Source organism: Podarcis melisellensis (assembly GCF_964234715.1).
Source record: "Podarcis melisellensis genome assembly, chromosome: 8".
Taxonomy (NCBI): Eukaryota; Metazoa; Chordata; class Lepidosauria; order Squamata; family Lacertidae; genus Podarcis; species Podarcis melisellensis.
In genome coordinates this window covers 4,347,629-4,477,885 of record NC_138540.1, presented here as the reverse complement: position 1 = coordinate 4,477,885, position 130,257 = coordinate 4,347,629, and the positions used below count along the sequence as shown (strand labels likewise).

Sequence of the window (130,257 nt, the reverse complement as noted above, 5' to 3'; positions counted from 1 at the left end):
GCACTCCTGGCCAGCTCACTTCATTTTGGTGACTGGAGTTACAGTTATTTTGGGTACTTATTTCTCTGTTAGAAGCGGGCTCTCCAGAAATCCACTGCCTTTATTAGTCATCATTCAGCTGTCATGCCCAGTCCACAGTGGGCTAATTTGTGAAAGGCCCAGTGATGTATAATCTAACCTTTCACGAACTTTTCCAACCAAAATTCTATTATTATTTCCCCAAGGCCCTTTCATGCTTGCTGGGGTGCATTTGTGTTTACTGTTTTTCCTTCTTCATTCACTCTCCCTGTTTCTGAAGCTATTTCTTCTTGTGGCGATTGTGTAAGGGCATCTTGACCATCCTGTAGGCAAATCAGCATCTTATACCTATTCCTGCCCCAGTTCCAACCCCAAATCCTGTCTTAAAGACCTGATTCATGCAAGAACATAAGAAGATCCTGCTGGATCAGGCCCATGACTTGCCTCGTCCAGCATCCTGTTCTCACAGTGGCCAGTCAGATGCCCCCATGGGAAACCTGCAAGCAGGAAATGAGCACAAGGAATGCTTCCCGTCACACTTGGGGGCATTTCCAAGTGTGCAGAGTCTTGACTTCCCATCAGGATGGGTTATGCAAATGAAGTTCAGTCTGCCCCCCCAGGTGGAAATTAGTCTCCTGGCACGCCCCCTCCACGCACCACCATAGTGCTATGCATGTCCACAAATTCCAAATTACAGCATTTGTAAACCTGGGTTGGGGAGCCTGTTTCAGCATTTGGCCTCATTTCATGCAGCCCTAAGCACCATCCAGCTTTCTGGGCCCACTCCTGCTCCTCTGGGCATCACACCCCTGTGTGGGGTGCTTGGAATGCTGTAGACATCCACCCAACATGGGCTCTACCCTCCCTTGGCTCTGGGCTCTGCCCCATCTATTATGCTACCACCACTTGATTGTGGGTCAATGGCTCTTCATAGGGAAAACATTCCCCACTCCTGAATTAAATAAAGATCTGACTTCTAATCGGGTAATCAGCCACAGAAAGAAAACACTAGAGACTGAGAATCTATTAACCCTGATTATAGAACAACTTTAGGTTGCAGTCCTATATAGTTACTCATGAAAGTCTGTCCCACTGAATTCCTTGGGGCTTACTTCTGATTATTTGGACATGCAAGGTATTTTATTCCGTGTAACTGGATCGGAGTCAGGAGCTGTTTAGTCTCTAGTCAACCACCGTCTGCCACTCCAAGCCCCTCACCATCGCTTCATCCAACCAGTCCTTGAAAATACCTCAAGGGCTGCCTCTCCCCATATGAACTGACCCAAACCCTGTGACAAGCATCCGAGGCCATTCTTCGTAGGTTTCCTCTGCCAGAGGCCCCGAGGGTGGCAAGACAAGAACGGGCCTTTTCTGCGGTGCCTCCCCACTTTTGGAATGCTCTCCTCAGGGAGGCCTGCCTGGCTCCTTCATTACATATCTTTAGGCACCAGGAACAAACACTTCTCTTCTCCCAGGCCTTTGGCTAATTAAGCAACCTATCTGTTATGAAATGGCAGGACTTTGGAGAGGAGGAAGAGGATCCTGGCGAGGGGTGAAGCTGGGATGGGGAAGGAGAGGTTGTGGTAGACAATATTCACGGGGTGACAGAGGAGGATGAGGGGCCAGGGACCAGTGCACAGGGAGCCGAACAGCGGGACCCTTTGCCAGAGCCAGAGAGGCCCCATCCCCACAAACACGGCAGGTGGGGCACTCCGGGAAGCAGAGGCAGACCAGGGCCTGCAGCCTAGTTCACTAGCTGGCCAGGTGGGGAAGAAGGCAAGAGATTCCCTTAGCTGGGGCAAGCGGAGAGCAGGTGAGGGTCAGAGACCTCACCAAGCCCAGATGCTGCAATCAGCAGGCACAGGGTCAGAAGGCAGCAGAGCTGAGGTGCTGTGTCTGCTCAACTGGCCATGTGGAGGGACCTGGTCTTGGATACTCCTGGACCTCCACGGGTTTCTACTTCAAGCCTGATGCTGGACTGCATCCTGACTTCGGACTTGGATTGACCCTGAACCTCATTTCTTGACCTTCAGCTTTGGATCTTGGACTGTAGAATTTGCAGATGCCGATTGAGTCTTGGCTTTTGGACTTGGTCTTGGCCCACTGTCTGTGGATCAGCAGACTATGGCCTTCAAAACCGTGTGTGTGTGTTGAGGGGGATTGCTGTAACTGATTGTTACTATCAGTGCTCTCTCTCTCTCTTTTTTTATAGAAAAAAAGGTGCCGGTACTCACCATAAAGTTGTTACAGTAAGTGCCACACTATTAACATTTGAAAATAGGTGCCAGTACTGCCTACCCTTGAGTAACCCCAGAAAAAAGCACTGGTTACTATTATATGCATTTTGGGGTTTTTATATTGTAAACTACCCAGTGATCCTTGAAGGGCATTACAGAAATTTAATAACCTAATTTGATTCTCAACCAAAGGTTTCCTCCCACCCTTGCACCTTATCTGGAGTTGTTTTTTACTCTTACAGTCTGAATTAGGTGCCTCCTAAATTGTTTCTTACCAGTTTTTGGTTAGGCTGCACCCTTGCAAAGTGAAACGGGTCTTATTGATAATAGGTTTTGCAGAATTCTGCCTTATCTGCCATTGGCTCTGATTTGAACTACTGTTCTGTCCTGATTTTCTGCCCTTCCAGTCCCAATGGACCCCCAGCCAAGATGCTCAGAGGGAATATGCTGCTGTGTTCCACCCTGCTGTTCTTGTGCATTGACTGGTGTTGCACGTGTATGGCTAACACGGTAGCAATACCAGGGCTGTCATGATTGGCGGCTGGCAAGAGAGAGTTGCCGGGGAGATTGTGGGCATGTCATCTGTTGCCCTGTTGCTTCTGCTAGTATTCTGCTGTTCTGCCTGGTCATGGTGATGGCCACCCTAGCCTTGTCCCTCTCACTGCTTCAGCACAGCATTTAGATGAATGGCTCCAGCCCCACGTGTCAGAATCACTCCTGACTAGCTACCAGCAGTGCATTGCAGCAAAAGGGTGCCTTTATGAAGTTTGTCCTTGGATCATTGCTGAAATTCTGCCCTTTGCATTAGTGGTTAGACATCACCATGCTTAGCATTAACCCAGAAATGGAAATACTCATTCAGCCATCTGCCTTCGTCTCTCTAGCATTAGTGAAACCTGGCAGCTTAGCGGACAAAATATAAAACACTGTACTATAATTATCCTGTGCCATTTACAGAGTGGTATTTTTGCCTGGGGATGACAAATGCCTGCCATTTCTCAGCCAAACATGGCACACAAATTAAAAGTGAAGGAGCAGTTTCCAACCCCAAAGACTGTAGAGTTTTCTCCTTGTGAAAAGACGCCCACTTGTTCCAGAATGCAGAGGTTTGTGGAAGACAAAAGGGATTTTATTTCAGAGCCATCTGAATTTCTAGTCCCAGATCATAGCTCGTTTGCAAATGCAGTTTGTCCACCCTTGCTCATTGCTATTATTTTAAAGATAAGGCAAGGGTTGTTAAGGACAAACTGGTGAATCCACACAGGAACTAAGAAGAGTAGGATTCAGTTCCACGGTCTAAGAACAGACCTGGGTTGAATGTAGTAAAAGGTAAAGGTACCCCTGCCCGTACGGGCCAGTCTTGACAGACTCTAGGGTTGTGCGCCCATCTCACTTAAGAGGCCAGGGGCCAGCGCTGTCCGAAGACACTTCCGGGTCACGTGGCCAGTGTGACATCGCTGCTCTGGCGAGCCAGAGCCGCACACGGAAACGCCGTTTACCTTCCCGCTGGTAAGCGGTCCCTATTTATCTACTTGCACCCGGAGGTGCTTTCGAACTGCTAGGTTGGCAGGCGCTGGGACCGAGCAGCGGGAGCGCACCCCACCGCAGGGATTCGAACTGCCGACCTTTCGATCGGCAAGTCCTAGGCGCTGAGGCTTTAACCCACAGCGCCACCTGCGTCCCCTAGGGTTGAATGTGCTATTTGGGAATTAATATTTTCTCTGAAGATATTCCAGAGGAGTAGCTGTGCTAGGCCAGGGGTCTGCAACCCGCGGCTCCGGAGCCACATGTGGCTCTTTTACACCTTTGCCGCGGCTCCGGGGCGGATACTAGTGAGGGGAGGAGGTGCAATGGGCGCCCCGACACTCCCCACTGTGGCGGGCGCTGTACTGGCTGTGACGTCGCATGGGGGCGGTGCGTGCATTAGTCACGCACCGTCCTGACGTCACCTTTCCGCTCGCTGTCAGATCGCGGCTCTGGAGATATATTTGTTTTAAATGACTAAATGGTTTTGCGGCTCCCAGTTTTTTTTCCCTTTGGAAACGGGTCCAAGTGGCTCTTTTTGTCTTAAAGGTTGCAGACCCCTGTGCTAGGCTATGTTGCAGAAGAAGAAAAAAACCCAAAGAATTTTGTGGAATTGACTGGTGAATTTGTTATGGCGTGATCTGCAAAAGCTGATGCCATACTAAATTGGTTAAATATTTAAAGTGCCACAAGACTTTTTTTGTTTTCTCTGAAAAGCTTCACCTTGGGATCCTACAGGCTGAATTCATTCCTGAGCAGAGTCATGTCCAGCTAGGTATGAAACGAGTGCTAAATGATTTATGCTCCTCTGCAGCCATGCATTATACATCAAGGGGCCTGGCAATGGAGGAAATCAAAGCTCCATGAACGCTGCTGTTTCAGCCTGACAAGGCAAAGTACCCATAGATGAGCCTTCATGCAAAACAAGGCGGAAACGACCAGTGGGAAATGGCCTCTGGAAATATCAGATGGAGGCAGGATCGTGAATAAAAATGAGGGCCTTTTAAGAGCCCCTTTTATTTATTTATTTTTAAAAAATAAAGTCTACTAAGGTGGAAGGAAGAGGATAGGACTTAATAATTTACATGTAAGTCCATACACACCGATGCTTTAACATGTCGTCTGCTTTAGAGCCTTGTATATTACATCTCAGAAAACCTGCAATGCAGCTTAGTGGCTTGGTCCAAGACCCAGGGCTGTAGCTCAGTTATAATAATGATGATGATGATGATAAAAAGTAAAAAAACATGGGATGCGGGTGGTGGTGGTCTAAACCAATGAGCCTCTTGGGCTCCCTGATTGGAAGGTCAGTGGTTCAAATCCCCACGACGGGGTGAGCTCCCGTTGCTCTGTCCCAGCTTCTGCCAACCTAGCAGTTCGAATCCATACCAACACAAGTAGATAAATGGGTACCACTGTGGCAGGGAGGTGAACGGCATTTCTGTACCGTCTTGTTTTCTGTAACGGTGTTCTGTTGCGCCAGAAGCGGTTTATTCATGCTGGCAACATTAACTGGAAAGCTGTCTGTGGACAAATGCCAGTTCCCTCAGCCTGAAGTGAAATGAGCGCCACACCCCATAGTCACCTTTGACTAGACTTAACTGTCCTTTACCTTTTTTTACTACTACTATTATTAATAATACGTTGTTTTTGTTTTTGTTTGTTTGTTTCCCACCCATCTGGCTGTGTTTCCCCACCCTCTCTGGGCAGCTTACAGCACATATAAAAGCATAGTAAAATGACAAACATTAAAAAATTCCTGATACAGGACTGCTTTCAGATGTCTGTTCTTGTTGTTTGAATTTATATACTGCCCTATACCCAGAGGTCTCAGGATGATTCACAGAATAAAATCAAAATATAAAACAATATATATAATCAAAATAAAAACAACCCAATAAGACCCCCCCTTATATCCTTGGCATCTGATGGTGGCTGCGTGCCACTGCCAAGAAGGCCCTCTGCCTGGTTCTCTGGAACCTCACATCTTTCAGTGAGGGAACCACCAGGAGGCCCTTGGAGCTGGACCTCAGTGTCTGGGCTGAATGATGGGGCTGGAAACACTCCTTCAGGTATACTGGGCCTCTGTTGTAGAGCATCTGTTGTACATGCACAGGATCCCAGGTTTAGTTGCTGGCACCTGTAGGTTAAGGGGTGGCCTTACCCCTCTGAAACAATGGAGAGCTGTTGCCAGTCTTAATATAATAATTTATTATTTATAACCAACCCATCTGGCTGGGTTTTCCCAGTCACTCTGGGCTGCTCCCCACAGAATATTAAAAATGTGATAAAACATCAAACATTTAAAAATTCCCTAAACAGGGCTGCCTTCAGATGTCTTCTAAAAGTCAGACAGTTGTTTATTTCCTTGACATCTGATGGGAGGGCATTCCACAGGGAGGGCACCACTACCAAGAAGGCCCTCTGCCTGGTTCCCTGTAACCTCACTTCTCGCAGTGAGTGAACTGCCAGAAGGCCCTCAGTGCTGGACCTCAGTGTGTAGACTATGCTGAGCTAAATGGACCAATGGCCTGATTTAATATGACCAGTGAGTGCCACTGTAGAGGTAGGATGAATCCAGAATTCCCCAGTCTGTGTTCAACTACTTACTCACTTGACCAGCATATAACATCTGTTTAAAAGGGCCTATTTGTTCTATTGGGCGCTGATCAAATAACACCAGAGTGTTTGTTTAGCAGTGCTATGTATGTTAGAACGTACCAGATGTTTTCCATAACTACAATAATTTTTTACTACAACTCACTGGGAAAGCCCAAGGCAAAACACTTAGATCTGGGCAGGGATCCAAGATCTGGATCCAAGTGCAATTTAAATTAGCATTCCTGGTCTATTTAGACCCAGGGCTGTCCCAGCCACCACTGCCCAGCCACTCAGGGAGCTCCTGCTGCAACAAGTGAAGCTCCTTCTTTCTGTTCAGTCCCATAGCCTGGTGGTGCTGAGGACCTCTAAGAATGTCAGGAGAACCCTGCTAGATTAGACCAAAGGTCTAATCCTCCAGCCATTTCCGCAGATAATGGTCAACTAGATGCCTCAATGGGGAGCCCACAGGAAGGGTGTGAGTGCAACTCTTGTGATTTCCAGAAACTGGTATTCAGAGGCATACAGTTTCAAAATATGGCTGTGGAACATAGACCTATTTTCCAGGGTTACTCCCAGATTTATATAAGCCATCCCATTTCTGATTTGATCCCAGAATGTCCCACTTGTCTTTAGGACGTCCCTATTTTCATCAGAGAAATGTTGGAGGGTGTGGAATTATGCGAACCCTGAACTAAGGAGATAAGTAACTATACAACCAGGGCTTTTTCAGCTGGAACTCACTGGTACTCAGTTCTGACATCTCTCAGGTGGGCCCCATTGTCATTATAAGAGGATGAAGGAAGTGTTCATGGTGAGTTCCAGCACCTCTTTTTCTAGAAAAATAGCCCTGAATGTGGTCCTGTAAAGGGAGGTGTTTTGTTTTGTTAATGTTTAATGTTTTTATATATGTTGGAAGCCAGAATGGCTGGGGCAACATTTTATCAGATAAATATTGTAGGGTGTGCTGGTAGTCATTGCAGACCTGATCCTCTTGTAAAGCCATCAAAGTCTGTGACCATCGCTACACCTTATGGGAGCAAACTCCATCATTTAACTATGTGCTTTGTGAAGAAGTAGCTCCTTTACGTCTGCTCTGAAGGTCCAACCATGAAGGCAAACTCTTCCATTGCCTCCCAAGGCAGATGAATGCCAACCAATGTGAATGTTCCAATAGTCAGCATCATTAGATAGCTTCGAATTCTAGTAATATGAGAGAATGAGAAAAACTGATTTCTACCCACTTCCCCCAGACCATGCATATATTATGTGTCAAAGATGTTACAGTTAGAGCTCCACAGCAGCCCACATCAATGCTAAGCACAGATACACATTTGCTAACAACATTGCTGGTGGATGGTGATATCCCTAGAAGGTGTACATCAGTGGTGGACTGGTTGTGGGTGAACAAATTTCAACTTGGTGCAGATGAGATGGAGCTGCTGGTGCAAGGGGTCTCCCCACTTCACCGGTAAACAGGAGAAATTCCTGCTCTGAATGAGGTCACAGTCTCCTGTAAGGATGAGGTTTATAGTTCTGTTAGGTCTTGCCTTCTATTATTATCAGGATAGCTCTCTCTCTCATAAAATGGTAGAGTTGGAAGAGACCCCAAGGATCATCATGTCCAACCCCTTCTGAGGTAGCTCATTCCACTGTCAAACAGCTCCTACCCTTGGAAAGTTCTTGTAATTTGAACCCATTGGTTTGGGTCCTGCCTATATATATAATATTCGATACACACAAAGACCAGGTCAGATCTGTGCTTAATAGATAACTACTTTGCACCTATTTGGTGGTTTGGGAGTGTGCAGCGTGTGATTATTGATGAGCTGAAATAGGGTCTTCGTTGCCAAGGCTGACACCCACTTTTTGCAACACTTTGTTGTAGTAAAATTGCCAGAGTGCCAAGAGGAAATCCCCTCGATGTTTTTTGGCAGCAGTGACACCAATTTACATGAAGACATGCTTGTTCCTCAGTGATGTCCACAAATACAGATCTGATGACTATACAGCTATGACACCATCATTATCCCTGGTTGACTGGGTTTATGTAGCCTTTAAAATGGTGTGAAGTCAGAGCTGCAGATAAATATAGGGGATTTCAGGGGACCAGATGCATCTGGGTGAGAAAAGAGGAGCATTTTGGAATTTTACACGGGATGCAAACATGTGCGACTTTCATGTTGTACCTGCTCCTACATTCCAGGATGCTTTCAGTGGAAGATATTGGATAAAGGCAAGAACATATTTTATTTCCAAAAAAGACATACAAAAAAAGTGTGGAATCATAAAATAATAAAAAATGCTATCTCAGGACACTCACCAAACCCAAATTAACCCACATTAACACCAACCAACCACACCCTTCTGAAGACTGTGTGGGATTTTAAAGACATAGCACCCTTTGTCATACCTACTTCTCGCTTTGCTAAATGAAACAAATCACAATGCTACCCTGCATCTACGGATGCTCTAAGCCTTGACCAGACTCTCTCAGAAAGCCGGTCTTGCAGACAGTCCCAAAATACTATCAAACTTTACTCTGGAAGATGTCATCATTTACTGTGTCATCCTCTTTGTCAAGGACTGGCAAGTAGCCACCTTCACGGGGCAAACACCAGCACCAACCAGCACCAGTGAGGTCCAGAGAGGCAAAGTCGAAGTCGGTCATGTCCAGTGCCTTGAAATCCACAGTGTCCAGCCTGTAATGAATCTCGTTGAGCTTTTGCCAGTATAACCAGGCCATCACCAAACCTACTGCCTGCAAGAAAAGATGGAGACAAAATTACTTGTTAACATGTGTGCTTTAAAATGCAATTATGAGAGGGTATGTATGTGTTCAGCCAGGGTTTCCCTAATACAACAGTGTGAGTATGCGTAACCCAAGCAAAGCTGCTTTGATAGAAGAACCTGCAGGGAAAGTTCACAGCAAGTAAGAACAGCTGTGTTTACCTTCCATGGTCCAGCACAGCAGCCAACGTGCAAAAGGCAATGGGTCCATTTGGGCACTCTTGGAAGCTAACCTTATTAGCAGCAGAGGTACCTTTAGTCGGTCCTTGCAAAAAAGCTAATGCAATTCTAAGGCTGCATCAGCAGAAGTCAAGTTTCCAGGTCAAGGGAAGTCATAAAGGTAAAGGTAAAGGGCCCCTGACAGTTAAGTCTAGTCGCGAACAACTCTGGGGTTGTGGCACTCATCTTGCTTTATTGGCTGAGGGAGCCAACGTTTGTCCACAGACAGGTTTTCCGGGTCACATGACCAGCATGACTACGCTGCTTCTCGTGAAACCAGAGCAGCGCACAGAAACACCGTTTACTTTCCTGCCGGAGCAGTACCTATTTATCTACTTGCACTTTGATGTGCTTTCGAACTGCTAGGTTGGTAGGAGCAGAGACCGAGCAATGGGAGCTCACCCCGTCGCGGGCATTCAAACTGCTGATCTTCCGATCAGCAAGCCCTAGGCTCAGTGGTTTAGACCACAGCGCCACCCGTGTCCCAAGGGAAGTCATAGTCCCACTCTATTCTGCCTTGGTCAGACCACACCTGGAATTCTGTGTACAATTCTGGGCACCACAATCTAAGAAGGATGTTGACAAGCAGAGGAGGGCAACCAAGATGAGGAGAAACAGCTAAGGACTTTAAAAGTACAAACATGAATGCCTGGTACAAGGGAGTGTGGTGTGTTGCCCTTACAGAAAAAAACGACTCTCAAATTAAGAATGGCAAGAAGAACAAAGCATGAAGATACCTTTGTGGGAGAATTGTGGATCTTCATTTCGTTCACAAATTCTCCAGAGATCAGTTTTGTTTATACTAGCTTGTAGATCCCTTAATACCATGTTTTATAGATGTGTAGTTTTATTAGTTGTGATGTATGTGTGGGAATGTAGGTTTTCATAATGTATTTTTTGGGGGGGTATTGGGTTTATTTTATTTAAATAAGGATCCTGTGCAGTGGAAGCTCATTTTCAAAAAGATTGCTCATATTGCTTAATCATTCTAAAACTTACAGAAGCCCGATATATAATATTAGATTGAAAAAGAACTCCCTTTATTGCCTCTGCCAAGAACAGCCCAGTTTATGATTCAGTCTGTTAACCGTCCGTCTGACGTGGTAGTGCACACATCCCAGCTCCCTGAGCAGTGAGAGGTCCAAAAGCAGCACCATGAAGGCTGGGCAGCACAAGCCTGCTTATATTTACTCAGCAGTAGGTCCCAATGCATTTAATGTAAAACTAGGGGTTTAGCAACTAGCACAAGCTGGAATGAGCCTGGTGGGTGGGATTCTGGCTCACAAGTCAACTTTAAACCATTGGATTATGAAGCTGGCTTGTTCAACTAACTGCAGCTTGTAATAAATGACAATCTCTGGTTTGTATGAAGTAACAAGCCCAGTTCCATGAAAGCAAAACTAACTTCTGTTGAACACTTTCCCCAAGGACTAGGGGCATAGAAGCTCAAGACTTGCTTGGGTTTGTAACAGCCAACGGACGTAGTATTTAACCATGGTTTACTATTACAGTGGTACCTCGGGATGCGAACAGGGTCCGTTCCGGAGCCCCGTTCGCACCCTGAAGTGAACGCAACCCGCATCCACACATCGCCGTTTCCGCGTGATGTCATTTTGACCGTTTTCGCATATGCGCGCGCAGCGAAACCCGGAAGTAACGTGCTCCGTTACTTCTGGGTCTCTGTAGAGCGCAACCTGAAAATACTTAACTTGAAGCACATTTATCCCGAGGTATGACTGTACATGCGAATGCAACTACTTGCTTCACTGGGATTTATTTCTATGACATCACATGAATGGACTGCTGACATCACGTTGATGGACAGTTCTGCGGGCACAGTGGATCCTTGCACTCAGCAGAATTCAACACCCTCGCTTCCCACCAGCTAATGAGCAGGGAGAGCACAAGTTCTACTTGCTTCAGATGTGCACAGAGTCAATCCTGTGGGGAACTAGTGCATGCAGTCTGTTCCTGCAGAAAGCTGTTCAAATCTGCTTGGTTTGGCTGTGTGCATCTGGCTGGACTGATCCCACCCACCCATCCGCTGATCGACGAGGAGTTCAATCCTGCTTGGTCACTAGCTCCCTTCACCCCCGCTAGCCAACTTTGACAGGTAGGTGGACTCGCCCACCTCTCAAATCTTGCCCGCCTGTCAAAGTTGGCCTAGGTGCAGGGGGCAGGTAATTAAATATCTGGTGCATGGGGCCAAGAAGGTTTCCCATCCCTCTACTCCAGTACACTGTCAGAATAACTGTAATAACTACACAAGGTATAATCCTGCCCACCCTTGATCCCAGGTTGAGTTACAACAATTTAAAAATACAGTATTAAAATTAGGTAAAACTAAATGAGTAATAGTGCAATGCTATGCATAGGAGCCAACTCCTAGAGGCCGAGGAGTCTTTGCTCTCCCCAAATAAAATATTTGAGGGGGTCACTCCCCCCCCAAGTTGATGGGCATTGCCATTCAAATGGTGTGCATGCACTGCATCATGTGACTGATTACGCAGGGCGGGGCTTACCCCTCATGTTATGCATGTATAAAAAGGTAAAGGGACCACTGTATTACTATGACAAACCAACATGGCTACCTACCTGAATCATGGAGAATAAGTTTGCTAGCAACTACTAGCCATGATAGCTATGCTCCAGTTCTACTGCTGGAGGCATTACGTCATCAAAGAAAGTATCTGTTTCTAGGGATCACAAGTGGGGAAAGCACGGTTGCAGGCAGGTCTTGCCGGTGGGTTTCCCATGGGCATGTGAGTACAGGATGCTGTGTGAAATGGACCTTTGCCCAGCTCCGTCAGCCAGTCTCTTCTCGTGTTCCTGTGTTCCAAGCATAATAGGAGGATGCAGACTCCTGAAAACAGGTAGGTTCCTATTATGTGGGCTGCTATTCATAACGTAGACAACCGTCTGGAGAAGCGCTGACAGAGCCTGAGATTCCAGCAACTGCCAGATCACCCTAAAAAGCTATAAACTGGGCCTTTGTTATTTCAGATCAAGAGAGAGCTCAATATTGTATATTGTGAGCAGGAAAATGTATTCATTAGTGACAAGTGCTACTTCTTCATTCGCAAAGTGGGCTTATTTATAACTTTCCACCTGATATCTCCCTTGATAACGGTCCCAATGCAGCAATTGTAAGCAATATACTATAACAGAGAATGTGTTCTGTTCTTCAAAAAATAATCAGGTAGAAGCTATTAGCTAGGAAACAGATGCTGATGATAAATAATGATTGTAAGAGCATTAATCAGCACCATCCTGTGTGCACTAGGAACAGCAGGCATTCAGGAAAAATCAGAGAAGTTGCTTGATTTGCATTAACTCCTTGATCACTCCAATGACAGCTTATTTGCAGGAAAACAGCTTGAACCAAATTCAATGAAACTATGGCCTACAACAGACACGTCTCTTCTCCCTCCCCCAGATTTATTGTTTAAGTGCCACTGCCACCCATTATATGTGTGCTCATAATTTTAGCCCATAACATTTTAGCTCATAATTTTATGGTTCTGAGATCAGAGAGGTTGTGTGCATGTTTGCATGTGTGTGCTTTAAAAATCTGCAGTGCCCCTTTGATTGGACAATCTTAGCCAGGGAAAAAAATCAGTAAGTGTTCGCATCAGTCTATCATACTGCCCTCAAGTCTCTTAAAAGTCTCCTGTATCTCCAGGTAATGACGTTTTTTTGATACCACCAGCTGTGATGAAGAGCAGCTATGGTGAAGTTGTTTGGCTCAACTTCATTCAGCTTTTCAACCTAGTGAGGTTCACATAAAAGGCACCAACTATTTCTACTTACAAAGGGTAGTTGGGGTTTTCTGGTAATTGTCCCTGGAAAATCACCCTGCCTGGTTTTCTTTTTGCCTTAAAAACCTTTGAAAATTGCACTAAGTTGCACTGCTGCCATAATAAACACACCCCAAACTAAAACCAATCCCTGCAGCCTCTCATTCTTATAAAATACTGCTATACTTATAAGCTATTCCAACTCTAAACCTCCGTGGGTAGCACCAGCAATCTGGATATTATGGTTGGTTGTACTCTGTGTATGTTGCCTTGGCAGGATCTTTGTTTTGAAAGATGGGATATAAAGAAACAAGCATCTGCATGAAAACCTCTACTTGCAACATAATTTTGCAGTCATAGATGATGACATTGTATTGCTAGCACGTCTATTTGCATACCTGCTGTTCTCTTAAGAAATTATTTCTGGTGTGGTAGGTCTTTGGAATCAGTAAGTTTGGTGCTGTGCTGAATTACCCAACAGGCAGATCACGCATATCCTTAGGGATCCAGCAAAGCAAAACAATGAGAAAATTTTGAAAGAATTTGACATATTACAAATAAAGTGGCTAAGTATGAAGTAATCACCATGGGGAAAATCAGAACTCTGATTTCCTTATACTCCACACTCCTCCCACATTTTTGGTCCTCTTTTTATTACTAATATCCACCTAAACCAGGGAGACATTAACAAAATAATGCAAGAAAAATGGATCCTGCCATGTGTTGCACATGACATACATGAATGCACATTTCAGCACACATGTAAACTTTTCATTTCAAAAATGGTTTACTATTGGTTTTATCTTGAATTACATACAGGGGTGGGGCACCACAATCTTTTCTGTCCTTAGGACCTCTAAATATCTTTATAGAGATTCAGGGCAGATAAAACAAAGTCTTCATGAAGTGCATAGCTAAATGATGGAACTTGCTCCCACAGAGGGCAGTGATGGCCACCAACCTCGATGTCTTTAAAAGATGATTAGGCAAATTCACGGAGGAGGAGAGAATGCTCTCCATGGCTAATAGCAATGATGGCTATGCTCTGCCTTCATAGCTGGAGGCAGCAATGCTTCTGAATATCAGTTGATTGAAACCGCAGGTGGGGAAAGAGAGAGTGCTCTTCCAATCCTGCTTGCAGGTTTCTCATTGGCTACTCTTGAGAACAGGATGTTGGGCTAGGTGGGCCACTGGCCTGATCCAGGAGGCCCTTCTTAAGTTCTTATTTCTCAATTTGGCCCTGGCTTGGTGAGATGCTTTCACGCAACAGTCAGTTTTCAGATTAATACCATAGACCGCTCCCAGACAGGATGGTCACCGGTGAAGATAGATTTGTGCAATGCATACAAGCTCAATTTGCTAGCTCAGAAGTACAGTGGTACCTTGGGTTATAGACACTTCAGGTTATAGACTCCGCTAACCCAGAAATAGTACCTCGGGTTAAGAACTTTGCTTCAGGATGAGAACAGAAATCACGTGGCGATAGCGGGAGGCCCCATTAGCTAAACCCACTGTTATCTGCCTGTAACAGTGTTGGTTTTTTTTAGCATAGCAATTCTCAAGGGTTTGAGTTGCCTAACTTCAGATTGAATAAAATAATTTGAATTAAATTGAATGAAGCTGTGACTGATGGACACACACCGACTGCTAATTTGCTCCAGGTGCTGTAAGTACAGCTAGAAATTAGCATTTGGCTAGAAAACACAACGGTGTCTATAATGTGACTACCCATCTACGTGGAGATGTCACAGCAGAGGAGAAACACCCACAGTGTGGTCTAAATAGGTGCATGCAAAATTGTAGTTTCTGCTTGAGGCATGTTATGTGCTCTCCATGAACAGCGAGAAAATGCAGTTTCCCTACTCAGGCTCTTCTTAAATCTTAATCTGGCCCTGGGCTGGTGGGATATTTTCAAGCAACAGCCTGTTGGCAGATTAATGCCATTGACTCTCATGGCTCAATTTAGCTACATTTGATTTCTACCACTGCTGTTTCTTCAGAGCTTCTGAACTGTCACTTTCTTGAAAATTAGATTTATACCAATGGCGATTAGTGTCAATATGAAGAGAACTGACAAGAATAATATTTATTAAGTTAAGCTGAACAATTTCTGTTTCGTGTTGGCTTTGTTGTGTATAAACAATACTAATGACTTTCTTTAGTGCTAATCGATCTGGTAAACAGCCTTGTAAACTGAAATGGGTGAAGAGAAGAGTTTATATGAAGTGCTCTATCAATTAGACAATACTGTCTCTGTTAATTGCAAGGGAACATACAGAAGTCAGGAGATGGGCTGAACAATTAGCTGCTGACAGCCATATCCACTTAACTATGAATTAACAGGTGAATGTTTTCATTGACAAATCAATTTACACCTGGGAAAAGCTGGGATGCACTCTTATGATAGTCACTGAATTCTCTGTGACAGTTCAAGTCAAAAAAATGGCATCTGGTTTTACATTACAAGTATGTGTGTGAGACAACTGCAGTAGTACTTGTGTATTGCAGGACATAGCTATAAGGACATAAGAGCCTGCAGGATCAGGCCAAGGGCCCATCTAGTCCAGCACCCTGTTCTCACAGGGGCCAACCAGATGCCTGTGGAAGACCAGGGAGCAGAACATGAGCAGAAGACCACTCTCCCCTCCTGCGGTTTCCAGCAACCGGCATTTGGCTTAATTGCTGCCTCCAACTGTGAAGGCAGAGCAGAGCCATTGTGGCTGAATTTATCCCATCCTCTTTTAAAGCAATCCAAGTTGGTGGCCATCCCTGTGTCCTTGGGGAGCAAGTTTCATAGTTTGACTATGTGCTGCGTGAAGAAGTCCTTTTTTTAGACGTCCCGAATCTTCCAATTGTCCTAAATCTTCCAACATTCAGCTACACTGGATGTCCATGAGTTCAAGTGTTATGAGAGGGAGAAATAACTTTTATCTGTCTACTTTCTCCATGCCAGACACCATTTTATAAACTTCTATCCTGTTGTATCCCTTCTATCAAAGGAAGCCATTATTGCCTTGCTGTCTCAGGTCAAACACTGGTGACAATGGTGAGAATAAAGGCTGTTTGGTGGGCCTAATCTCATAGGCAACTCGTAGGCAAGCTGTTTCTCTTCTCTTCCCTACACTGTCCCCCACGATGGGGAAGCTCCAGGGAACACCATAAGGCCCAAATACTGGGTTGTAGCTGTGGATTCTTACCAAAAGAGAACCATCTCCCTTGCAAAAAATTAGGAAGGATGCCAGCATAATGGATGGTATCAGTTTGAGAGTAACCAGCAGAGCAACACTGGCAATTCAACGGACTGCTGTGGGGAACAGACACTGTCCCCCTGGTTTTCACCTCCCTAACCTGGAGGAGACTCTTGAGAGTCCCATGAAATGCAAGAAGATCAAACCTCTCCATTCTTAGGGAAATCAGCCCTGAGTGCTCACTGGAAGGACAGAGGCTGAGGCTCTACCTCACGAGAAGAGAAGACTCCCTGGAAAAGACCCTGATGTCGGGAAAGATGGAGGGCACAAGGAGAAGGGGACGACAGAGGACGAGATGGTTGGACAGTGTTCTCAAAGCTACCAGCATGAGCTTAACCAAACTGCGGGAGGCAGTGGAAGACAGGAGTGCCTGGCGTGCTCTGGTCCAGGGGGTCACAAAGAGTCGGACATGACTAAACGACTAAACAACAACAACAACAACAACCTGCTACCCAGTCTGCCTAGTTTGCATGAATGTTACCCAGCAAGATGAACACTCTCCTTCACTTCCTCTAATTTTAGGGATGGATATTGATGACTGGAGTTTTTAAAACATTTTCTTCATTTTTTTGTTTTGTTAACATTTATACAGTCAAAGTGCACTGAGTCTTGTGATGTGTGAAGACCAAAAGGCCAGAAATTGTTTTTACTGTCCTATAATATTAATAAAGCATCCAGAATATGCTTTTCTCTAAAGCCATGCAGATTCTGGCTAATGCAATGAAGGTTATTATTACTGCATCTGAATCATCTACTTAACAAAACTATATTGACATTTGAAAGAAGAGAGCTCAATTTGTTTATCTTGGCAAAACCATCACTAACAATTTTTTTGCTTAGTGTGAATAATGTGTTTATTGAAGCAATGGACAGTTTTCTGTTTTATGGGGTGCTAAAGAGCATTCATTTCCTTCTTTTAAAACACTTTGTTTTTGTAAATGATATGCTAAGTGCCTCCCTGTCACTTAGCAACCTTCCCTGATTTTCAGAAAGTCTTCTTTGAGGATTATAAATGGATGTTAATCAGCTGGGGGGTTGGGGGTTGCTATGGCTGGAGAGGACTTTGTGTGCTTCGAGGAAGAGAGACATTTCACCTGCTTATGTTAAAGGGAACAGAAGCAGTGAATGGAAGGAGGATGGCATTCCCCTGCTTGATCACAGCAGCCATTGCAAAGGGAGAGGGCAGCCCTGCAGGGGCCAAAAGACCCCCAACTTCTCCTCTCATTGAAACCGTTCTGCTCCAGCTGGTCTTTGAAAGAATTCTGTCACTATGAATCAGTGCCTGGGTTTTCTTTTCCCCTCTGCTCTCGCAGTCCTTTCTCCTTTCGTGGAAGTCCGAGCAGGGACTGTCCAGCACTGGCATATATGTACCCTGTCCTGGAGACTCTTTCTGGCTGAAGAGTGGGATAGAAATAATTCAAAAAGTAGTAATGAAGGGGCTTGTGTGGTACTGCCCTGCACTCCACCAACTAGGTTGTGCTATCCAATGTGGCCAGGGAGTGGCCTCACTGATTAGCTTCCAGAAAAATGCCAGCTAGCATTATGGCTTCCATTTCAAACCAGAGCTCAATGCCAGTGCAGTCCATGGCTTTGTTCCCAAACTGCTCAGTGCTTGGAGTTCCCCAGCTAGGCTGGAGCCCTGGATTCCCTCAGCACCCTTAGCCAACTTGCAAGCACCAATCCTGGTGCACCCAGCTGTGCCTTTTACCAGCTGCAACTGGTTTGAGAGCTATGGCCATTCCTGGACTGGGAAAGCCTGGGCACAGTAGTTCACTGGTTACTTCAAGCTTGAATTACTGCAATGCACTCTGTGGGGCTTCCCTTGTGCTTAGTTCGGAAGTTGCAGTTAGTGCAAAATGCTGCAGCATGATTGCAGCCCTGTTTAGGGAAGCTTTTAATGTTTAATAGGTTAATGTTTAATGTTTAATAGGAAGCCGCCCAGAGTGGCTGGGGAAACCCAGCCAGATGGGCAGAGTATAAACAATAAATTATTATTATTATTATTATTATTATTATTATTATTATTATTATTATTATTACTACTACTACTGACAGTAGTGATGACTTGTCAGCATAGAAGAACTGTGCTCAGAAATCTCGGCTGGTTTCTGATTTGCTACTGGGTCAGGTTCAGGTCGTTACTATTAGTATAAAGCCTTTAACAACTTGGGACCAGTTTACCTGCAAGATCACCTTACTTCAGATGCACCCATTCACTGCTTTGATCAGCAGAAATGGCTCTGTTTCTGGTGTCAAGTTGTAAGAACTCCCTTCCTGATTATGTCAGCCAGGCACTTCACTGTACTGCCAAATATATTTTTGCTTAGACAAGCCTACCCAGAAGCTTAGAAAGTTCATGCGAGTGTTAGTCAGTAATTTTAACTTTTTGAAAATTTTAAATTATTGTTGTTAATTTTTCTTATTGATAATTTTATTGTTTTGTCGTTTTTTGTCAACAGCTTTGTGGTTGTTTTTAGTCATCAAGCGGTGTATAAATGGAGACCACTCCCCTTGCTTGCTCTTCAACTTTCGCATGTGGAAACAGCCTAAGCTTCCACTCCCCTCTGATCCAACGATCTGCCTTGGATCCTGATCGCTGCCTGGCTTGGACTGTGCATCCCTGATGTGAGCTTCTGAATCTTCTCTCCTGCTAGAACATGAACCCGCTTTTGGCTCTGTTAGCATGAGGTTGACTCTGGCTATTCAGCCTAAGTCTCCAACCAGACTACCTGAAGACAAGGCTGGCATCCAATGAATTCACAACTGTAGATGCTCAAAAACAGCCCTCCACAAGATGGTGCCCTCCAGATTAGGCTGCATCTCCCATCAGATCTGCTCAGCATGGTGTGATGAGAGTTGCCATCCAAGAAAATGTAATGAAAATGTTCTACAGATGGTATATAACGCCAGTTAAACTGGCCAAAATGTATAAAACATGCAATAAGTGTTGGAAAATGTAAAGAAAAAGAAGATACTTTCTATCATATGTGGTGGGAGTGTAAAAGGGTGAAAGACTTCTGGGAAATGATATACAATGAATTGAAAAAGATGTTGAAATATACATTCGTTAAAAAACCAGAGGCCTTTCTATTAGGAATGGTAGGAAACGAAATTAATAAGAGAGACTGTAAACTTCTGGCCCAAAGATGGAAACAGGAAGAAATTCCAACAGTGGAAGAATGGAGAAGGAAATTGACTGAATATGCAGAATTGGACAAATTGACTGGGAAGATTCGATATCATAAAGACCAAAAGTTTATCGAGGACTGGGGAAAATTTACAGAATATCTGAAAAATATATGTGATGTACAGACAACGCTTGTTGGTTTTGAAGAGACTCTGTGAGATAGTAAGAAATACTGCAAAAAAGAGAGTAAGAGGAAAAGGAGTTGGGAAAGGCAATATCATGTTTAGAAATGCGTCAATAAATAGAAATTTTACGAAAGATTGACAGAGAAACTGAGGGAAGTCAAAAATTGAAGAATGAGTGCAAAATAATTTGTTGATTGTATAAAATTTGTTTGGAAAATGAATAAAAATTATTTTTTTAAAAAAAGAGGGTTGCCATCCAAGACAACTGAAGAGGTTGGAGAAAGCTGCTCAACAAACTTGTGGAGTATTTGCAACCCTCCGAAACACAATACAAACCTCTGCTCAACTGGCTTAATATTTATTCATCACACTTATACCCCACTTTTCCCTTCAAGGAGCTCAAGATGGTGCACACACTTCCCCCCTTTCAATTTTATCCTCATAACAACCCTGTGAGGTAGGTCAGGCTGAGAGACAGTGGCTAGCACGAGGTCATCCGGTGAGCTTCATGGCTGAGCAGGGATTTGAACCCTGGTCTCCCAGGTTCTATTCTGACACTCTAACGACTATGCCACAACTGGCTCTTTAGGGTAGTTAACGACACACATGATGTGCGTGCTTGTCACCAACATCATCTTTCTTCATCAGTGTGAAGAGCCTGCAGCCTCTGACTCTCGTGTCCCAGTCCCTGTTGGATACAAAGGTCATGGCACTAGCTGACTGGAAGGAGTCTGTGGACATATTAAAAAAGGCTGTAGGGCTCCAACCACATACAGGATTTCCCAAGGCAGAATAAAGCAATATTATGACTTCCCTTGTGTTAGTTTCCTAGAGATGAAGAGACAGAGCGGTTTTCTGATATGTGTAACAGATTGGAAACACAACTGAAAGCTAATGAAATATGATTAATTCTCCATTTGTAACAGCCATGCCATAAGTGGCTGTTAAACAGTAACAAGAGCATTTTTGGGTACATGACTGAATAATTTTATGATATATGAACCGGAAGTATGATAAATTATCTGCACTGATCTATGTATCTGAATATGCATTTAAAAGAGGTTTTACTGGATATGAAGGTTAGAATCTAGGAAACTTGAGGTACATGAGCAATGAAACAGAAAGCAACGGCAGGAAGCTTTTGATTAAAGGTACAGGAGACCTGCAAAACTTCAGCTGTGCTTTGCCTACCCACTCTGGATAGATTGGAGTGTAATTGGGGTTTATTGCAACCCATTTTCAGTGCCACAAATCAAGTTGAAAAAACATGGAAGGAAACTCTGGCAATTTTTCCATGTTGCTATCTGGAGTCTCTGAAAAAACGAGGTAAGGATCAGAATTCCAGAGGAAGAAACCAGGGGCTGTCAGTTAATGCAAATAACCATACTGAATAATTTGGTGAGGGGCTGAGAGATTAGATATAGCTATAATATTTTTTAAAAAATAAAATCAAATCAGAAGTAGTTGCCCTGCATTTAATAATAATAATAATAATAATAATAATAATAATAATAATAATAATAATAATAATAACTTTATCAATACCCCAACCTTCTGGCTTAATTAATGCAGAATTCTGTCTCTAAAAAAAGTATTTGGAATGTAGTTTCATGGTGATATATAGTAAATAAGTAATGTCTTCACCTCTGTTTTGGGGAAAAACACACACCTCTGAATAGCCACCCAGGAGCAACACATTGTTTACATACCTGTGGAAACAGTAGAGAGCAAACAATTCCAAAAGTGGCTTCAAAATTGTCTTTAAGCCACAAGCCGACCGCATGGATGCAGCCGCGTACGTGAATAGTGGCCACCAGCTCCAGGCGCTACAAAGAGAACAAATCACATTAAAGGCAATATTTTGAGTCTGAGTAAGTCCCTCAGCTCTCCTTGTAATTACATGAGACTAACAGGGATCTCATGGGTCTACCAAAAACCAATTGGAATTATAAGATTTGATTCCAACATAGCGAGTCAAAAACAGCGTGCCTTGGAATCCCAGTTGCTGGGAATTGCAGGATGAGAGAGAGCTGCGGTTGAGCTCCGTTCCTGTTTGTGGGCTTCCCCTGGGGGCACCTGGTTGGTCACCATGAGAAGAGGAGGCTGGACCAGAAGGGACTTTGGCCTGATCCAGCAGGGCTCTTGTGACATTTTATTTTATTATAATTTTTAAACAATCCAACAACATTTCAAATTTAGCAATCAATCATTCTACCTACGACTTCCCCTCCCTCCCTCCATGGTTCCCTAAAAATTTCAATTTAGGCTGCATATTATAGTTACTCTATACCTTCACCTTATCTCACAATAAAAACAAAAAGTTCGCTCCCACTGCTCTTCTTACTCAAATCCTATTTGTGTTCTAACTTTTTTACACTGAGTTTTTAAGTATTCTGCAAACATTTTCCACGGCTCTTCTTACACTCTTATTCCAGAAGCCAGCCAGATGCCGCAATGGGAAGCATACAAGTAAGACACGAGTTCCAGCGTATGATCCCTGGCACCTGGTACTCAGGACCTCCCACCGGAGGTAGCCCTCAGCCGTCGGTAGCCTTGTTCCCCATGAATTTGTCTAGCTTGCATTTAATGCCAACCAAGATAGCTGCCCATCTTGTGGAACCAAATTCCACACCTGAACTATGTGCTGTGTGAGGAAGCCTTGCCTGTCTCCTGTCCTGAAGCTCTCACTATTTGGCTTCATTGGGTGAGGAACTCAGTTGGTCCGACCATTACACAAGGGAGGAACAAAATGCCTCTTTATCTGCTTTGCTCCATGCATATGTTTATAGCCTCCATGATGTCCTCTTCCCTTACTAAGTATCCCTTACTCCCTCCTCGTCTGCCCCGCAAAGCACAACCTCCTCCCTCCACAAATGTCTGCTACCTAATGCCTGGCTCAGCCCTCAGGTACCTTAAAAATGTTTGTTACCTCTTTATTTAGTGTCTTGTATCCACACAGTGTGTTAATGACTTCTCCTGGGGCCTATTAAGAGAGGAAGAAGAAGATCCAAACTCAATAACAGTGCAGGTGGATGGTGGGAATTTGTTGTTTTTAAAAGTCACAAGAAAGGTAAAAGAGGGTAGGATTCTCTCTCTTCCTCTTAAGACTTTTCACCAGACCACAAAAACTGTTGACAAACCAAGCCACAAAGGAGTTTAATAGAGGCCACTCTCTGACCTTTTGAACACTTGCATTTGGAGAGTCAGAACTTTGCACTGAAAGCATCTCAGACTTTGCAGCAGCTTTTAAGATGGCTGGAAGTCTCCTTTAGATACTGTATTTTTCGCTCTATATGACGCACCAGACCACAAGACGCACCTAGTTTTTGGAGGAGGAAAACAAGGAAAAAAATATTCTGAATCTCAGAAGCCAGAACAACAAGAGGGATTGCTGCGCAGCGAAAGCAGTGATCCCTCTTGCTGTTCTGGCTTCTGGGATAGCTGCACAGCCTGCATTCCCTCCATAAGACGCACACACATTTCCCCTTACTTTTTAGGAGGGAAAAAGTGAGTCTTATAGAGCAAAAAATACGGTATATTTGGGTCTTCCCTCTGGCACGTCAATCCCCTGACCCCCGGTTGTCACAGCGGTGGGGAAATAGGTATAATGCCAAACATTTTGCAAAATTCCAAACAGTGATGAGGGTGATGGAAGGGGGGTGGGGACAGCCTCAAGGCACATCAAGAGTACATGTGGAAAGGTGTCTTTTTTCAGCCTTTGCTCCATTTGCTAAGGTAGATCTATTCACTTCCAGTATGCCACCTCCATTCACAGAATCATCAAACTCCATCTACTCCAAACTCCTCCTATTCATTCAAGGAGAAGGCTGTCCTATGGCCCCGTCTGCATTAGAAATTTGAACTATTATAACATAGAATCCTGGGAGCTGTAGTTTGTTAAGAGTGCTAGGAGCTGTTATTAGAGGTCTCCTAACAACTATTTGCATCCTTGATAAACAACAGCTCCCAGGATTCTCTGGGGGAAGCCCTTTAAATGTGTAGTGTGGACCTAGGTAGCTGGTGAGTTGTGATTATCTCTTTTTTATTTAAACAATTTATATGCCACTTAACTACAATAGTATCTAAGTGGGTTACAAAGATACTATACAAAAATATAAAGATCAGTTAAAAATACAAATTCCAACTTCACTTAAAATGCCTGCTGGAATAAAAACAGTCTTCAGTAGGTGTCAGAACTTCTGTAGGGAGGGTCCTGCTGAACCTCAGCTCAAAAGGAGAGCCATAAAATTGGGCCCACAATGCTAAACACACAGCTACTAGTGGATATGAGCCACACATCTGATCATCTAATTCCTTATATCCCAGCCCAAAGAAATGCAAATTGCATCTTTTGATCATTTTCTTTCTCCTCCATGCCTTCAAGGCAGACTTAATTTTCATTTTCAGACATTGTCATTCTGACAGAAAAGGTTTTCCATAAATAATGATGTGTGACGTCTTTGCATAATCCTGTATTCCTTTTGACTCTTGCGGGAACACAAGGCCCAGGAACTGAACACGCAAGTCATGGGCCTCCAGAAAGCAAAGGAATCCCTTTCCATTGATTTCCTTTGTCAGCCAAACACATTTGTAGTAGAGCCAAACAGAGCAGTAATATCAGTCCTCCTCATAGTAAAACTGAGGAGTTCTGAAGAACAAAGAATTCTAGAAGTGATTTTTCCCTTTTTACTAACCACCATAGAACATGATTGAAATGCTCTTGGGCCTAATGCATAAACGTGAAGTGACTGCAAATTTCTATCTGGGTTACATTTCAGGCAATTGCCCCTTGTCAGTGGCATTTAATTTAGAGGCAAAGAAGGGAGGTGTGGATCCCAAGGCCAAAATGAAAGCAATTCCATTAAGGTTGTATCCTAGCAGGGGAAAGTTCAGGCATTGGTTCAGGGTAATTGTTACCCTGGCAGTTGCAGTAATGGAAATGCTTTATTTACCACAGGCCACGGGTGATATTAAATATGAAAGGTAGCATTTGGTTGACTAAGAAGGTGGGAGACAGCAACACAACGGAGGTTTATACAATTATGAAATGTGTGGAGAGATAAATAATTTCCTCATGCTACAATTTGCCACAGATGAGAAGTGAGTAATGGGGGGCAGCCAGAGGGGCATAAGGAGGAGCTGAGCAAGCATTGAGCACTAGCCTTGCTAGCTAGGGATGATGGGAGTTGTAGTTCAACAACATCTGGGGACCCCACAGGTTGAGAAAGGCTGATTTTGGGTTTAAGAGCTGTTTAAGGAGTATGGTGTCCCACACAGCTGGCTGTGCTGTCATGACGTTGCCCTTGTGGCAAGATGGTGAGGGAGGCACTCAAAACCAATGACTCGTCTGGTGGGAAGCTTGGAGAAGCAGACTGAAACCCTACAAACCACAATGGCCTCTCCTCTGCAACCCCCGAGACTACGTCGGTGCCATATGAGATACCCTGTGAGAAAACAACTCTGGGTTCTTCACCCTCCAGAGTTAATGCAGACCAGCTCAGACTCCCTCACTCGTGATCAAATTGTGGATGACTTGATTTCTGAGGCAAAGGACAAAATTCTCCACCCCCATTCAATGTACAAAAGCTGAGCAGACAGGCAACTGAACCTTGGTGACAGGCACAAGGCAGGGCCTCCAAAACAGGCCATATGCAGCTCTCCTCTCTAACATCTTGCTGTTCTCCACACACCCTGCCAACATCTGGCAACTGAGGTGTCCCCCCGACTAGTGGTAGGTCCTGAAAACTGATGCCTTGATATATACTGACCAGCACCAAGTGTGGTGTAGTGGGTAGAGTGTTGGGCCAGGACCTGGGGGCCCAGGGGTCAAATTCCTACTTGGCCAGTCTAACATACCTTGCAGGGATGTTGTGAGGATAAAATGGAGGGGGAGGAGAACCATACACTCCACTCTATGTTCCTTGGAGGAAATGTGGGATATAAATACAAAACAATAATTACATAGCACCTTAAGACCTGAGGGTAGGTTGGTGTGACTGCTTAGAACACTGTGGTTGAGCAAGGGACTGGAAGGTGGCACAGGCCACCACATCCAGATGCTTATAGCCACTATAGGGGTGGCCCTCCATGCTCCCTGCTGCATTTTCCACACCCTCAGGCACATAGTGCAAAACTAATCAAGCTGTTTAATTACCGGTATTTTACACAGAGAGAAATATATAATCAATGTGGTCTCCTCCCTAGGTCTCTTATGTCAACATGGTGACTTGCTGTCTCCTTCGGCCTCCACACTCCACTCTCAAATATGTTGCAGTGCATGCAATGAATTGTTCAGAAAGTGCTCTAAGGAGCTGGTTTCTTGTCTGACATGACCAGCACATATACTTCTCCAACAATACACCCGGCCCCAGGCTTTTCTGGTTTCATGGCAGATGACAGACCTTCCAACTCCATTATTTTAAGTATTGTCAAGATGGAGTGACAATCAAACTTGCTTTTCAATTCTATAGAAACCAGATGTCACACCTCAACCCAGCTCAGAATAGCATGAATGGACCAAATGGTCTTTCTGCCAGACTTTTAACCAGTCCTATTTTTCTAGAAAAAGAAGTGCTGGAACTCACAATGAACACCTTCCTCATTCTCTTAGAATGGCAATGGTGTCCATCTGAAAGGTGCTAGAACTGAGTTCTGGCTAGTTCCAGCTGAAAAAAGCTCTGATTTGAACAATAGAGTCCTTGGGCCTTAGCACTGCCAGGTAGCAATAGGGAGACCAGCAAGCCTGTACTGTTCCCTCATGATGCATATCACCAGATATCATTTCCTTGGACACCAGATGCATAGGAAACTAAGATTAGTTCCATTCTAACAGCAGAAATGATGCTTCTTTGTTCTTTGGATTGCAAATGAGCATGTCCTTTTTCTTAATGAATCTCATTGCTCCAGAAAATTCAATAGTTCCAAACCTTTAGGCGAGCCAGAGTTATAGCCTCTGAAAACCAAAACCAAATCAAACTGCTTGTATATGCATCACATAAGGAGTTGTATACCAAATTTGCATATCATGTTTTCTTTTGCAGAAGCCAACCACCATCAGTCATGTATGTGCATGAATGCAGACTGTGCTTAATGGCTGTTGGATCAGTAATCTTCTTAATTGCATCTTCTAATGATGCTTTGCTCACCTGGTAAAACACTTGGACTGGAACAAAGCTAGGCAACTAACTCATACACCACAATTTATTTGATTTCTTGTGTGGGCATTCATTGCTGGTGATCACTGCCAAGTGCTGGAACAGATCTTGGACAACATGTACTTCCTTGCCATCAATTTTCACTGCTTTCTCTGATCCCAGAGTCACAGCTCTATTCTTCTTTAAAAAGACACAAATATAGGCTAATTTCCCAGTCATGTTCCTCAGTATTCATGAATCAGTATCCTGGCTATATTCACACGCATGCCACCCAGCACTTACTCTCACTCAAGTTACAACGTTGTTCTGGTTTTAGCATTGCAAGGATGGTCTGTGTAGATGATAGATCTTTGTCCATGTCCATCTTTGTCTCAACCTGCAGTTCCCTTGTGGAGGCGATTTCATCTACAAGGGGGTTTGCCAGCAGCCACACCACACCCAAAGCAGGGCTGGCCCAAGATCAGAGTCCAAGCAAGTGGAGCACACAACAAAGAGTCAGGTGAGAGGCAAAGTCAGGGCAGTTCCGTGGTCATTTTTCACACAGGCAAGAGATTCAAAAGCAGACAGAAGCACAGAGCCGGTAAATATACATTGTTCCAGAAGTTCTTCAAGCTCAGCACTGGGTTTTTTTAAGCTGGAGCTGCTTGACTGAGTCATGACAGTAGGGGAGGCCACTAAGATTTTGCATGGACTCACTTAGGCACTGTCAATGACTAGGTCAACCATAGAACCTTCTTCATACCACATCCTTATGCTAAGGCCTAGCTGTTCATCTCATGTTCCTCATGAAAGCCTGTGCTGGACTCCCAAGATTCTCCCCAAAGTGATAATTTATTCTATCTACAAAGGGCCCTCCTGAAACACTGAGTAGAGTTCAGGTTTCCTTTTTAGAGGTCAGTCATATTCCGGAGATGAACAGATAACTGCTTTGGTGAATAGAGTTTCATTTGCTACTGCTGTGTGTAAATATAGTTTAAGACCTTTAGTGTGTTTTTCTGCCCTGGAATGCAGAATTTGCAAAATTCAGCACTGTAAAGGACATCTTTCTCTTTCTCTTAGCCTCTTTCCTATCCAGGGGATCCACTGGTCACCAACGGAGGTGGAAGCCAGTCCGAAGTTGGGGAGACTCTTCACTGAGCAGCTGCAGTTGCATATATCACCACATGGGGCAACAGTCAGCAATTCCTGATACTGTACCTGCTTCTTAATGGTACCACTTGCAAAGCAGTAAATTGGTGCAGTGGTACCTCTAGTTACAAACTTAATTCGTTCTGGAGGTCCATTCTTGTATACGATACACTTCAATTAATAACTGAATTATTTGCACACCCATTTTAAAATGGAACAACAAAAACCAAATTAACCAGAAGTGTACTTTTGGATTTTATTACCCCCCCCCAAATAGCTGTATTCATATTCCAAAATTAGCACCTTGGTATAATAATAACAATAACAATAACAATAACAATAACAATAACAATAACAATAATAATAATAATAATAATAATTTATACCCTGCCCATCTGGCTGGGTTTCCCCAGCCACTCTGGGCGGCTTCCAACAAAAGATTAAAAATACATTAAAGCACCAGTCATCAGTATTATGAAATAAAACCAAAATATTATTATAAAAATATATATAAACCAAGGTTAGAGTTTCTCATTTGATATTACCCAAGTATCTATATTTCAAAAAACAAACGAGGCATAACATGCAGGCATAACAAATTAACCCCCAAAGCCTCATTTGACCCCATAACTTGGTGTTCAGGAGGTCAATGTTGAACAGCTCATTTTTCTGAACATTTTTGTACAAGACACATTTGCACTGTCATTTTGTCTTTTCTACCCTGGACTATTGTGTTAAGGGCTAGTTCTGCTGTAGGGGTCTGATCTAGAGACAACACACTTCCCAGCCAGCTGTTATTGCAAGCCCATCAATTTGTTGGAGATCTCAGAAGACAGACGGAAAAAATGTCTGGATGCACTACTGGTCTCAGGTGTTCTATTTCCTCCAAAAAGATATTGCCTCTTATCACCATTGTTAGAATGATGCCTTTAGGTGTGAGAGTCACATTAAGCAATGAAGTCCTTTATCAATAATTCTCCATTCCTAAGTGCTTAGAGAAGAACACTCCAGAAAATAAGACTGAGCAGAACTAACACGGTTACAAATTCCCTCAGTGGTACTCTGCTGCCATTCAGAACATCAATGGGCACAGCTGAAAAACTCAGAAACTGGCAGCAAGGTGGCAGGCAGAATATTTTTATTCACTGATTTTCCAAGTGTGTGATTCCAGACAGCTAGCCTTGGAGAAAGGCATATTTCATTTCAGGGGTTGGGGGTTGGTAGAAAGAATACTGGATTGTCAAACTGATTGTATTGGATACCTAAGACTTGTGGACAAATTATTCATTTAAAAAACCCCAATTAGTTGAGGTTCTCCAGATTATATATTTCCCATGTGACCAATGGCTTTGAACGTAATCCATCCCAGATCTCGTGAATACATTTCTGTTCCTAGGAAATGACTATTGAATGTGCTCAAAATATATCATACTTCCTCACCTGACTAAAACCAGATATCATAATCGTCTCCTGATTCTTTTGGGTGATTATTTATTCATGCACACCTCTGATCTTTTATGCACATTGATCTGCATGCAAAGGAGTTAGAAGGACTTGAGTTCTAGCACCTCCATTAAGAAATACTCGAGGATGGTTTGGAGCGGAGGGGGTGGGGAGCCTTCCGCCATGTAAGCAACATTTACTTGCATGCCAAACACAGGCTGAACATCATTTCAGGGAGAGAGAACTAGGGCAGGCAGTCCGTTGATGGAGGAGCACGCTCTGTGCCAACACGGAATGCTTAAACTCTCTCTCCCCCGCCCTCTGCAAAGAGGAATTTGGGTACCTTCTGGCTGCAAAGTAGATGGTGGCTCACAGACACACACACACATGCACCCAAGAGAAATCCCAGCTGTTTTGTGAATACTTCTGAGGCAAGAGAATGGGATCGAGCCGCCGTAAACAATCCAGCAGGAGCAAGGCGCTTCTAGAAGTGGAAAACTGAAGCAAATCATGCTGGCATTATTCTCCTCACTTGCTCTTCCTTGGTGGAGAAGGGATCCATGTTGTTGCACAGAAAACAATTCAGGTGTCCCAGGATTTTAGTGCACTGTGACTATGGATTAGTGGGACATCCCAGGAACAAGAAAAGTAGCAGCAAAGACTGGCGCTTATGAACTCTATAGATGAAGTCATGTTTCAGCTAAAAAATGTGACCTCGCCTTTCTTAGTTTGGAAGCTTCCTGAAATTTGTTCTACCTGTGCCATTGCAGATATAGGTAATAATTAAGGTAAGGTAAAGGTACCCCTGCCCGTACGGGCCAGTCTTGACAGACTCTGGGGTTGTGCGCCCATCTCACTTAAGAGGCCAGGGGCCAGCGCTGTCCGGAGACACTTCCGGGTCACGTGGCCAGCATGACAAAGCTGCATCTGGCGAGCCAGAGCCGCACACGGAAACGCCGTTTACCTTCCCGCTGGTAAGCGGTCCCTATTTATCTACTTGCACCCGGAGGTGCTTTCGAATTGCTAGGTTGGCAGGCGCTGGGACTGAGCAGCGGGAGCGCACCCCGCCGCAGGGATTCGAACCGCCGACCTTTCGATCGGCAAGTCCTAGGCGCTGAGGCTTTAACCCACAGCGCCACCTGCGTCCCTCTAGGTAATAATTACCATACCCCTATTTCAGAGACCAGGGCTGGTGTTTGTTTTATTTCTTTATTAGATTTATATACCACCTTTACCTTCCAAGTTGCTCACTGTGGAGCATGCAGTCCTCCTCCTCCCCATTTCACCCTCACAACTGTTCTGTGAGTTAGGTTAGGCTAAGAGATCACACTGACTGGCCCAAGGTCACCCAGCGAGTGCCATTGCTAAGTGGGGATTCAAACCCTGGTCTCTCAGATCACGGTCCAACACCCTAACCATTATGCAAGACTGTGTCTCTGGATTTGAGAGGGTGTGGGTAATGCCAGCCTCCCTAAAGTAGCCCAGGGCTGTTACACCAGATGGATGAGAGCTTAGAGTAGAATGGGGGGGGGGGCAAAGACTGTGAAGCTGAGTTGTCCTCCATATTCTGCCCCCTTCCAATATTGGGATAGACTAAATGACTGCACAAAACACAGAGAACACCAGAGGCAGTTAGTAACGATGGTACTGAATCCTGCATTGCAGGGGCTTGGACTAGAATCTCTCGGGGTCCCTCCCAGCTCTAGTTCTAGGATTCTGTTTTTCTTTTTTGAAATGGCTATATTTATCTGGAAGCATTGGAAAGAAAACCACCCAGGCCAGGTGAAGAATGTAGCTTCAGAAATCAATTTCCAGCCCAGTTCACAAGCCATTTAAACTAATGTGATTCAGTTTAAGTGCTATTTTTTGAATCAAATAAAAATAAGCACTCATTGCACTTGCCATCTTGCAAGTTTCCAAGAATGAGGAGGCAGAAGCTCTGCCCCTGGTGATAAAGACAAGTAAAAGATGACCCTGGTGGGATGCAATGCTTGTCATCATGAAAAAGCTAGTTCAGTTCTTTCTGGCACATCTAGTGGGCATCTCAGTGTGGAAATTAGTTCACTCACCTTTGCAGTAAAGGCCAAGGGCAGGATGCAGTGTAAAAGGTAAGTCCTCTCCTGCTCTGACAAGCCCCTGGCTTTGAAAAGTCACCAGTAAAAACAGCTGGTCATGTTCTGAGAACGGTCACACAAATTATCTTTGGGATGTGAATTAATTGCTTCTGTTTCAAGGGAGATAGCATCGCATGCAGAATTTAGTTCACAGTGTCAATGGAGCATGCTATTTTGATTGCCCCATTTCTTTTATGGATGCCGTGAAGCTTGGCCATCAGTCCTGAGCTTGGTGTTCCAGGAGGGGGCAGCTGAGCCAGACTTTTGCAATTTCCCATCTAGCACAATATTGTAGTATTGTCAACACTGACTGGCAATAGTTTCCCAGGATTTCAGACCCAAAAATCTTTTCCCAGCCCTACCTCGAGATGCCAGGGATTGAATCCAATACCTTCTGCATGCAAAGCGCTTGCTCTATTTTATTCATTTTTTATATTTATTCTTGCATATACACCCCACCTTTTTCTTCAAGGATCTCAAGATGACACCATCATCAGTTGTTATTATTATTTGTACCCCATCCATCTGACTGGGCTGACCCAGCCACTCTGGGCAGCTTACAGCATATATAAAAACATAGTAAAACACTAAATCTTAAAAAGATTCCCTATACAGGGCTGCCTTCAGATGCCTCCTAAAAGTGATATAATTACTTTTCTCCTTGACATTTGATGGGATGTCATTCCACAAAGTGGGTGCCACTACTGAGAAGGTCTTCTGTCTGGTTCCCTGTACCTTCACATCTTGCCAGGTGAGAACCACCAAAAAGCCCTCCATGCTGGTTCTCAGTGTCCAGGCTGGAGACGTGGTTTGCCCCCTCTTCCGTTAATCCCCCAAACAACCCTATGAGGTAGACTGAGGCTAGGCTGAGAGGCAGCAACAGGCCCAAGGTCACCCAGGGAGCTTCATGGCTGAGGGGGGGATATGAACCCTGGTCTCCCAGGTCTGGGTGTGACACTCTAACCATCACAGAAGGCAGGCTCTCGGAAGGGAGCTTCCAAGTTCTTCTGAGGCACATCTAAAAAAATCCACTCCCCACCCTCATGAATGGAGAAAGCTGCCTTTGCTCTACCTTAGTATTGCATGCACTGACTGGCAGCAGCTCTCCAGGGTATCAGGCAGGGAATCTCTTCCAGGCATATCTGGAGATGTCAGGGATTGAAGAAGAAGAGTTTGGATTTGATATCCCGCCTTTCACTCCCCTTCAGGAGTCTCAGCGGCTAACATTCTCCTTTCCCTTCCTCTCCCACAACAAACACTCTGTGAGGTGAGTGGGGCTGAGAGACTTCAAAGAAGTGTGACTGGCCCAAGGTCACCCAGCACCTGCATGTGGAGGAGCGGAGACGCAAACCCGGTTCCCCAGATTACGAGTCCACTGCTCTTAACCACTACACCACACTTGAGGCCTTCTGTGTGCAAAGCAGATGGCTTGCCACTGAGCTACAGTCCCTCTTCTTAAATGAACTGGAGCAAGAGTGCCATTCACTGTCCACAAGGGTGGTCCACTTCTGCAACCGTGATGAAGCTCAGTTTGGAAGCAGGATCCCACCCCCAAACCGAGAAGGAAGAGGCTCCCTCTGTCTTCCACTCTGTTACACCTCTCCCACCACTGGACGGCCGAATGTTTGCAAAGCACGTGGACCCTTGGACAAAAGGTCTCACTGAACTGTACACAGCAATTGTGTAGCAGGGATCACGTGCACCCAGAGAACTGCACATGGAGGGGACTGACAATGGGATTTAAAACCCCAGGAATACCTCCCCTCATGTGCCTTTCATTTACCAGCTTGGCACCCCGCAGCACTCTGAATCACAGAAGCTAAAACCCAAGGAAACTCAAAAGCAATGGCAGAGCTGTGCCGGCTCCCACAGAGAGGTGACAAACACAGCACTTTTTCAGTCAGCCACATACTCAGAGCTCTTGCTACTGCTAACCTCCATGGGACTTGATCTTCATTAATGTTGTTAGCCGCTCTGAGCCTGGCTTTGGCTGGGGAGGGCGGGATATAAATAAAATTATTATTATTATTATTATTATTATTATTATTATTATTCCCATAGCGTTCTAGCCTGCACCAAAAATAACTTTATCTTGGAGGCAGAGTGACCAAGTGATTTACCGATCACTTCAGCTAGGCTGCGCTGGGTCACAGAATCATAGGCTTGGAGGATACCCCAAAGGTCATCTAGTCCAACCCCCTGCAATGCTCAAGAATCCCTGACAGGTGGCCACCCAACCTCTGGTTAAAATCTTCCAATGAAGGGGAGTCCACCACCTTCCCAGATAATCCATTTATCTGGCAGGATGGTCTGAACTCCAATAACCCCTTTGGTAGAAACTCTGCAGCAACCCTCCTCTCCTCCAAGAATATCTTGCCTTGCCCTCAGGCGCCTAAGATCAGTCATTATATTAAAAACACAGTCTTATAAACAGCAGATAAAAGCAGCCAAGAATCAATAGTCATTCAAGGGGAAAGACTAAAACTATTAGAACAATGAAATGTCATTAAAAGCTTATGTGGATCGCATCAAGTTCATATATATCAGCTTAATGTGCTTTGTCCCCGCTTTGTCCCCAAAAGCCATCAGACGAAGGATTTGGAATTGTTTTCAGGAGGGTTTGGTGGCGTGGTGTGACACAGAAGAAGGAAGCAATATTGAATACTGGATATAAAGGGACAGAGCGGCAGGAATCAGGCGGCTGCAGAGGAAGGAAAATGCCTCAGACAATGTGAGCTAGGCTGAGAATGTGGGGATCTTGGAGTTACTGGTTTCAGCATTCAGAGCTGGGCAATACTAGGAGCAGCAGGACCCATCCCTTGTAAAAAACTATTTAATTCTGGAAGACCGATGTCACAGTTCATGGGGACAAATAAGTTATAAATACAGGTGAAGAGGGAAGAGGGGGGGAAGAAAATACACCTGAACTGTAAAGATCTATCTAGATGCTAGTCTTTTGGGGACAACTCACATTCACCAAACATGCTAAAACTTGACAAAGTTGAGGCATTTGATAATCACAGTCACTATGCCTGTTTAACTTCTCTCTCTCATGTGTATATATTCTATGTACTGTATATGCATTCTATATACATAGAAATAAGGCTATTGTCATGCTGCAGTTCACATGGCTGCCAACAGGTGGCCACACCAACTGCAGCATGACAAATGGCAAGCAGACAAGCAAGGAAGCAGCATGGGGGGGCAAGGAGGCTCAGGCGAGCTGTTTAACGGAGGAGGGGGTGCCCTTTGCACAGTGGTTTAGCAAGCTGCTATGTGAAGCCCATCTTCCCTCCATTAAACGCAGGTGCAGCAAGGTTTAATGAAGAGGGTGGAGGCACCACATAAGGGCTAAGCAATTATGTGAAATGCCTCCTCTCTCCTTTAAAAGAATTGGGGTGAGCTGTGAGGAGAGGAGCAGGGAATAGGCAAGAAGGTGGCTGGGGTGTAAAGGGAAAAGGGTTCGGCCAGTTGTGTGGGAAGGGCAAATGGCAAAGCTGTAGGCAGAGTTAGAAATTGGAACAAGACGCTGTAGTGCATCTGTAGTACAATATACAGGCAACTCCCCATCTGTATGCGATCAACATGTGTGCGCCATTTTTGGCACTGCAAGGGGGCAGAACAGGCTGGCACACATGGTGCCTTGGAATGCAACCTCTGCATAAATGAGGAGTTGCCTGTATTTATTAACCAACTGCCTCTCTCATCACTCCTATCAGATTGGCGATGCTTCAGGGGGTTCTGTGGTTAGATGTGTATTGCTGGGGCTGTAATGGAACCTAGGGCTTCTGCCTGAAGTGAAGCAATGCAAGAAAGCCACTGAGCCACACCACCACCAGTCTTCAGCAGGAGTGTTGGGTGCTTGCCAGTGACCCACAAAAAACTGTACCACTGCAGGAAGCCCATGACGTTGGAGAGAGGTCCACCTAACAACTTCCCTTTTCTTTTAGAAACTCACAGTTTGCCCTTCTTTCATCTCACCTTCTTGATACAGCATGTGTAGGGCACCCCACAGGAGAGAGGGCCGCTGCTGTTGCAGGAATGGTATGGATTCACATGCCAGTCTCTGAACTCATCGCCTCCGCAGCAGGAAAACTGGGGGGGAAAGAAAGGAGATAATTGATAAGAACATGTGAAGAGCTCTGGGTGAATCAGACCAAAGGCCCATCCTGCCCTTACAGTGGCCAGCCAGGTGCCCACTTTCAGAAGCCCACAAGCAGGGTATGAACACAATGCTCTCTTGACTCACAGAATTTTAGAAATGTGGAGTTGGAAGGGACACCAAGGGTCATCTAGTCCAACCCCCTGCAATGCAGGAACGAAAGCTAAAGAATCCCTGACAGGTCGCTATCCAACCTTTGTTTAAAAACCTCCAATGAAGGAGAGCCCACCACCTCCTGAGGCAGCCTGTTCCACTGTCAAACAGCTTGTGCTGTTAGAAAGTTATTTCTAATGTTTAATTGGAACTCCCTTCTTGCAATCTGAATCCATTGGTTTGGATCCTACCTTCCAGAGCAGCAGAAAACTAGCTGGCTCTTTCCCCCAAGTAACAGCCCTTTAGATATTTGAAGAAGGCTATCACATTACCTCTCAGCCTCCTCTTTTCCAGGCTAAACATCCTCAAATCCCTCAACCTTGTAAGGCCTGGTTTGTTTGCGTGCTTGTTTTACATCTCAGGAACAGGAGGACCCAACAAGAAACTTGGAGCCAGTGCTATTCCCTTGTATTCTGCACCCATGTTCAGAGGCAGCTGGGGATTCTGAGGAGAGCTTTGTTGCCCTCACCCCTGCTTGTAGGCTTCCCACCTGCATCTGGTGAGCAACTGTGGGAATCAGGATGCTGCACTAGGTAAGCCTTTTCATCCTCAAGCATCCCATCTCAGCTAACCTTTGCCACTGCTTATTTTATCATCATGGAGACCATAGTGGAATGAAGGCGGCTTTCTTTCTCTTTAGCAAATAGCTGCAAAAATGTGCAGAACTGAATTTAAAATGGGGGGGGAAATGAGAAACTGAGAGAACTAAAATTACAAAATCCTTCTTTCCATGGTCTCCAGTGAGCTCTTCTCCAAAAGAAGTCTTCTCACCTGCCAAAAGAAGTGGGGAGCACCTAACAGTATAATATATTTCAAGTACCATGGGCATGAATGGTGTTCCCAAGAAGAAATCCACAGCACTTACTTGACTTGGCGCTTTATCTGTGCTTCAATGAGTGTGGTTTAGATCAATTATATTCTGTACTGACTGTTTTTCCCTCCCTCCAGTCTTCATATGGCCTATCCCTTGATCTGGGACCCAGTTAAAGCCATTATCTCCTTGCCATGTTCAAAAACTTTGCAATGAGGTATAAGGGACCCAGAACTAGGGTTGCCACCCTTGTTCTGGCAAAATATAGGGCAGGACAGGAGTTGGGGGCGATTTTTTTAAAAAATCTGATGCTGAAATTACTTCAAAGCAATCTATTACAATCTATTGCTGCCTAACAGGATGGCCTCACAAATTTGTAAATCTCTTTGTGCTTCGCCACCCAGAGCTTAAATGCACAATCTTTCACACACATACAGTGGTACCTCTGGTTTAAGTTTCAGCTTAAAAACAGACCTCCAGAACGAATTAAGTTCGTAATCAGAGGTACCACTGTACATTTGGAGAGGATCCCTAACTTGGCCTAGAAAGTGGTGTGTGTGTGTGTGTGTGTTTGTGTGTGTGAAGAAGAAATACAGGACAAACTACATCCTTTATTGAATCAGTACAGGATGTAGCGTTTTACATTGAAACACGGACAATTGATCCTCTATTATACAGGACAGGTGGCAAGCCTAAATGGGCAATCATCATTTGAGGCCGTTCTCCGTGTGCCTGCTCCACATCAGGTTCAGAGGGTGGCAACACAGGAACAGGCCTTTTCTGTGGTGCTTTAGACTGATTAAACAAACAATCTATGGCCTTTTAAATGTGTTTGTGAGAGAGAGCTTATTGGTTTGTTTTTGTATTTTGCAATGTATTTTGTGTTCTCATTTTGTATTTGTAAACTGCCTTGTGATCTTTGGATGAAGGGTGGTATATGAATAATAACCCCAACTTGGTCCCCTCCAGACGGCTTGGACTACAACCTCCTTCAGTCTCAAGATCATATAGCTGTGCTGCTTGGGACTGATGGGAGTCATAGTCCAAAGTAATCTGGAGGGCACCAGGTTGGGGAAGGTTGCTTTGCGTCCTAATTTCCTCTTGCCACTCATCATTATGTCTTCACATCTGGAAAAAGAAGGAAATGTTTGCCTTCTCTCCTTTCCCCTCTCACCCCATGAAAATCCACACAAGCTACAGTAATAGCATGCAAAATCATTCATACTATATTGGTTCTCCGATTCACAGAGCTGAAATTCAATCTGCTTCATTTGCTTTGAGAATACATTATTTCCGCAGGCAATCAAGAAATTTCAGTGCTGGATGCAGAGACTTATCGCCTTCCACCTGTCTCTGTTCTCATTGGCCGGCGCTTGGGTACATCCATCCTCCTTGTAACTCACCTGCTGGGCTGCATTTAAACACCAGCAGTTTTATGGAGCTCGTGTGTTCTGGCTGCAGCATTTAGTTGGGAAATTAGACTGAACCAGAGGCCTCTAGGGAGTATGTGGGAGATCAGCCACAGCGGTCACAGCAAATGAACAAAATGAGCATCCCTTTCTCCAGGAATGGTTTAAGGCAGGTAGATCCAGTTACTTGTTTCAGTTCTCAAAGATAAACAGCTCACAACAGGCAGTAGACATTGGTGGAGACCAGCCAAACAAGGCATGTTTCCATGAGTGTATGAAGAAGTGAACCTATGGGACTGGAACTGCCAGCCTCAATCCACAACTCTGTTTGCAGGTGGTGAATTGGGGCAGCTGCTTCAGCTCCATTTGGGGGGGGGGGAGTTCAACAGCTCTTGGGAAAGGACTGGCAGCTGTGGGCAGGTCTTCTCTATCCTCTTAAAAAAAACAAAACAGCTGTGAAAGCTGCTACCTTCAGTGGTGCAACAGCATGAACAGTGCTATGGCCACAGCCAGCCTGCCTGCCTGCCTGCCTTCCTTCCTGAGCAGCTAAAGCTTTGCTGCCACCGCCACCCTATCTCTGTGGCCAGTAAGCCCTGTCCTGTCTCCACTGACATTGTTCCAAGGATGGAATTGCAACCCCTGAAACAGTCACCCCAATAGGAAAAATAGGGTAGCAAATTGGGAAATGGCTTTCTCAGTCCACTCCATCCTCTGGGCTTAATTCAAGGTGCCAGTACTGACCATTTCAAGCCCTTCACAGCCTGGGTCCCACTTAGAGGCTGCCTTTCCCTTTGCTCCGATGCTCTTTTAACTTTGTGCAAGGTGGAAATTGTCCCAGGGAGAAGCTGGACCTTCATGCCAATTGCCCCAAGGCAGTGAACTGCTTCCTGGAGCACATAATTCTACTCTTTCTCATTGGGCTTCCACAATTGTGTGTGTGCAAAGCACATCTCTTCCGCTTCAGGGGGTCTGTTATATTGTCCTCTCCCTCAGACCGCACAGCCAAGGAGACATCCCCACAGCGCTCTGAAAGGGAGAATTATAGAGCACAAACCAGAAGAGCGACACAAGATGGATTTGGGGGTGGAATGAGGAGGGATGTGTTTGACACCCCAATCCTTGCCTCTCAATAAGAAAAGACATTTCAAATTCAGCCTGCTATGGACATGCACTGTGGAGTCTGCTTGATATGCAGATAAGAAGTCAGTCATCAAGGGAGACATCTCCCAAAATTGTAGCCATTAAGCTGTCTGGATAAAATAAGCAGAAATCAAGATGATTTATGGACTCAAGACAACCACTCTCTCATTCGACTATAACTTGTACTATTTATTGCTTTTGAAATTGGTCTTTTCCTTTCATACTTGGCTCCTCAGTCAAAGGAACTGGAGATGGCCAATATCCTTTGCAAAAGAATGATCTTAAGAACTGCAAGAACCTGAGAATTTTGGTTTCAGATCTGCACTTTATCTTCTTGGTTTTTCAAACACCCAAATAAACTTTGATCCCTGACCAGTTATTCTCAATATTAAGTCTCAACAGGAAAGCAAATATCATTTTGTTGACATAAATCTGCTCACCCCAACCTGTAGCCTTTCAGATATTTTCAGCTACAACTCTCATCTTGGTATATTATTTGCACAAAGTCCTGCAAAAATTGATTGTATACCTATGAGACTTAGCTCCTGCATCTTGTGTTTCAAATCAGGGTATGTTTTCCCATTGATATAAGAAGAATAATAATCTTGATTTATCTTACAAGTAAGCTTGTAAAATGATCTCTCTTCCATAGATGAAAGGATCTATTTAAGCAGAGTAAGCTGAAATGAATAGCAATTGTAAAGGTATTAGCCTTTTAACAGAAAACTAATCAAAGGCTTAAGCTGTTCCATATGCAATAAGCACAATTAAAAAGTCCCCAAATCTCCAGTTCTCCCAAATGTTCATTTTCTAAGCTTGAATTAGGAAGCCTGCTCTGCCCCAGAGTGTCTGCAGTACTCCAGTGATCCACACATATCTGGCACCAAAACCAGTCTGGTGCCCTGTGATTAATTCCCAGTGTTCCTGGATGTGCTGAGTGAGTGCTGCTAAACAACAGGAGGTCATCTTTTAAAAAGCATATCACCCAGACCCAACTTGCAGCATTTCTAGCCAACAGCAACTCACACACCTCTGAGAAGTAGCTGCCACCATGGAACTTTCTCACAATCTCCAAAAGATAAGAAGTGGTCTGGACAATATCCCAGAAAAACCAGCTAGATGGGAAACCTAGAACATAAGAGCTATCCTGCTGGATAAGACTGGGTGGGTATCCTTCATGTCCAACAAGGGCCTGCCAGATTCCTCTGTTGTTGTTGTTTAGTCGTTTAGTCGTGTCCGACTCTTCGTGACCCCCTGGACCAGAGCACGCCAGGCACTTCTGTCTTCCACTGCCTCCCGCAGTTTGGTCAGACTCATGTTTGTAGCTTCGAAGACACTATCCAACCATCTCGTCCTCTGTCGCCCCCTTCTCCTTGTGCCCTCCATCTTTCCCAACATCAGGGTCTTTTCCAGGGAGTCTTCTCTTCTCATGAGGTGGCCAAAGTATTGGAGCCTCAGCTTCACAATCTGTCCTTCCAGTGAGCACTCAGGGCTGATTTCCTTAAGAATGGATCGGTTTGTTCTTCTTGCAGTCCATGGGACTCTCAAGAGTCTCCTCCAGCACCATAATTCAAAAGCATCAATTATTCGGCGATCTGCCTTCTTTATGGTCCAGCTTCTTTATGGTTCCATACATCACTACTGGGAAAACCATAGCTTTTACTATACGGACCTTTGTTGGCAAGGTGATAGGGAGCTTATAATATGGACATAAAGGCAAGTACCCTTCCTGTTAGTTCTCTACAGCATCTAATGCTCACTGCCTTTGAATGTGGAAGGCTGCTTTGAGTTATCAGTCCATACTATGAAGCCTATGAATTGTGGGGGCCAAGAGAGAAAGATGCCCAAAGTAAATGAGACAGCCCGAGGCAACTTCTAGTCCAGTTCTCCAAGTCATCTCTAAGCAAGGAGATTCCCATGATGAACAATGCTAGTCCAATTTCTGGTGCAGTCTTGGGGCAACAGCAGGGTCTTCTCCAGCCAGGAGCAGCCGGGATTCATGGCAGTGGCATTGCTGCTGCTGCTTACCTGGATGGGGCAGAGCTGGGGTTGGGCGCCTCTGTGGGAGCACCAGATTGTCTCCACCACTGCTCCCACACAGTGTCCTGTCTCCCAGTTGCCGAAGAACAAAGACTGGAGAAAAAGTTCTTTCCAAAAGCCTAAATGCTTATATTACTGTGGTACATGGGAGCGGTTGGTTTAAGGCCCTTCAGAGGCAATCCTAAATACAGCTACAACAAAGGCAGGTTCTCTAGCTGGCAAGCTCTGAAAGTTGATATGACACTATCACAATCCTTGGCTTTCCTATAGATAGGAATAAGGAGGACTTTTCTTAAGGCTGTAAGCATTTCTGCAATCTCCTGCTACATTTGTGTTCCCTTCTCTTTTGACTCCTTCTCGACCTAGGTAACAGGACAGGTGTCTCCCCCCTCCCAAGAGGTGGCTGGGACCATTGAAACATGGTCCAGGCAGAGCTACTCCCAGGATAGGATGGTGCTGGAGTGGGCATGCCAGAGAGTGGCTCTGCCAAGTTTGGAGAGGGTGGCGGGAACACAGAGGGAGGTGACACTCATGGCTCCCATTGTGGGGATGGTGGAGGCAAGAGAGCAGTTGAGGAAGGCTGCTCTCTGGCGCAGAATCCTAGCAGATTCCTCTACATCCCTACTCTTGGCCAAACCTCCCTGACTTGGCCAGCCCCTGTCGCGACTGCCAAGGTAAATACCGATGGTGCTGCTGTCACCAGCCCATCCGCCACTCCAGCCTGCCTCCAGCTCCTGTCTCCATTTACATGTGCATGCCCTGTTAAAATATCAAACTCTGCTCACTTCTGGACATGCCAGAGTATGACGGGATGCTGGAGTTGGCTTTTATAACTGTCAAATTCCTGCATTGAGTTTTTAATGGCTGCCATGGCCGTGACCAGCTGTTTGGAAGATGGAGATGAAACAGAACGAGCCACAAAAGGAGACAGAGGGAGCCATGCATCCTGCTAGCTGGACCGTAAGAGAATCATCTGGGATGTGTGTTAAGGATGCATTTCAATTATATTCCCGAGGAAAATTCTCCTGTAAAATGCAGAGCTCCAGAGGCGAACCTATTGTCAAAGCAGTTTATATTTATGAGATACAGCAAAATAGTTTACTCAATTCAAAGGGTAGAACTGAATGCCGTTCTATTACTATTGTTCCATTACTGATAGAATGTCAGTTTGCCAGACTGAAACATCTCTTTGCACTGGTTCCTGCTAGCACAACAGTTTACTTGAATCTGACCCAAAGTTTTTAAAATAATGGGCGGTGTTCAATAGGTTTTACTCCAGGTAGACCCACTGAAATGAATATGACTAAATTAGGTCCATTCATTTCAATGAGTCTACTCTGAGTAAATCTTAGTTGACTACCACTCATTATTTATTTATTTTTTTGCAATGAGGGATTCCCACTCCTTTGATTTGTTAAGAAATGAGTTTTGGAATGCAAAGTAATGAATAAGCATCATAAAGGGAAAATGTGTGTGTGAAATAAAATTTATTTCATTTTATTTATGAATCTCTTCCCATTAAATATCCTGAACTGATTTAACAGTAACAACCATCAAAACAAAAATGATTTCAAATCCAATACAGATACAAATGGGAATAATAAACTCTCCCCTTAAAAAACACACACAACGAAAGTCTGAAAAGAAAACAGAGACAGCACACTAAGGAAGTTTCAAGATGGCGCATACATCCATTCAAGGGGCAACCTGGCATGTATTCACACCAAGACAAAACTGTGGCAGATCCTTATCTAAGAAATATCATTTGCAGATGATGCAGCCGTAACAGCGCACTCCGAGGAAGCTGTACAGAGACTCATCAACCATTTTGCCCAAGCCTGCATGGAGTTCAGCCTTACAATCTGCCTTACGCAGAGGGTCAGAACAGCGCCAGCACTCCATGCATCAGCACTGATGACCACATGCTTGAGGTGGTAGCTCCACTATAAGCAGCAACTCCTCCATCGACACTGAGCTGGACAAGCATATTAGCAAGGCTACTATGGCAATGGCTTGCCTCTCCAAAAGGGAGAATCTGATGCTAATATCCCATACCAAGATGAAGGTCTTGCAGGCTTATCTGATGAGCATGCTGCTTTATGGAAGCGAGTCCTGGGCAACTTCCAACCCTCAGGAGTGACACCTCAATGCCTTCTACATGCGCTGTGTCAGGAAGAATTTGGGTATCACATGGCAGGACAGAGGTTCAAACAAAGATGTGCTCTCCCAAGCCCACATTTCCAGCACATTCACACTCTTGTCTCAGTGATGTCTACTCTGGCTTGGTCATGTCTACAGAATGGAAGATGGCAGGATCCCCAAGGATGTGCTTTACAGGGTTTCAGACACGGGCCAGTTGTAAAGATGTCTGCAAATGTGACATGAAGGTTGGCAACATTGACCCCTTGCAGACAACTGCAGCACCTGGAGACAATCAGGTTGTGTATCCACAACAGTGACCAGAGAAAGAATGACTGTTGAGAGGAGTGCGGAAAGAAGAAACGCCATGGTGCATCTGTAACAGCAAAACTGGATCCCTTCACCTACCCCAGGTGTGACAAAACACGTCTCTCTCATATCAGTCTTTACAGCCAGAGCAGGCGCTGTTAACTCTCCAATGGTTTGACTTCACTCCCTAAGGCACATCCATAATATAACATGATGGACTTCTTGATGAGATGTTATTTGCAGGACTTTTTCTTCTGCAGAGTACAGTGACCAGTTGGGTATATAAGGGGTTATTCCTACATTGCAGGGGTCAGCAAACTTTTCCAGCAGGGGGCCGGTCCACTGTCCCTCAGACCTTGTGGGGGGCTGGACTATATTTTGGAGAGAAAAAATGAACGAATGCCTTGGCCCCACAATTTAGAAGGCGATTGGGCCGGATCCGGCCCCCAGGCCTTAGTTTGCCTACCCATGCAATAGATGATCCTTTGGTTCTCTTCCAACTCTGCAATCCTATTATTCCATGAGAATCTTCTAGGTATCCAGATAACAAGCTGGTAACAAGCTTTGTACACCAGCACCTTGAACTTAAGCCCAGTAGCTAACAGGTAGCCTGTGCAAATCTTTCAGTAGTGGTGTGACACTCAAAGGATTACTGAGAAGCAAATTGAGATTTCTAGTAAACGGCCTTGTTTTAGGAAGGCAGATTACCTCATCATCATCATCACTTTTAATTTGTATACCATCTTTCTATTTCACAATACCCAAGGCAGTTTACAAGCTGAAGAAATGAAGAATGTACACCTTATAACAATCTAATCCAATACAAAAAGGTGATAATAAAACATGCCTTTAAAATAAGCAACTTATATCAAATAAAGAAATATTCAACAATCCATTAGAATAGTAGAGAATAATATTAAATATCAGCATATAAAAAATTAAACAGAAATCCACTCTTAACAATTATAATAAATAATTTCTAAACTATAATCAATAAAACAATGGCAAGTCACAGTGCATAAAATATACAATACAAATTGAGAAGCAGAGACTGGAGGGTGGGGCAAGGCATTATTATTATTATTATTATTATTATTATTATTATTATTATTATTATTAATTTGTACCCCGCCCACTCTGGGCGGCTTCCAACAAAGATGAAAAATACACTAAAATTTCACATATTAAAAACTTCCCTGAACAGGGCTGCCTTCAGATGTCTTCTGAATGTCAGGTAGGTGTTTATCGCTTTGACATCTGATGGGAGGGCGTTCCACAGGGCGGGCGCCACTACCGAGAAGGCCCTCTGCCTGGTTCCCTGTAACTTGGCCTCTCGCAGTGAGGGAACCGCCAGAAGGCCCTCGGAGCTGGACCTCAGTGTCCGGGCAGAACGATGGGGGTGGAGACGCTCCTTCAGATATACTGGACCGAGGCCGTTTAGGGCTTTAAAGGTCAGCACCAACACTTTGAATTGTGCTCGGAAACGTACTGGGAGCCAATGTAGGTCTTTCAAGACCAGTGTTATATGGTCTCGGCGGCCACTCCCAGTCACCAGTCTAGCTGCCGCATTCTGGATTAGTTGTAGTTTCCGGGTCACCTTCAAAGGTAGCCCAACGTAGAGCGCATTGCAGTAGTCCAAGCGGGAGATAACCAGAGCATGTACCACTCTGGCGAGACAGTCTGCAGGCAGATAGGGTCTCAGCCTACGTACCAGATGGAGCTGGTAAACAGCTGCCCTGGATACAGATTTGACCTGTGTTATGTAGTGTAGTTTCACCCTGGGCCAACAGGGGGATACTGTATATAGTTTTCACTCAGGTCTGTAGATAGTTTTCACTCAGGTCCGCGGCAGTTATTTTAGGCGGGAACTCTGGGCTGTTGTTACAATGTTGACAGCCGGCTGCCTATAAAAGCAGGCCGCCTGAGCTGTTTGCAGTCAGTTCTATTCCAGCTTACAAAATAAAGAGCTACTTGAAGAAATCGCTGTGCCGGCTGCTATGTCAACCCACAACATAATACTGGCGACGAGGATGGGATAGATGGACATCAGAGCACAGCCAGATGCGGCCAGCCTCTGAACTGAGCTGAATCACTGAGCTGAATCACAGAGCGAAATCACTGAGCGAAATCACTGGGCAGAACCAATTCAGAGCTGACTGTTCTGGCTAGAGCACTGTGTTCCATCCATCGCCCTTCACGCCGGCATCGGAATCATGGCTTCACTTGTGCCTCTACTGCCTTTTGCGCCAGCCTCTGAATCATGGGACTCCTACCTCGCTCGGTTCGACTGCTACCTCCAAGCCAACGAGCTGACAGCAGTATCAATGGATCGGAAGCGGGGCCTATTCCTCAGCCTCTGTGGGCCTGAGGTGTTTGAGACGGCTCAAGCCTTGGTTGCGCCTGAAGCAGTCCAGGCAACCCCATGGGACATGATCCAAGAGAAGCTCCGCAACCACTACGCACCAAAGCCGTCCAAGATTGCTGTCCGCCATGCGTTCTACCACCGGAACCAGGCAGAGGGGGAGTCAATCAACAACTACACCACCGCCCTGCGACAGGCTGCAATGCACTGTGAGTTCCGAGACTTAGACGATGCCCTGATGGATCGAATCGTCTGCGGGGTCCGGGACATCCATCTGCAACGGCGTCTCCTAGCCAAGCCAGACCTCACGCTACAGAAAGCCATTGAGGAGGCTGTGGCCTCAGAAGCTGCTGAACGCTCCGCCCAGGAGATCCGCAAGCCAGTTCCAGTGCATCATGAAGAGGCCAGCAGTGATGAGGCATCCTCCAGTGAAGACGATGACGTGCACCAGACAAAGCGGGAGCGCAGGAAGTTCCAACAGAAGTCCAAGGGCCAACCGGAATCTGCCGGCTGCGGAGGCAACCATTCCCGTGCCAAGTGTCGATTCAGAGACGCCATCTGTAGGAAGTGTTCCAGAAGGGGCCACATCGCTAAGGTCTGCCGATCGGCTCCGTCTGACACCCCCCTTCATCGACTCGCAAGTCCAAGTCTTCACTCCAGTCTGCCAAGGAAAGTTGTTTCGCTCTCACCAACTGCTGCTGCCCATCTGGAACCACGATTGGCCAAACCGACTCGCCTACGCGACGCAAGCTGAACGTCACGGTGCTCATTGAAGGAGCTCCATGTGACATGGAGATCGACACCGAGTCTGCCCTGTCCATCGTGTCATGGAGCACCATCAAAAGACTGGTACCCAGAGTGTCCAAAAGGCAACTCGACTCTCACCGCGTACACCTGAGAGACTACCAGGGAAACGACATTCCCGTGGTAGGCGTTGGCCGGTTCCGGATCGCCTTCAAGGATTTTTCGGGCCTGCTCCGGTTGGTGGTGGTCGAAGGTCAGCGGCCAAGCCTCCTAGGGCTAGACTGGTTTGATGCCCTCGGCCTGGAAGTCACCGGCATCAACTGCATCTCTAACGCAGAGACTGAGGGTCTGGTCAAAGACTTTGCCGAGGTTTTTGACGGCACCTTGGGGCAATATACAGGTACGCCCATCTCCTTTAGCCTTGATCCACAAGTCGCCCCCATCAAGCTAAAGCCACGCCGGGTTCCCTTTGCTCTCAAGGCTAAGGTGGACGAACAACTGGACAAACTGATCGCCCAAGGAGTTTTGGAGCCGGTTGACCACGCCAAGTGGGAAACCCCCATCGTCACGCCTGTCAAGCCAGATGGGTCGGTGAGAATCTGCGCTGACTACAAGTGCACGATCAACAAGGCACTTCAGCAGCACACTTATCCGGTTCCTGTTGTCCAACACCTGCTGCATTCCCTGGGTGAAGGTAAGGTCTTCGCTAAGCTGGACCTTGCCCAAGCCTATCAACAACTGCCAGTCGATGATGCCACTGCTGAAGCCCAGACGATCGTCACCCACCGTTGCCGCCGGTTGCAGTTCGGGGTGAGTGTGGCTCCTGGCATCTTCCAAAGCCTTATGGAGCGTCTCCTGCAAGGGCTTCCGGGCGTGGTACCATATTTTGATGACGTTTTGGTGTCTGCAGACTCACACCAGCAGCTGTTCGAGCGCCTCCGTGCCGTGCTGACCAGGTTCCAAGAGGCCGGGCTCAAGGTAAAGAGGGAGAAGTGCCAGATCGCCGTTCCACAGGTAGAGTTCCTGGGCTATCTTATCGATGCCTCCGGCCATCACCCAACCACATCCAAGATCCGCGCTATCCAGCAGGCCCCCACCCCAATGAACAAAACGGAGTTGCAGGCATTCCTGGGGCTGCTGAACTTTTATAACATGTTCCTGCCCCACAAAGCCACAGTGGCTGAGCCGCTTCACCGACTCCTTAGCACTAAGACGCCTTGGGCCTGGGGTCATCGGGAGACGGCGGCCTTCAACGCGGTCAAGGCTCTCCTTTCTTCAGACAGTGTGCTGGTACAGTACAGTGAATCCAGGCCGCTGGTCCTGGCCTGCGACGCCTCACCTTTTGGCATCGGTGCTGTCCTTAGTCACCGTTTTCCAGATGGAAGAGAAGCACCGCTCGCCTACTTTTCCAGGACACTATCTCCGACGGAACGGAATTACAGCCAGCTCGACAAGGAGGCATTGGCACTTGTGGCTGGAGTGAAGAGGTTCCATGAATACCTCTATGGCAGGACTTTTGACCTCATCACTGACCACAAGCCACTCCTGGGCCTCCTCGCCGGTGATCGTCCAACTCCACCGGTCCTCTCGCCACGCATGCTGCGATGGACTGTTTTCCTGGCTGCCTACCACTACCGGCTCATCCATCGCCCGGGGAAATCGCTGGGCCATGCCGACACCCTCAGCTGTTGCCCTCTTCCAGCATTTGTGGAAGACCCGGCTCCAGCTTCATCGCTCCTTCTGATTGAGGATCTTCCGGCAGCACCTGTATGCCACTGTGGCCTCCGCGTCTGCCCAGGATCGCACCATCAGCCGGGTGCTCAACTGGGTGTGGAGGGGGTAGCCACAAGGGCCTTTTGCATCGGAGTTCCAGCCCTTCGCAACCAGACAACATGAACTCTCAGCTCATCGCGGCTGTCTGCTGTGGGGAGACCGCGTCGTGATTCCCCAGGGACTCCGTCAGCGTGTCCTGGAGGCTCTGCACGTTGGCCACCCGGGAATTGTCAAAATGAAGGCGTTGGCTCGGTGTTACGTCTGGTGGCCTAATATGGACGATGCCATCACTGCCTGGGTGTCCGCCTGTCAAGCGTGCCAAGAGTCGAGGCCTGCACCACCTGCAGCTAAGGGACACACCTGGGAGACGCCAAAGACACCCTGGTCGAGGGTGCACATCGATCTGGCTGGCCCCTTTCACGGCCGGACCTTTATGGTAGTGGTGGACGCCTATTCCAAATGGCTGGAGGTCGCCCTGATGCCCTCCACCACTACCGAAGCTGTCATCCGGGTGCTGCGAGGCCTGTTTGCAACGCATGGGTGTCCTGATGTCCTTGTCTCTGACAACGGACCGCAGTTCACGTCAGGCACGTTTGAGCGGTATCTTTTGGGACTGGGCATCCGCCATGCCCTAACGGCACCCTTTCATCCATCCAGCAACGGGCAAGCGGAAAGAATGGTGCGCTCGGCAAAAGAGGCACTGGCGCGCCTGGACCGGGGAGACTGGCATGAGTGGGTCGCTGAATACTTGTTCGTGCAACACATCACCCCTAATGCGGCCACTGCTTATGGGCCACCGCCTCAGGTCACCGCTCGACCGGCTTCACCCGGACTTTGCGGTGGCTGAACCCCCAGGCTGTGCCAACGCGCCACGGTCATTTGTCCCAGGAAACCAGGTCTTTGCCCGGAACTATGTGGGGGACATTCCTTGGGTGCCAGCCACAGTAGTGGGAGTCACTGGACCTCGCTCGTATCAGGTGGCACTCGAAGATGGACGCTTGTGGCGATGGCACATAGACCAGCTTAGGCGCAGGGTTGGGGACTTGGACACTACCGAGGTGCCCCCAACTGTGCTTGCGGCTCCAGAAGAGACACGTACAGATGGCGAGGCCCCACCTACACCTCCCTCGCAAACTGCCAGCGTGGAGCCAAACCAAGCCGCTTCAGAACAGACTCAGACCACTCCACTTGTGGAGGCTCCACCCACAGCAGCGGATCCAGGGGAGTTGGTTCCAACGCCACCTAGGGTCGCACCACAGCCTCAGCGAGAACTGTGTGGCCCTCCGGACTTGGCTACCAGTCCCCGGCGCCCAACTTATTTAAAGGACTATGTTGTTGGACATGTATCACTGTTGGTCTAAGTATGGGAAATGTAACCGATATGCTTTTGTGCCTCATTGAACCATTACGCGTAGTGCTGTATATAAGGAAACCATTACGATTGTAACTAACGCCTTATCTCGGTGGGGAGGGGTGTTATGTAGTGTAGTTTCACCCTGGGCCAACAGGGGGATACTGTATATAGTTTTCACTCAGGTCTGTAGATAGTTTTCACTCAGGTCCGTGGCAGTTATTTTAGGCGGGAACTCTGGGCTGTTGTTACAATGTTGACAGCCGGCTGCCTATAAAAGCAGGCCGGCTGAGCTGTTTGCAGTCAGTTCTATTCCAGCTTACAAAATAAAGAGCTACTTGAAGAAATCGCTGTGCCGGCTGCTATGTCAACTCACAACCTAACAACCTGTGCCTCCATGGACAGCTGTGAGTCCAAAATGACTCCCAGGCTGCGCACCTGGTCCTTCAGGGGGACAGTTACCCCATTCAGGACCAGGGAATCCTCCACACCTGCCCGCCTCCTGTCCCCCAAAAACAGTACTTCTGTCTTGTCAGGATTCAACCTCAATCTGTTAGCCGCCATCCATCCTCCAACCGCTTCCAGACACTCACACAGGACCTTCACTGCCTTCACTGGTTCTGATTTAAAAGAAAGGTAGAGCTGAGTATCATCTGCATACTGATGAACACCCAGCCCAAACCTCCTGTTGATCTCTCCCAGTGGCTGCATGTAAATGTTGAAAAGCATGGGGGAGAGGACAGAACCCTGAGGCACCCCACAAGTGAGAGCCCAGGGGTCTGAACACTCATCCCCCACCACCACTTTCTGAACATGGCCCAGGAGGAAGGAGCGGAACCACTGTATGACAGTGCCCCCAGCTCCCAGCCCCTCAAGACGGTCCAGAAGGATGTTATGATCAATGGTATCAAACGCCGCTGAGAGATCCAGCAGAACTAGGAAACAGCTCTCACCTTTGTCCCTAGCCCGCCGGAGATCATCAACCAGTGCGACCAAGGCAGTTTCAGTCCCATGATGAGGCCTGAATCCCGACTGGAAGGGATCCAAATGGCAGGTGGAAGAATTCAAATTCTGCTCATTTGAAAAGAAGAAACTCCTCACACTGCAAGAAGATCAATCCTCTCCATTCTGAAGGAAATCGGCCTTGAGTGCTCACTGGAAGGACAGATCGTGAAGCTGAGGCTCCAGTACTTTGGCCACCTCATAAGAAGAGAAGACTCCCTGGAAAAGACCCTAATGCTGGGAAAGATGGAGGGCACAAGGAGAAGGGGACGACAGAGGACGAGATGGTGGGACAGTGTACTCGAAGCTACAAACATGAGTCTGACCAAACTGCGGGAGACAGAGGAATATAGGAGTGCCTGGCGTGCTCTGGTGCAGGGGGTCATGAAGAGTCGGACACGACTAAACGACTGAACAACAACAACAACACACACACACACACACACACACACACACTTGCATTGGCAATCACAGGACTTTGTTTTTCCACAATATTTGCTCTACTGATGAAAGATGAAGATGTCAAACTTTATCATGTACTCAAGTGGTAATTAATGATATACACAAGGGCAAAACAAAGCATAATGTTTGCTTAGTTTTGTTGGCCAGTTTTGAACACAGCAGCAATTTGCAGCTGCAAAAAAACATTGTTGGAGTAATCTGGAACATTTCCTCCCAAAATGTTTGATTGGCTTATCTCTTTGTAAAAGAGTGAAGGAATAGTCACTGGGAGTTGGGATGGAGAAATCGGTCAATTTCAGTTTCTCTTGGTTTCTACTTTCCCCAGTTTTTAAGTCTGTTCCCTGAATTTCCATGTCAGCTTCCAATTTATGCTTTTGAAAATACCTGTCAGCATTCTAGTGCGCATCTTTCCTACTGTATACATTTCTGTGGATAATCTTGCAAGCTATTCCCCCCAACAATGTTTTTGTATGTTATTTGGATGTGGAGTGTAAGGCAAGGCTTAGAAGTCCCCAGTTCACCTAATACACCCCTGGTGTGTGCACAGTTGACTACAACAACCTGGCACTGGGCTTACAGGCCTCTAAGCATGAGTGGAAAACTGTGCACATCCCTGCCTCACCACACAATATTTAACGCCGCCTCTGTTATACCTGTGCTGGATACTCTACATGTGCAGAAAGCATTTCAGAGCCCAGAATGAATGTCAGAATCCATCCTAGATTGTACAGTCCACTCTAGAGGAACCGGCAGGTCAATCTCCATTTGTTCTGAGGTCAGTCAAAACACCTTGTACACAGCCTGCAGAATTGTTATTAGTTATCTATTCTAACCTCATGTGATGACGGAAACATAGCTAAGGTTGGTAGATGGCCTTCCAACCTCTGTTTAAAAACTTCTAATGAAGGACAGTCCACCACCTTCCCAGGTCATCTGTTCCACTGTTGAACAGTTATTGCCGTCGGAAAGTTTCTCCTAATGTTTATTTGGAATCTCCTTTCTTGCAACTTAAATCCAGTTGTTCAGGTCCTACGCTCTGGGGAGCAGCAGAAAACAAGCTTGCTCCTTCAATGTGACAGCCCTTTAGAAATCAGAGGAGGGCTCTCCTATCACCTCCCAGTCTCCTCTTTCCCAGCTAAACATACCCAACTCCCTCATCAGCCTTGGTTCCCAGACCCCACCCTACCCAGACCCACCAATACTTTATGCTCATACTGAGAAAAACAAAAACTTACCTTTTGCTGGACAAAGTCCAAAATATTCTTGAAGTCCAAATCATCATAGTAGTGTCTTATCCCATCCTGCACAGTGGAATGGAAAACTGCATTCATCTGGAAAGAAGCAGAGTCCCAAATGTGAGAGAAATGCTCTCCAACAACAGATAGGAGGTTAGCAAGGAAAGGCCTTCACATAACACTGCAAGGTTTGGTGCAATCTCCCTTGCAGGGACAACAAATGATGTGCTGTCAGAGCATCAGTTGCTAAACAACTCCCACCCTCAGAAAGCAGTAGTGCAGTGGTACCTTGGTTTAAGAACAGCCCCGTTTACGAACTATTCGGTATATGAACTATGCAAAACCGGAAGTAGTGTTCCAGTTAGCAAACTCTATCTTTGTCTACGAATGGAAGCCGAACAGTGGAAGGGCACCGGCGGTGGGAGGCCTCATTAGGGAAAGCGCACCTTAGTTTAAGAATGGCTTTGGTTTAAGAGCGGACTTCTGGAAAGGATTAAATTCATAAACCGTGGTACCACTGTACTGGCTATAGAAAGGCAGCGCTTTGAAATAATCACGGTCCATTTCTCTTTGACCTTTTGGACAACAAGCATTTTTGTAAACACAACAGGAAGAGACGTGGCACTTTCTACAGAGATGGGATGCAGGTGACACTGTGGGTTAAACCACAGAGCCTAGGGCTTGCCAATCAGAAGGTCAGTGGTTCGAATCCCCGTGATGGGGTGAGCTCCCGTTGCTCGGTCCCAGCTCCTGCCAAGCTAGCAGTTTGAAAGCACGTCAAAGTGCAAGTAGGTAAGGTAAACGGCGGAAAGGTAAACGGCATTTCCATGCACTGCTCTGGTTCGCCAAAAAGCGGCTTAGTCGTGCTGGCCACATGACCCGGAAGCTGAACGCTGGCTCCCTCGGCCAATAAAGCGAGATGAGCGCTGCAACCCCAGAGTCGGCCATGACTGGACCTAATGGTCAGGGGTCCCTTTACTTTTACCTTTACAGAGATGGTGCCCTGAAGCCATCGGGGTGTATTCTTGGTGCAATGGACAAGTGCTGGAGTTGCAACACAGCTCCTCTTCTGACCAGGCAGAGACTTTGTTATGTGCCCAGTGAGATTTGTGGGGAACAGAGCCTGGAACCGAGGACAGACAACTAGAGGCAGGTAGCCTGCTGCCATTCTGCCACTGACCAGGGCCAGCATTAGAGGACCTGGGAAAGGTCTCAGTACAGAGAGCTGGACTTGTTCCCCTGAAGCCCAAAGCCCAGCTGAGCTCTTATATTCCAAAACATGCCAGAGCCCCACCCAAAGAACTTAAAGCAGGGAAAGGAGCAATTTGCTCCTTTCAGCAATCTTTGGCCTGGAGCAATATATTTGTGGTGCTGTTCCCTTCAAAAACAGAAAGACCTGAAAGCTTTTCCTTTGTGAAGGGGTCTCCTTTGTGTCTGAAAAATGGGTCACAGGACACAGTGCCTCTGAAGAAAGCAAAGGGTCTCTCCTGTAACTGGGCACAACTAAGCAACTAAAACTCAGTCCCTCAAAGTTCTCATGTGAAGGACACCATCTTTTTTTAAAAAAAAGGCACCCCTATTCTTTCAACAGCCTTGATTCTGCAAAAGAGCCTCCCCTTTCCATGACATCCATGAACACATTTGTAAGAATCCACACACTGTAGATCCTGTGCTGCATTTTGTGTCCTGAATCCAACCATGGGAATTAAGAAAAATGTGCAAATGAATAAGCAAAGTGATGGTTGGGGGGGAAGGCTGCTCTGCATGGGGCACTGACATTGCTTTTCATTTTTTAAGCAGTTGCTTTTGATAAATTTAATTATGCACATAGCAAAGTTTACTAGAAAAAAGATACATATAGAGAGAAAAACCCAAGATGGGTGCAATCAAATATTCTTCCCATATATTCCTAGAGAACATACCCTTGGGGTTATTTTGACACGGCAGATGCTTCAAATTAAGCAGTAATTGAATCTAAAATGCATTTCACAAATACTTCAGAAGGTTCCTGCATCCCTCAAAGCTGAGCCCCTAATGCCTGAGGAGTTACCTTCTGAAGGAACATTTGCCATCTGACTTCTGACAAAGCCCCACCAGACACAAACCCCGAGAAATATTAATGAAAAGAAGCTGTTTGGGGGGTTTTTGCTTAGACACACAAACTCACCAACTTACTTGGCCTAATTAATTCTGACATGAAAATTACAGAGGTTGGGTGAGCTGGAGAATGAATGTGAATACGAAGAAGAGAAATCTGACAGAGCAAAGAAGGCAGAGCCAGGGAGAAGTGAAGGCATGTCAAAGTGGAAAACACAAAGAATGTTTTTTATGAACCCCCCCCAAAAAAAAACCTGTATCCCAAACACAAAACACAAAATGTCAGTTTCAACACTTCCATACTTCAGATGAGGCTGACAGGTATCCCCCCCCCTAAATCCCCAACATTAACTTAAAGGAAAACCACATACAAAAAAATCCAGTTGTCTCATAGCTGACAACCTTGCCAACCTTCTAAAAAGACAGTCAATCTCCTGCCCAAGCAGTTGACTCCCCCAGGGCAGTTCCTACATTCATCTGGAGAACAGAGCCATCACACATTTTGTTTCCTAGTCAGGCATGAACAGTGGGAAGCACAGAAGCTCAGTTGCAAAGACAGGTTAGAAATCTGGATGGATGAGATTTAAAAACACAAGAACCCAAGTTGAGTCTGCTGAATCAGGACAGTGGCCAGTCTAGTCCAGCATCCTTTTCTCACAGCAGCCAACCAGATCTGAGCACAAGAGGCCTCTCACTTGCTGTGGCTTCCAGCAACGAGTATTCAGAAGCATTGCTGCCTCCAGCCACAGAGGCAGATCACAGCCATTGTGGCCAGTAGCTATCTGCATGGGGAAAACCCTGAAACCCTCCTTGCTGCCTTTCTAGATGTGTATGCCCAACATGCTGGGGCTTCCGAACATGTGAAGAGGAGCTGGTGGGTAGGTGGGTGTGTGTCTGTGCATGCACGAGCAGAGGAAAGAGTTGGCATCCTTCCACACTGCTTGCCTCACCTGAAGCAGAGCAGCTAAACTCTGGACTCCTGGACCTGTTTGCCACAAAATATGTCAGCTACCTAGAGCTATGAGGGGCTGGCTCTTAGTGCTGCTGCTTCCCCTCTCTGAAACTGTGTTTGTCATTAAAAATAAATAAATGCTGGTTAGGTAAAGGGACCACTGACCATTAGGTCCAGTCATGACCGACTCTGGGGTTGTGGCGCTCATCTCGCTTTACTGACTGAGGGAGCCGGCGTACAGCTTCTAGGTCATGTGGCCAGCAGGACACGGAAACACCAGAGCAGCACACGGAAACACCATTTATCTTCCCACCGGAGTGGTACCTATTTATCTACTTGTACTTTGACATGCTTTCGAACTGCTAGGTTGGCAGGAGCAGGGACCGAGCAATGGGAGCTCACCCTGGCGCGGGGATTCGAACCTCTGACCTTCTGATCAGCTAGTCCTAGGCTCTGTGGTTTAACCCACAGCGCCACCCACATGCTGGTTAGATTTACATTATTTAATTCAGTTAGAAAGCTAGGGTCTGCAAGGCAAATTAAAAGGTGGGGGGAGAAGTACCACATTTAAATAAATGTTATTAATTGGAGAGAAAGCGTCAATGGGATGCTAACCAGCAAGACTGGTCTACCTGGCAAAATAGTGTGTGCCTTGCACTTCTGTTTCTACAAAGGCAAGATGCTTCTAAAAACAAAGAAAACCATCTAACGCCCTAAATAGGCACCAGAGAGCAAGTCCAGAATCTGACCAAATTAATCTAACAACCCTAACCTGCAGATTCTGCTGTTCAGTGCTCACCTCTGCTTTAGGCAAATAGATATAAAACAAGCTATGTAATTTACAGAATTATTAAGGACTTGAGAGTGAAAAGCAGCCTGTGATTGTTGCAGGTCTCAGTATTTGTTACACACTTTGCATCCATGAGAACCTGAAGCTCCTTGAGAAGAACATAAGCAATGTTCTGGGGTTTCCAGCAACTGGGGTTCAGAAGAACTGCTGCCTCTGAATGTGGAGGGCAGAGCGTAGCCATCATGGCTAGTAGCTACCAGTAGCCCTCTCCTCCATGAATTTGTCTTATCCTCTTTTAAAGTCATTCAGATTGATGGCTCTCACTGTCTCCTGGGGAAGCCAGTTCCATGGTCTAACTCTGCATTGCATGAAGATGGAAAACAATGAGTGCAACTTAATGGAGTCATTTTGAGCTTGGGAGTGATTCTGGGAGTCACGGCATTTGTGACACACTTTGCATCCATGAGGACTTGGGGCTCCTTGTTCTTTTTGTTGCTTTTAAGAAGGAAGATGGGTTTCCATGGGCTGGGGAGGTGCTGTGCTATGGAGCAGGATCTGTGCACCCCTGGTTGTGCAACACCTGCTGCTCCTGTCTATATCCTGGTGCCAGCCTGAAACAATGCAGAAATGATTTCTCCAAGTTCTGCAGTTTCATCGGGCAGAGATAAATTTCAGTCTGAAAGAAGAGGAGAACAAAGTGTGGAGAAAAGAGCTCAGCATTCAATCATACACCTAATTGCTCTGGCATGGCTGTTAAGTTATGCACACACAGAAAAATTACTTGGGTAAAAAAACAAACCTGCCAGTCCTTCTGAACATTCACAGTCCACTGAACAAGATGATCTCCAGTCTCTCCCAAAGGGGTCAAAACACACATTGTAATTACTCGTGTGGGAGGCTCACCTGCTTTTCAAAGATTATTTCGATACACAGCAGCAGCAGCTCAGTAATAAAGATGGCCAGCAGGACCCAGAAGAACTAGGCAGAAAAGAGAGAAGGGTGGGGAAGAGAAGGGGATTTTGTATTTCTTTAAAGGTAAAGGTACCCCTGACCGTTAGTCCAGTCGTGGACGCTTTAAGAGGTGACAAAAAACCATGAATAATTCCCCCCCCCCCGGCTTCTATAAGTCAGGCCAACACCAAACTGGATGTCCATCAGTCCTAGCTGGCATGGCTGTGCTCTCCCACCTGGCATCCTGTGGCTGTGCTGAAATATGCACTAGACACAGAACATTCTTCCCATCCCCCCTCCCCCCTGGGCAGTTCAGCTCCACACATTTCCCCTCCTACCCACCCTTGGCTTTTAAATCAGGTGACAGCAGAATAAGATAATTCAGCACACAGTGTCAAGCCTTCATCAATGTGAAATAGGAGAGAGAGGGACTCAGGCAGTGATGCCTGGTATGAAAACTGGGGTGAAGGTAGGTCCACTTTCACCTGTGCAATGTTGGAGGACAGGGTTGTATCATCATCGTCACCCACCCAACCAACCTGTACCAGCAGGTACAAGGGCATCTTACAACAATTTAAAATTCAGGATTAAAAACCGTTAAAACAGATTACAGTCATGGGAATATGATGGGCTGCAAAAGCTCTCATAATGGGAGTCAAAGGCCAAGGAAAAGAGGTTCAGCACCCCTAAACTCCTCAAGAAGGAACTGGTTCCGCCTTCTTATTTCATCCTTGTCAACCCATCCCAAACATGTTGCTTCCCTGCCCCCCCCCCCCGCAATCCTTCCTGGGCACAGGCAGGGACATCATTTTATTTGTGTCTCGGGCAATGCCTGGGGCTTCTATCCTCCCACCAGCAGAGGAGGATTTAGGAGAGCACAACCATTTTGGTCCACTTGGCACAGAGCCTCAGGGGCACTGCAATTATGATGCAGATTGAAAGGCAAGAGGTGGAGGAGGCAAATTTTGGCACTGCACAGGGTGCCACTGAAATTTAAGACCCCCAAGGACTGCCACTGCCATCAGCCCCAGCATTCTATGGTCATCCCAGTTGGGGTTGCTGGGAGTTGCAGTGCAAAGGATCCAGCAGGGGTCCAGGATGGGTATAAAATGGATATAAACAGATTAAGACAAACCAAATTGGTCACATTTTTCTTCTGCTTACATCAGACTAACATTCCTAAGACAATGCAAACATTAGCACAAGCCAAAACACATAAATTAGGGCACTCCCAAGTTACCTTTCCATTTCTGCAAATTCAGCATGCTGTGGAATGAAAAGAAGCTTCCTACATAAAACCACAAAATGAGATGTTGAAGCACCAAATTGCCAGATGACACCAAACTGGGAGGGGCAGCTAATGCTGCTTAAGGCAGAATCAGGATTCAAAATCACACTAACAGATTGGAGAACTGGGCCAAAACTAACAACATGAATGTTAATAGGGGAAATGTAAGGTTCTTAGGAAGGAAGAAACAGCTGCACAAATATAAAATGGAGGACACCTGTATTGCCAGTAGTCCATGTGAAAAGGATCTAAGGGTCTTAGTAGACTACAAGCTTAACATGAATCAACAGTGTGATGCAGCAGCAAAAACAAACAAACAAAAAACAGATCAAGGGAAGTAATAGTACTGTTCTGTTTGTTCTGGTCAGACCACAGATGAAGTCCTATGTCCAGTTCTGGGCACCACAATTTTAAAAGGCTATTGACAAGCTGGAAGGGCGACCAAGATGGCCAGGGGTCAAGAAAACCAAGCCTCATGAGGAATGGATAAGGGAAATGGGTGTATTTAACCTGGATAAGAGGAGAATGAGAGGAGTTATGGTAGCCTTCTTCAAATATCTTAAAGGCTGTCACATCGAAGGTGGAGCAAGCTTGTTTTCTCCTGCTCTGGAGGGTAGGAACCAAACCAACACATTCAAGTTACAAGAAAGGAGATTCTGACTAAGCATCAGGAAATACTTTCTGACAGTGAGAGCTGATCGACAGTGGAACAATTTCCCGCAGAAAGTGGTGGACTCTCCTTTGTAGGTTTATAAACAGAGGCTGGATGGCTATCTGTCATGGATGCTTTAGTTGAGATTCCTCCCCTGCAGGGGGTTAGACTAGATCATGGGTAGGCAAACTAAGGCCCGGGGGGTAGATCCGGCCCAATGGCCTTCTAAATCCGGCCCATGGATGGTCTGGGAATCAGCATGTTTTTACATGAGTAGAATGTGTCCTTTTATTTTAAATGCATCTCTGGGTTATTTGTGGGGCCTGCCTGGTGTTTTTACATAAAAAGTTTGCTGACCCCTGGACTAGATGATCATCAGGGTTTCTTCCAACTCTACAATTCTATGGTTCAAATGTTGTTTTAAACTGCATTGCCTTTGCCTGAGGAAACCTTCACTAGCTGAATTCTAGCATTATCATGGTCGGAACAGGGAGAGCTGAAAACATTATTGCCTTCATAAGGCCACAGCTTCTTCCTGGACATAGTTTACAAACTGAGAGCTAAGTCTTGAAAGCAGACTCCCTCATCCTTTTCCTTCCCCTCCTCCGGCATTGAGTCACATTACATGATGTGCACCAATCACAAATCACAGCTCCCCTCAAAGCCACAGATCCGAACCATGTTTTGGAGAGAGTTTGCAAACTATGGTTATGAGGAAACAAGGTATCTGTAACAAAATAGCTTGTTAACATGTACAGTTATACCTTGGTTTTTGAACAGCTTAGTTCTCAAACATTTTGACTCCTGAACGCCACAAGCCCGGAAGTGACTGTTCTGGTTTGCGAACTACTTCTGGAAGCTGAATGTCCGACAGGGCTTCAGCGGCTTCCAATTGGCTGCAGGAGCTTCTTGCAGCCGATCAGCAGCTGTGCTCTGGTTTCCAAATGTTTTGGAAGTCAAACAGACTTCCGGAACGGATTCCATTCAACTTCCGACTGTACTGGAAAGCTGTACTTAATGCTGGACCAAGAAAGAGGGTAAAGAGAGTAAATGTTCATTAGGCTGATTCTTAATTGTTATTTGCTTCAACCCCACTTGACAGTGATCCTGGCGTGACCTTCATATTTGGCTGGAACCCTCTAATCTTTGCATTCTTTTGTGACAAGAGACATCATCTTCTATTTGCTAAGGGGGCCAAATTCAACAGAGCTTCTTGGAGGATTAATTTGGCTCAAGTGCCTGGCAATAACATCACCTGCTAAGTAAGGGAAAGAAATTTGGCTCAAGTTCAAAACAGACGAGATAGTTAATAAAGGGTTCAGCTACCAATTTATCACATTCTCAATGGGACAGGAGAACAGGAACAAATCCCTCATTCCATTAAACACAAACTGCCATCAGCCATCCTTAAGAAGCCCATCAGTTCCAGATTCGACAATAAATTACTGTTCCAGCACCGAGGTCGGGGCCAAAATTAATCACTTTGTGGTGCCTGCTTCCACAATAACCCAGAGAGTATTTAACTGCTTGCTTTTAATTTCATTTAACTTGGATGGGTTTACCACAGGAGAAAAGAATTCAGCAACAGGGAGAGAAGCTTGTTGTCAGTCAGAGATGCAACTGAACATGGCTCAAATAACATTTTGATATGAGAGTAGAAGCTGTTGCTTAGCCTTGGAAAAGCATTTGTGTAAAGAACAGCAGGGGGTGGTCCCTTTACAGAACCTTCAGCTAGAAGCAAACTGGATGAAGGGCCTTGGAAGTCCCCAGTTCACCTCCAGCCTCCATTGGAGCAAGTTGCTCACTGTGGAGCTGCAAGCACCAGCCTGTCTTGCTGTGTAGGCACGTGCAAAAGCCAAATCAGAACAGCACATTCCTTTGTGGGTGAAGTTTGATACCATGGAAGCAAAGGTGGTTGGGGGACACAGAGACATACAGGGGACTTCAAAGTCTTTCTGAAGATACATTTTATTAAAACAAGGAATAGATGCGAGTCTGGAGGAGGGTTTAGCTGTTGGCAACTCAATGCCTTTAGTGGTGTTGCAGACAAGGTGCTCTACATCCGGCAGACACAATGTCACACTGTGTTGCAGCTGTTGGTGCTTGATTAGACTGGTGTTCTTTTAAAGTAAATACTGTAAGTTTTCTAGTTCAGTTTGTCCCAGTAAATAGGCTGTGCTATTTTGTTCTTTTTGGATCTTCATGAAGGCTTCTGACACTATCATTTAAAGTGGTCTTTTCAACTTATTAAATGGATTCTGTAATTTTTTTACAGTTTCCCTGCAGAGTCTTCGACTCAGAATGTGTGCATCTGGGACCATTAAAAGCATCTTCAGAACCAAGACCAAACTCCTCTCCCTATTTAAAACCCGTTGCACCCTTGGACTTTTCCCTTGCACCCATTCCACAGCCTTCCCCAAACCTGAAGCCCTTCGGCTGTTTTGTGCTATGACTGTCATTATCAGCACCAGCCAGCTAGAGATCTGCAGAGCAAACAGAAGGCAATAAGGGGAGGACAGCCAATGCAATGCTTTGGGATGCCTTTTCTAGCCCTCTCAAGTCAAGTCACAAGGCAACAAGGGCTCTGTGCCAGCAAGGCAGACCCACGGCCATGGATTGCCCTCTTCAGTTCCACCCACTGCTTTCAAGAGGAGAGCTGGACTGCTCAGTCTTCATTCAGCTGGAGGGAATCAGACATGCTGCTGCCACTTTGGCCGTTGGAACTCATATACGAAGCTGCCATTGGTCCATCTTGCTGAGCACGGCCTCCACGGATGGAAAGGAATTCTCCAGGGTCTCAGGAAGGGATCACAGATACATAAACAAAGGGCAGCCTAACTCACGCGTCACCCACGTGGCCCCTGTACGCACAAATGCGCCCTCAGAGACCTGCACCGGTGTAATTGGTATACAGCTTTTTTTCAAGTCTGATTTGGTGGGACGGGTGTGTGAGAGATTGTGTGTGTGAGAGAGAGGGGGTGGCGGTTTGTGGTGGGAGAGAGAGACTCTCTGTGCTTGTTGGTTGTACCTGTGTGCATGGTACCCACAACAGCTCCTTCAGTTTGCAAATGTGCCCCAGAAGGCTGACCTCAGAGATTGCAAGCCTCACTCTGCACTGACTTCAGGCCCTTAACCTTGGCACTTCTCACTTATTATTTGCCCCCTGCAACCACTTGTATGTTACATGATTATATGTGTACTCAATTTGAATTGCTTTATTCTAGCTTCTTTGCTAAACAGATACAGATCCCATCTTTTTTCAAAAGTGGTGGAGTACTTGTTTTGTACACAAAGGTGCCAAGCTCCACAGATATGGGTCAAAATCAAGGGCAGGCTGTTTCACCCTGCTGAAAATTGGGGCATAATTTCAGGAGGGCTGACTCCATGGACTATTTCATGATGCCTCCTTGGAAAGAAGTGCTTACGGCAGTGACAGGGGCCACTCTTTCCCCACCTGGCATGTTCTCTGGCCTCAGAAGTGGGGGGGGGGGGAGGTTTTGCCTGGTGAGCCACCATCCCTCATCCCTGGACCACCCAGGTCAGAAGTTGGGCCAGGGCGATACCTGGTTTTCAACATAATGATTTTTCACCAGCTAACCATCATGATATACCAGCAGTATATCTTGATGTCTGAAATAAGGAGGGGTGGCTGGGCTGTCCTTCCCAGCAATGTGCAGGATTGTGGTGCCTCAGCTGAGGAGGGAGGGAAGGAGCAACCAGGAGAAGGAAGGAAGGAAGGAAGGAAGGAAGGAAGGAAGGAAGGAAGGAAGGAAGGAAGGAAGGCACAGACAGAGGGGCAGCACCCTTTCTTAAAGCACCAATACTGTGTTCCGCCATAGGAGGGATTGGGGAGGAGAAATGCAGCTGAAAGGGAATGCAGCCAGCCAGCCAGAGGGAGCCAGCTGTGACAGAGCATGGTCCATCTCAGCACTTCCCGCTCTCCTCTCCTTCCTGCCGCTTGGAAGGAAGCAGCCAGCCAATCACACTTTGGGGGAGGCAAAATGGTTTTTGGAAGGCGGCAGCCAGCAATCAGCACACACAGGGACAGGACTTCTCAAATTGCTTGCAATTATACCACCCTGTGGCGTTTTGAAGGCTGTTCACAATTCATTGCCGGTTAAATATAATGAAACGGTTATCATGATGTGGGCTTCAAACTGGTTCTGAATGATGCCTACACAGGCCTAGCTGGGGCTTTGCTCTAGTCCTCTGACCATGCACTCCTCACTGCCCCCCTGCCACAAGAATGAATGGCTGCAGACCTGAGCAATGTCCCTTGAAAAAACAGGCAGTTTCTCCCCAGGGGCAGGTGGAACAGCAGGTCCAGACCAGCCAGCCTTCAGAAGGCCTCAGGATGCTTCACGGTGCCCCTTGGATGAGTACCAGCAGCATCTGCCAGAGTGCCCAATGCCTGCTGTTATCTGGCATGACCTACACTGACTTAACATATTAGGCTCAAGCTGAATTAAGGCCACATTCACACCATACATGTATGGTGCCACTTTAAATAGTCATGGCTTCACCCAAAGAATTATGGGAGCTGTAGTTTAAAGGTGCTGAGAGTCATCAGGAGACCCCTAGTTCAGTGTTTCCCAACCTTGTGCCTCCAGCTGTTTTTGGACTACAATTCCCATCATCCCTTGCCACTGGTCTTGCTAGTCAGGGATGATGGGAGTTGTAGTTCAAAAACAGCTGGAGGCACAAGGTTGGGAAACACTGCCCTAGTTCCCTCCCAGAGCTATGGTTCCTAGAGTTTCCTTTGATGTACGGTTAGTTGTCAGACGCTGGGAACTGTAGCTCGGGGAGCAGAATTAGGAGTTTCCTAATAACTCTCAGCATTCTTAACACACTACAGCTCCCAGAATTCTTTGAGGGAAGCCATGACTGTTTAAAGCGGTATCATAGCAGGAGTGCTGGAATGGCTCCGCTGGTGTGTTTGCACAGAGCCAGCCTCACCCTGCCTTAAGCAGGAGTTGCATTTCTTGTGGGAGACTATTGATGTGGCTCCATCACACCATTTCTGCCCTTTCCACCAGTAACATGGTAAGCACATCCTTAGTTTGGGGCCCAAACAGTGGCTGACTTGAAACACACTTTCTCAATTCACCGCTGAAGAACTGGGTAGCAATTTGGGCAGGTTCTCCTCTCAAACACACATCCCTTTCATGCCTTCCGTAGAAGCACATGGCAGCACTCACTTCATGAGAAAACAACTTCAATCCAAGGAAACTGAAGCTGAGTAAATTTCCGTAACCCCTGGAGTCTCTCACCACTTGGAGGTTGGGGTGCTGTGTAACAACACTAATATAAGAAGCCCAAGAGACATCATCTGAGACTGATGACAATAAGGTACAAATTCAAATGTGGATGTGGAAAGGGCAGTGAGATCTTTCCACAACCAAGCAGAGAACGATGGGTGTTTATACTTTCAGCTGCCTTGAAGGATCAGAATCCTGTCTCCAAGATGTGCTTTAGGTTTGAAAAGGTGCCTATCACTAGCTCATTTCTGTCAGGCTTGTCTGTTGCTACACTTGACTTGGCTGTTGCAGCCTTTAGAAGGAATATTTGAGAGCGAAGGCAGGCAGGCTGCTGCCCATTTGCATCTCACAGATCTCCACATTGAAATAACAAGTGAGGAACACTTTTCTCCTTCATTACACATTTGCAGCTGGAGGCCAGCTAGAATGAAGGAGGCGGGCCACATCAGATTGACACCAAGGACAAGCAATGGAACTCTAAAATCCATTATTTATGAACAAGACACCGTGCTGCTTGCAGAAGCCAGATTCTCACAAGGTAGGAGCAATCCCATGACTTTACAAAGATCAACCACCTCTGAGATTTAACAACAAGATCAACCAAAAATCTAGAGACACATCTTATGCTTTTTCATGCTGTCCTCCCCTGTGTTGGAAAGGATTGCTTCACACAAAGTAAGAGCCAACTCTAAAGGAGGAGTGGGAAAACTTGGGGCCCTCTGGGTATCGCTGGACTACAATTCCCATCATCTCTGAGCGCAGGCCATGCTGGCTGGGGCTGGTGGGAGCTGGAGTCAAAATCTTCTGAAGGGCACCAACCTGGTTGGTGAAGACTGTTGCCCTGCATCATAAATCAAGAGACCCAAGGAAGCTGAGGCCGCCTTGACACGTACCCAGAGAGATGGAAGTTACTTAAGAACATAAGAAGAGCTTGTTGGTTTTGGCCATCTTGTTCAGCACCCTGTTCTCTCAGTAGCCAGTCAGATGCCTGTGGGAAACTCCCAAGCAGAACCTGAGAACAAGAGCACTTTCCTCTCTTGTGACTTCCAATTACTGGCATTCAGACGCATTACTGCCCCTAACTGCGGGGGCAGAGCATAATAATCCTGGCTGGCAACCACCAAGAGCCCTCTCCTCCATGAATTTGTCTACAGTGGTACCTCAGGTTACATACGCTTCAGGTTACATACTCTGCTAACCCAGAAATAGTACCTCGGGTTAAGAACTTTGCTTCAGGATGAGAACAGAAATTGTGCAGCGGCAGTGGGAGGCCCCATTAGCTAAAGTGGTGCTTCAGGTTGAGAACAGTTTCAGGTTAAGAATGGACCTCCGGAACGAATTAAGTACGTAACCAGAGGTACCACTCTAATCCTCTTTTAATTCCAAGCTGAAGGCCATCAATGCCTCCTGTGGAAGTAGCACCTTAAAAACCAACTAGGTTTGTTCTTGGTATAAGCTTTCGTGTACGTGCACACTTCTTCAGATACACTGAAACTGATTGGCTGCATGAAGAAGTACTTTATTTTATCTGTCCAGAATCTTCCAGCATTCAGTTTCATTGCATGTCCACGAGTTCTAGGGTTATGAGAGAGGCAGAACAACTATCCACTTTTCTCATGTCATTGTTAATTATCTAAACTTCTATCACGTCACCTCTTGCTCACCTTTCCTCTAAACTAAAAAGTCTCACACGCTGCACCCTTTCTTCGTAGGGAAGTTGCTCCACCTCCTTTATCATTTTGGTTGCCCTTTTCTGAACACTTCCCCAACTCTACAATAGTGAGGTGACCAGAGGTGTCATCCAAATGCAGCTACTGCACGGATTTGTATAATGGCATTATGATACTGGCAGTACCTTTCCTAATGATCCCTAGCACAGAATTTGCTCCCCTCACTTCTTCTCACTGACAAGATTTCCACCCAACCCCAAACTGTCATCCTTTGTTACATTAAACTGACCCTCCTGCTTGGCACACACCTCCTTCCTCCCAAGTCTGGTTCACTCCAACTGGACCGCAAGGGGCACAAGAGAAAGCTCACCTGCAGGCAAGCAAGGGGAACACAAGGCAGCTGCTGAAGCCTGCCAGCTGCTAAACAGCAAGAGCATCTTCCATCTCATCAGTTCCCCAGAAGAACACAGTGACAAAACATGTCACACACAGCTCTCCTGCGGCTGCTGGGAGATGCAGTCACATCATCTCCACAGCATATCAACAAAACCAACTCAAGGAACCCAGTCCCCCCACCCAACACAACTGAAAGCAGAGATTTGCAGTGTATAGAAACACAGCTCAGCTTGCAGTGGAGCAGGGATGCTAGGAGACAGGAGGTGAAACAGCCTGTTAGTATTGCTTACAAAAAAGGGAAAAGCAACAGCACAGAAATTGAAAAGCACAAAACACATTTTCAACATTTTTTAAACCTGGGTTCTGGTGCTGGTCACTTTTCACTAGCATTGCTGAAAAGTTCTCCTGTGTTTCCTCCTCCCAGCCCTGACCATTCTCCATCATTTAATGAGAACATAAATTTAATCAAAGGGGAGAGAGATAATTAATTCATGATCTCCTGGGTAGGTTGCAGTGTTTTTGTTTTGAGGTGGCCAAGAACTGTAGAGTTGGAAGGGACCCCAAGGGTCATCTAGTCCAACCCCCTGCAATGCAGAAATCACAGCTAGGTGTTTTTCTAGAAGTGAAGCAAGGCCCCAAAGTGTTATGTCTCCAATATTCTCCCCACCACCACCCCAGGCCTTCCCAAATCGGTCCATTTTAATGCTGCAGCTTTTAATTATTGTTGGCTTCACGTTTTTAACACTGTTTATTATTTGTACTATTATTTATATCCAATTTTTGTACACTCAGTAGGTATTCTTTAAATGCAAAGTGATTCAAACATTCTGAAATAAACACTCACACACACTGGCTTTTTTTGCTGCTGCAGAGACTGGGCAGTCTGGAGGACTTCCTAAGGCAGAGGAAGGATGTTGCAAGTGGGGACAGACAGCAGCTGTTTCCCAAATAATGCAAAATACTTCACCTAATTACAAGTAGGTGGTGCTGCTGGGGTTGGCGGGGGTGGGGAACTGCTGGTTATCACCAGAGGTTGTTAATGATGTTTGTCTTAGACATGACAAAAATTCCAGGAGCTGGTCCTTGTTCTGCTGTTCAGCAGTGTTAGTCATATTCAACTGCTCAGCTGCGTGGGTACCAAACAAGACCGACTCCAGTCATACACTGGCTGTGGAGGTGATTGTGATCTAGGGAGCAGGGCTATCTGGAAGCGTTCTAGAGAGCCCACTCATGCATTTGGTATCCATGGTACTGAGTGGCCAAACAAGGCAATCATGTTCTCTGGATCCTAACAATAAATGGAATGGACAACCTCAGCAGGTGGTGGACTCTCTTTCACTGGAGGTTTTCAAAGAGAGACTGGATAGCCATTTGCCAGGGATTCTTTAGCTGTGATTTCTACACTGCAGGGAGTTGGATTAGATGACCCTTGAGGTACCTTCCAAGTCTACAATTCCATGAAACTATCAGCATCAATATGTCACAAGGACTGGTGTGGCTACTGGCATTTCGTTCGTCACCATATGCAGATGTTTGCCTTCTATAATATTGCAATAAGAAAACCCCAAGCTGAGTAGTCCAAAAATTGAAATACCAGACACGGCAATCTTAAAGAGTTTTGTCAGATAGGCACAAAATATAATATTAAAGAGAACATGACAAATGCCAGTGTCATTCATAGAATCACTCAGGCTGTTCCAGCAGCGCTGACAAAAGGAGAAACAGAAATACCCTAAAAAAAAAAAAATCAGTTTGGAAGTTCAATCTTATTTTGTAATGTCAGAACAGATCTTGTAAAAACACTGGACAAAATGGAAAGCCTCCCCTGGGAGACTGCATTCCAGCATTTCATTTGCAATGTTTGGAACTGAGAGTGGATTTAGCCTAATCCAAAAACAGCCCACGTTTGAGCTGTGGCAGGTGTGGATCTAGCCTTAACCAAACACAACCTAGGTGTGAGGGATGCCAGGTGTAACTTGTAACTCACCACTAATGGATCACTCGCCTCTCTCACACAGCCACAGTATGGCTCTCCAGTTTCAAAACTGCCGGAGGTGTGTGTGGACACAAGCAAGAGGATATCACACATTTGTCATTGAACTGACAAAAACTTTCAAGTCTTTCTGACATGTTCAAAGATGTGACTTGGAACAGCCAAGAAAGATCACCATAAGAACATAAGGTGAGCCATCTGGATGAGGCCGGCGGCCCATCTAGTTCAGCATCCTGTTCTCAATGGCCAACCAGCTGCCTGTGTGAAACCCTCAGGCAGGACCCAAGCCCAAGAGCGCTCTCCCTTCCTGTGGTTTCCAGCAGCTGGAATCCAGAAGCGCTGCTACCTCTGACACTGGTGGCAGAGTACACCTGTAATGGCTAGCAGCCCTCAATAGCCCTCTCCTCCATGAATTTGCCCCATCGCCTTTTTAAGTCCCCCAAATTGGCGGCCATCACTGCCTCCTGTTGGAGCGAGTTCCATATTTTAACGACCTGCTGAGTGACAAGGGAAGCTCTCCAACTATTTTCCACACCAGTGTGTTATACTACTTGTGGTTTGTACGACTCCGCTGTTTTATTTGCTTTGTTTTATTTTATTTTATTTGTTTTGTTGTGTTGTGTTTCATGATGGGCGTAAAGCTGAATAAACATTTTGATTTTGATTTGATTTCCACACCAGGGTTTTACACTCCCTTCTTGCACCCTATTTACTAAGTAGCACCCAGACAGTGCTCTGAATGCTGGAAACCCCAGAAGAGGAGAGGGCTGTTGCACTCAGGTCCTGCTTTAAGGCTTCCCATGGGCATCCGGTTGGCCGTCATGACAACTGGATGCTGGACCTGACGGGCTACTGATCTGACCCAGCAGATACTTGTGGAGTAACTCTACGTTATACCAGGAGTGGTGGGTATTAGACCCAGGGGCTGAAATCAGGGCAGAGCTTCAGAACTAGCCTGCTCCTCCTCCGGTCAAATGGTCAAAAGAGGGGACATGGAAGAAGTTTATAAAATTATGCATGGCATGGAGAAAGTGGACACAGAAAAGCTTTTCTCCTTCTCTTGTAACACTAGAATTCGTGAACATGAAGCTGAGGGTTGGAAGATTCAGGAGACAGAGCTAATTTATGGAACTCACTCTCACAGGAGGCAGTAATGGCCACTAGCTTAGATGGATTTAAAAGAGGATTAGTCAAATTGATGGAGGAGGAGAGGGCTATTGATGGGTATTAGCCAGGATGGCTCTACCTCCCCGGCTGGTGGAAGCACTGTTCTGAATCCCAGTTGCTGGAAACCACAGAGGGAAGAGGGCTCATGGGGTCAAATCCTGCTTGCTGGTTTCTCCCAGGCATCTGGTCGTCCAAGGTGAGAGCAGGATGCTAGACTAGATGGACCACTGGCCTGATCCAGCAGGCTCTTCTTTTCTTCTTATGAGAAAGATACTGGGAAGAGAAGGACTCTGTTGTCCACAGGAAGTTGTTCTGACTGGTGGAATCCACACCGACAACAGTAGCCAGAGCAAACAACTGGGGAAAGCCACCTCCCACTTGAGAAAGCCTTTAACCCGACAATTCCTGTGCGGCAAAACAAAGGCCACCTGTGGAGTCCCGAAGGATTTGCTGTCCCTGAATGAGTTCTGGACCTTGCCTCCTCCCAATAAACCTAAAATACAGAGATGCTGAATATCCATTGGAGAGTGCCCTTTGCCTCTCTGCTCCGGGTTCACCTTCTTCCAGTCATAACATACGGGAGGGCAAGAGCTGAGGTCTCCATGACATGGCAAAAGAATCCTGCTCAGCAGAAGAACAATCAGACTTGTGTAATGAAGACAATAAATTGAGAACAGAAGGAATTTGAGAGGAGCACATCAAGGGTTGAGCATCATCCACTGATGCCCCCATCAGGTTTCATTTTTTGAAAATACAAGGGCCTGCTAGTCCCTAAACATATCCATTTCATAGCCTGGAACTATGAATACCCTGGTTCCCCACCTGCACCCAACCAAAGCATCCTGGAATTATAATTTGCCAGAGAACCCCCAGAACTGCAGAGTAACAGTTTCAAGGGTTGGGGGGAGGAAGAGGAGGGGAATAGCTATTAAAGTTTTCATTCAGGCTTATAGGAAATGACAGAAAGGAAGTGCTTCTTTTTCTCACATCTATTGTAACATGGGGGGGGGGGAATCTGCACCTGCCCACAAAAGAACATCAGGCTGCATCTATCTGTCTGATTTCGCTCACCAGTTCCCAAACTGTGTCAAAACAGCCCCGAATTCTGCCACTTAGCCCTGGAGCGGTATTTGTCGTCACCCGCTATCTTGGTTATGAAACAGTTTTATTAAACCAAAGACTTCCCGCAAAGGCCACTGAGAAATGCTACCCTTCCATCCTCAGCCAGAAAAATGCTTTTGTCCCTGTTGTTTAACTACGAAGCATCTGCCAGCTGTTTCATTCAACATCCTATTACACAGAGCAGACAGGAGCCAAACCAAAGGGTGTGTGTGTGTGTGTGTGTGTGTGTGCCAGTTGTTCTGAAATGCCTGAATGCAGAAGAAAGACACCATAAGAATGGGAAGAGGGGGAAAGCATCTTTCTCCAGCTGCAATCTGAAGAAAGGCCAGCAAGAAGACTCCATTGCCTGGGCTTGTACTTCTAGGGCTGAGGAAACAAGGCCCTCTCACCTCGTCTGCTGGGGGCAAAATGGAAGGAATTTGGGGGCACCTTTCTCACTGGTGGTGATGGAGTGGGGGGACAGGAAGAGGTCAACGTTTGGGGGTTGGGTGCTTCCTGGTAAACATGGGGGCACCCTCCCACTTCTCACTTTGAAGCAAAATTCCCGCCCCCGCCCCCGGCTCAAGTGGGCAGGAGCCACCAAGTTCCCTCACAATGTCTCACCTGAACAGCACTGCAACATGGAACAGCCATGCTCCAGCCAAGACTTTGCAGGGGGAATATGGCAGCCTGCCTGGTTTCCAGTTGCAGCAGCCCCCAGCCCATTGAAGGGGGGGGCTTTGTTGCAAAGCAAACAGGGGCCAGAAAAAAGTTTGTAGGATGAGAAGGGAGAAGATGGAGCCACTACAGACTGGGGTTTTGTGTGTGTGTGGGGGGGAGTATTCTGCAACATTTTATTGATGTAGTCAAAAAAAAAAATAAATCCTTCCAGTAGCACCTTAAAGACCAACTAAGTTAGTTCTTGGTATGAGCTTTCGTGTGCATGCACACTTCTTCAGATACACTGAAACAGAAGTTTCCAGACCCTTCTATATAGTGAGAAGGTGGGGAGGGGTATTACTCAGAAGGGTGGTGGGAATGGGTGATTGGCAGATAGGTGTGATGAGCCTGTTGACGACTCTTAACGACTGCAATAGGTCTTACAGGAAAAAGCAAGGGGTGAGAAGGTGAAAAATGGCTTTGCCATGTATAATGTAACTGGATTTATTGATGTAGTTATTGATGCAGTGCAATAGAGCTGGATGTATCCTGAACAGTTCAGAAATTATTCCACTGACTAATTGTTTTGTCCCTAATGCATTATTATTGCAACAACAAGAAGTTGCAGAATATACCTGCAAAAAACAACTTTGTCAGTGGCTAAATTCCTTTTCCTGGCACTCAAGCGTCGGAAACGTACAATTGAATGCCTTGATGTGGGTTATCTGTGAGAGGTTTAGTGCTGTGGCCCTACCTTATTCATGTACCCCTATGATGTTTTAGTTCATAATTCTGTATTGTGTTTTATTTCTGTGTTTTATTTCTGACTACCCGCAAAAAACCTCCCAATACTCTGGAGGGGGTTCTTGTTCTTCCTGAAAAATCATAAGAATAGAATAGTTGGAAGGGACTATGACAGTCATCTAGTCTAACTCCATGCAATGCAGGAATTGTTTTGCCCAAAGTGGGGCTTGAACCCACATCCTGAGATTAAGTTTCTTGTTTTATCAACTTCAGTCTCTCTCTCTTCTCCAGACCCCCCCCCCTATCTTCCCAAGGAGTCAGAAAAAAGTTCTGAAGGACGAGAAGGGAGAAGATGGAGAAAGAAGCCCTCATTCTGTCCAATTCTTAAATTAAATTTCTTTAAAATTAAAATATTTTCCTCTGCACTTCATATGCAAAAATCATTTAAGAAACCCCACAGATGTTTATCCAAGAGTCATCCCTTGCACCCAAAAAGCAATTTGGAGTGAAAATAAATTAAGATTCACATCAAATGATGTTTATGTGGGCAACGAAGCAAACCCCTGTAGAGGCTTCCCATCTTTTAGAGGTGCTCCTGTTGTGAGGCAATTTAGCAGCACATTTGGGGCTCTCAAAATAACTATCCGAAGCAAACAGAATAGGGTGGCATGCATATTCCACAGCAACTGGGGCAGCTTAGAGGTCCACCATATTGAATCAATCACACAAGTTACATAAATCCACCCATTTCAGTGGATCTACTTGGAGTATGACATGTCACCCCAAATCTCCCCATGTATAAAACCATATAAAAAAAACAACCAACACAATAATAATAAAATAGCAACAGTAAAACTTTTCACTTCCAAAACCCAGTTCTGTCTTTTCCCACACCTTTGCTAAAAGCAGTAATGAATAGAAACATTGTTAGAGCCCACCTAGGCAAGGAGCTCCACAGCCATGGGGCCACTACGGAAAAGGCTGAATCTCTCGTGCCCAACAGCCTGACTTCTCCCTCCCCTCCTCACATCACCCATCTTGGCAGGTTTAACATGGGTGAAGGTGGTCCTTCAAGTAACTTGACTCCAAACTGTTAGGGGCCATAAATGTAACCAGCAGAACTATGAATTGGACCTGGAAGGATACAGATAGCCTCTTATACAAACATAATTGGTGCAATATTGTCTGAACATTTGGCGCCTGTCGACACCTGGCCCATGCAGACCCTCTCTGTGCCCACAAAACTGCCATATATCAGAGGGAAGGAGCAGTAGTAAATTCTCAACACCTCGAGAACTACTAACTGTTGAGGGAGTTGGATATGTTTAGTCTGGAGAAGACTGAGATGGCAGCCACCATGAAATTTCTGAAGGGCTGTTACTTGGGAGAGAGCGCCAGCTAGTTTTCTGCTGCTCCAGAGGGGAGGACCCAAACCAATGGATTCAAATGACAGAAGGGAGATTCTGACTGAACCTTAGTAAGAAGTTTCTGTTGGCAAGAGCTGTTTGGCAGTGGAACAGAATCCCATGGAAAGTGGTGGACTCCCCTTCATTGGAGGTTTTTAAGCAGAGGTTGGATGGCCATCAGGAATTATTTAGCTGTGACTCCTGCACTGCAGTGGGTTGGGCTGAATGACCCTTGGGGTCCTTCCACCTCTGCAATTCTATGATTCTATGAATTTTGGAGCTGGAAGAGTTCGAGGAGTGGAGGAAGTGGGGAAGCAGCCTTACTGTTTTCAGCAGCGTCCGGTTGTCTCGGAGGGAGCCCACCATCCCAATGAAGGAAACAGCAAACATTGTTATGCCGAGGAGGAGGAGAATCAGCGCTGGTGCAAGGAAGATCCCTTCCAGGGTCCGGTGCTTCTGCCTTTCCACTTCGGCATAGATGCCAATGCACAGTATCACGAGGCCAATGATCTGCAAAGAGGAAGGAAGGAAGGGGAAACATCTGTCACAAGGTTGCAGGGCTTTGGGAGTGAATGCCATTAAGAACATCAGAAGAGTCTGCAGGATCAGGCCATCGCTGCGTCTGACTGAGGAGGCAGAGCAGAGCCACTGTGGCCAGTAGCCATCGATAGCTTTGCCCTCCATAGGTTTGTCTAATCCTCTTTTAAAGTCATCTAAGTTGGTGGTCATCACTGCCTCCTGTGGGAGTGAGTTCCAGAGTTCAATAAGGTCTATTTTATCTGTCCCAAATCTTCCAACATTCACCGTCATTGGATTTCTAGCATTATGAGAGAGGAAGAAGAACTTTGCTCTATCTGCATCATTTTATAAACTTCTATCATGCTGCCTTATTCACCTTGTCTTTAAACCTAAAAACCAAAAATGCTGCAACCCTTCCTCATAGGGGAGACTTTCCACCCTCTTGATCATTTGGTTGCTCTTTTCCGAACCTTTCCCAACTCAGTGGCAGACCTTGGGGTCTCAGGTTTCAGCGTCCCCTGTGTGATGCCATAATTAGGTCTCCCTGCATCTCAGGCTCCATTCTAAATCATTGTTGTGACATCCCCTGTGGAGCAGTTGCTAGTTCCAGTGCTAAACACTCAAGGAAGAGTTCAGAGGTCACTGAGGTGGAAACTTAGAACTGTGATTGTTAAGGAGGTTTTAATTGTTGCTCATTTTTCCTATGTGAACTGCTTTGAGAACTAATTCTTGAACGGAAATTTGTGGAACTTGCATTCTTTCCATCTACTATGCCTTTGAGAAAAGTGGGCAAATATCTGAAGTTCCCAAACATGTCTCCAATGCTACCATACATCTCAAAACTGGATTTGTAAGAATTGAGGCCACAGTATGGATCGCCACACTAAATTACTGGCTAAGACTATGCTTCGCCCCGTGTGGCCTTGCTCTCTTAACTATTAAAGATGGTTTCCAAGTGACATGTAAATGCACAGTGATAAACACAATGACAACTCTAGGCTTCACCTTGCAGATCCTACTCAACATGGGATATGAACAAGTAAAAAAAATCGTCTTGGCAACTTCTCTAATATCTGGGAGCCAGGTGATGGTTACAAACCAGGCAAGCCACCATCTACTTCCTGAGTATGCATCTTATTCATTTTGAGGTGAGGAACCCATAACTGTACATGTTCTGGAGCCAAGACAAAATTGCCAAGTTCGCTGTTCTTGCTGCCCAGCGCAGTTCCACTTCCTTTTACATCCTGACCTGCCTAAACAGAGCAAGAGAGGGAGGCAGAGAAAGGGTTCAGAACAGGGTGGATTTGATTTAAATCACTAGTCAGTAAGACTTGATTTAAATCTTTTTCTTTTCTTTTTTTACAGAAAGACTCGTTCTTGTTGGTATAATCTTAATATTTGCAACCAGATCAAGGTTTCATTTTTGGAATAATATATTTTCAGAGTAGTTTTTACAGTTATATCAAAAATTACTGATTTGGTTATACTATTAGAAATACAGACAGATAATTATGAAATTACTGTGAGGTTTGATAAGTTAACTGTTTGTATTTGGACAACTTTTCTGCTGTACTTTATTGAAGGAGAAAAATAATTATTTCCTTAATAACAATTTAAACAATTTATTTAACTAAAACAATAACATTATAGCATATGTATCCATGTTTGTTAACTGATGTGGTTAAACGGTTTTAAAAAAACAAAAAACTTTGAGTTTTAGCACACATGAAAAACGTAAAACAAATCCTTATTTCCCGATGAATAGCCTTTGGACTATAATGTAACTTAAATAGAAAACTATCTTTAGAAAGATTTTCCCTCCAAAAGCATTTTATTTTAAAAATCCAATTTAAATAAAAGAAATCTGATTTAAATTTTAAAAATCTGATTTTTTAATATACTTTTTAAAATCATTGATTTTTATCCACCCTAGTTCAGAAACATCATGAAGGGAGGAGGAAGCAGGGACCCACTAGGCATGCTGGTTTCACTGCGGAGACGATGCAGGTTCCCTTGTACCCACCTGCCAGCATGGCTGCTACGGGGGTACAAGATGACAGCTGCTTTGCCCTTTGCCTCGGCACCACAAGCAGCTGGTGTTGCAGAAAGGGCCTGAAGTGCCACTGAGTTGCCTCGGCGCTCTCAGTCTGTTTGGGAATCTCGGGGAGATGTTGGAAAGCTCCCCCCCCCCCAGGTTGCATGAATAAATATTTTAAATGCTAGAGACTGTGTGGCTGAAACTCGAAGCTACAGGGGCTGACAATGGAGATTTAGCTGGGATGGGCTACCGGGAACTATCTGGAATCAAAGTCATTTTTAGCTTGGCCACCTGGGGAAAAAAATAGAGGGGCACAGGAGGAGGAAAGTGCCTCACTTGGGAATTTCTAGGCACCAAAGCATCTTTTGGGTCAAGCTGGATGCACAGTTCCATTAAATGCCTCTAGGCTCTGCCCCACTTCTAAACAGGGATACCCAATTAGGGCTGATGCCATTATTATAATAATAATAATTTATTATTTATACCCCGCCCATCTGGCTGGGCCTCCCCAGCCACTCTGGGCGGCTTCCATAGAAACCAAAAATACAGTAAAATATCACACGTTAAAAACTTCCCTGAACAGGGCTGCCTTAAGATGTCTTCTGAATGTCAGCTAGTTGTTTATCGCTTTGACATCTGCTGGAAGGGCGTTCCACAGGGCGGGCGCCACTACCGAGAAGGCCTTCTGCCTGGTTCCCTGTAGCTTTGCTTCTCGCAATGAGGGAACCACTAGAAGGCCCTCGGCGCTGGACCTCAGCGTCCGAGCAGAATGATGGGGGTGGAGACGCTCCTTCAGGTATACAAGGCCGTTTAGGGCTTTAAAGGTCAGCACCAACACTTATGAATGGGAAAGGGGGTGTCAATCCTGATGAAGCCCCCTTCCCAGTGGTATCGGCCCTGCAAGGGAGGCTCCAGAAAGCGGCTGTTTAAGGCAAGCAGCTGCAGGAGTAGAGGAGGCAGCAGAGAGGGAGAGACCTCATTCAACGCAATTTGCACTGGGACATTCTCCTGTAAAACCTGAGTCACACTGCACAGCAAGAACCTGCCCACCCGTCCAAACAACCCTGCAGCCTTAATGTGCATCTGTGCTAGCTTTTTGTTCAAGACTTTGCGTGACTTATTGGAGCTGCAACATTGAGCATGGAAGAGTTCCAGCAAGGTTGGAAACAAAATATTTTAAAAGGATGAACCAGAAGGTTAATGAAGTAATTGTTTTAATAAAAAAAAATTGAGATGAACAAAGAACAGTTAATTAGCTTCCAAAAGGCTACAGACATTACTCTTATTCATGGCATATTCACAGCTCACCTGCTGCCCAGTTCTCAAAAGCAAAGCAAAAATTATTGCCCAGTTTAAGAGATGGCAGGACACCCCCAGCTCCTGGATACTGCAACTGGCACTCAGGACAGACATCCGCTTCATCAGCAATGTGTGACACATTTTTCATTCCGTCCCTTTTTCTGGCTTATTCTGTCTCCCTTGCCGAAACCCTCAAATCTGTAATGGCTTTAAACCTGGAGTGCCAGAGTTGCAAAGGCAGTGCTGGGAGACCCTCAGTCACTTACAGCAATGAGAGAACTTTTTGAATTTGGGAAATATTAAGTGGAGTGCAAACAATGTGAGGTGCTTGCAAAACACTCACACAGCCTGCTTGGGGATGGGCACCTTGGAGAGAGCTCTATGATAAGCCCTGCATTGGGAGCACCAACATTATCCCATTTCAGTTAAAGGCACGGAACTACAATTGTTCATTAGCAAGAATACAAAAGGAAGATTGTCTGAAAACTTGGAATGGATGGAACTAACTCCTCTGAGATCATACACATCAAGCTGGTCTTTGAGAAAATGTTCTTTACAATAATAATTCTACCACAGCCAACATTATTGGAATAATAGGCCTCTCTTGACTTGAATAAGGCATATTTTGAAGCAATTTGTTACAATCTGATGTGTTGCCTGCACATCTGCCAAGTCTGCTTAAATCTACCCCTGTATGTTGGCACCAACTGAAGCTGAATTTTTTTTCTCACACATGCCTTACCCATTTGTCCTAGCCTGAATTATCAGGAAGATGCTCTAAACAGCCTTCCCTGGTGCCCTCCAGATGCTGGCTGGGGCAGATGGGAAGAGAGAGTCCAAAACCTCTGGAGGGCACCAGGTTGGGGAAGGCTATTCTAAAGCCTGGCACGGTCACCCTCAAGGATGCATTTGATCCAACACTCTGCTTCCCACAGCAGTGAATCAGATGCATACTCAGGAAGTAGACGGTGGCTTGCCTGGTTTGTACCCATCACCTGGCTCCCAGATATTAGAGAAGTTGCATGTCATAGCTGCCAAGACAATTTTTTTTACTTGTTCATATCCCATGTTGAGTAGGATCTGCAAGGTGAAGCCTAGAGTTGTCATTGTGTTTATCACTGTGCATTTACATGTCACTTGGAAACCATCTTTAATAGTTAAGAGAGCAAGGCCACACGGGGCGAAGCATAGTCTTAGCCAGTAATTTAGTGTGGCGATCCATACTGTGGCCTCAATTCTTACAAATCCAGTTTTGAGATGTATGGTAGCATTGGAGACATGTTTGGGAACTTCAGATATTTGCCCACTTTTCTCAAAGGCATAGTAGATGGAAAGAATGCAAGTTCCACAAATTTCTGTTCAAGAAGTAGTTCTCAAAGCAGTTCACATAGGAAAATTGAGCAACAATTAAAACCTCCTTAACAATCACAGTTCTAAGTTTCCACCTCAGTGACCTCTGAACTCTTCCTTGAGTGTTTAGCACTGGAACTAGCAACTGCTCCACAGAACTTGGCTTTTGGATCTTTTTGTGGCTGGCTGTTGAAGCCCTGGGAGGAATGCTGGGATGCACAATACCCCACCACCACCCTCTTGTTGCCCTGCTAGGCTCATAGTGCTCACAGAGGAGTAGCTCTGTAGGTACACTCGTGAGCACCAAGCCCACATAAGAAGACTATGGTACCATAAGAGGGCAAAGGGCTTTTCTTCCGGTGGGCAGATACTATCAATTAATTTTGGCTCTCAGAAGGCAACATGTGGGGTGTTCTTGAGATGGCCAGGAAGCTAGAAGAGCAACTGGGCTGGGGGTGTCTGGGGTGAATACCAGACCTTCATGGATAAGCTAGAACTCTCTTCCCAGTGCACCTGGATTGCACCACCTCTCTCTCTCTTCCTCATTGTACCTTCTGAAATGTCACTACTTCCTTGCTTTCTTTAGCTCAACCTTAACTACACTTTTCTTCTCATCTTCAATTGAAATGAAGCTCAAGTAGGTAAAAACTGATTAATTCATCACATCCACACACACACACACACAGAGAGAGAGAGAGAGAGAGAGAGAGAGAGAGAGAGAGAGAGAGAGAGAGGTTTGGATAAAAAGATTCTCAAGGCAGGAGCATTGGAGGAAGACTTTTCTCCATTTGCTACATCGACAGCATTTGCTCTCGACTCTCATCCCAATAGCGATTAAGTTGATGGACGACAATTGGCCTCCTTCACTTGCATACATCTGACTGAAACTGGCAATTTGCTTTGAAGTGCTGTGCACTGTCAAAAAACCATGTACTTTATGTCTATCATCTCTGAACTGTGGTAATGAAGAAGGGCAAATGGGTTGCCTTTCAACCATCTTAATCCAGCAAAGAAACAAACAAAGCAAACAAAGATTTGGACAAACAGCTTTCTAAGGCTTCCACAAGCACTGCAAGAAAGAACCTCAAAGTAAATTCCAACACTCCCTCAGCATCTAGTATACAATTTGGCTAGTATTTCTAACAATCCTGCTCTATTTCACAAGCCCTGGAACATCATCTGCTCCAGGAAGGTCAACACCAATAAAGTCTTTGTGAACATGTGTCTGTCACAAGATTAGCTATCAGAGGCTCACAGGACTCTTGTAGGCTGTCAGTATTTGCAGACGGGACCCACAAATGCACATCGTGCAATTGAAGTGGATTTGCTCTTGCACAACAAACCTGCTTCCATTTTGCAGGAAGGAGAGTGACAGAAAAGTACACTGGAAAGTGTGGGGTGATAATGGCTGGACACGAGCTCACCATAAAACAAAGCAGAATGTATACTCAATGAAACAGTGGATGTCCTTTAACATCTTCAGACATTTTGTGCAAACAAAAGTGGGTGAATCAGTTGTTTGGATGCAACCACAGAGGCAAGTAGCCAAGTAGGACTAGTCCCACCTCACTATCAGTTCAGCCTCTCAAGAAGAAACAGTTTGACAATGGATTCTGGCCAGTGAAGAAATAAGAGGGTGTTTTTTTACAAGCTGTGTCTGCAGTGAGAGAGAATCTGTTCTGTCTACGAAAGGCCCTAGATTTAACCCCCAGCATCTTCAGGTGGGGCTGGGAGAAACCAGAAGAACTCCAGCTAGCCAGTGCAGACCCTCCAGGTGTCCCTAACTTCCAGGAACAGTCACCCCGGAATGTCCCACTTTTCCTTCGGACGTCCCTATTTTCATTGGAGAAATGTTGGAAGCTTTGTGCTGTGTAGACAATACTGAGATTGACTAAGGCAGCTTCCTGTATTCCTAAGAATAAGGGTGGGAGGCTCCTGACGGCAGGCTTACTCAACAAGTCTGCTGGTAAATGAAAACACCACAAATCTCTGGTATTCTCTGCTCACAAGAAACTGAACCAGCAGAGCAGCCTTTGCCAATGTGGTGCCCTCTAGACATTGCTGGACTACAACTCCCATCAGGCCCAGCCAGCGCATAGCCCAGGCCTACTCCTAGCACCCCCCCCAGGCAATCCCAATGCTCCCCAGAGGGCGCTACAGCCCACTTTCAGAACCACTGCAATAAATGCAAACAGGATGTTTACCATAGGCGTAGCCAGGATTTTTGTTGGGGGGTGGACTGAACCTCAGTTGATATTTTGATTTGTTTAGGGCGGCAACTGTTCCCTGCCCCCCATGACGTTTACCCACCTGACTAGAAATGGCTTGCAAGGGGTGTAGAAAGACAGATAAGCTGGACTTCTGCAGAAGAATCTTTCGGAGACATTAGGTGCCAGAAAAGGACAGCATTCCCTGCCATGATTGTACTCTAAGTCGGCCTTGCCTAGGCTAACACAGGAGCACGAGAACATCCCTGCGTGGCCCATTCTGAAGAGAGATGTGCCTTACTCTGCTGCACTGCACACGTCTGCTGCGTTTTAATTCAAGTACAAGCCAGCTAAGTAAATCATAGTTAGCAATTAGCGACATAACATACCACAGGGAAGGATGAAATGGTCTTCTGCCCAGCAGATGCCAGATTAATTCCATTTTTAAAAGGTCAGTTATTTTGCCCAAGCAGCAGCAATTAACTGGCCATGCCTAATTAAATGGGCAGCTTTCTCTTTCTCTCTCGCTCTCATTTTGGCTACCAGACACCATGCTTTGCATCTCTCAGAATGTTTTCTCTAGACTAAAACACCTTGGGATGTGGTATGTGACTCTCGTCTCTGCAATGACTGTGGCTGCACAGAAACTCCATCCCATTTCAGCCTTGCTGGTGCTCTGCCTTACATCTGTTCTGTCCATGTTTTATTTTAAAGGACAAGAAAGAAAGAAAGAAAGAAAGAAAGAAAGAAAGAAAGAAAGAAAGAAAGAAAGAAAGAAAGAAAGAAAGTCTACATCTAACTTGTATGCATTTTGAATACACCCCCCCCAGCCCATTTCACATTTCACATACAAGTGTATGTGAAATATACATTTGTGTGCACCCTTTTTGCACATCAAAAGTGCACGGCAAATCCAGGCAAGTGCACAATCTGGCTGGGAGCTGCATTCTAATCTGCAGGCAAGTTCAGAAGCATTGGATTGGCCTGGTCTGCTGAAAGAAGTAGGCCCAAAAATGTCTCTTTCAGAACTCTGAGCCCTCATCTATATAAACTGCAGCACAATATATTCTAAAAAGTTGCACCAATTAAATCTGAAGGTGGAAGATGGGCAAAGTTACTTTTTTTTTTACATTCCCCTTAAGAAGAACAAGATATGAACTACCTGCAAGTGGAGATCTAACACAGAATGGAAGAGGCTGGGTTAAAAACTACCTTTCTACCTGCAAGGCTTAAACCCCCCCCCCAAAAAAACCATGTATGGCAAAAGTTTCTTCTCGCTTCTCACCTGACACAGAGCATCCTAGCATCCTAGTCTGCTGAATGTGTAAACCAATTCTAAGCTCCTACAGAAGTTTTAGTTAGACCCATAGCAGTTGCCAGGGCATTACCACATTCACCTCTGCATAGTTCCAGCCTTATTTCAAACATCATGATATATCGAAATATTGTGAGGTTTATCTGGTGATATATCGTGATATGGAAAACCAGGTATCGCCCAGCCCTATAACGTGACCATGTTGATGAAGGGTCTGGAAACCAAGCCTCATGAGGAGCGACTGAGGGAGTTAGGGATGTTTAGCCTGGAGAAGATGGAGTATGATAGCCCTCTTCAAATATCTAAAGGGCTGTCCCATGGAAGATGGAGCACGCTTGTTCTCTGCTGCTGCAGATGGTAGGACCCAAACCAATGGATTCAAATGACAAGAAAGGAAATTCCTACCAGACATTAGGAAGAACTTTCTGACCGTAAAAGCTGTTTGACAGTGGAACAGGCTCCCTTGGAAGGTGGTGGATTTTCCTTCATTGGAAGTTTTGAAGCAGAAATTGGATGGCCATCTTCCTGCAGGAGGTGGGACTAAATGGCCCTTGTGGTCTCCACAATTCTATGATTCAAATTCCCTTGTGCATGGAAATATCTCTTTACCTGTTCAGCACAAAATGAACCATGAAGCCTCCTCAACGTCAGGAACCACAGGGAAGCTTCCACATGCCAAATGTGCCTAGAAGCCCCTGCAGACTTCTGTGCTAAATATGCAAAGGTCTGAAGATGACTCTTGACATGCAGATGGGTTGGGGAGACATGGCCCCAAACTGTCACCCCACTTTAAGCTGCTGGGTGTTCAGGCAAACACCTGAACAAGGCCACAATGGCTGTAACTCGGACCCAAGCTAGGCTTGAGGGTGGGTGCTGCTGCCAGGATGGAGAGGCCACCTATCTGCCACATCTCCACTAGGCGTCCAATCTGGTGGCTGCTTTGGGTTGGAGGAGGAAATTACTAGGAGTTTAGCTCAGTGAAGACCTTACTTGGAAAATAAATACAACCCAGGTAATTAAGAAAGCCCAACAGAGACTCCATCTCCTCAGAGTACTGCGGAAGAATGATGTCAATCAACATTTGATGACCTCCTTCTACCGGTCCACAATAGAAGGTGTCCTTTCATACTGCATCACGGTGTGGTACACTGGTTTGACACCAACTGCTGGAAGTGCTTACAGAGGGTGATGAATACTACACAGGATATTATGGGCTGTCCCGTGAATCCGCTGGATGAAATAGCGGAAGAACGTTGCCTCAGGAGAGTGAGGAAAATTCTCAGGGATGAGTCACACCCTGGCCGGCACTTTCTTGATCTCCTGCCCTCAGGCAGAAGATATAGAAGCAGGATTAGTCACACCAACAGGGTAAAGAACAGCTTCTCTCCGTGGGCTGTTAGGCTGCTGAATGAAAAGATAACAACGGGGCTACTGACTTTCGGGTTTGGTGGGTGTGCGTCAGTAAACAAGGGGAATTAAGACTAAGAGAGCTGAGGGGGGGGGGAGCTCGTGTAATCTCACTGTATACAAGTTGTACAAGTGACAATAAAGTCAATTTCAATCTCCACTAAGCGTTCAATCTGGTGGCTGCTTTGGGTTGGACGAGGAAAAGCAAACGGAAAAACTTAATGGCTCAGTCCAGACCAAATGGCATGGGGCTCTGGTGACCTTGGGGCAAGGCAGCCTCCACGTCTGATTGTGGATGTCTAGGCTGGGGTATTCAACGAGGGCCAGGGGGTCCAAGGATCACATCTCACCTCAGCCACGAAGCTCACTATGTGGCCTTGGGACAGACAGGCCTCCTCAGCCATGTTTCCTGCACAGGGTCATTGTGAAGGCAAGACTGACTGGGATCCCCAACCCATCCACTCTGAAGCACCTTGGAGGGAGGGCCAAATGAAAACACAATGAGAAGAAAATGACTCTGAAGCTCATAGCTGGGGCTGGCTTGCTTCGTTTCCCACAAACCTCCTCCCTGCCTTAGATTTTCTACAGCGGAACTTTTCTACGATGTGAATTTAATTAGTGCTCGGCTGTCAGAAGAACGATTTGGAAGATGTTGCTTCTCCCGGCACACACTCCATTATACTACTCCTCATAAAAGTTTGCCAGTAAACCCTCCATAATTGCACAGCAGTTGCACAGAGATCTTCTTTTATGTATTGCGAACAGAAGTTGCAGCAGCCTTCCAAGGCAGGAGATATATCACATTCATGACAAGATGCAGGCCTGCAGCAGGTTTCAATTTCCCTTGTCGCAAAATGGCAACGTCTATGGAATTAACCAATCAACATTTACCTGGTTCTGGAAAGCCATCCTGTTTAGCAACCTGAGCTGCTGATGTTGCTGCTTGTCGTTCTCAAGTTTTGATTGCATCTGTTGTGTTTCTATGATATTGACAGCCATCTTTGGAGGCCTATGCCCACCCAACGGTGGCACATAAATAATTTTATAAATAAAAATAAAACACAACTGCAAGGCTTATCCAAAAGCCCAGAATTCAGAATCATACAAACATTTTTAAAAAAACACTGTTAAAGTCACTAAAAAGTTGACTAACCCAAACTTCACAGTTGCTACTGAAAATCACTCAAGTAAAATTAAACTGTACATACCATTTTAAATGCATGATAACCAAGCATTGTGTGCCAGGGATGGAGAAGAGGAGAAGATAAGATGGATTTTTTTGCTGTCAGGGGTCCTTGCTCTTACCTAGCTGCATGGCAGGCAGCTGATTCAGCAGGTGAAGCTTTTCTGCCTCAAGGTCAGAAACAAGAGATATATCTGCTGAATTTCTGCCTGCCTCATAGGCCAGTGGGAAAACAACAGCTTGATGACTTCCGACCATTAATATCAACAGAGCTAACACAATGCGGTAGCTCATATGTAGCTGATACAGCTGTTAAGAGTAGAATTATGTTCAAATGCCTTTTGCTCCAATTACCTTCCATTCCAAGCAACTTCCTGGTTCACAGTTCAGTCTCTAGGCCACAACACAACACATATGCAGCCACTACAGCTGTTTTGCTGCATTCTTGAAGGAAATGCAAACCAACCTTGCAGAGCTCTGTACAGATGAGACCAGGGCTGGGGGTAGTGAAGTGAACTTTCCACGTTCTCAGCTTCCCAGTTTGATGGATTGCCTATATTTCTTTCTGAATACACATGTGCGCACATGCATTCTCCCTCACCCTCAGTATTTAACTCTGGCAATCTCAAATGGTTTTTTAAAAGCCTTTCCTGACAACCACTCACAAGCTCTTTAGCCACCTTCCTTGCTTTCAAGCAGCAGCAATTAAGACAAGGGGCAGGAAGGTTTGCTCTCCAGGCACCTCCACTCATTGGAAATGCTGCAGCTTAAAGTTGCCAGCGAACACAAGTGGATCCACTGCCTCACAGGAAAGTCCTCTTCTTGAATGCTACAGGCCTGCCCAAAGTTTTCCTAACCCTAACCCAAGAATTAAGCAGCACTATATTATAATCAGCAACAGTCATCTGTGAAGAGGAGAAAGCAAACAAGTTCCTTCCCACAGCACCTGCATGGGGTCATTCCTCTCCTCCTTAATAATAATAAAACCAGGGTGGATTTGATTTAAATCAAATCGATTTAAATCACAATTTAAATCACTAGTCAGTAAGACTTGATTTAAATCTTTGTCTTTCTTTTTTTACAGAAAGACTTGTTCTTGTTGGTATAATCTTAATATTTACAACCAGATCAAGGTTTCATTTTTGGAATAATGAATTTTCAGAGTAGTTTCTACAGTTATATCAAAAATTACTGATTTGGCTATACTGTTAGAAATACATAGACAGATAATTATGAAATTATTGTAAGGTGTAATAAGTTAACTGTTTGTATTTGGACAACTTTTCTGATGTGCTTTGTTGGAAGGAGAAAAATAATCATTTCCTTAATAACAATATAAACAATTTATTTAACTAAAACAAAAACATTATAGCATATGTATGCATATTTGTTAACTGATGTGATTAAACGGGTTGTTTTTTTTAAAAAAAACCTTAGACTGAGTTTTAGCACACATGAAAAACGTAAAATAAATCCTTATTTCCTGATGAATAGCCTTTGAGGTATAATGTAACTTAAATAGAAAACTATCTTTAGAAAGATTTTCCTTCCAAAAGCATTTTATTTTAAAAATCCAATTAAAATTTTAAAAAATCTGATTTAAATTTAAAAATCTGATTTTTTTTTGTTTTTAGTTTCTAAAAAATCATTGATTTTTATCCACCCTGCATAAAACCTTACCCCTTCCTAGGGATGAGCAAACATGTCATTTTCAATTTCTCACTCTTCCAGTCTTAAGTTTGGCCTTCCACTTTGCCACACCAGTTAGCAATCGTGCTGCACAGTCACATCTTAGGCAACGGTTCTGTCCAAGAACCATATATGCCATATATGCAGAAACGAATATACATATACACAAACTGCCCCTTTGGAACTGCCCCTGCATGAGCCAGCGTGCTGACACACACACACACACCCCAGCAAGGCAGACAGCTTTAAAGCATTTTTCACGCTGGGTTTGCTGGGATAGAGAATCAATATGAATCTGTTTGGACACTAGCCAGCGTTGCCTCTGGCACATCTGAACAGACACCAGCTGTAGTAGATAGCGGAACATTGACTGCTGGCTTCTTCACAGGTGCACCTCCATGAACAAGCTGTGTGGGTTTTAGGTAATATCGCAGCTACAGAGACTTGTTTGTTAAATATGGTGCACTTGACCAACTTTTGACTCTGCTTGATGTTCCTGATCCCTTATCTGTGGCTCCTGGTTACCTCCACAATGTAACCTGGACCCGGACAAACCACTTGTTGTAACCAGAATCCTGCACCACCCACAGAAGCTGCTGAGCAGATCTTGCCCACCTTGGTTTGCCTATTGCACAACCATGGCCGTGAAGTTTTGGCTAACACACACTTGGCTATTTCTTGACTGGTGGTTTGAATGACAAAAGTGAAACAGAGGTGAAAACAGAGCTGGTGCCACAGCTAGGAAAGCTCCTGAGCCAGTGTGGTGTAGCCAGTGTGGAGAGCAAGTGTGGTGTAGAGGTTAAGAGCGGTAGTCTCGCAATCTGGGGAACCGGGTTCGCGTCTCCACTCCTCCACATGCAGCTGCTGGGTGACCTTGGGCCAGTCACACTTCTCTGAAGTCTCTCAGCCCCACTCACCTCACAGAGTGTTTGTTGTGGGGGAGGAAGGGAAAGGAGAATGTTAGCTGCTTTGAGACTCCTTAAAGGGAGTGAAAGGCGGGATATCAAATCCAAACTCCTCCTCTTCTTCTTCTGAGCTGTTGGGAAATTCCAATGGGGAGTTATAGGAAACAAATGGACTTACACACAAGTCCATTCACTGGTGGCCTCAAGCACTGCAAACCATCTCGGCCTCAACTCTACAGAGGGTGATGATGACGCTGACCTACAGGTTTGCTGGATGGATAAGCATCTTAAGTACATAGAGCTCTTAGGGGGAAAAGCCATTACTGAAAGTACCTATGATAATTAGGGTGATTCTATGAGATGTAAACAATATTAATGTCCATTGGGATCGCTGGCCCACTTATAGGCATTATGGATTGAAAGTTTCAGAATGCTAAATTATATTTTGCCTAATATTCACACTATAGATGCTTACTAATTGATTAAATTTATATAGTGTAGAATTTCACTTTCTGCTGGTTGTGCTTATTATATTTAAACAGAAGAGGGAAGCAAGAAACCCATCGTATCCTCCGAAAAGATCCTTTTCACTGTCCTGTCAACTGCACACAGACAACAATCACCAGGAAAATGAAATTCCAAGGTAACAGAATGCAAATGAAGTTCTCTGTGCAACAGTGCCCCACTGACCATGCTGAACTGCTCAAAACCACTGTGCAAACCACCTGCAGAACAGAGAGCAGCAGCAGCAGTATGGAACAACTGATTGGTTCAAAATTGGGAAAGGAGTACGGCAAAGCTGTATATTGTCTCCCTGCTTATTTAACTTATATGCAGAATTCATCATGCGAAAGGCTGGGCTGGATGAATCCGAAGCCGGAATTAAGATTGCTGGAAGAAATATCAACAACCTCAGATATGCAGATGACACAACCTTGATGGCAGGAAGTGAGGAGGAATTAAAGAACCTTTTAATGAGGGTGAAAGAGGAGAGCGCAAAATATGGTCTGAAGCTCAACATCAAAAAAACGAAGATCATGGCCACTGGGCCCATCACCTCCTGGCAAACAGAAGGGGAAGAAATGGAGGCAGTGAGAGATTTTACTTTCTTGGGCTCCACGATCACTGCAGGTGGTGACAGCAGTCATGAAATTAAAAGACGCCTGCTTCTTGGGAGAAAAGCAATGACAAACCTAGACAGCATCTTAAAAAGCAGAGACATCACCTTGCCGACAAAGGTACGTATAGTTAAAGTAAAACTACTGGGTTTTCCCAGTAGTTATGTATGGAAGCGAGAGCTGGACCATAAAGAAGGCCGATCGCCGAAGAATTGATGCCTTTGAATTATGGTGCTGGAGGAGACTCTTGAGAGTCCCATGGATGGCAAGAAGATGAAACCTATCCATTCTTAGGGAAACCAGCACTGAGTTCTCACTGGAAGGACAAATCCTGAAGCTGAGGCTCCAATACTTTGGCTACCTCATGAGAAGAGAAGACTCCCTGGAAAAGACCCTGATGTTGGGAAAGATGGAGGGCACAAGGAGAAGGGGACGACAGAGGACGAGATGGTGGGACAGTGTTCTTGAAGCTACCAGCGTGAGTTTGACCAAACTGCGGGAGGCAGTGGAAGACAGGAGTGCCTGGCGTGCTCTGGTCCAGGGGGTCACAAAGAGTCGGACATGACTATACGACTAAACAGCAGCAGCCACCTAGGTTCTAAATACTTCTCTGTTGCAGTTTCTCACCACACTGAATCCTCAGAATCACTTTGTCCAATAAAGCAGATCCATGCCATTATTCAGGAACCAACAGAATGTGAATGTTACAAAGCCAGTTGAGAGAGAAAAGGCACCTTGACACGTTCCGAAGTACAGATAGCTTCTGCAGGTAACCAATCAGGCAGTGAAACAGGCCCATGTATCAGTGGTACAACATCATTCTCATTTACTTCTACTAAAGGATTCAATAAGATTGAATGGGACCTGACTAGAATTTTCTCTTGAGGCAATACATTCCTCATGGAGCAGATTTCAACATTCAACTACAGCTCAAGGTACAAGTAGAATTATTAGGAGCGATCACAAAGAAGTACAGCATTTACTCAAAGGCTTCTGTTCCACTCCTTACCCGCATCCTTTCATGAAGTTCATGCAGACAAGCCTGTCATACTATTAAGCTTTGTACTATTAACAAAAGCTTCTTTGTCACCCAGCCATATCAAGCAGTGACATGAATAACGGCATGCAGCTGGTTTTACTGAACAGCGAGCTTCCGAAGAATACCTCACTCTTGCAAGAAACAAGAGACTTGCAATTTACAGAGAAATGTTCAGAGGCAGCCTTCTTGACAAGGAGGGCACGACACTAGTTACTCTACATACAGCTACCAGCTCACCTCCAAAGTTTTTACAGTCTCAACCAGCAGTGGACTGATTTATAACTGAAGTTTGTGATCAGCTGGCAGGCATGAAGCCGCCTCTGGACTGAACCACTTCAGTTTGCAGGGGAACAAATGCGTGTTTGGGTACATTCTGCTTGTGGGCATCCCATGGGCATCTGGTTGACTGTGGGAATAGAGCACTGGCCTGAGTGGGCTCTTCTAGTGCTCTTATGCTCATCTGTATGAGACAAGCAGGTCAGGGAGAAAGACTAGCCTCTCCGCCTTCCAAAATGCTCGCTTCCTCAATTTGTACCCATGGTGGCTGGAGTTAATGGGAGTCATAATCCAAAGCATCTGAGGGGCACCAGGCTGCCTGAATTACACCAACCTTGCAAAGGTGGGGCAGTTAAACTAGCAGGAAAAAAGCAGGGAGGGCAGGTCCACCTTCCAGTCCAGAAGCCAAGGAGGTGATGAGCCTCAACAGCTTCTGAAGGAAACAAGCTTGCTCAGCACCTCTTGACAGATTCGCCTCCCTGCCTCTTCAGCCCTACCAGACCCATCAGACAAAGGAAGATGTGATGTCCCCACTGTGGAAGGATGTGTGGATCCAGAATTGGCCTCCACAGTCACTTACAGACTCATTGTTAAAACCGTGTTTATGGAAGACAATCTTACTCGGCTACGAGGGATCGCCAAGGAGGAGGAGGAGGAAAGGGGCTCAAACCTATGGGGAGCCATGACCCTTCTCCATCTGGAATCCCTGATGTGCAGCCCTCATCCATAGGGCAATCAGCAAAGGGCAACCAAAAGGAGGAAGAGGACTCCCCAATGAAGAAAGGTTGAAGCATTTGGGACACTTTAGAGAAAAGGTGAGTAAGAGGTGACATGAAATAAGTTTTTAAAACTATGCATGGCATGGAGAAAGTGGAGAGAGCAAAGTTCTGCTCCCACTCTTGCAACACTAGAAATCTGGGACATCCAACAAAGCTGAACGTTGGGACATTCAGGGCAGATACAACCAAGTTCTCCTTCACGCAGCACAGAGTTAAACTATAGAGCTCACTCCCTCAGGATGGCCACCAACTTAAATGGCTTTAAGGGCTATCCGTGGCTGAAGCCGGGATGACTATGCTCTGTTCCCACAGATGGAGGAAGGAATGCTTCCAAAACCACAAGAGGGGACAGTGCTTGGGTCCTGCTTGTGGGTTTCCCACAGGTACCTGGTTAGCCACCATGAGAACAGGGTGCTGGACTAGATAAGCTCTTGGCTTGTTTATGTTCTTATGTTCAGTGAGGAGGAAAATGCACTCCACACCTGATCAGAGGCCATTTATCCTTTGCCCTGGCATTGAAACTGACACCAGGGGCAGAGGCAGAGAAAGGTGGGTGCGGTGGGTATGGTCCACCCCAGGTGCCATCCCCGAGGTGGAGTGACATCGCCACCCCACCCCCAACACTTGCCTCTATTGGCGCACCCCCAGGAGGCTCGCAGCGGTTGGCGCACCCCCAGGACACGCCCCTGCATCCCTGGGCCGCTTGCCCCACCTCCACGGGCAGCTAGTCCTGCCCCCAGAGTGCATGCCACTCTGGGTGCCGGAGCAGCTAGCTCCACCTCTGACCGGGGGCAAACCTTGGTAAAATTCGAGTGCAAATTAGATCCTGGACTTTCTTTACCAAAATCTCTGGCAAAGAAAATTCCCTTCCTTTGATAGCTCCAGTTGCCAGAAGGAGGTGAACAAGACACCATCCAACCACCTTAGGGACTGGACTCCGATTTGCATTACGTGAAGCAAAACTCAAATGTTGCAGTATGGTCTGAACACACACAAAGTTAGGCATGATTTTCTCAGCCAGTCTGTCGTTCTTCCCCAACAACTGGTACTCAGGATACTGCCCCTGTACACAGTTCCTTTTAGCAAAAAGCCCCATGAATTTAAAAACTTTTTCAAGCTCTCTAAGCCAGTGGCCATCAACACAGCTTAAGGCGGCAAATTCCACAAGTTATTTATGTATTGTCTGAAGAGGAACTGGTAGTTACACCATTGTTTTAATTACAGTTCCCTAGACAAGGTGGGGCTGTTCTCCCACAAGTGCACACATGTTCAGTCAGAGGCTCAACTGCCTAAGAATCAGTCTAAGCTTCTTCCTGCCAGCCTTGACTGGGGTTTTTTGTTTACCTGTGTGGGGACCTGGAGATCTGAGTCATGACCAAACTGCATTTTTACTGGAGATTACATTGGTGCATTTTATTATGGTACCCTCTCTGATATCACATGGTGATGAAAGGCGAATTAGAAAGTACATTAAATAAATAAAAATAAAAATAAGCAGCTTTCCTTATAATGAGCTGGGAAAATGTGTTAGTGAAGGGGGTGAAACTGTAGCCAGCAGATCAATGAGTAACTCATTTATTACAAAATACATTTTTTGTGGACATGCAGGGTTATCCTGAGTTGCAGGAATATATGCACACACCAGTACGGTGGTACCTCTGGATGTGAAAGGGATCCATTCCAGAGCCCCGTTTGCATCCTGAAGCGAACGTAACACACGACTGTACGTCTGCGTGTGCGGCATTTCGCCGCTTCCGCGCATGACATCATTTTGAGCGTCTGCGCATGCACAAGCAGAGAAACCCGGAAGTAACGCACTCCGTTACTTCTGGGTCACCGCGGAGCACAACCCGAAAATGCTTAACTTGAAGCGTATTCATCCTGAGGTATGACTGTATATGTGTATAATAAAGGAAGGGTCAGAATGCAGAGGTCGAGCATGCAGAAGGTGCCTACACTTCACAGGGAGGGCTGGAATACAAGTAGCGCCACTTCCAGCGAGTGTGGACAGTGCTGTGCTAAACACACCCAGTGGTCCACTTTGGGGTGTTCACATCAGCGTCTTGATATGCAGGGAGGTTATTTCCTCCTCCTGTGCTTCAAGCCGCATCTGCATGGCACTGTTCACATCAGACAAGGAGTGGGCAAGTATTCACTGGGTGCACATGAGCTTTTTGGTTCCCCTGCCCTTGCAACATGCCCACCCCCCCAAATCCTATTCAATAAGCATAACAGGACAGCTGTTAGGGTATGTTCAGATTACAGTGGTACCTCAGGTTACATACACTTCAGGTTACAGACTCCGCTAACCCAGAAATATTACTTCGGGTTAAGAACTTTGCTTCAGGATGAGAACAGAAATTGTGCAGCGGCGGCAGCTGGAGGCCCCATTAGCTAAAGTGGTGCTTCAGGTTAAGAACAGTTTCAGGTTAAGAACGGACCTCGGGAACAAATTAAGTACTTAACCTGAGGTACCACTGTACTGCTTTTTCCACATACAGTTTTCTAGTTAGATTGCACCTGGGGTTTTTTTTTGGGGGGGGGGGGGGTTGAAGAGAGACCACATCAGGCAGCCGTATTTCCCAAGAAGCAACAGGATCCTTCTGGATTGTGGCTGATGTCGTGTAAATGCAGCCGCCCAAAACATTCCTGTTTATACCTTTCTCATAAAGAACTCAAACTGGTGATACTTAATTCTCCTCCTCCCATTTTATCCTCACAACAACCCTGTGAGGTGGGCAGGGAGTGACTGGCCCAAAGCGAGTTTCATGGCAGGAGGGGATTTCGCCAATAACACAGAACGTGAACATATTTCTGCTTCAGTTTATTGCTGATTCTGATCTTTTAAAAAGGTTTCAAATGGCTGCCAACCGTTCCTACCAATAATGTTATCGTTTTATTCTTGTCTGCAAAACAACCCCACAGTATATAATTCTAAAGAACAGAGAAAATCAACGCGGCTTCCAAGCCAGCCGTGGGAAGGCACTGGCTGCGGGCGGTCTGAGGCCGCTTCTTTTCTTCCGCTCCCACACGGCGGGGGCCGAGGGGGGAGCAGCGGCGCCAGAGGCCGCAAAGGCGATGCTGGAAGATGCAGAGACCAGAAACCCAACCCCCGGGGGCTGAGAGGCGGCGGCAAGGGGGGCGCATATACAGCAAAGCCCCCCCCCCCCGCGCTGCAGGCTGCAATGGAGGAGCGGCCTGCCCGAGACAAAGGACTGGGCTTGGTCCCCGCCCTGGGGAGCCACGAGGCGGCGGCGGAGGAGGAGGAGGAGGAGGGCGAGAGCCGCCCGGAGCCCGGCGCCGAGTCACCTACCGAGAAGAGGGTGGCGTACGCCGAGAGCGCGAACTTGAGGCAGTAGTAGTAGAGCAGCGAGTCTCGCCAGCCCTCGCCGCCCATGGCTCCGCCGGCGCGCCTTTCCGGGGGAGGCCGGCCAGCGGCGCGCCTCCATCCAGCCGGGAAGGGGACCTGGGTCGCCCCCCCCCTCCCGCACCTGCCGCGCCACTTTCTCTTTCGCCTCGCCAGCCGCGCGCCCCGCCCACTTCCGCCCCGCAAAAGTGAAAGCAATTAAAGGGCCCGGCGCGGCGGGTCCCGGGGCTCCCTTGCGCGCTTGGCCCTGAAGGCGCTGTGTCGGCGCTACCCGCCCAAATAGGCGCAGAGGGAGAAGGACCGGAAGCACACACCAAAATCAGGTTGTGTTTTGTGCCCTCTGGAACTTTCGCGGGCTGCCTGCGTTTAGCATTTCAATTTTGACACCACCACAACAGTGTTGCAGCTACTCTTTTATGCGGGTTCTGCTGGCAGGCGCAAATTTGTGACGCGCTCTGCACTTCACGTGTAGATGTCCAGAGAAAAATGTCTGAATGTGAATGGCTCCATAGAGCAAAGGGCCTTTACTGGGAGGCTGTCAGGGATGGTGTTAGCTATGTTCCTTCCTGATGGGAATATTCCCACTAGAAGGCCACAGAATTATCTCCAAGCAGCAGGTGAATACAGTGTATCAGTTGAAGATGGTTGCAAAAAGTCTGTGCTAGAACAGTCACATCTTCCTATTTGCACTTTTGTCCCCCGTGTTTTGCATACGCTCTGGAATGAGATTGGCCTTCCAATAAATTGAATCTGATATCTTTCATTTACTTCTATCCGTGCAACGTTTTTCTTTGCCTTGCTCAATCTGTTTCAAAGACCAGCACATATTTCCTGGGTTCATAGTTACATAAGAAGCTGCCTTCTAGCCAGTCAGACCATGATCCTTAAAGCTCAGTGTCATTTGCTGAGTGGCTAAATCAGCAAAATGCTAAAGCCCTGAGCTATGTCAGGGGCCCCATAGCACGGCCCTCCCTAAAATGTGCAAGAAAGGACAATGAAAATAGCAACTGAATGGCAAGAATGATCTAGCTGCAGGAGATAGATAGAGGGAGAGAGAGATTTAAAAATGCAATATGACAAATGATTGTGAAGCCATTAGATATTTATTTCTCCGATCAGAGCAATAATGTCTGTTTTAGAGCCTATTTTCCCTGTTTTTTACTTTTTATTTTTTAAATGAATCATGGTAAGGCTTTCAGGGAGGAGGTGTATTTAGATGCCTTTCATAGTCTGATGGCCTAAACAATAGATTATTTAGCTTTCCCATAAATCTAGCACTACTGGCAGTAACTGCAGAGGGTCCTGGGACAGAGGTCCTTCTGAGCCCAACTTGGAGATTCTACAGCTAACCTGGCACCTTCTGCATGCCAAGCAAGGCACCCTCCACCAAGATTTGCCCCCTGGACTTTTCCCCTGCAGGAAACAAGGCATTGGTAGTACTGAGTATGCTGCAAAGGCATGAGAAACTCAGATTCCATTTTTTATGTATATGTCAGGTTCTCTAACAAATCAGAACTGGTTAAAGAACACGAAGCAGAAAGCAGTAATAAACAAACATTTCTCATAATGCAGGTGTGTACCATCAGCAGTCAGTATTGCAACCTGGGCTTTTCAACATAGAATCATAGAATCACAGAGTTGGAAGGGACTCCAAGGGTCATCTAGTCCAACCTCAGCTTAAGGATCCATGGCAGATGGTCAACCTCTGCTTAAAAACCTCCAAGAAAGGATAGTCTACAACCTCCCGAGGGAGACCATTTCACTCTCAAACAGCTCTTGCTGTCAGAAAGTTTTTCTAAATGTTTAGTCAGAACCTCCTTTCTTGGAGCTTGAAGCCCTTGGTTCGAGTCCTACCTCCCAGAGCAGGAGAAAACTAGCTTGCTCCATCTTCCATGTGACAGCCCTTAAGATCAGGCTTCCTCAAACTCAGCCCTCCAGGTGTTTTGGGGCTACAACTCCCATCATCCCTAGCTAGCAGGACCAGTGGTCAGTGTTGATGGGAATTGTAGTCTCAAAACATCTGGAGGGCCTTGAGGAAGCCTGCTTTAGATATTTGAAGATGGCTATTATATCTCCTCTCAGTCTCCTCTTTTCTAGGCTAAACATACATAGCTGCTTCAAGTGCTCCTCATAAGGCTTGGCTTCAAGACCCTTGATCATCCTAGTTGCCCTCTCCTGCAGACATTCCAGTTTGTCAACATCCTTCTTAAATTGTGGTGGCCAGAACTGGACACAGTATTCCAGGTGTGGTTTGACCCAAGCAGAATACAGTGGTACTATTACTTCCCTTGATATGGGCACTAGACTTCTGTTGATGCAGCCTAGGATAGCATTCACTTTTTTTCCTGTTGTTGAATTACACTGTTGATTCATGTTAAGCTTGTGGTCCACCATGACCCCTAGATCCTTTTCACATGTACTAGTAAGCCTGGTGTCCCCCATTCTATATTTGTGCATCTTGTTCTTCCTGCCTAAGTGCAGAAACTTACATTTGTCCCTGTTGAAATTCATTTTGTTAGCTTGCACCCAGTTCTCCAATCTTCAAGTTCTCCAAGTTCATAAATGTACAGAAAAGAAAAGGTTGATCCCATGGGGCCCCTCCAGGTAGGGTGTGTGTGTGTGTGTATATATATATATATGGGTGGCAGGTGTATTCTGCAACATGGCATTGATACAACACACTAGAACTAGGTTTACACTGGACCATTTCACTTTCTTAGTTGTTCTGCAATGCTTTCCTACTGTTATTACATTACTGCTTTCTGAAGGGGCACAACAAATATGGGGCAAAAAAGAAGTAAACTGGAAGATTTGTGATGTAAAAGGATTTTAGCAGGAAGTTACAGGATGTACATTGATTAGAAACAAAGCAGTGAATCGGGCTAGGGAAGAGGCATAGGTGTCTCCCCTCCTCCATGGTCTCTTAGAACCAGAATAGGCATGAAGCAGGAGGAGCAAAGACAGACATGCAGGCACAGTCTCTAATTGCTCAGAAAAAACCCTGGGGAGGAGGGGAACATTAGGCTTGGCAACTGCTCAATAAGGCAAGACCTACCAGGGATGAGTTCCTGTGTTCGTTAGGCCTGTGCATACCCTGTTCTTGCTAACAAAGAGTTAACTCCAAAGTGTGTGGTGTGATTTACTGCTGGCTGGCTTGCTCCTGCCACAGGAGGTGTGGATGAGGTCTATTCCTATTGGAATCTGCAAAGAACAAATGCCTCAAGCAGGGGTGCCAACTTGAATAAAATATGGGGTGGACAGGTAATCCCAAAATGTGGTGTGCACACGCCATTTGAATGGCAATGCCCATAAACTTGGGGGGGGAGCCCCCTCAAATATTTTATTGGGGAGGCAAAGGGACCTTGACCCCTGTGAGTTGGCTCCTATGGCCTCAATCATTCTCGCCTGGAGCAAATGGATTTGTATGGACTATGCATCTCTCTTTTTCAGGAGACAAAATTCACTCACATTACCTCCTCTTAGGCAACCTCCTCTTAGGCAACCTGAGAGGGAAAAGTCAATTTTCCTCAAAATGAATTTGGACTGGATGAGCATATTAAGGGAATAACACCCACCTAGAAGATTTCACTGGAAATAGCAAGTTTGCCTTTTGTTGTCTAAGAGGAAGCTGGCATCATTGCAATGACGCAAGGATTATTTAGGGCTAGTTTCTTCTACTTACCGGTAAATGCTGCCTTTGGGGAGGGGACAGGAGGGAGAAAAACAAGCTCAGCTAGATTTCCTTTAATCAAAATGTAATTGTAGCTTTCGGTCATGATTGGAGCAGGCACAAGACTGTCCCTGGCATTCACAGGCAGAGTCGCAGGCATTTGATCAGTACCACCAAGCCTGGTATAATATATGGAACAGGAGTATATGGAACAGTGGTGGTTTGCTATCTGCACCTGGCATCCAGGTGTAAAGAAGGACACAATGAGGGACTATGTTGCATTTGAAGGAAATGCTGCATCTGTGATGCCACCTGAATATGGATGTAGACAGTGATTCCTAACAGAAAAAACAAGGGTTGAAATGGGCAGCGGATGGCACCTTGTCAGATCTGAATTCTGCTGAACTGTGAATGAACGCACAGCCTTTGTCCCTTCTGGCTCAGCACATGGGGAGAGAATGTCCTGTACAGTTTTGCTGAGATTTCTCTCTTCCCTCTCTCTCCTGTGCAAGGTCCCAGAGCCTTGGGAGGGACCAACAGCACCATCTCCTAGCAAGCTGGAATTGAGAAGCAACAGTGACCACGGCTGCCAGTTGAAATCAGACTGCCTGGCACACTTGGGGAGGGTGCATCCCCTTTCCCTCGGCCTCGGTCCTGTATACCTGAAGGAGCGTCTCCACCACCACCATTCAGTCCAGACACTGAGGTCCAGCGCTGAGGGCCTTCTGCTGGTTCCCTCGCTGCAAGAAGCCAAGTTACAGGGAACCAGGCAGAGGGCCTTCTCAGTAGTGGTGCCTGCCCTGTGGAACACCCTCCCACCAGATGTCAAGGAAATAAACAACTATCTTATCTTTAAAAGACATCTGACGGCAGCCCTGTTTAGGGAAGTTTTTAATATTTAATGCTGTATTGCTTTTAACACTTGATTGGAAGCCACCCAGAGTGGCTGGGGAAACTCAGCCAGATGGGCAGGGTATAAATAATAAATAAATTATTATTATTATTATTATTATTATTATTATTATTATTATTATTATTATTCCCTCTGTCACACTCTGCCACGTCACCCAGAGGGGTGTAGTGGTTTGAGTGCTGGGCTAGTGCAGCTGGGAGATCAGGGTTCCAGTCCCCACTGAGCCAGGCACGGCCTCGGCCTACCTCACAGGGTTGTTGTGGGGATTAAATGAGGCGGGATAGAACCATGTACACCACCTTGAATGGCTTGGAGAAAAGGTGGGCTATAAATTGCAATAATGAATAAGGTGGGTGGGTGAATGACTTGAGCTTGCTTCTTGCCCCATCACTCACCTGCGAGCTTGGCAGGCATGGGAGAGGTGTGGGTGGGCCTGGACTCTGAGTAGTGAGTAGTGGGGGGGGGTCCCACCCAGGGCATGTCCCCAAAGAATCCTGGAAGCGAAGCGGTAATTTGTTAAGGGCCTCCCAACAGCTTGGTGTAAGTCAAGGTGTGAATGTGACCCTAGAAAAAGCAGCTCCCCTGACTATCTAAATGGTTAAATGCCATGCCAAAATTCTAAACGAGAGGATTCCTGCCCACTCCAATGATTAAAAGTGCCCCCCTTACCTTAGTCTTCATTGCAGAAAGCAGAAAGAGAAGAACTTCAAATTTATTTTTAAATGACTTCCCATTAATTCCACTTTTATTGCTTTTAAACCTCAGATGGCAGAAACACAACCACTTTTGTTCTAACTGAGTTTGGTAAAGTTATTTCCAATCCAATGATCTTAAAAAATTAGTCATTCTAGGTTTTTTTTTTTTAAAAAAAAAATTGTTGGAGTCTGAGCTTTATTGGCTTGCACATTTTGGTCAGAGTAATATGAAGCTTTTGTAGATAAAATCTGAATACTTCTGATCCATTAAAGCTCAGTTATTATATTAAACTGTGAGACAGAGTAACTATTCTCTGACTTGAATGGTGCATATTGAGTTTTCATAAGCTCTCTAGTGGAATACAAACGCAAAACAGCTTCAAAGGTGTAATTCTATGCAAGTTTCCTCTTGTGTTCAGGCAGTGAGCCGTGTTCCAAGCATCTACTTCAGACTTGCAAAAGGTTGAAGGTGCTTCTTGCTCAATGGTTGAGCTTCACCTATTAAAAAGGATGCCTGGTGACGAGTCATTGATAGGGTAACAAGGTGGACTTCCCTGGGGAGAAAGTTTCAGAGCATCAGCGTGGCCATGAAGAATGGCTTCTCCAGAAAGGACTGGAGACACTCATCGTGCCATGCCCCCCCCCCAGACCCATTTCCCTACAAGATGCTTCAAAAGGACACAATGGTTTATGTATTGAAGCTGCTCATAAATCCAGATGTTCCTGTCCTAGATCATCTACCAGAGTGACTAAGGTGCTGTTTCATAACTGGGCCTGGAGCCAGATTAAAATGGATATAATTTTAATTCATGGAGGAGAAGGCTATCAATGGCTACTAGCCATGATGGCGATATTCTGCCTCCACAGTTGGAGGCAGCAATGCTTCTGATACCAATTGCTGGAAACTGCAGAAGAGGGGAGGGCTATTGTACTCAGTTCCTGCTTGCAAGTGTCTCTTCAGGAGCCCTTGGTTGGCCACTCTGAGAACAGCATGCTGAACTAGATGGAGCACTGGCCTGACTGAGCAGAGTTCTTCTTATGTTATGAACCACTGATTCCTAGCACACACCTTTCCCGGTCTCTTCTCTAACACTCTTATGTGCATGTGCCAGCCCACCACCTCTCACAGTCTTCCAGTCGCTGTCCCGTCCACTCTGTGACTTTTTCTCCATCTCTCCTCCCTACTGGCTTGCTCTCTCCACAGCTTCCTTACCTGCATTCCATCTTGATTTCTGACTCCTTGGCTTTCAAGTCTGGGATGGGTCACATGCTGCTGTCAGGTCTCCCAAAGGCATCTGATTGGCTGCTATGAAAATAGCATGCTGGATGAGAATGGGCCTCTGGTCTGATCCGGAAGGCTTTTCCTACATTAATATGTTCAGTGATGAATAGGCACCACCACCATTACAGCCTCACCCCAGCTCCCCAGAAGGCTCCTAGTGCTTTCTCATTACAAGGAAAAATAAAACCCTGTAGCAGCTGTCCATTAGACCATTGCTGAAAAGAACATGAAACATGATGTTCCTACGGGTGAGAGGAGATATTTGCTCTTCTGGGTTCCTGAAAGGGGGGGGGGGGAGCGAGATGAGAAAAAGGGGTGTTTTGGATCTAGCCAGGTTTGCTACTCTAATTAACAAGAGTGCTGAGCTAAAAGCATTTAGTGTTTCTAGCTGTCATCAGGAAGTATTTATGAGTAGGAAATATGAGGTTGCTTTTTTTCCAGAAGATGCAAGTTACAAAAACCTAATGGCTCCTGCTGATACAGAGTGAACAACTGCAGAGAACAGGTAACTAATCACTCCATTCCCTTGACCATCTTGGTTGCTCTTTCTGAGATCTTGCATATATGATAGTGTTATGCTTTTCCTAATTCTCTGAGTGGTGAAACAATCCAACAACCCTCACCCAGGTTTGGTTTTCTGTGGAATGAGGTATTTGGAGGTTTACTGGCATTTTATAACAATGTATATGCAGATGGGAGGCACACAGCTTAATCAGGCCTCCAAAATCCTTTGTCTCAGCGTTAGGATGAGACGATGGGGTTGTAAAGGACAGCTCAATGAAGATGTTGACCTACTGGGTAGCAGCTATGAAAAAGGCAGATTCCATGCCACGGATTATTAGGAAAGGAGTTATAAAACCGCCTTCCAAGTTTTGCAGAGTAAGTTGCTTGCTAGGTGCTCTCCATGGTGCTGCAATGACCAAAATGAACTTGCTGCCTTGCTCTGTGATTCCTGTGCTGATCAGAGCAGCACAAACCCTAAGGCCCCGCAGCTGATATAACGTCATTAGAGGTTTGCACCCAAAACAACTTAAAATGCATTGATTCAGCTGTCAGCATTCTGAATCCCTATCCATTTAGCACAACATTTCTCAAGATGAGTCTCTGATTGGCTCAGCCCCTTCCTGCAAAGATCCCAGAGGTCCTTGCTACATGGACATAAAGATGGATGCTCTACTACTAGAATGGAATGTTTAGAAGATATTATACATCAAAATTAAAACCACAGAGGACAACTTTAAGGATATAAATTATTGGCCACACTTTGTTAATTCGTCATTTGGCTAACAGCTATCAGTCATTCCCATAATTTCTGTGTCCCTTTATCTCAAAAGTGACATTTTACCTCTGGGCTGCCTCCTAAACCAAGCACATGCCACCAGCATCTGTAAGTGGTTTCCCCCATCACGCCACCTACAACAGAGCAGTCATGAAGCCCAAATGTCCTCAGTATATTCTCTTTCCTGCAGCATATTTTCTTCCATAACAAATATTGCTTTGACATGAGTGGTTCTGCTATCAAGAGGCCTTGACAAAGTCTTCCTGACATTCTAATTTAATTTCTAAAATTAAGAGTAACAATGTAACTGGTAGGCCATCAGCTAAGACAGCAGCTCAGGGATATATATACTGCTGCCAGACCTCTTTGTATGGATTTTGTTTCCAAATAACTAATTTCCCTTCCATTACATTTTTGGCACTTGATTACTGTATTAGAAGAGGCAGTGGGTGTTAGGAGTACATGCAAATACAACAGACAATTTGCTAGTAATTTCAACACCCTGGTCAGGCTACTGAGTCTACTCCTCCCTTTCCCTCCCCAGGGGAAAACCAAAATCACTGAAATATGAAATAAGCAAAGGAATTTAAAGCAAAAAAACAAAAACCCAAGTTAAAAACCCCATGTATTGCTGGTGGAGAAATTTGGTTAAGGTTGGATTTTAATGCAAACCCTTCAGATGACATCAAAACTATCTCCCCCAACTTGCAACAATGCATAATATGATGCCAATTTTTAACCCCTGCCCAGGTAGCTGCTGGGCAGATGCCCCCACCATCCCATTCTTGTTACTGCTAGGCCAATCTCAACCCTGGATGGGCAATATTGTCCATCATGTCAAGGCAGCAATGTAACAAATGTGCTATGAGCCCACTGTACTATCTGGCCTGGAGGTTGGGTTGAAATAGATTGAATAACATTTTTTTATTCCTTTCCAAAACATGATGCAAATAATAATTCTTTTAGAGGTCTGTACAATGAGGTGGACCTGAACTGGAGACGCCCAGTGAAAATGGTTCTTCTGTGTATCAAAGGAGCCTGTCCAGGGCCTGAGCAGAAGCTGGCCAGCTCCCACCCCAAGACAGGAGGCCTCTGTGAAGAAAACCCCAGCCTGCTGTAGAAACATGTTCTGCCTAATGCCTTCGATCATTTAGCTTTTATACACAATGGGGCAGGCTAGACATAAATCCTTTCAAGGAGCCGGAGGTCCTGGCTTCTCTTATCCACAGATCAATTTGGCCCAGTGTGGGGCCCTGCCTGTGTACTGACAACAGCTGAGTTAAATGAAGTGATTAGGAAGAAGGAAGATGCCCATCGGCCAGGCGGCTCTTCAGGCTGAATTTGAAAGATTTCCACCTCCCTCTTGGATTATTTTCTGAGTGCTTTGCAGGCAGAATGAGTCACTTCAGGAGGGCTCCCCTCACGCTGTGCTCAGGAAAGCATTAATACCAGTCATTCAGATGCTTAGAAGAGATGCCACAGTGCCAAAAAGCTCTGTTATCTTGCAGAGGAAAAACAGTGGCATTACTGTGCAATGATCAGAGACAGGGGTGCCAACATGAATAAAATTGGGGGGTGGGGGACAGATAAGCTCCGCCCTGCATAATCGATCACATGATGTGATGCACACATGATATTTGAATGGCAATGCCCATCAACTTGGGGGGGGGCTGGGCCCCCCTCAAATATTTTATGGGGGGCTGGAGACCCCTCTGCCCTAGGAGTGGGGCACACCAAGGAAGGCTCCCTGCTGGAGGCCACCCCCTCCTTCCACAATGATCACACATTGCAGAAAGCACTTCATAGGCCACAATCACACCATACATTTAAAGCACTATCATGCCACTTTAAACAGCCATGGCTTTTCCCAGTGAATTCTGGGAACTGTAGTTTGTTTAGGGTGCTGAGAGTTATATGGAAACCCCTGTTCCCTTCACAGAGCTGCAATTCCCAGAATTCCCTGGGAAGAGGGATTGCTTATTAAACCATTCATCCTGGAGAAGAGTGACTAGTGGGGTGCCACAGGGTTCTGTCTTGGGCCCGGTCTTATTCAACATCTTTATCAACGACTTGGATGATAGACTCAAGGGCATCCTGATCAAATTTGCAGATGACACCAAACTGGGAGGGGTGGCTAACACCCCGGAGGACAGGATCACACTTCAAAACGACCTTGACAGATTAGAGAACTGGGCCAAAACAAACAAGATGAATTTTAACAGGGAGAAATGTTAAGTATTGCACTTGGGCAAAAAAAATGAGAGGCACAAATACAAGATGGGTGACACCTGGCTTGAGAGCAGTACATGTGAAAAGGATCTAGGAGTCTTGGTTGACCACAAACTTGACATGAGCCAACAGTGTGATGCGGCAGCTTAAAAAGCCAATGCAATTCTGGGCTGCATCAATCAGAGTATAGCATCTAGATCAAGGGAAGTAATAGTGCCACTGTATTCTGCTCTGGTCAGACCTCACCTGGAGTACTGTGTCCAGTTCTGGGCACCACAGTTCAAGAAGGACACTGACAAACTGGAACATGTCCAGAGGAGGGCAACCAAAATGGTCAAAGGCCTGGAAACGATGCCTTATGAGGAACGGCTAAGGGAGCTGGGCATGTTTAGCCTGGAGAAGAGGAGATTAAGGGGTGATATGATAGCCATGTTCAAATATATAAAAGGATGTCACATAGAGGAGGGAGAAAGGTTGTTTTCTGCTGCTCCAGAGAAGCGGACACGGAGTAATGGATCCAAACTACAAGAAAGAAGATTCCAGCTAAACATTAGGAAGAACTTCCTGACAGTAAGAGCTGTTGGACAGTGGAATTTGCTGCCAAGGAGTGTGGTGGAGTCTCCTTCTTTGGAGGTCTTTAAGCAGAGGCTTGACAACCATATGTCAGGAGTGCTCTGATGGTGTTTCCTGCTTGGCAGGGGGTTGGACCCGATGGCCCTTGTGGTCTCTTCCAACTCTATGATTCTATGATTCCATTCTGTAATGGTTACACCAGAAGGGACACGGGCTCCACTGGCTTTCACACCATCCAGGTCAAGTAACAACCGGTCCTTTGTGAATCATTTTCCTATACCTTGAACTTAATTACCAGGATAGTTATTTCATTACCAGGAGAGGTATTTTCTCTGCTCACCAAAGGAGCAGAAAAAGATGTGCATATATACACAAAATTTATATACCTTTATCCCACCCTTCCTCCAAGGAACTCAGGGCACCAGCTAGTGCCCTAACCCATTTGCCCTCACAACAACCTTGTGAGGTTGGCTATGCTGAGAGACAATGACTGGCCCAAGGCCACCTGGTGGGCTTCATGGCTGAAGAACCTGCCCTTTGGGGGATTACTCTAGGCGCATCAAAATTGGACATCAAGGAGCTGAATGCAAACCAGATCTAAATTGACTCACTGGGGCTGGGGACTGCTGCCCTGGACCTAAACGATACAGAAAAACACAATGATCTGTGATGGTTGGTTTCACCTGGCACTACATGGGAATGCATACTTCTGAACTCATCTGCCAGAAATGGGGAATTTTAGTAATTTCTGTAGGCACACAGAAAGCCACCAGTTCCTGCTTCTGCTTCCCTTACACCAAATTAACTTTTGGGTGGTGGAAAAGATGGAGGACTGGAATGAAGGCAAGAGAGGCTTCCAGAAGCATCAGAACCAGGCTGAGTTAATAGAAGTCAGCCAAATGCGAGTGTAAGGTGACCAAAAGAATCTCTCTCAACTGTGTGTGTGGGCAATAAAATGGCAAATGGAATTTAATGCAAACAAGTTATGCAAAAATATACCGGTACCCCAATTTCACATATACGCTCATGAGGTCTGAACTGAAAGGAGTGATGGCCCCAACTCGGATGGCTTTGAAGCAGGATTTGACTAATTCATGGAGGAAAAATATATCCAGCACCCTCTAGTCCTAATGGCTGTGTACCATCTCCAGCATCAAAGGCAGTAGACCTCTGAATGCCAGTCGCTGGAGGTCTCAAGTGGGAAGAGGGCTGTGGCACTCCTGTCTTGCTGATGGGCTTCCCATAAGTATCTAGTTAGCCACTGATTCAAAGATCCCTTTTGATAAAGAATGGCTTTGCTCACTTCTTGCTCACAAAACCACACTGAACATTTTCATAAAATTAATTTAGAATTCACAGCAGCGTGTGTGCCTTGGTTCTGCAGGGGGTGTAACAAAAAATGATTAATTGTATTAAGGTAACACAATTGTAGGACAGTTTTTTCAGAGATTGCTAAAATCACGGGTCAAAAATTGGCCAAGTCAAAGCAACTGGTGTTACTAAATTTATTTTGTAGAGAGAAAAAAGAGACTTATACTTTAAATCTTTAATTGGACTTTTATTGGTGCCAGTGAGGTTGCTAATTGCTAGATTTCGGAGGGGATTTGTCATTGATGGTGTAGGGCTGGAAAATCTGGCTAATTGCCCTAAATTAAAAGCGTAATGAAAACTGTGAAAGGGTGTGTGTGAGAGATGTAAGGACACATTTGCTATGAATAGCTTTACAGTATTGTTTACACATGATATCTACAGTAAATGAAGCAGGGAACCCCATTGCTTGCAGGATTTTTTTGTTGGTTCAGATTTGATATTGTAATGTCTCCTTTTTCTTGTTTTTGTATAATCTGGAAAGGAATTTAAGACATATATATTATTGTTTGCACCCTGTTGCATCCTGGGTTTTGTAGTGGAGGTGGGCTATTTGGTTGTAAATATTGAAAACCTCAATAAAAGACACTTATTTTTTTAAAAAAAAGAATTCATAGATGTGTGGGGGTGTGTATCTTCATTCCAACTGTAAAATGTTGCCTGATTTATTATGCCATTTCATTAGCCCTGCTTGAAATGCAGCGCTGGGACTTGGAAGTCAGCATATGGACTTAAAAGTTTCATTTTATTAAAAGGGTTTAAAAACAAAATTGAAGCGACTTCTGCTGTTACGTTCACAAGGCACTAAATTTTATTTCAAAGAAAAGACTTAACTGCTGTGTCAGAGTATTGTGTTAAGCTAAGCAGTAACACAGCATACTGGTATACATTCATTTGCTCCTTATCATTTTTAGCAAAGGAGAAGTTATGCCCACATTCAGACAAAGAGCTGAAACTGAGACCCAAACTGCTCAGGGGCACATTCTGCCCATGTAGCTAACACGCCTTCCAAGGCAAAGGTCTTTGGGGGGGGGTAGGTTGTCCAAGTGGAATGTTTGACTTGCTACCCTTTGAACAGTAGACCCTCCACTACCACTCCACAAACTGCTCTGGAAAATCTCTAGAGTACCATGTGGTGATCTACAAGGGATTGCTGCTGAAAATGGCAACTGCGTGTTGAGGCTATCCCTCCTCTCCCTTCTGAACACTGGCGCCAACTCCAGGGGGCCCTGGGGGTATGGGTACCCACAAAAAATTGTTGTGGGTGTTCAGCGCCCATACCACAGGGCCTCTGATGTGACTTCCGGGACTTCCAGGCACTGCTGCGGCATGCGCGATGTAACGTCACGTCATGACATCACATTATGTCGCGCATGCCACTGGGCACCCATAATCTGGGTCGGCTCTGCTCCTTCTGAATGCCAATTGTTGGGGGTCACAAGTGAGGAGAGGGTTGTTGTGCTCAGGCCCTGCTTGCATCTGGTTGGCCACTATGAGAACAGGATGCTGGACTAGATGGTCTGATCCAACAGCATCCTTCCTATTTTCTTAACCCCTTGATGTGAAGGGTTTCCTCAGTAGCTCTATATTAATGTATGTGAGAACTATTTGGTTTAAAAAGTAAAATTTGGTTTATAGTAGAGTTAAAAGTGCTTGGAATTTGGAGCTACTCAGTCTCACTACCACTCATTCTGTCTCAGTTGCACACCACTAGCATTGCTTAAGGGCAGGTGGCGCTGTGGTCTAAACCAACAGAGCCTAGGGCTTGCCGATCAGAAGTTTGGCAGTTCGAATCCCCACGACATGGTGAGCTCTGTTGCTCGGTCCCTCCTCCTGCCAACCTAGCAGTTCAAAAGCACGTCAAAGTGCAAGTAGAGAAATAGGTACCGCTCCGGTGGGAAGGTAAATGGCGTTTCCGTGCGCTGCTCTGGTTCGCCAGAAGCGGCTTAGTCATGTTGGCCACATGACCCGGAAGCTGTACGCCGGCTCCCTTGGCCAGTAAAGCGAGATGAGCGCTGCAACCCCAGAGTTGTCCACGACTTGACCTGATGGTCAGGGGTCCCTTTACCTTTACCTAGCATAGCTTAAAAGAATAAATAAAATGCACAGAGGTCCCATTTGTTCTTTCAGTTTCTTCATATTTCTAAGGATGACTTCAGATTCTAAGACTACATAGTACAAGCTAGTTTCATGGTTGCTTCATGCAGGAAGAGAGGCATTGGGGGGGGGCAAGATAAAGTGCTGGAGCTTGGGATTTTGGAGGAAACCACAAAGTTTATTCCTCCCTGACTATCTTTTAGTCCCAACGCTGATGACTGCTCACTGGAGGCGTGCAAAGCTGCTTATACCCAAAAGAACCTTGGGGAGAAATTTTTGCCAGTCCCATTGAAACTGTTTCTCATTAAATTCTTCAGATGTTCTGTCTAGGAATGGGCCTCCAAATTCCCTCAATATTTCATTTAAGGTGAAAGGTGATAGCAGCTCTAAGAAAAACAGAATAGCAAAGAATTTCAAACAATGAGTAGATGGCTAGAGGAAGAAATGGAAACTAGGAAGATGAAATATTCATGTCTTCTCCACTCAGTCCTACTAACATTCATCTAATTACAATACTTCAACCCATCCTCCCCAAATCTTTGAGGTTGGCTTCTATTAAGATCTGTAGCTTTTCGAAGCCAGTGCAAATATTAGCAGAAAAAGCAATCTTCTCTACTGTGCTGTTCAGCTTGCTTTCCCACTTGCTCTGGATATTTAATAATCTTGATTGCTTCCTTCTAAATAGATTTGGTGCATTTAAACCTTGCCTCTTTAACCATTGCCAAGCTAAAGCGATTAAGCAAAGTTAGTTAACAATCTCATTTCTGGATACAAAGTTGATGATCTACCGGTAATCAGTGTGGGCAAATTAATGAGAAGAGGAAATGGCAAAGGTCAGAGATAAGGATTTATTATTGTTGTTGTTGTTGTTTAAAGACCAGGCAGTGCCAATTTGACAGTCCAGTGTGGTCAAATTAGGAAAGGGGAGAAATTAGCTTCAGTTCAATTTAGATGTGATTCTAACTCCTTTACACAATACATTTCAAAACACACATTTGTTCAAATTTTGAAGTGCAGTTCTTCCACCAAATAACACATTCAAAAATGCATACTTCAGGAGAAAGTAAGGTAACGCTTCAGAAGGCAATATGAGACTAGGACATGAACCACACCCTCCTCATCTGGATTTGGGCCTGAAAGGTCAAGGAAAAACGTGGGTGCAAAGAGGGTAAGTCCTTAGCAAGTACAATTAGTGACATTGCGCAAGATCAGCAATGGTTCTTGCTTACAATCAGCCTTAACCTCCAGTTGCCAAATTTGTGGAATGCAAGTCAATGTGAGATAGCCTTGAACTAGGTTATTGAATAATAGTGAGGAGCGCCTAGGGCTGTCCAGGAATTTGTGGAAACCAAAAACTATTGTGATTTTTAAATGGATGCAATTTGTGAGTTTGAACCTGTCACACTAAAAATCAGGCGAAGCCAAACCAAGTCAGGTTTCAGCCTGCTATTTTGATTCAGAATGATGCCCTGCATCCCACTGTTCCCAAAGACTGCTTTCCCCACCTTGGGAACCTCCGTGCTGAGTTTGAAATTGATGCAGTTTGGAGTTGTCATGCCCAAAATTGGGTGAAGTTATACCAAAGTCACATTTGGGTCTGCCATATTCAAAAGGGGAGCCAGCCTCCCAACATTAACCAAAACAGCCAGTCCCAGCTCAGGAGCCCTCGTGCCAAGCTTGGTGTTCCTAGTTTGAGAGGCAGTCAAGCTTTTCAAGTCCAAAGGGAGAGACTAACCACTTTCCAAAATGTACTGTAATAGATATGTGGGTTTTAAATGTCTGGGTTCAGTAAACGTTAGAATTTAATTGGAGCTTGTGCATTAAATACACCTGAGTCTAGTTATTTCCCAGTTCTAAGAGAGATCCAGGTGTGTATTTAAGTTGTTGGAGTGTAATTCTCATGTGTGAAGGCTAATAAAGTCAGACCTGTGTGCTGGACTGTGTGCCAGATGTCCTTAATCCTGTGAAATCAACATGGGTTCAAAGGTAATGGAGTCAGCCTAATTTCCTTTGAGATGAAAGCCTGGGGGTAATGAGCCATTAGCACAACAAAACATCAAAGAACTAGATGTGAGGATGCAGTTGAATGAGGGCTCTCTCTGTGTTAGAAAAGGGCTTAGGTTAGCAAGGCTAGAGCAGGTGGTGTGTGACTGTGCTTGGGGAAGGGCAAGCTGCAGGGGAAGGATGCCACTGCCTTTGAAAGAAGCTGGCATTGCTTTGGATGTAATACTCGGAAGCCCCTCCTCAGCAGGCTCAGGCTGTAAATGTGTGTAAATAAACCATATATCATATATCATAGAAATATACCACATATCATATATCGTAGAAATAAACCACACATCATAACCAGCCCTGAGTGCTCACTGGAAGGACAGATCCTGAAGCTGAGGCTCCAATACTCTGGCCACCTCATGAGAAGAGAAGACTCCCTGGAAAAGACCCTGATGTTGGGAAAGATGGAGGGCGCAAGGAGAAGGGGATGACGGAGGACGAGATGGTTGGACAGTGTTCTTGAAGCTACCAGCATGAGTTTGTCCAAACTGTGGGAGGCAGTGGAAGACAGGAGTGCCTGGCGTGCTCTGGTCCATGGGGTCATGAAGAGTTGGACATGACTCAACAACTAAACAACAATCATAGAGACATCACAGTCTTTGCTATGCCTAATTTGTCCAAAAGGCATGCCGGCAACTGCTGGAATCTCACACCACTCATGGAGATTGGAGAGGTGTGGAAGGGCTTTGTGTGCAGCAAGATAGCAGGCTAATACTGATTTGAGACTTACCACCTGCCCAGTTCCATGGGAACTTGAAACTCATGGGGGAACAGGGTTGTGTGCAAGTCTAGGACCTTGGACAGTTCCAAGAGGGCCCTGTGGACTGAGGCATTCTCCTCCTAAGGCAGCTGCAGAATATGTTGTCTCCGGAGGGAACCAGAGTCAAGTGAAGCCTTAGTTAGGTGGACAAGACCTGGAGTAGGGTAGGCTCCACCATCCTGGGAGGCTGGCTCACAGGCTAGTTAAAGGTCCTCACCTTCTTTTCTAGTCTTTTTGTTCTGCAGTGCTAGGGAAATCATTATTTCAGGGACACATCCTCTAGTGGCAAAGCTGTATCTTCTGGCTGGGAGGAGCTCAAATAAAATACAAATGGTTATCCCCCCCCCCCAGGAAGCATTGGAGTCCTCATGGTACCACCTATGCACACAAGAGAGGTGTACACTCAAGTACAAAAATGTGCAAAGGAAAAGCCTATGGAGAGGAACTCTAAAATGGCCCCATAATATTTCAATAGCATGGAGTGTTAAACGAGTAAATGGGGAGCATTTGTGACCCTGACAACTGGGTTGTGGAGAGGAATAGGATTGAATGGTTGGAACTGGAGGACATGTGAATACATTTCAAAAGCAGAAAGAGCCATATGATTGTCTGGATACATCAATTTATGGTTCATACCAAGAAATTATTTTTTAATGTTCCCACAAATGAAAGAGAATACTATTCATAGACATATGTGTCAAATTAAAGAATTTTAAGCTAGCTGGGAATGGGCACAGGTAGATCCACCCTATCCTCACCCCCACAAAAAACCCAGCAACCCCAAAATGAGAGAGGGAAAGCACTACAGCCAACGGTGGACTGAGCATGCTCATGCATGCCACATGGAAGAATGTTCCAGGTGCTACTTGCAAGTCTTTATTTTCAGGTTATTCCCCTATACTGAGGTTGAAATGATGATAAAATGTGGGAGGTGTGTGAGCAATCTTCTGATATCTCCCCCCCCCAAAAAAAACAGAACACAGAGAGCTGTGAATAGGACTGAAGAAATGGCAATGCTGTGGCAAGCTTTACACATCAATCTTCTGGCCTCTTATCCCCCTGCAAGGTTTAAATTCAAGAGTATCTCATTTATTTCCACCTCTGTGAAAGCTTGGGAAGTGGCTTTGATCCAAGAAAAACTGCAGGAAAAGGTCAAGCATCCTCTCCCTGCTGCTGCTGTTACTGTGCCAATGAAATTTTCATCTTCTCCCTCCTGCGTCTTCACTCCAATTAAAAGGGGGGGGGACTCCCCAGTGGAGATGGATTGTGGTTCTCCTGTGCTTAGTTTGGCCCTGCGTCACTTGCTTTCCCTGTTGGAGGCAAGCGGATCCCATTGTCGCTGATTTTTCAGAAGAGACTCTAAGATTTCTGGCTCCCGTCTTACCTTTGCATTCAATCTAATGAACTGAGGCACCAAGACGAACCATTTCCTGAAGCTGAAAAGGAGCTGCAGGTGCTGTGCTCGTTTTGTGCCTTTTGAAGAAGTGACTACCCAGGTGTGTGTTACAATGTCACTTGATTGAAGTACGGCAGCTGAATGGCCAGAAATCAGTGTCTTGATTGGGATATAACTGCTTTTCAAGAGCAAAAACTTCCAAGCAACAGTGGAGGCAAAGTGTTCAAAATATATTGCGGGAGATGCCCTGCTCTGTGTGAGGACCAGCTGGTTTTGTGGACCTTTGCAGGAATAAAGATGATTGCTGCTCCATGTGCTTGTGAGACTGGGGGTGGCGGCTCATTCAGGTCTCATTGCCTGTGTGGCAAAGGCAGAGCAGAGGCAAAGGAAAGGACAGGAAAGGTAGAAGCATCCTAGACATTGGGACCTGCCATGTGATCTTCGGATGAAGGGTGGTATACAAATTTTAATCATCATCATCATCATCATCATCATCAGGCATGTGTCTTTATGTAGGAGATGAATTGAGGATTAAATCTGTAGATTAAAATTTAAGCCTCCTATCCCATGTATGTGGGAGAAATACAAAAAGCAGTGCCGTAGCTACAGCAGTGGTAGGACAGGCTAGCCAGTTTTTTTGACCCAGATGAAGCCTACAGAGGGGCACCATTCAGGCTCCCAGCCCCCCCCCCTCTCTCTCTCTCTGTATGCAAATGTGTGGGGCTCTTTGTGTGCCAAAATGGGACTTTGACCCAGGTGAAATAAAGCCTAGTTTCACCCCTGTGAAAAGGAAGTGGGCCGTGAAGCCTTTTTAGAAGAATAAAACACTTATATGGTTTGCGACTTACTAGAGTTTAGGAATATGGCAATTATACCTTTTTATCCCTTTTATTTGTGGTCTGCTGCTTTCTCCTCTTCACACCCATTGCAGAGAATAAACCACAATTTTTAGTAAGATAAAAAAAATAAATAGGTCTATTTACACTTCAATGCAGGCAGCAAATATAATACAGCTAAGAAAACCTCTGAGATACAAAATACAAAAGGTGGCTTCAGAGCAGGTTGCATGTGCCTGAAGAGGCAAGGTTCTGAGAGAGCTGGATTTCATGCCCCTGTCCTGTGCTTCCCTGCTTTTTCTTTAGGGGAATTGCTGTGGGATTGTAGAATCCACACAGACCATGCCCAGCCTAGCATTTGAACAGTCCTACTTCCTATACTGCATACTACTAGTACTACTATACTATCAGAAGGTCGGCTTCCGTTGTTTGGTCCCTGCTCCTGCCAACCTAGTAGTTCGAAAGCACGTCAAAGTGCAAATAGATAAATAGGTACCGCTCTGGCTGGAAGGTAAACGGCGTTTCCGTGCGCTGCTCTGGTTTGCCAGAAGCGGCTTAGTCCTGCTGGCCACATGACCCGGAAGCTGTACGCTGGCTCCCTCAGCCAATAAAGCAAGATGAGCACTGCAACCCCACAGTTGGTCACGACTGGACCTAATGGTCAGGGGTCCCTTTACTTCCTATACTGACTAGGTCTGAATCTGTAAAATAGCATGATGCAGTGCATTACTAAAGAAGAAACTCATTCTAGCCTTTGATTCATTTACCTTCAGTTATTAAAATGTAATCTCCTATGGGTGGCCCTCAAACTTGAAAATTGCTCTCTTACCCACTGCCACTTTTAATCCTGCCCATAGCTTCCCAAACCCCACCCTCCAGCAGTTGCTGGTCTCCTACTGCAAAGTCTTCTCCCATCCATACTCATGTGGCCTTTTGCAGCTACTGCATTTGCAAGCTGGTTGGTAACAGCTGTTCCGTCATTTGCACTATTGCAGGCAAACATTCAGAACTTTAATCAGTGCTTCCCTCTAAAGCTCCAGGCAGCCATCTCAGAACACCAGTGTAATTGCCTCTCCAAAGTCTCTTTCATTCAGCTGTGTACTAAATGCTCTAATTCATTCATTAAACTTGCATGGCAAAGAATGTCAGGTTTGGAAAACATTGTGGAAGGGTCTGTGTTGGGGACCTGCTTTAAAACACACAGAGTCATGATTTGCAGTATAAGAACCAATTCATTCATTTGCTTCCATTCCAGTTTGGAATGACTTGGGCAACAAATGGAAGAACATGGCGCTTGGTCAAAAGGAAGATTAGGGGGTGTTAGGTACCAATGAGAAGAATGGCTTAAGGGAGAAAGTACCGTACTTTCCCATATATAAGACTATGTTTCTTTACTCTAAAATAATGTCCAAAATCTGGGCTCGTCTTATACACGGATAGTATCTCCTCCCATTTTCTTAAGTTGGAGTCCCCAAAAACAGGGGGCATCTTATACATGCAGCCGTCTTATAGACGGAAAAACACGGTACTTCACACAATGCATACTAAAACTGTGGAAATTGCTCCCACAGGACACAGCGATGGCCACCAACTTGGATGGCTTTAAAAGAGGATTAGACAAATTCATGGAGGAGAGGCAAAGTGTCCTTTTGTACACAAACATTCCAGGCACAGGGTAGAAGCGAGTCCTTATTTACATCTGATCCCTAAGAGCACAGAAGAAGAGCCCGCTGGACCAAGAGAATGGCCCCTCTTGTCCAGCATCCTGTTCTCACAGCAGACAACCATCTCAGTTAGTGGCTCAGTTAGTGCCAGCACCTTCTGTCAAGAGCTTGGGTGTAACCTTCGATGCCTCCCTTTCCATGGAGGCGCAGGTTGCAGTCACAGCAAAGGTGGCATTTTCCCATCTCCACTGTATCAAGCAGTTGGTCCCTTACCTTTCTCGCCCTGATCTGGCCAGAGTGATCCATGTGACGGTCACCTCCAGGCTTGATTATTGTAACTCGCTCTACGTGGGGCTGCCCTTGAAGATGACCCAGAAACTCCAGCGGGTGCAGAATGCCGCGGCAAGACTCTTACGGGGTTCTTGCTGTGGGATCACATTTATCCAGTGCTATACCAGCTACACTGGCTCCTGGTGGAGTACAGCGTCAGGTTTAAGGTGCTGGTTTTGACCTTTAAAGCCCTATGCGGCCTAGGACCCTCGTACCTAAGGGACCACCTCTCCTGCGGAAGACCAAGGTCGAGAAATAACAACACTTTGGAAGTCCCAAGCCACAAGGTGGTCAGATTGGTCTCAACTAGGGCCAGGGCCTTTTCAGTACTGGCCCCGACTTGGTGGAACACTCTGTCACAAGAGACTAGGGCCATGTGGGACTTGACAGCTTTCCACAGGGCCTGCAAGTCAGAGCTATTCCACCTGGCCTTTGGTTTGGATTCGGTCTGACGCTTTTGTTTCCCTCCCCTTATGGTTTTGATTTATCGGCTACTTTAAAATGAGGCTGCATTTTAAATTGCGTTTTAACTTGTATTTTAAATTGGGTTTTTTCCTATTATATTTTTACTGTAATTTTATGGTGTTAGCTGCCCTGAGCCCAGCTTTGGCAGGGGAGGGCGGGGTATAAATAATTTATTGTTATTATTATTATTATTATTATTATTATTATTATTATTATTATGCATGTAGGAAACCTGCAGCACCAGAACACAAGAGCGCTCTTATCTCCTGTGGTTCAAATGGTATTCAACAATATTCCTGCCTCCAATTGCAGAGGCACCAAATAGCTACTAGCCATCAAGAGCTCACTCCTCTATGAATTCGTCTAATCATCTTTTAAAGCAATTCATGCTGTTGACCCCAATGCCTTCTGTGGGAGTCCACATTTTAACTATGTACCATGTGAAGAAGCACTTTCTTTTATTTGTCCTAAAGCAGTGATCCATCTTTACAAAAAGACCACTTGCTGTAGTTTATTTTAAACCTGATGAATTCATGTATATTTTAAACATGGTAAGATTAACAAACAACAACATGCAAGCCTTTTTTCTGTGTGTCTTCCTTCACTTTGCCAGACTAGCTAAGCCTGAATTGCATCATAAGCCAGGGAGACTATCTCAGAGTCAGGGATACTGAAGATCTGATAGCTAAACCACATTTGACACATAGCCAATCTACAACGCAAGAGATAATCAGTTTTGCTCAGATGGCATGTCAAGAGTAGGGAGCTGTAACTGATTTAAAAAAATCCTTAGAGAAATAAGGTAATGACTGCTAAATACATGAAGGAGTTGATGTTGCTCTTTTGCCATTAGAATTATTGGAGTGTTGAAATAAGCCAGGGCTTCAAATCTGTATCTTAGACACACAGGCATCGCCTCCAGCCAAGCCAACATATTTGATGCCAACGCAGCCTTGATGTTTGAAGTTTACAGACAGATTTAATGCAGCTTTGGATGGGCAAAAGCAAGGGGGAAGCGGCTTGATCTCTATCACATAGAGGAGGGAGAAAGCTTGTTTTCTGCTGCTCCAAAGAAGCGGACACAGAGCAATGGACACAGAGCAACTACGAGAAACAAGATTCCACCTAAACATTAGGAAGAACTTCCTGACAGTAGGAGCTGGGCCAAAACAAACAAGATGAATTTTAACAGGGAGAAATGTTAAGTATTGCACTTGGGCAAAAAAAATGAGAGGCACAAATACAAGATGGGTGACACCTGGCTTGAGAGCAGTACATGTGAAAAGGATCTAGGAGTCTTGGTTGACCACAAACTTGACATGAGCCAACAGTGTGAGACGGCAGCTAAAAAAGCCAATGCAATTCTGGGCTGCATCAATAGGAGTATAGCATCTAGATCAAGGGAAGTAATAGTGCCACTGTATTCTGCTCTGGTCAGACCTCACCTGGAGTACTGTGTCCAGTTCTGGGCACCACAGTTCAAGAAGGACACTGACAAACTGGAACGTGTCCAGAGGAGGGCAACCAAAATGGTCAAAGGCCTGGAAACGATGCCTTATGAGGAACGGCTAAGGGAGCTGGGCATGTTTAGCCTGGAGAAGAGGAGGTTAAGGGGTGATATGATAGCCATGTTCAGATATATAAAAGGATGTCACATAGAGGAGGGAGAAAGGTTGTTTTCTGCTGCTCCAGAGAAGCGGACACGGAGTAATGGATCCAAACTACAAGAAAGAAGATTCCACCTAAACATTAGGAAGAACTTCCTGACAGTAAGAGCTGTTTGACAGTGGAATTTGCTGCCAAGGAGTGTGGTGGAGTCTCCTTCTTTGGAGGTCTTTAAGTAGAGGCTTGACAACCATATGTCAGGAGTGCTCTGATGGTGTTTCCTGCTTGGCAGGGGGTTGGACTCGATGGCCCTTGTGGTCTCTTCCAACTCTATGATTCTATGATTCTAAGGCACGAGTGATGAAGGGGGAAATGCAGATTGGGTAGACTTTGATAATATGGTGCCTTGAGTGAGGACAAAATTTGGCACCCTCTCTGAAATATTTCTTATTTTCACAATAATTCATTTTGGTAAAGTTGCTTTTTATGGATCTTATCAGGAGGAACCCATATAAATACAGATATTATTATTATTATTATTATTATTATTATTATTATTATTATTAGTCTCCTTGGCTCGGCACCTTGTGCAGAGGAATCTAGCACTGATTAGATTGATTCCAAAACTGGAAATAAACCCAAGCAAGAGCCAGTATGCATATGTGGGTGACAGAAGGTAGATTCTAAGGTAGTGTATGCATTAGGTACATGCTTAGAACACAGCTAGGTCATTCCTTTTTCTCAATTCAGTTCAAATCTAATGGAGGGGGACACCCCAAACCCAATATTTCATAGGAAATGACAGGGTGGCTATGGATTGTGTTTCACATCATATGCACACTGCTTCCTGAATCTGTGGTGGGAATGCACTGGATGAAGAGAAAGAGCGTGTGTGCAAAGCCCTTCCTGAACTTTTCTCTGTGTTCATTCGTTCTCTCTCTCTCTCTCTCTCTCTCTCTCTCTCTCTCTCAGCGTACAGGCAATATCTGCTCTCCTGTTAGGACTGAACCACAACGAACCAAAAACAAACCCCTGTGTTGCAATAAGAACCAATCACAACAATACAAACACAACATGTAGACTAATAGTTAATAGAGAATATATAATAGAATAATAAGGTAAAGGTAAAGGGACCCCTCCCCTTCATGGATCACTGCCTTGGCATGGCGAAGGGGTTTGAATAACTCAGAGAAGCTATGAACTATGCCGTGCAGGGCCACCCAAGATGGACAGGTCATAGTGGAGAGTTTTGACCAAACGTGATCCACCTGGAGCAGGAACCGGCAAGCCACTCCAGTATCCCTGCCAAGAAAACTCCATGGACAAAGACAACAGGCATATAAAAGTTATGACTCTGGAAGATGAACCAACCTCTCAGGTCAGAAGGCATCCAACATGCTACTGAGGAAGAGCAGAGGACAAGTACAAGTAGATTCAGAGCTGATGAAGCGGCTGGGCCAAAGCCAAAAGGACGCTCAGTTGCGGATATGCCTGGAAGCGAAAGGAAAGTCCAATGCTGTAAAGAAAAATATTGCATAGGAACCTGGAATGTAAGAACCATGAACCTGGGTAAGTTGGAAATGGTAAAAAATGAGATGGCAAGAATAAATATTGACATCCTGGGCATCAGTGAACTAAAATGGACGGGAATGGGCGAATTCAGTTCGGATGACCATCATATCTACTACTGTGGGCAAGAAACCCGCAAAAGAAATGGAGTGGCCCTCATAGTCAACAAAAGAGTGGTGAAAGCTGTACTGGGATGCAATCTCAAAAATGATAGAATGATCTCGATACGAATCCAAGGCAGACCTTTTAACATCACAGTAATCCAAGTTTATGCACCAACTACTGGTGCTGAAGAAACTGAAATTGACCAATTCTATGAAGACTTACAACACCTTCCAGAAATGACGCCAAAGAAGGATGTTCTTCTCATTATAGGGGATTGGAATGCTAAAGTAGGGAGTCAAGAGATAAAAGGAACAACCGGCAAGTTTGGCCTTGGAATTCAAAACGAAGCAGGGCAAAGGCTAATAGAGTTCTGTCAAGAGAACAAGCTGGTCATCACAAATACTCTTTTCCAACACCACAAGAGACACATGGACATCACCAGATGGGCAGCATCGAAATCAGATTGATTATATTCTCTGCAGCCAAAGATGGAGAAGCTCTATACAGTCAGCAAAAACAAGACCTGGAGCTGACTGTGGCTCAGATCATCAGCTTCTTTCTTATAACAAAAATCAAGCTTAAACTGAAGAAAGTAAGAAAAACCACTGGGCTGGTAAGATACAATCTAAGTCAAATCCCTTATGAATACACAGTGGAAGTGAGGAACAGATTTAAGGATTTAGATTTGCTGGACAGAGTGCCTGAAAAACTATGGATGAGGCTCGCAACATTATACAGGAGGCAGCAACGAAAACCATCCCAATGAAAAGGAAATGCAAGAAAGCAAAGTGGCTGTCCAACGAGGCCTTACAAATAGCGGGAGAGAGAAGGCAAGCAAAGTGCAAGGGAGACAGTGAAAGATACAGGAAATTGAAAGTAGATATCCAAAAAATAGCAAGGAGAGACAAGAAGGCCTTCTTAAATGAGCAATGCAAGAAATAGAGGAAAACAACAGAATGGGAAAAACCAGAGATCTGTTCAAGAAAATTGGAGATATGAAAGGAACATTTTGTACAAAGATAACCATAATAAAGGACAAAAGTGGTAAGGACCTAACAGAAGCAGAAGACATCAAGAAGAGGTGGCAAGAATACACAGAGGAATTATACCAGAAAGATATGGATGACTCGTACACCCCAGGTAGTGTGGTTGCTGACCTTGAGCCAGACATCCTGGAGAGTGAAGTCAAATGGGCCTTAGAAAGCACTGCTAATAACAAAGCCAGTGGAAGTGGTGGTATTCCAGCTGAACTATTTAAAATTTTAAAAGATGATGCTGTTAAGGTGCTACACTCAATATGCCAGCAAGTTTGGAAAACTCAGCAGTGGCCAGAGGATTGGAGAAGATCAGTCTACATCCGAATCCCAAAGAAGGGCAGTGCCAAAGAATGCTCCAACTACCGCACAATTGCATTCATTTCACATGCTAGCAAGGTTATGCTTAAAATTCTACAAGGAAGGTTCAAGCAGTATGTGGATCGAGAACTCCCAGACGTGCAAGCTAGATTTCGAAGGGGCAGAGAAACCAGAGACCAAATTGCAAACATGCACTGGATTATGGAGAAAGCTAGAGCATTCCAGAAAGACATCTACTTCTGTTTCATTGACTATGGGCAGTGACAAGATGACATTGACTTTGCTTCCATCTCCACAGACATGGCATTAGTTGCCAGAGGCTGGCCAAGCATCCTCCAGAGGTGCTGCAGTTGCATCCTGCAGAGAAGACCACCAAAGTCTATTTCCAGTTATACGATTTTATGCTTGTATATGTGAAGTTGATGTTTTTAAGTGGTTTATTTGCCATTTTAAAGCCCATTTCCCCAGTTTGAAGAGATCAGTTTGGAGCACCTTGCAATCCCTTAAATGATGTGGCGTCTTATCCCCAAGTGCAGATCATTTATGAACAAGCTCCAATGGATTTCGGCAAGGATCCCCATGCAGAACTTCCATGTTCAGAGGCAAACAGGAGGAATGGAAAAAGAGGCTCAACTGGCATTTAAGAATGCAATTGTGGCTTTGTTTGTTCTTTGTTTACACAAGTGATAAAATTGACCAACCTGCTTCTCCATGTTCTTTAAATTTTGATGTGACTGAGAAATTGTCTACTGTAGAACAGGGAATTTGAGGGCAGCCTCCAAGTTATGAGTTGTTAACTTCTGGATAAATATCCACCCTGTACCTTCAGCCCTAAAGACATATATGGCATGTTCATTCACATCTCCATCTGCCATTGACCTGCAATCTCCTGCTCTGGGTCCAAGCCAGCTCAGCTCAATTAAATCCTCTTCTATTCATCCTAATGCGTTAATTACATTACTGCAGTAACTTGGGACACAAACGAACATTACTGCGGATATGTGGGATATGGGCCTTCCACCATTTCCTTTCAACACATTAATTGTAGCAGGGAATTGTTGCATACAGCAGAATAAATTTTCAGATTAATTATCTTGCTCATTGTCGAAGAATAATGAGCTGTGTGTACATCTGTCTTGCTGTTCCTCTGTCACTTACAAAGCCACTGTTATAGCAAAAGGCTGCCTGCCTCTTGCAGAATAGCTTTTCTTAGCTTCCCAGTTTGGGATTGCTGTTGTACAAATCTATGGTACAACTGCATTCCAAATAATGTGTACAGTTCTGGTTGCCTCACCTCAAAAAGGATATTGTAGAGTTGAAAAAAGTTCAAAAATGGGCAATCAAAGTGATCAAGGCTGAGGGCCTTCTGGCAGTTCCCTCGCTGTGAGAAGCCAAGTTACAGGGAACCAGGCAGAGGGCCTTCTCGGTAGTGGCACCCGCCCTGTGGAACACCCTCCCATCAGATGTCAAAGAGAAAAACAACTACCAGACTTTTAGAAGACATCTGAAGGCAGCCCTGTTTAGGGAAGCTTTTAATGTTTAATAGGTTTTTGTATTTTAATATTCTGTTGGAAGCCACCCAGAGTGGCTGGGGAAACCCAGCCAGATGGGCGGGGTATAAATAATAAATTATTATTATTATTATTATTATTATTATTATTATTATTATTATTTGGAGTAAGGGTGCAGAGCTCAGACTTTATAGTTTGGAGAAAAAGAGAGAGGTGACATGATATAAGTTATGCATGGCATGGATAAAGTGGATAAAGGTTTCTCTGTCTCTCTCTCTCATAACATGAGAAGTCATGGACAAGCAAGGAAGCTGAATGTTGTAAGATTCAGAGCAGATAAAGGAAAGGACTTCTTCACACAGAGCCTAGTTAAACTATGGATCTCCTTCTCACAGAGGCTGTGGTGGCAACCAGCCTGGATGGGTTTAAAAGAGGACTGGACAAATTCATGGAGGACAAGGAGGCTCTCGCCCAGTCTCTTTTTTGCCCTCACAATTTTCAAAAGTGAGAATTAAGTGTATCTCTAATGTTCCAAATTATCTGTATCTCTCTGTGATTAGATCAAATATATCAGATTTCAGAGAATGCATGACGATTTCAGAAGGGAGGCAGTGACACATTGGCCAAAGTGCAGAAAATATGGTGAGGAGACTCATTAGGCAAGCGTTCCAGCTCCTCCCATAGGCATGATTTAGTTTGTATCCACTTACCACGTACAGGATGTATACGTAACTTGTTTTCCAAGAGAACCCGAAGAAGTGAGAATTGGGCTCTCTGTTTGTAGAGCATTTCAAATAAGCAGTTCACCTACTCAGTCAAGGCAAAACATCATCTTTTTTAGTTCCTTCACAAAAGAAGAAAATATACTGGTGATTTTTACTGAAGTGTTTGTTATTTTGAAAAGAGTTAACAAACATGAACTTCCTCTTACAAAGAAATACATCTGCAGCTGCAGATCAATGCAGTAGACAAAGCAAGTCTCTTTTCTGGAGTGCTACTTAGGATTTCAAAATATCTTAAGGTTGCTAAATAATTAAACTATCAAGTGCTCAAGAGGCTGAGGAGTTTTCAAAAGCTTCATATGACAACTCAAGGAAAAATCAGCCCATCACGATGCCTTAGACAGAAGAGTGCAATGAGCTCTCCCTGTGCGGTGATAACAAAAGCTCAGGTTGGACGTAATGCTGGACCATTATTTGACACTAATTGGCTGAGCCTGCTCAAGCCTTGGACTTGGGCACTCCCTGTAGCAGCTGCAAGGAAAATATCAGAAATGCCAGGTTCTGTTTTCCAGTGAACCTTGAGCTTGTGATAACATCTGCAGTGGAAACTGTACTGTACTGGAAACACAGGTTAGTTTTAAAGGGTTAAAAGAAGCCAGGATCAGAAACTAACTATAGTTTGGCTCTGGGTTATTTCATCAAACTATAGCTTACACCAGAAGTGGGCAACCTGTGGATCATGGACAGCCTAGAGCCCAATTTCAGGCATCACTTAGCTTGATTTCAGTAGCTCTCTGCAAGCAAACAATCCAGCTGTCTCTGAGAAAGAGAGAGAAGGGCTGTCCGAAAAAGAGAGAAGATTTGGTAACTTAGTGGGATGGACCAATGGTGTGACTTTACATCATGCTTCTTCAGATGTTTGCATAATTCATACCACATTATTAACGGATCTATGAAAGGAAACACCGTATTTGGAACAATGGAATGTGCTGGGAAATGTGGATATTCCCCTATTCAGTTATGCAGTCTTATTTAACATTCTGGTTAAGCAAACAGCAAATAAAATGACCACCTCGCCAGGGCTCTAATGTGCCATGAAGATGGAGGTTGTTTTGTTTGATCAATGTTTTCTATGCAAGGTTGTTACAGAGACAGAACAAGCCGGGACTGTTCTCTCTATCTCTGCTGCTTTTATTAAAGCTTCAAGAAGCGAGTTCATTTCCATCCGTGTCTCTGGGGTGAGCACATCCTTTGAGCTTGGATTGTTTTCTTCCTCGGCTGCTAAAGAAGGATTCCTTTTTTCATGTGTGCTTTTTGTATATGTTTCTCTTTCCACATGCATTTCTCTCTATTAAATTTTCATTATGTCTTTTATCAGAGGCATCAATCTCCCAGCTGCTGCTATCAGGATGGCTTTTCATTTCTGAACTAATGGTGGAAGGAGCCTTTATTGTTCTCCTCATCCTTAGGTTTCTCCCCAATTCATTTCTCACTTAGATCAGAGCAAAATATGGCTGAAAGAGGGATGAAGAAAGAGGATGGCTGCAAGAAGGCATAGAAAGCTTCGGAGCAGAAATTAATGTTACATGCCACTCCGATATCTGGGTGGTGAGACATTACAGGGGTTCCAAGAACTTACTCAAGGTTCAGTTTCCTTGGAATGAAGGTCAGCAGAGACTATGGTGTCTTTAAGATATATGGTTTTATTTACACAATATATACAACCTGAGCCTAAGATGGAGGGGCTTGCACCGTTAACACCCCAAGAGATCTTGCTTCTCCATTAGTCACAGCTTGGATCTGCACAAATGAAGCATGGATTTCTCTCTCCATCTTCTCAACCTGCAGCCTGCTTTTATCTCAGCTCTTATCCAACTATCAAGCCTATCAGGCAGGATGGTGCTTTCTAAGCCCTAAGGACCACTTCCCTTAAGCTCAGATCTATACATGATCCTTTATAGAAATAAGGGAGCTTTAGATTTACTTTCTCAAAGCACAATGGAAACAGAGTTTAACAAAACCTTGTGGGATACCCTAGAGCACAAGGGTAGCTTAATAAGCATGTAGTATAGCTTGTGGGAAACATTTTAGTGACAATTTCTTGAGAAATAACATTTTTAAACCGATTAAACCACCAATGTATAAATGGGTTTATTTGAGAAAAGAAGGGGAAAGGGAGAACAACAGATAATATACAGACGTTCCAATAAACATTAAAGAGCCAATTAACTTAGGTAGCTATACTTTACCTAATTGAGTCGACTCTAGGGTTTCAGAGCATGTGCAGTGTTCCTTGTAGAAAAGATGTTCAAACAGAGCATCACAAGGCATCTTGATCACCTGATTTGAATGGTTCCAAGGAGATAAGAAGAGGAATTTGAAACCAATAAAAGCTGGCCTCATTTCTTAGATGGAATCAAAGGAGAAAGAAGCTCCATCTCTGCTGTCACTGGTCTAAGTAGCCAGTCAGATATTTACTTTGGAGGCTGATTTAACCTTCTGAACTTCTAGTATGAAGGATAGCCAGTTCCAACCTACCAAGCTCTTTTTTTAAATTAAGAATTAAACTGGGGAAATGGATTGGGAATAAAAAACTCAGGATGTTTATCAATTCAGGAATGGGGTGCCAAGTCCCAAGTGCTCTATATGGCACTGTTGGTCTACAGAGGAATCTTGGGGTGGGGTGATGTTGTCAGGGGTGCAGTCGGCATACCAGCCTAAACTGGTAAAGGCACTACACCTAAGCACTACTGTCAACTGTTCTTCCACAGATAGCACCAAATGACCAGAGTTGTTTCTGTCCCATATCCAGACTGAAAACGATATAAATACTCAGTTCCCTCCAAGATAACCTGCAGCTGAAGGGCTCCATAACCACATGACCAGATAGTGTCCTAGCTACACCCATCTCTAACTAACGAAACTATACTATCCAAATCAGCATGAATGCAAGCCATTTTACACCCAGCCTTTGAGGATTCAAGCACATCCACATTAAGGAGTCCAGAAGAAGCCTCTGGGCCGCTGTTCCTACAACAGAAGCAATGAAAATCAATAATCATCATACAGTAAATATAAATTAATTTCAGTTTATGATTTCAGCAGCAACACCAAAAAATCCAGCAGCTAAGGAGTAATTAGCATAGAGGAAAGGGCAGCATCTTTAAAAGTATACATACAAAGGAATAAAAATTAAGGGGATTCAGACATTCACCCAGCAAATAAAAAGGGATTTGGCTGGCACCAGAGAAGGTGCCAGGCAACCTTTTTTGGAAGGGCATTGCATCATCAGAGCAAAGGGTTTCAAGGGCTTTGAGGTGTCACTGTCCATGGTGCTGCTTTTGGAGGATTTCATAGTATGCCCGTTGCTTCCTCAAGAGGTGCAGAGGATTGGTGGGCTTCTGGGGAGATGAAGCAGAGCTTCCAGTCTCCTTTAATGTGATATTGAAAGCCCCAGTCTCAGATATAGCAGTGGACCACTTGTCGTCTTCGCCCTCCTTCAGTGGGATTCATCCTCAGAGTCTGTTTCAGGTGGGCTACGGGGTCCCCAGGATGTGTCACTCTGGCTCAGTGTCTTTATTAAAGAGGTCCAGGCATTGGCATACAGAGGGGGGTGGGGGAGTGCACCGCACCAGGTACCATTTGGGGAAAGGGTGCCATTGTGGCCGCCCCCTGGGACGCGCACCAGCCATGCCCCTGCCTGTTCTCCGCTCTGGGGGCTGCAGCATCTTGCTCTGCCACTGGGTCCAGGGACTGAGCCACAAACTTTGCCTTGCTTGGAAGAGAATTTCTGAATGGCTGTGTCTGCCTGCCAGTGAGCGTGAGGCAGAATCATTTCTGGGCCCTGTTTTTCAGCCTAAAACAGGCCCCTCAGGAACAACATCACTTTGGAGAAATGTGTTGAAAATATGCAGAGCCAAGAGGGTGCATTAACACCATACACATTAGCTTATTTGGGAGATAGCTCAGGTCAGCTTTTTATCCAAAGTGTCAAGGCTCCTTTCCAGTCAAGGAGATTTGATTGCACATAGGCTGCATCACACCAAGTGTCTCATTATACTTAACTGCAGTGTGATTTTGTAGCTTGATTTCTTCCTGTTGGTATATTAAACATTGTTCCATTCTTGGCTCAGAGCCATATGCTCTAAATTATCAAGTGATCTGTGATGCTAAGGTAATTTCCTCTGACACTCAGGTAATACGTTTGTTGTTGTTGCCAATGTGTTTGGTGGGTTTCCCACCTAGTAGGCAGCACAAGTTGTTTGATTAGACCTTCCTCCCCTCCATCCAGGTGCACTTGTCACAATGTTATGTTTCATTTCACTTTTAATCAAAGGGCAGGTAAAGCCGAGAGAGGAAGGTTGCATATTCCTGGGTTTGTAAATACTATTTCTAGAATTTCTGGGAACTTCTCTGTATGCACATTCCCATTTACATCCAATGCGTTCCAAGCACTGGTTTGGAAAGCAGTGAGCACAAGATGTTAGCCACAATCCATATCTATTCTGCATCTACCTATCATATTTCTTAGGAAATATTGTGTTTTGATGCATTTCCTCCCAAAGCAGTTTCAATCCAAATGGAGGAAAAGAGTGACTAGGGTGTGTTTGAAGTTGGCAGTATGTACACAGCTATTGTTTCCATAACTCAGGGGTGGGGAACAGGATCTAGTGGGAAGGCTGGATCTCTAACCCCCCCCTCCCAAAAACCCCTGGACCAATTTTGACAGAGGATAGGGCTAACTCCTGCCAATCAATGGACATCATAATAATGTCAGCTGATCAATTGTGTCAGCTGATAATTCACTGTGGATAAGGCAAGTGTCAGGAGTGAGGCAGCAGTAACTCGCACCATGCAAGTTGGGGTTAACTTTTTAATAGCAAAAACATGATCTGTGCAGGAGTGTCAGGCCTGATGAGCACAGCAACCCATCTCTGCCAGGTCTTGCCCCCATGAAGCAGTTGCTGAGACTGAAGTCCCTGCCTCTCCACAACTGCTTAAGTCCCCTCCTCTCCAGGATTTCCCCCAAGCAATCAGAGGCTGCACCTGCATGCCACTAATCTCTCCTCCGCCCTTTTCATGCCGCTCCTGGTTCTGGTGGGGAGGAGAGCTGGTTGCAGCAAGTAGTCATCGAGAGCCTTCTCCTCAATGAATTTGTCTGGTCCAAGTTGGTGGCCTCCTGTGAGTGAAAGTTCCATCATTTAACTTTGCCCTGCATGAAGAAGGACGTCCTTTTATATGTCCTGAATTTTCCAGCCTTCAGCTTCATTTGATGTCCATAAATTCTGGTGTTATGAGGGTGGGAGAAAAACTTTGCAGATTACCAGTTGCTGGAAACTGCAGGAGGGAACAGAGCTCCTGAGCTCAGATTCTGCTTGCAAGCTTCCCATAGGCACCTGGTTGTCCACTGTGAGAACAGGATGCTGGACTGTAAGGGCCCTTGGCCTGATCCAGCAGGCTTTAATGTTCTTAATGATGTCAGTTGATTGGTGGTTGCAGTAACCTCCTTTGAAAATGCGCTGCAAGCACACCTTCAAAGTGGCTGAGTATAATTTAAATCTGACTGCCAACCCAGTGCTACCCAGATATTTTGGGCTACAAATTCCATCACTTCTCACTGGGGCTGATTGAAGCTTTGGCCCAAAATACCATTATCTGGAGAGCACCAAGTTGGTGAAGGCTAATTTAAGTTATATAATACATCTAATTTACCTATTTTTCCCAGTTGGGGGTAATTTTGTATTCTGCCCAGAAGATAGATGAGAACTGTAAGCAGGTTGGTAAGCAAATTACAGAACAGAGCTTGGAAACAATTGATCCAGTGATCCAGAGTCAGTGTGATGTAGTGGTTAAGAGCGCTAGACTCGTAATCTGGGGAAGCAGGTTCGCGTCTCCGCTCCTCCACATGCAGCTGCTGGGTGACCTTGGGCCAGTCACACTTCTCTGAAGTCTCTCAGCCCCACTCACCTCACAGAGTGTTTGTTGTGGGGGAGGAAGGGAAAGGAGAATGTGAGCCGCTTTGAGACTCCTGAAGGGGAGTGATAAAGCGGGATATCAAAACCAAACTCTTCTTCATTCTGCTATGGCAGAATTATCTACAACTTTTGCACTGTGGAAAGGAAGAGAGTCACCTCCTTACACAAACCCCTGTAGCACAGAAGATGGTGGCAGTTTCCACAGTAAAAGTGTGGAAGAAGAAATGTATTTCCTTCCAGATGCCCCATTTCGCCATAGGATCGGTCTTGTTCCAGCATTCAAAGGCTTTCACTGTGTTCTCACAATGTTTGTTGGCACCAAAATACCAGGCTGTGCTCCCCCCCCTTAAATCTGGATTTATCCTTTCTGCAGAAAATTTGATAAGTTATACAAACAAAGCCTGTTGCCAACAATTCATTTGTGATATCTGAATGACTCACTTGCAGTCTTAAGCCTCCCTCTGGAAGCATCCCAAGAGCCAAACTGCAAATCCTCAAGCCTAGTTCTGCCCTCTCACAACTGATTGGTCAATTGGCCAAAATCCTCTAAAGTGTTGACCCAAAGTTGAGCAGGTTCTGTCTGCCTCTATGACTGCTCATACAATCATTTATCCTGCGATAACAATTTGAGATATATATATGTAGAAGGAGACTGGAAAGTGGTGAAAAGGAGTTGCACAACACCCAGAAAGGCTGGAGGAAATCAAGGAAACGAGTTTTTGCTGCCAAACTTGTTTTTATTATCTAAATGCCCAACAACATAGCCAAAAAAAGCACTTGCAAAATCAGAAATGGGCGTCTTTTTGATGAATTGGTCCCCATTGTTTGGTTGTATAAATAGGGAAAGTTATATAAGCAGTGCTGGATTTACATATAAATTAAACAAGCTATAGCTTAGGGCCCCACTTTTGGCCCCCCCCCCCAAAAAAAATTAACGGGGGAAAAACGGGTATACATTTCCAAGGTATAAGACAAATATAAATAAAATAAAACCTACATACTGTTAGAGCTTAATAATTATTTCACTATTAATATACTTCTTCTTAATTTTATTTCACTATTAATATACTTCTTAATTGTACTTCAATTCAATAATTACTTTGATAAAATACATATTTTGTTATGTGCAAATGGCTTTAGATACCTATTAGGTAAATAAATTACCATATAGCATATATTCAACACAAAAAACAGTGACAATTTGTTTTTGACAAAGGACAGCTGGACATATAAAGGGCCTCATTACCTTCAGTATCTTAGGGCCTCATCAAACCTAAATCTGGCCCTGCATATAAGCACTTCTCTCATGACTCTTGTTAGAGGTTGCTTCTATAGACTCCTTTTAAGAATTTTGCTACAGGTAACTTCATCTCTGTAATTTGTTTTTTGTACTGAATATGCTCCATGTATGGTTCTGTTATTATTTGTATGGTGATGTGTTAGTGTGTACATAGGAATGGGCATCATTTGCATGACATCTGTGTGCCTTTTGTGAAGCCTTCATTGCCGAGTCCAT

General features: G+C 45.3%; 1 protein-coding gene across 2 annotated transcripts; it reads right to left on the bottom strand.

Moving 5' to 3' along the window:
* Nucleotides 1-8,608: 8,608 nt before the first annotated feature.
* Nucleotides 8,609-94,404, bottom strand: LOC309375552 (tetraspanin-15-like). 2 transcript variants are annotated; one of them, XM_081921371.1, is made up of 8 exons: nt 94,237-94,404; nt 74,124-74,309; nt 57,417-57,491; nt 52,675-52,770; nt 35,564-35,677; nt 22,673-22,726; nt 21,453-21,569; nt 8,609-9,138 (listed from the first exon to the last, which is right to left on the bottom strand). In XM_081921371.1, the coding sequence occupies exons 1-8, from the start codon at nt 94,318-94,320 to the stop codon at nt 8,908-8,910; spliced, it is 957 nt and encodes a 318-aa protein (XP_081777497.1). In that variant the 5' UTR covers nt 94,321-94,404; the 3' UTR covers nt 8,609-8,907. The 2 variants fall into 2 exon arrangements, with proteins under 2 accessions (XP_081777497.1, XP_081777498.1); XM_081921372.1 differs by lacking the exon at nt 57,417-57,491.
* Nucleotides 94,405-130,257: the final 35,853 nt, after the last annotated feature.

Excerpts from the sequence above, each read along its gene's own strand:
- LOC309375552 (XM_081921371.1), bottom strand. The coding sequence starts at position 94,320 with ATGGGCGGCGAGGGCTGGCGAGACTCGCTGCTCTACTACTACTGCCTC. Across the intron at positions 57,492-74,123 it reads ACCGGACGCTGCTGAAAACA|TTCTTCTGGGTCCTGCTGGC; the intron begins GTAAGGCTGCTT and ends TTTTCTGCCTAG. Across the intron at positions 21,570-22,672 it reads ACAAGACACTAAATAAAGAG|CGCCTGGAGCTGGTGGCCAC; the intron begins GTAACAAACATT and ends TTCTCTTTGTAG.